Here is a 128,000-nt window from a genome sequence, read left to right on the forward strand (position 1 = left end):
GCTGGATGGAGTCACTGAAGCAGTAGGCATGAGCTTAAATGGACTTCAAAGGATGGTAGAAGACAAGAAGGCCTGAAGAAACGTTGTCCATGGGGTCATGATGGGTCAGACACGACTTCGCAACTAACAACGAAAACAAATACAATCCACAGCATCTGAAAACTTCCAAAAACAAATCATATTATACTTTAGTCCCCCAATGACTGTCCTAATGTAATACTTCCAAAATCAACATTTGCCTTCCATCAGGCAATACAGTATACAATGGCAGAAGCCAATGAAAAAGCTTAAATCCTAATAAATGATTTCTAGCAGTGTCAAATATTGGTTTAATCAGTAACAATTATATAGTGGCATAAGCAATTCATAATAAGAGCAAAGCCAATATTGATTCATATACTCCTTCAGTATAATAGCTAAGTTTATGTATGGTGCTAAACCATCATATAACTTGCCACAGTTTGTTGCAGAAAAATCAAATACAAAAAGCACACACAGATAACACAGGTCTGCACAGATCTTTGTTATTGCCTAAAAATTTCTGTATGACTTCTTTAAATGCAATCCACCCTTCTTTGTGAGGATCCGTCATGGTATTGACAAACTCTTGATCAACTATAAGCCTTCTAATGTCTGGTCCGACAAACACACCTTCCTTCAATTTTGCCTCCGACAGGCATGGAAACTTGGTGACCAAGTATTTGAAGCATTCTCCATCTCTTGGAAGTGATTTTACAAATTGCTTCATCAATTCCAATTTTATGTGGAGAGGTGGTAGAAGAACTTTATGGGAAGGTACCAAAGTTTCTCGGAGGACATTTTTTTCACCGACTGTTAGCACCCTCGGCTGCCAACTCTTCTTGGTCCAGTGATTTTGTCGGTCTCAACTGTCCCATAGACACAGAAAACAAGGGCATTTGGTACACCTAGCTTGTTGCCCGAGCAGCATGCACAAGACCTTCAAGTCCCCACATATTTGCCAATCTTGACCCATCAGACCTTCGACATCGATGCAATAAACCAACTTGTCTTCCTGGGCGAAGTAAGGAACAAACTCCTTTTCACGATGTCTGAACCATGAAGATGACACACCTGGCAACAATAATTTCCTGCTTTTCAGCCTTGATCCAAGTAACTCAGTGGCATCTTTGGGAAGATTCAAGCTCTTACCAAATCATTCATCTGCTCCTGATGAAACAATTTTGGTCTTGTATCATCTTCAAAGTCAGAACTTGATTCGCCATCTGGTTCAGGTATGACTCCACCTTCATCAGAGCTAGGTATCTCTTACAAGGTAGCTGGGGCTTGAGTACTGGTATATCTGTGCCATGGGGGATGGGACAAATTGCTGAATGAAGATTGGGGTATGAAATGGAATGCTTCCAATTGGAATTAAACCCTTTCACATCCCATAAACAAAAGTAACAGTCATTACTATGGTTCTTTTGCTCTCATCATACCATAGGAATTCCGTAATGGAAAGATTTTTTCTTACCCTTGAACCAGTTTCGGAGGTCCTCAACACACCATTTGCACACTTTATGAGGCGCCCAAACTTTATCTTGATCTCCAATTTTTAGTCCAAAGTATGCAAAGTATACTTTTTTCACAAAGTCTGTAATATTCTGCTGTTGCTTCAACACTGTATATTCACCACAGATGAAACAGAAACTGTCTGGCACTTAATACACTTTCATGGAACCATAACATAACAGTTGAAGAATGACAAGTTAACATGAACTGCGATGAAAAAGTGTGAACAGGCTAGAACCAAGAACCTGATGATGATTTGTGCACAAGTGTGGCATGCAGGAGAGAGCAGCTCCGTGTCTGTACATGAGACATCACAATGCTGGCCACGCCCCCTGCACTGACCGGAGATGCTGCTATCTTCCCTGTGTCTCCCTCCCACTGGATTCTTCGGAAAGATTAACCCCTTCTACCATTAGAAGCACAGACTTAAAACTTGCTTAGCTTATGTATATATTGCTGCCCATCAGATTTACAGTGCTATATTTTTTTTTACATAACTTGGACAAACCCTTTAAGGGTTTTTTTGGCATTTTATATCTTAAATGCACTTATGTGAATTAATTAATAGTAATTTGGACTTTAAATTTGGTTAAAAACCCATAATATAAAAAAATACCAAAAATAAAAAAAATGATAAATTTGAAGACAATTTTGCATGTTGTGGCAAATTATGACATCTAGGAGTTTTTTCAATATTTTATTTGTTTACAGCACACCAAAATACATGGAAATTAGATGAAAATAATCAAACAGCTTTTTAGTTGCAGACCTGTGAATTGATTCAGTTGGATTCATTAACTTCTTTATATACATAATAACAAATGAATAGATGGACCTACAATACCAATAGTAGATTCTTTCAACATGCTAGAGGTTACAAGCAGAACACTAGCAGGAGAAAATGGTTTTGGAATTCAGAGCAGATAGAGTGGTTTTAGTTTCGATTCTTAGCAGACTCAGATCTGTTTAAGCTCCCATTGACTGACTTAGTTGCTATACCTATTCATTGGCTGACCTTGTTACCATGTCTCTCCTAGTCATGAATATTCTAACACTCCTCCCTTCATGACTGGAAGAGACATAAATCCAATTAATTTAATATTCTTCCCATGGTGCACTCCTCCCAATGGCTTGGTCATTATTTCTGCCAAATTGTCCTCTGAAGGACAGTGAAGCAAGCTAATCAATTTACATTTTATGGCTTCCCTGACATTACAATATTTAATGTCCACATGCTTGCTTCTATTCTATTCACTCTATCATCTGTTGCCATTTTAATGCAGGAGGCATTATCCTCATACAGTGTTACAGCTTCATTTACCTTCACATTTAAATCCTGTAACAGCTGTACATACCAGGTTACCTCCAAACAGAGTTCAGCCAAAGCAATAAATTCTACCTCTGCAGTAGAAATGGCAACAGTTGTTTGCTTCCTGGACTTCTAACCAATAAAGCCCCTCCAAACAATACCACAATATCAGAATTGGACTTTCTGGCTTTTACATCATTTGCATAATCACTATCTACATAGCATTTCAATTTTAATTCTTCAGAGACCTGTATTTGAAGAGCCAAATTCACAGTTCCCTTCAAATACCTCAGAATCCTTTGTATACCCATCCAATGCAATTGCGTTAGTGCAGCAGTAAAGCGACTTAAGATGCTTACTGCACAATCTATGTCTGTGACAGACAGGCTCCCTATTGCTGACTGATATATCTGTTGATCACAGGCTTCACTTTCATCCTCACCCAAACTGTTATGAAAACCTGTACTCCTAGGTGTTAGAGCAGTATTACAATCATTCATGTTATATCTCTTCTTTGACTGAGAACCATATTTCTCAGTCTTTTGTATCTCTACACCAAGATACTTTTTATTTCTCCCAAATTCTTTAGTTCAAATTTTTTTCTCTAACTTATTAGCAAATTATTTTACCTGTGATACATCCTTTGCAATGAAGCAAAGAACATCCACAAATGACTGCTTTGGCCCATAAATGACCTTGTTCAATTTATACTGTGTTAGGCTTTTTACTTCCATACCCTGGTGCTTGAACCATGTAAATTTCTTCCTCTAACTCAGCATTGAGGAATTCAGTGGTTATGTCAAAATGCCCAATTTTGTTTATATCTTTATCCAGCTGTCGGGGGAGGGGGAATGACATCCTCCCCAGGCCCCCATCCATTTTTCTCTCACACACACACACAGCTGGATAAAACTATGTAAAAATCCAGCCCAGCTTCACTGACTACAGGTTTGAAAAGGCAACGTGGCTCCACCTGCAATCAAACTACACTTGGGGAGGGAGAGCACGAGCGAGCACTGGGGAGACCACAGGAGGCAGGAAGCTAGGCAAAGGGCCATCCTGTAGCACACACATTTTCCCCCAGCCCTGTTCTTTCGGAAGGCTCCAATTGGCTCCCCTCGAGCTTCTCTGGCTCTCCTCTCACCCCAGCCTGCCAGCAGGTGAGTGGGTGAGTTTTATTGCGTTCCAGGCATTTCCCACCCAGACAGCATGCTGCATTTGCAATGGGGGAGGTGTTTGGGGAAGGCAGTGGGGGAATTGGGGGGGGGATGGCAGAGGAACTGTTTTCAAGCCATCAGGAGAGATGTCCAATCCAACTTCTGAGTGTGTGCACGCCCAGCTTCACTGACTGCAGGCTGGATCAAACTACACAAGGGAGGGAGGGAGCAAGGGAGAGAGCGTGAGTGAGCCAGGGCCTTTCCCTCCAGCCTTTGCCCAAAGCCCTGCACCATACCAGGAGGATGAAGTTTGAATCCCCCCCCTCCGATCCACGCATACCTTTTCTAGCTGCTTGAGAGAGGGCTTCAACGCTGCTCTTGCCTCAGGTCCTCTGAAGAAGCCTTGCCCTCGCTTCCTTCTTTTTGAGAACACCTTGTAAATGGGGGCAGGGCAGGGGAGCATACTGGTACAGGGGTGTAGCCACGCCCCTGTAGAACGGATACGCAAAAGTACAGCAAATTTCTGGCACCGGTACGGCCATAGTGGTGCATATCGGGCGGAACCCATCTCTGATATGGAGTATCATTAATGGAGGAACTCCATAGCCTATTAATTAAATTAGCAGTCAACATGGCTTCACCCCAATGACATGTTCAGACCAGAATCCGCCAACAGTGAGTCCTTCATGGTTTGTAAGACTCCATTCTGTCTCTCAGCAACACCATTCTCAGCTGCTGTGTATGGAGTTGTGCGTCTGTTTTATACCTGTCCCATTGTTGAAAACTTGCTGACATGAATTCTGAACCTGTCAGTTTGCAGCTGACATATTTTTTGCTTATATCTCCTTTCCACAAAGCTTATCTATTGCTTAAATTTCTGTAGCACCTCTATTTTACTCTTCAGTAAGTGGAAGAACCCAAACTTACTGTAATCATTTACAATGACCAGCGCATACTTTGCTCCTCCCAAACTGGCTTGCATTGGTCCAACCAAATCTGCATGTGCCAGCTCTAGAGCTCTTGTTGCCTGCCTTCTACTACTTTTGCTTACTGGGAATGCCTTGGACTTTCATGATTTGCATACTGCACAGTCCAAATATGCATTACATCCCTTTAAATTTAACCCTTCTGCAAACTATTGCACTTTTTGCAAAACTCTGAAGCTGGCATGGCCAAGCTCCCTGTGCAAAAGATGAACACATGCATCATGAAGTGCCTCATTCCCAAATGTTTGGGTACATTGAATCTTTTGTCCCTGCAACACATAAAGATTATCCTCTTTTATGCCCTGCGCACATACATTCCCATTTCTCTTTATGAGACACCTCCCATTTGCAAATGTAGTCTCAAATTCTTGCTTGTCTAAACTAGAGACACTTAGCAAATTATGCTCCATTTCAGGCACACATCATTTATCATTAAACCTCATTTCCAGATATGGAATTTGCACACTTCCTCTTCCAATGACTTTAGCCTTCTGGCCAATTGCCAAGGCTACTGCATCTCCAGCAGCTGGATCCTTTCTGTAAAACAATTTAGAATTATTAACAATTGTTTGACTTGCACCACTATCAACCATTTGTCTCTGCTATTGCAATAGCTGACTTTTGCCACAGCAGCCTGTCCATCTGTAGCCTTTCTTCCTTGTAAATAGCCTTTCACCACTAATGAAGCACCTCCATTGTTGCTGTTCTTTCTGCTTAGAAAGTCTTTGCTGGGCTGTAATCTGATCTCCATTGGGGCTTTTTTCTTCTCTGGAGACAGCCAGTTTATGGAATTTTCTGCTGTTCTTATCTCTCTGCTCCTTGGGCCCCCACGTCAGAATTTCTCCTGGTGGCTTTTTCTATAATGGCGTTTCTGCTCCTCAGCAATCAAACAAGCCTTTAATGCTTCCAAATAAAACTCCTGCTCTGGCTTGCATTCAAACACCAAAGAAAAAATGTCCCATGTTTCATTAAGATTGTTAACATCAACAGCACTTTCTGAGCGTCAGGAAGCTACAATCCACGCTGCTCCAACTCCACAATTAAAATTTGCATTTAAAAAAATGCTGTTCCACAGATTCCCCTGGTTGCAAACAGGCTCTGTATAACTGTCTTGATAATTACACAATATTGCCTGCTGACACACTCACATGTACACTTCTCAACTTCAGCCAGACCTTTTACAGTCTTTAAACCAGCTACTTTGATAAACTCTTCATCTTTTAAACTCATGATATAAACCATTGCTTTATCATGCTGCTTCTGCTCAGCAGCAGCTGCAATAGCTTCTTGAGGTGGATCAATAACAATATCCCACAGCCTTCAGGAAACATTCCATCTTTGCAACCCAAATGAGGCAGAGAGCTTTCCTTAAATGCAACAGCAGCCATACTGCAATCTTTCTCTGTCTTGTTTCTCTTTTAACACAGGCAGTTTTCACAGCTTAATTACAGTTCAGTCTTTCTGTGTGCTCTGGGTCCATAACCTGTCAGTGTTTATTGCAAATAAATCAAGTCCAGAAAGCACACACGGATAACAGATTCAGCTGGATTCATTAACTTTTTGATATACATAACAAATGAATAGATGTACAATACCAATAGTAGATTCTTTCAACGTGCTAGAAGTTACAAGCAGAACACAAGCAGGAGAGAACAGTTAGTTTCAGAGTTCAGAGCAGACACAGCAGTTTCAGTTTCAATTCTCAACAGTCTCAGATCTGTTTAAGTTCCCATTGGCTGACTTAGTTGCTATGCTGGCTGACCTTGTTACCATGTCTCTCCTAGTCATGAATATTCTAATAATTTGAGTTTGGATTAATTAATCAACCATTGTGGTATGTAAACTATGTATGATTTACTGCAGTGTTCTATTTGTATAGCAATCAATTTTTACATTGGCATTTTTTTCACATTTGTCAAATTTATTTATACATATTTCAGAAAAAAACCGAGAAAAGGAATATAATTTCTGCACATTTAAATAATATGGGAATGCTTTTATTAATGGTATACATCACATGCATGTGTTCTGAGAAATACAATATACTCCTTTTCAGCATCTATGGAATTTTAGCACCCGCACTGGAATGAGAATATATATATAGCAGAGTTTGGTGATGAACCATGACTACTAGTAAAATAAAATAGTTTCATATATTGAAGCAGATCCCAATTCACAACAATAAAGAGATCCACAATGTTCATATGATCATAACATAGGAAGGCATCTACTGGAGAAGCAGAAGTTAGAGTACATAGATTGGATTCATAATTTATCTCCGAGGTGTCGCAGTGGTTAAATGCAGCAGTGCAGGCTACTTCAGCTGACTGCAGTTGTGCAGTTCGGCTGTTCAAATCTCCCCGGCTCAGGGTTGACTCAGCCTTCCATCCTTCCGAGGTGGGTAAAATGAGGACCTGGATTGTTGTTGGGGACAATATGCTAACTCTGTAAACCGCTTAGAGAGGGCTGAAAGCCCTATGAAGCGGTATATAAGTCTAACTGCTATTGCTATCTCAGGATATATTTGTAACACATAATAAATAAATAAAATAATTTAAGGACCACCACCCTTTAAATAAGTAAGTAAATAAATAAACACCTTAAGGGACAAATGTGGCTATATGGCAATATACCACAACATTTGTATCAGTAGTGGGTTTCAATTTATTTTACTACTTACAACTTGTGCGCGCTCACGCGACGCTTTTGCATCCAGGCGGGTGGGTGGAACTTCCCGCCACCGCTGGTTCACCCAATCCGGGGCAAACCGGCAGAAACTCACCTCTGATTTGTAAGTGCAATTAAATGCCAGGTTTGGGCTGAGAGTATTAGATTTTTTTTTAGATATCAATGTTAACATGAATGTAATTTCTTATAGTTAAGACATATTGCTGCTGCATGTCAGACATGTAACACTTATTATTGGACAACAGATAGGTAATATGTGTTTATATACATTTGCCTTAAAAGCAAAAAAATCAAATGGAAAAGGTACCATTTCCTTTTTTCAGTATCACTCAAAATACTGAGCAACAAAGTAATGAAATTTGGAGACTAATGGCCAGTACCAATATCGTCTTATAGTACAGAAGGAAAATATTTTAGGATTTCTTGTAAAATATTATCTATATAGCAAATTATTCAACCAATAATAGAAAAGATTGTTTGATAAACAACTATGTATTATGGGTGGCCTCCAGACTAGTTAAGACTTTCACGAAACATTATTTGAACTATGAATATATTATTTCTCCCAACATATCTAGTACATTCTATTCCAATATAAGAAGAATTAAAAATTAGGGCAAGGGAATACTTTAGAATGAAAACTCATGTTGATTTCAGTTTTGAAATAAAATTGTGAAACATTATGTGTGAGTAAAACTGCTGGAAACATTCCACAACCTATGTATGAATGAATCAAAATTGTTTCCTCTCTTTTTAGGAAAGTGGAAGAAATTAGTTCAATGTATTTTTAAAAGGTAACTCTAGGTTCATTATAAGCTTGAACGACTTCTGCCTAGGGTAGTCCCGGCAAGATAGGTGGCAAATACATTTAACAAATAAATGAATAAAGTTCAAATCAAGATATGAGGGTATTTCAAAAAATGCCATAATTAAACATATTTAAATATATGTATCTTACAATTCAATGCAAACCTAAAAAAATTTGTTTGCTTGCTACAGATATCCCAACTGTCAAGGCCATCTCCACAGTGACCCAGATGGCTGAACAGAGGGACTTCTACAACCCACGAAATTGCTTCATTGGGGAATGTGACTGATGACAGACCTTGGGGAAGGGGGAACAGATTCAGAGCCGGGGTGTGAATTAAGTGAGACCAGAGATGGCTTCACTTGAAGCTCCTAATATATAACTGGATTTCTTTTGAAGATTTGCTTGAGGCTCATTATTTAAGTCATGCATCGGTGGCAACCTTGACACCAAGCTACATTTTATCACTAATTTAAAAAAAGAAACAAAGAATGCCAACTGATCTTCAGAAAAATGATTTTGTGTAAACCCATGTTTTAAAGCCACTATTAAATGTTGATTCATGCTTTCCATTCATGTTTGCCTACAAACCTCTAGTAGATTTACATAAAAGTATAGCTTTTCATTCATCAAAATGATTAATTGAAAGTTTGCTCTTTATCTCGGTTTATTAAGTGGCTTCACTCAACAAATACTGGTAATTCAGGAATTGTAATACAACTTGCTTTATATGTCTAGTTTGTTAGTATATGAGAACTTCAAGGTGGTAAATTCCAGTGTTTACAAAATTCAGTACCTATCAGGATTATAATAGACTATCCTCTCTTAACTACATCAGGAAATTATCTCTGAATTTCTCCATGTAGTGTATTTGCCTTTCATTAGAAATGGAGGGAAGAGTGTCTTTACACTTATTTTGGGAGCCAGTCTACAAACAGTCTTCTTTAATTAACAAGAAAATAATTTTATTGAATAATTTTTAAGATTGAAAAAAAAAAAGAATGGTACATTTTAATTCTTTTTTGCTTTCTTATTGCATCAACATTACAAGAAGAAAAATATCTCGCTTATAGCAACACATGAGCAAACAAAAAATCAGTACATATAGAATCTTGGTTGGATTTAAGAGTTGCTTTCCTGAAAGACCAGCTGGGGCAGGTCCTTATAGAGAGTTTCTAGCGTATTGTCTATTTTTAATGTTTAATGCTTTTTTACTGCATCAACATTATAAGAAGAACTATATCTTAACTATTATCAGGATCTGCTTAAAGCAACAAATGAGCAAACAAAAAATCAGTACATACAGATTTTACAAAAATATAATTTCACACCATGTGCAGAAGCATACCAGGAGACATCGATCCAATAATCTAATAGGCTTCCACATGCATATTCAAATAGCATATGTGCTAATTGATGGCTTAAGATCAATAAAATTTATCCCACCCATACGGCTGGGCTCAACTGGCACAAAATATAAATACAAGATTCCTAAATATCTCAAATCAACATGGTACACCAGAAATGTTTTAGGTCCAGACCACATTGAATAAAATGGGATGTGCTTGTGTTCTGCCATTCTGTTGGAAGGGGGGAGGGGAAAGGAGGCTTGCTGGCATTTTCGCATACTTTTGCTTTACTGCTTGGGAATTGGGGAGGGTCATTGTCTTTGGAGAAGGAACAGACTCTCTCCCAACAGTTCCAGCCTGGTTTCAAGGCTGCAATGCCCTGAGGGTGAACTGTTATTATCTGCCTAGTATCTCAGCTGGTATCACTTTGGCTACAGGTGGACTAGTTAGAGGGTTGGGCTTGAGTAAACCAAAGAATTGTGTTGTGCTTTGCGTGGGACTTTTCAGATGCTACCTTGCTTTCTTGCAATCACTTTCTCTCAGTAAAAGTTCTTTCAATTCAATTTAAGAGTCTTGGTTGGATTTAAGAGTCTTGCTTTCCTGAAAGACCAGCTGGGGCAGGTCCTTATAGAGTTTCTAGCATATTGTCTATTTTTAATGTATATTTCTCCTTCTAGGAATATTAGTATCAAAGCTAAAAGAGCATGTAAGCACTAAAAACTCTTACATATATTTCAACTGTTCATATTTAATTTGGAAAAATAGTCCATCCCATAGTTTTAAGTTGTTCGATCTATTATTCTATTCTACTTACAATAAATACACAGATGGATTTTGATTGACATTTCACTACATACTAGTTAATTCAGTAACTATATTCATTTATTTATTCATTCATATTTATGTGGTCACCCATCTCACAACAAGTGACTCTGGGTGGTGTACAATAATGGTGTACCAATAATGGTACTATACCATTATTAAGTAGCTCGTAAATCTCTTTGCAGGTGGAAAGATAACAATTTATATCTATGTTGAAAAACAGATGAGAAAAGAAACTAAATACCATGTTTCCCAAAAAACAAGACAGTGTCTTATTTTATTTTGACCACCAAAATATGGCTTGGGCCTTATTATGGGGGGAGGGTTTGTTGTTTTGGGGTTGCCGGGTGGCTGATCTCTTTTGAGCGGGCTCCCGAAGAGCTGGGCAGTTTCAGGAGTGAACGGCTGTGTTGCACTGTCGCAGCAATGCAACACACAGCCATGAGGTGACCACGCTCACGAGCAGCCGCCCGGCAAACCCCCTTTCCAGCCAGGAACAGTGCCATTCACTGACCTTGGGGTATCCTGAAGGTGCCAAGCTGCGTGAGTGCCTGCTCCCACCCCCCGGCTCAGCGCCTTCAGAATACCCCTAAGTCAGTAAATGGTGCTTTGCACGGCTGGAGAGGGGGGTTCCACGAGCGGCTGTTCCACTCCCCACTCTTGCGCCTCCTAGCCTCACCATGCTCTGGCCCAGCTCTCCCTGCAGGGCCAGGGCACCGCCATCGCCATCCCAACATATCTTCTTCTGCAGCTTCCAAACCTTGGAGATTGGCTGCCGAGTCTTCCGGCAGTGACTGCTCTGGGAGTACACGCTATGGTTTCGGCAGCGGCCGCAGCGATAGGTGGCGGTGATCTCCGCCACCTAGAACAGCTGATCAGTAGTATTCTGGGAGGCTGATTCAACCGCCAATCAGCTATTCGGCAGCAAAGGCTTCAGTGTTCTCCAGCAGTGGCAGCTCAGCTCAATTGACCAGTGGTGGGCACAACTGAGCAGAACCCTGACAAGCCACATACTGGGGCAGCGATAACATGCTGAAGCTGACCAGGCTGTTTGCTACAATGATGCTAGAATTTTTTTTCTTGTTTTCCTCCTCTAAAGCAAAGTGTTGTTGTGGCCTGCCAGTGGCCAGCAGGGCTAGCAGCAGATTCAGACAGTGAGGAGGTTGGGGAGGAACATGGGCCAGTCCTGGAGTCTGTGGTAGGCTCTGACAAGAGCTCTGTGTTGGAGGCAGAGATGGGGCCAGGGTCGCCTATGAGTTATCAGCTGCCTTCGGAGTCAGACATCAGTGAGGCAGACAAACAGCTGGAGCCTGTTCCCAGTGTGCGCACACACAGTTACCAGGGAACAGCTAAGGAACAAGGATTGACTTGGGAGTAAAACCACATGTGGATGGTGAATGGCCCCTCCCATAGGAAATAAGAGGAACGAAAGGGGAGGGGTGTTTGCAGGAGACAATTAATTCATTCCGCATTCTTGCCAAGTATTACGGCATCTGAAAGATATGGGACTGGCCACTCTCCAAGCTTGATAAAGATCAGTAATTATGAACTATTTTGAAGGACTGTGGGAAGGGACTTTGCTGGAGAGAAATTCACTGTAAATTAAATAAAAAGGGTTTATCAGGATGAGAACTTGGCTTCATGCTGCTGGGGAAGCCTAGGTCAGAACATGTGCGTCTTATAGTCCGACGTGTCTTATAGCACAAAAATATGGTAGATTTTAACACAACCATGACATTAAATTATGAGAGTACTTTTGTGTCACTTTTGTATGGTGAAATTTTATTCACCATGAAAAAGTTGTAAAAATCCCAGTGAGTTAGAAGGTATTATTAAAAAAATAACATCTACTCTTACTTTCTTTCAGGGAAGCACAGTGATCATGACACCAAATGCACAAGTCACACCATGATTATTAAACAGATGAATGTTGAAGAAAAAAATCTACAGTAAATTCACATTAAATCACACTAAATTCTAATATTGACTTTTAAAACCGGTGTTCAAAGTTCTAAAATAAACATAATAAAAGATCACATTCTAAAGGTTCAGTGCATTCAGCAGCTACAATTTTGCTGCTAATTCAGCTAAGTTAACTTTAAGAAATAACATACTAGTTCATCAAAATATACATTGTGCATTTGCTTTTAAAGTAATAAAAAACATTTAAAGAATTATTAACTGATAGTGTGATTAAGTTTCAAAATAATCTACAGCATATAATTTAAAGTCAAGATGCCAAGACAAAGCATGTGGCAAGCCTACACATTTCATGCAGCATGTGTAGAGGAGTCTTTCAGCTTCAAATATCAGTCTTCTTCCAAATAGTATAAAATACCCATCTAAAAAATAGTCAAGGAATCCAATATTTTGTTTTCTCATAAGTTTAGTTTCCCAATACGTATAAAAAATATTTTTTCAAAATAAATCTTAATTTCTTCGAAAATAAAACAAGAAACTCATTTTAGCATGCTTCATCCTTTACATCTCATTTTTTTTTAAAAAAAATGATTATACTGATTCCATTAAAAAGTTGTATTAGTATGTGCAAATCAGAGGTGGATTCAGCAGATTCAAGCGAACCGGTTGTTAAATTTTTGCACAGTTTGGAGAACTGGCAAACCATGCCACTCGCTGGCCTTCCTCCCTCCCCCTCCCTTCTTATCATGCCTTGCCTTACTTGGGTGATGCTTAGAGTCACGCCGGGGCATAGCTGCAGCTGCTGCTCTCTGGTTCCCTCGTTGGCCTTGACCACGTGGCCCAACTGATCTCTACCTGGCAAGTCTCCCACCACTTCTTCCCCAGCTACCTCCCATGCAGGGCCCTGCCCACTTGTCTGCCTTCCCCGCTTGCCTGCGTTTCCCGTTGCCTTCCCCGTGGCCCCACCCGCTTGTCTGCCTTCCCTATGGCCCTGCCAATTGCCTGCCTTCCCCATTGCCTTCCCCTCTTGCCTGCCTTTCCCAAGGCCCCACCCACTTTCCTGCATTCCCTGCTTGCCTGCCTTCCCCATGGCCCCGCCTGCTTGTCTGCTTTCCCCGTTGCCTTCCCTGTGGTCCTGCCTGCTTGTCTTCCCTGTGGCCCCACCCACTTGCCTACCTTCCCTGTGGCATTGCCAGCTTGCCTGCCTTCTCCATTGCCTTCCCCTTGGCCCTGTCTGCTTGCCTGCCACTGCCGTGGCCACTTCCTCATTGCCTGCCTGATGGCAAACAATGGATACTGCAGACAGGGCAATTTCCTATGTACCATTCCAAGCTCCTTCTCCGCACTTAGGCTGACAAAATGAAAACCCATCTAAAGATTGTGACTGCCTACTCAGCACATGCTGGCAAAAGGAGGCTAGGGGGGGGAAAAGGGGGCCAATGGAAATGTCATTTTCCACCTCCATTGGGCTATCTGCGCCACGCTGAATTGGGATGGGGAGGTGAGAGAGGAAAGCAAAAAGCCCACTCAATCTGTACATTCCAGCATGATGGTGAATCTCTCTTTCAGCTCATCGGTTTGGGCATTGGGAGCTTGAGGGGTAGATTGTGCCCCCTTAAGTCCGTCTGCTGCTCCTCCAAGCCCTACTCTGACTGCAGAGGCAACCAGCAGGCTTGTTAAGGCATGCAATATGCTGCTGCTAAGCTCCTGGGTTCTGGGCAAGAGCACTAGAAGAAAGGGAGTATAATTGTGAGGGTGGGCTTTTGTGAGGGAGACAGAGATTAGTGTGCCTTGCCTCCCCTGCCCCCCCCCCCATCCCACGGCTCTAATTCTTAAAACTTTTGGGAGGTTGCACGCATGGGAGAATTGGTGCCTGGACAAGAGGGGAGTGCAGGCTGACTGGCAAGGAATCCAGGTTTGGAGGAGCAGCAACTGTTTGGAGCTTGCTAAGGAGGATCACTCTGCCTCAGCCATTCATTTACCTGCCCAGGCTGCTTGGAGTGAAAAGCATGCAATATGCTGCCAAGTTCATCGCATGAGCACTGGAAGAAAATTGGCCGATGGTCAGCTGCAACCAGAGCTGGGCTTGGAGAAACAGCAGATGACTTCAGGGCACTTAATCTACCCCTCAAGCTCCCAATGCCCGAATCAACAAGCTTGAAGAGAGATTTGCCAGTGTGTTGGTGTGTATGGACTGAGTGGACTTTTTGCTTCCCCACCTCCCGATTTCATCAAGCGCGGCACAGACAGCCCAATGAAAGCGGAAAACAGGGTGTTTCCATCAGCCCTTCTCTTTTTTCCCCCTAGCCTCCTTTTGCCAGCATCTACTTGGCAGGGAGTCGTGATCTTTAGATGGGCTTTTATTTTGTCAGCCGGGGGGAGGGGCTCAGAATGGTACATATAAAATCACCCTGTCTGCAGCATCGCCCTGCCTGCGCCACGCAACCTTGCCGTGAGTGACGTCGAGTTGGTCACGCTCACTCAGTTACAACCCACGCCCCCAGCTATGCCCACCCAACCTGTTACTAGGAGGAACCAGTTTTTAAATTACTTGAATCCCACCACTGGTGCAAATATTTGTATATCTGCAGGATTATGAGTTCTTGCCCAACATTTTTTTATATTAAGACAGTACACTGTGTTAAGTAATAATATATTTTAGGCTTAATGTGTCATTCCGTTTAAGCCAGCTATGATTTGGCACCAGTGGGTTTCCCGTTCCAACTGGTATGGTTGGAATGGGCCCGACAGCATCATCATGGATGTGCGCAGCGTGCGCATGCGTCTTAGCGCCTCTGCGACGCTCCAGCTGCTCTGTGGGGCATCATGCAACCACTGTATGGGCCATGCATGTGCGCAGAAAAACACAGGTAAGGGGCTCGGGCACGTGGGTGGGCCCTTCGGAGCACCGTACCAGAACGGTATCCGGTGCTTCAGGCTGGCTCCGGTACGCCTGTACCAGGGCGTACTGCCTGCAAATCACCACTGTTTAGCACTAACTGAAATAGGATTGTTAATAAACATGGTTTCTTATTGAAGGATACAGCTCCATGTATGAAGGGACACATACAACTTCTTTTGAGAATTCAACAGGACAATATAATCTGCCAAGTTGTTCTTCATAGAGAGACAAGGCTTCCGTGAGGTTGACACAATTTCCCTGCATAAGAGGACAGAAAAAACAGTTTGTCAAACAATCTGGTGGAAGGGCAGAGGAGGCAATTATATAAAAATAAACATTTCATGAATTGGTTCTTTATTATTAGAAGACTTTATAATGTGAGTGTGCATAACTATAAATATATATTATAATGATTATTGCAACAAAGGTGAAGCATAAAAAGGGAAAAATAAAAGATCATTTTTAGAAAAATAGAGACTAAATAATGTATCAAATGCAACAAAGGCAATTAAATATTGCCAAAGGTTAATCTTATACAGCATACAGCAATTAGAATAATGGAATATGAACGTTCCAAGGGCAGATAACTAAGGATATATTTTCTTATTTTACTATTAAAAAGTCTTTTAATTAAAAAATACTTTACATTTTTGTTAATATTTAAAAAGTGGAAACTATCAAAAATATTACAGAATAATATTGCAAAATATTATTTAAACAAGATCAAAAGTTACATTAAGCTTGGATAGGAATCTAAAATTAACCACCATCAGCAGTGGTTATTTGGTTCTGCTGTCTTTTACAAAATATATAATTTTTCTCACATCAAATTAAGTAGAATAGTACACAATGTACACAATAACATGTGTATATAATTTAAAAATCACAAACAGAAAAAAGGCACTAGATAATTTATCGGACAACATACTGAAGTTATTTAATGGCATGACCAAATCTATACAATGTGAGTAATCTAAAGTCTTGTTTAATAGACCATCATTCTTGTTAACAAATTCTAATCATCATCTTCAAAAATAAGTAAACCAGAAGAGACAGCGGACAAAACAAATTAGATGAATGAAAAATGTAATTATTTAAGATACTCAATATGCAACACCGCGTTTAGCAAAGTTCATAAATTTCTTTTCTCTAACAGTATTTATATCAAGAACAGGGAATATTCCACTACATTTGATCTGTATAAATTCATGCTTTAGGATGATTTGTTTGTAATCAATTTATGCTCTTATATATTCATCAAAACATCTCTAAAATTATGTATACTGTGCTGTAAGGTACAATGAATGTGAGATGGAAGAAAGATTCAACCCTGAAAAGCTTCTTATAGTTGGCAGCAGAAGTGGGGTGTATGCAAGATCTGTCCTGAAAGTCTACACAAAGCACGCTGTGTGCAATGTCTGAAAGAGATTTAAATGCTTCAGTTAACACTTATACATTTCTCTACCTTACATAGGTAAATGTTTTCTAAATAAAAGTATCATGTCATTTCAAATCTTTCCACTAATGAAACAAAATCTCTAATACTATCAAGTATATGGATATGATAGGGTGCTTTGTTAATTCAGGTTCATATTACAATTTAAAACTATTGGTGTTGCAAGTCAACAAGAATATAGGACTTTAAAATGGGCAATGTGGCTCACATATGGACAATTAACATCTGGAACTGATTGCAGCTGCAATTTAAAAGGAAAATGAGTGCATTTCACTAACATAATTTAGACGGGAGGAATTTTTTTATGGAAAACCTTCTGAAGCATTTATTTACCTCTAAATCTTTTGTAAGGCTCACCAAATATTGGCCACACCTTCTCCTGTAACAATACTATATTTCTAGCTGGTCTTATGTGGCTTTTTAAAGATGAGGAGGTTGAATAGTCCACGTCTCTTTAAACATTGATGCTCCTTCTTTAGTATTTAATGCACAAAGGTACTAGGATGGAAAATACCTCTGTAAAAATCATGTACCCCAGCTGAATTCCTTATCTTGCCATTCTAGATAGGGATAATAATGAGATTTTTATTCTCAATAACCCCAGAATTCCTATATATACAAAAGAGTAGATTTTCATGTCATACTTTAGCATAGGAATCTCAGCAGCCATTATGGAACTATAGGACTTGATGAACAAAACAGTTAAGTCAGGTTCTCTGCAATAATTTTGCTCTAGGGAAACAAATGTCCAAAAATCTTGTAATCTTTACTATAGCAATTGTTCTGAAAGGTGGCCTTCTTTCTTTCTTTCTCTTTTTTTTCGCGCTCTCTCTCTTTTTCTTTCCTTCCCTTGCTTTAATGTATAAAATAAAATGAAAACCTATAACAAGTTATAAAATTGAAGCGAAGCACCATATTTTTCAAAGTATAAGATGCACCAAGGTTTTGAAGAGGCAATTTTTTTAAAAAAAGTAGGTAGGTAGATAGAGGGATAGGCAGGGAGAGAAAGAGAAATACAATAGGTAGGTAGGAAGAGAGAGTAGTTAGGTAGGTGTTGTGGCCCAGCAGGAGCCGTTGGAGTTGCCAATGGACTCTGATAGCAAGGAACCATATGAGTCGGCTATGGAGGACCCTGGGCAGGGTTCAGACTCCGAGCAGGGACCAGGGAGGCTGGTTGGCCACCAGGAGGCACCTGAGGCATTGAGCAGTGGGAAAGATCAAAGTGAGTTTGTCCCTGACGTCAGGCATTGGAGCAGTGGTGAAGATCAAAGGGAGTTTGTCCCTGACGCCCAGCAAAGAAGGGTGGAGAAACGGAGGCAGCAGTTACGGAGACAGACTCATAAGAGATAATCAAGCCTAGGTTGTTGTGGCTTGGCTCTTCCCAAGAGAGTATATAAGAAGAGACTTTGGGAGGAGACCTTTTGCAGGACACAACCGTTCATAACAAACTGGAGAAGCTCTTGTTTGTATTGTATCTCTTGTCTGTGGGAGTCTGGGTTGCTGCCAACGTCTTGCCAGTGAGTCATGTTGGGCTTTCAGCTAACAGGATTGTAATTGCTGTAAATAAAGGGTGGCAAACTACTAAGCCTGTGTCAGCGTTAATCACCGGACCCGGGGGGGGGGGGGGCAGAACAGGTAGGTAGGTAAATGGATAGCGAGGCAGAGAGAGAAATAGAGAGATAGGGAGAGAGGGTGTGTAGGTAGGTAGATAGGTAGAGAGAGAGAAATAGAAAGAGATAGAGAGGGAGAAATACAGTAGATGGGTAGGGGGGTAGAGAGATTAGTTAGGTAGGTAGGTAGATAAAGGGAGAGAGAGGGAGGGAGAGAAATACAGTAGGTAGTTAGGGAGAGAGTGTGTGTAGATAGGTAGGTAGGTAGGTAGAAGGATAGAGAGAGAAAAATAGAGAGAGAAATACAGTAGATATGTATGGAGAGAGAGAGTAATTAGGTAGGTAGGTAGATAAAGGGATAGAGAAAGCAAAATAGAGAAATACAGTAAGTAGGTAGGTGTTTCTGCTGGCACAGGACTTGATCAATGTAATTCTCATCATTAAAGAGCTTTCCAAAAGGAAAAAAAAAGTTTTTTGCAAATGAGCAAAAAACGGGCCCGTTTCACCCCCCAAAAAGGCACGAATAGCCTTATGGAAGCTTATAGAGTGCTGCTGGGACTGGGTGGGGAAACGGCCCGTTTTTTGCTCATTTCTGCCCTCCCCAGCCCCCTCTGAAAGCCTCCATAAGGGTATGCACGGCCATTTTGGTGAAGGGGCAGGGCTTCAGGAGACAAAAAATGCTGTATTCGGTATATAAGATGCACTCAGATTTTCAGCCTCTTTTTTGAGGAAAAAAGGTGTCTTATACTCCGAAAAATACAGTAAGCAACTTTAATTTAAGTTCAGAAACCAGGAGACTGAATTCTAGGCCTCCCTTATGCATAAAAAATGGTTAAGTAACTTTGCACCAGGCACTTCTTCTCAGCCCAACCCACCTCATAGGGGTAATTGTTGTGGGAAAGCAGGAAGCAAGGCTTCTAGGTATGTTCATCCCCTTGATTTTATCAAATATAACAAGGTAGGATAATGGCATAAATATGTAATATAAAACATTAAACTATACTTTTATAATTATAGTCCTATGCATTTTCAGATTTTTTAAAAAAAATTACTTTGCTAACCACAGAACATTTAATTTGTAATAATGCTAATATAAATAATAGCCTGACAAGGCTGTGTATTTTTATTACATCAAGTATATTTGTGATCTAATAAATATTTAAGATTTTAAAAACTATCATTCTATGAAAAAGCTAATACTGCCACAGTCTTATCAGATTACATCACTCACAATTTAATTTAAATGTACCATATAGTTCCAGTCTCTGAATTTGTTAGTTGACATTTTTAGTAATAAAACTCCATCTAGTGGTCACATTCAATAATGGAGTGAAATGGTATTCAGGCACCAGTAAATAAGCTATCAAATTTTATACACTAAACCAGAGTTGTGGTATATCGTTATAGTTAAGCACAATAAAAACAATAAAATCACAACACAATATAAGCCACAGCCACATTAGGACAATGTAATACTTAATTTTAAAATTTTAGCTAAACTCAGCACAACCACAATTTAATCAGTATATAATTAATTTTAAAAATGAGTCAATTACATTTTAGCAACAATTATGAATTTTTATGTCTCCTAGTGCTGTGTTACTTATTCTAGTGCTTTTTAAACTAAGATATTATTTTCAATGATTAATAAAAATGGAGAACTTTTTGTATTATTTGAGACCAATGGAAATAGTAGTTCTGCACACCATAGTTTTTTTAAAAAAAAATCTAATAAATGCCATCAGTGTGATGCATAGTTAAGAAGTGCACTAGGCAACGAAAGACCAGTGTCTCAATAAGTGACATTAAGTCAGTTACTCCCTCTTAGCCCAGGGTTGTTTTGTGGGGAAAAAAGGAGGAACTCTTAAGCTGCTGAAATAAAGGCAGAATATAAATCAAATAGATTACATATATAATAAAACTTCTCTTCTTAACTGGGGTTCTTGACACTTATGAGTAACTTAAAATTATAGTAAAACTAATCATAAACAATTTGTCTCCACATTTCAAGAGGCATAAGAGAGTGTAACTTGAAACATAATTAATCAAAAGTTTTGGAAAGATTGGGCAAAGATTGATTGGGCCAATGGATATGTCAAGCTGGGACTTGGATGGCAGCAATGAGAGGAGGAGGGTAGATGATGCAAAGAGTTGGAAAAATCAATGATTTTGGAATTTGGTTGACAAAATGTAACTGGCTCAAAACAGTTTAGCAAAATTTTTGGAATGCAATGATTTTCTCCTAGGTTGGAGGTAGTTTGGTGTAGTGGTTAAGACATAAGGCTAAACATTGGAAGATGTGAGTTCTAGTTCCGCCTAGTCACGAAGCCAACTGGCTGACATTGAGCCAGTCACTCTTTCTCAGTCCCTCGGAAAAAAAGTAACGGCAAGCCTCTTCTGAAATTTTGCCAAGAAAACTGCAGGGACCTCTCTAGGTAGTAACTAGGAGTCAACATTGACTCAAACAAACAAACAAATCATGCAGAACATATATCTCATACATATTCCAACATTTAAAGGAGGATACCTCTGTCTAACTTTACTTTAACCAAAGAAAAAAATTATCCCTGTGGAAGAAATGCAATTAAGTAATTCTGGCAAATATTCCATTAAAAGTCAAGTGGGACTCCCAGGATTTTTCCATTTCAAGAGAATCTTAGCTTCTGATGGAACTCACCCTCAAAAAAAAAAAAAAACCCTATTCCTGATTCACTCCTTTCTGAAGCATACAACTTAATGCTAGGTTTTGGTATTACCCTTCACTCCAAACACACTCTAACATGCCTATCTACAAAGCAATCTAAACAAGGTTCTTTTCAAAATTCCCTAAAGTTGCATTATCTACAACAATTCCACCTGTCATACCTGGGTGAAATATTTTCCATCAGGTTTCAAGACTCTCATTGAAAGGTCCAGAATCATTCGTAGAAACTCCCATGTAGAATCTAAATTTAAACGTACTAATTATTTAATTAGAAATTAAATAATTCATAAATGTTAAGTGATGAGTACCACTATAATTTGCAACATCAGTGGATTCATGTTTGTTTTTTAGGATACTCTGTAAATATAAAGGCATGGAACTTCCATTAAACATTTTAATAAATATAGAACAATTATTTAAAAAACAATTTCCAGCATTACAGAAAAATCTATCAATAATTTGTAGGTGTGAGGGCCAATAATGCTTTTTTTCTCCATACCCCTAATATGCACACCTTATAAAACTATATTTCACATATACACTTACCTGTTCTCTCTCTCTAGTTTAAGTTACTCAACTACAAAAAAGATTTTCAGAAGATATGATTGACAATAAATCTGCAAGGGAATGCATAACAACATCTTGCAAAGGAATGCAATCGTATCCCACCAAAGATTTGGATGTTCCTAATCGTACCAGCTTTTTGTAAGGTATTAAGAACCTGGCTGTTCCCCAGATGTTTGGATCAGATAATTAGTCATGTTCTTCTGGTTAATGCTACCTGTTTTTGCTTGGCCTTTATTTTTTATTTCAGGCATTATATTTAGATTGCTACATTATTGTTTTTAATCCTTGCAGGGTTGACGTTTAGACACAGACCCCTGGCCACTCCCGTTCACCCCCAGCCACCCACATCAGCCTATTTACAGCCAGTTTTCCTCCTCCGCTGGCCTCCCATGGCTATTCTACACAGCCAATGGGCCCCTTGCCCATTTGCCCAGACTCTCTTTGATCCGGGCCTTTGGCTGCATGGGACAAATAGCCCCAAGCCAATCAGGTGGCTGGCAGAAGCAAAGGTGCTGCAGGGGCAGCGTGCAGATTGCAGGGGCTGGAGCACATGCAATTCAAGATTTTATTTTAAAAGTACCACGGCTACTCCTCAAGTTTTAGGGCCTTACACATCTGTCATCAGGACTGGAGGGAGGGGGAATGGTAGTGTGAGTAGCAGAACCAGCGCAGCTTCAGGCACTGTGGGGAGGGGACGGTGGCTGAGGATGCAGCAGGTGAACAGCAAGGCCGGTGCAGTTTCTGTGATTGCAGGAGGCATGGAGGATGCAGGAGAATGGCAAGGCTGGCATGGCTTGTGCAATTGCAGTGGGCATGGGGGAGGGCCGCAGGTGAATGGCAAGGTCAGTGCAGCTTATGCAATTGCAGGGAAGATGGGGGGGGGCGGTGGCAGGTGATTGGAGGTGGCATGCGGCTTGGGGGAGCCGTGCCATTGCCACTCCAGCCTGATGCCTATCAGACAGTTCGGCTGCAACCAAGCCATGGACCATGTCCGTTCATCTGCCGCAACCCCCCAGCCTCCTGCAATTGCATAAGCCGTGCCAGCCTTGTTGTTTGCCTGTGCCCCTCCCCCCATGCTCAATTGTAGAAGCTGCGGCAGCATTGCTATTCACCTGCCACAGCCCCCCCCCCCAAGCTTTCCCCAACATTGCCAAAAGCTACACAGGCCTTGTTCCTTTGCCCCACGTTTATTGGAGCTGAGCTGCAAGCCAAGCTACTTTTGGGAAGGCCCCTTGAGACACCCTTACTTCCCTCCCTCCCTCGTCCCCCCAACATACTCTTGCCTGTCTTCCCCCTCCCCAGTGACCCTGGGGCGGCTACTCCCACCACCCCTCCTCCTTCTAGTCCTGGTGACAGATCTGCAAGGCTCCAAAACCTGTGGAGCAGTCACAGTACTTTTAAAAATAATCTTGCATCACATGCTGCCCCTCCTAGCGCCAGTTATTGCCCATCACACGCAGATTGCTTCTGCCTGCCACTCGATTGGCTGGGGAGCCAAAGGCCCAGGTCAAATGGTGTCTGGGAGAATGGGCAGGAACGAACGGCAGGGGCCCATTGGCCATGGAAGGGCCAGCGGAGGAGGAAAACTGGATGTAAATGGGCTGAAGTGGGTGGTTGGGGGCAAAGATAGTGTGGCCAAGGGTCCATGGCTAAACATTCCATTCCTATCCTTGCATACTGCACACTAACCACTGTTGTGAGATGTCTGGTCCTCCCTTCAGATTTTCCACTAGAACCTATGGAGGCTGGATTAAGTCTGTTGAAAATTAAGTCTGTCTGTTGTAATCTCTAGGCTGGAATACTGCAATGTGCTCTACATGGGGCTGCCCTTGAAGAGCATCCGGCGACTTCAGCTAGTCCAAAATGCAGCCGCGTGAGTGATTGTGGGCGCACCACGGTTCGCCCACATAACACCGATCCTCCGTGAGCTGCGCTGGCTACCTGTTGGTCTCCGGGTGCACTTCAAGGTCCTTCTTACCACCTATAAAGCGCTCCATGGTAGTGGATCTGGCTATTTGAGAGACCGCCTTCTGCCGATTACCTCCCTCCGTCCCATCAGATCGCATAGAGTAGGCCTCCTCCGAATTCCATCCGCCAGTCACTGCCGACTGGCGACTACGCGGAGGAGAGCCTTCTCAGTTGCAGCTCCGACGCTATGGAACAATCTCCCCGTGGAGATCCGCACCCTCACCACCGTCCAGGCCTTCCGCACAGCCCTCAAGATCTGGCTATCCCGTCAGGCCTGGGGATAAGACTTTACTCTCGCCCCTCCCGAATGTTGAATGAATGTTGGGTTTTTTTATTGCTAATTATTTTTATTCACATTTTCTTTTTGTGTTTTGCCCTGCACTCCCCTCCCCTATTATTGTAAGCCGCCCTGAGTCCCCTCAGGGAAAAGGGCGGCCTATAAATGCTTAATAAAATGAAAATAAAAAATAAATAAAAAATGAAAACAGATCTGCATAAATAGACAATTCTCTTCCCCAATTTGAGCTTTCTACTTATTCAGAAAAATGCCCCCAAAGTATTATTTTTAATAGGAAAATACAGAAGAAATACAATATAAGTTTAAAAAACAACCTTCTTCTGGAGATGTGGAGATTGGAATAGCTGTCAAGTCGTTAATTACATAATCAAACATTCTTTCTTCTTTGGCATATCTCTTCAGGACTGGGATACAATCTTCTATTAGTACCTAAAAAAGTAGTAACATTTTGTCTGCTTAACATAATAATGATGTCCATAAGGTGACTAACTAGCACTTTCTGTAGTAGTCATGATGAATGAAGTAACCCAACTCTTCATCAATTTAACTGTTCTGTCACCCACAAAATCATGAACTAGTATCCATGTAAGGCCTCTTATAGATCTACATTGTTCAGAGATTTGTTCTTTATATTCAAGACAGCTTAAGTCTTGATTATAGTCTTGATTGAAGTTGGCAGCAACAGAGGAAGCATAGTTACATCACAGGCATAAAAGTTGCTACTAAAATTTAAAAAAAAACAGTAGGAGGAGAGGTGGTGAGGGAAAAATAAGTCTTAGAAAAAGAAAAAAGACTGGAGAAAGGAAAATGAGAGGAAGATTGGAGAAATTAAAAAGAGAAGCCCAGCTGCACCCAAGAGGTCTACCCAAGAAACCAAGGCCCATCAAAGTGAGGCAAGCGAAGAGACAAACCAACTGCAGGCAGCAAAGCCAACCAGTGAAGAATAAAGAGGCGAGCCAGTGTGTGAGTGGAGCCAGCTATGAAGCAGGGAGGAAAAACAGCTGTGGAACAGAGAGGGCAGGTGACCGAGGACAGTGCAACGATCGGCAGAGAAGAAAGAGGCAAGCTGGTGAGACAGCAGAGCAGAGCAGAGAGGAGGAGGAGAACTTGCTGTGGATCATCAAGCCAATGAGAGAACAGAGCAGGAAGGAAGGAAGAGAAGAGAGACAATTTTGCTGGGGAATATCAGGTAGCCCTGTTTGCTGGTGAAAGCAGCATCCCCGGTGAAATGGACAGCAAATGGAAGCCATGTGGCTTCAGGGCAAAAAAGCAACGGCAGAGCAACAGGGAGGAGAGAGAGCCAGCAGCAGTACGAGGCAGCAGAGTGAGCTAGAGCCTGAGAGCAGCGGGAGCAATGGAGAAAGCGATGGTGAGATGGAAAAAAGTGAGAATTAACATAAAAATGTTACAAGATGCAAGAATTAGAGGAGGGTTTGGACTGGGAATTATATTACCAGACAGCAGCACCATCATGGATGAAAGAATGGATTGTATTGAGAAAAACAAGGTTATTGACATTGGAGGGACATGATTTACAACTAGGTTGGCATGTGTTTTTATGGTATGGGAAAAATAAGATACATAGTTATTTTCAGAGTCATTATGTAAGAAATGCTTTATTATTAGTATGGAGAAAGTTAGAGAAAAACATTATTTGAAAATACCAATGTGGCTTTCAACAATGGAAGCATTAATATATCCAAACCTTATTAAGATGGAAAATATTATTAAGTATAAAGACATTCTATCAGAAAAGGAAGAATTGAAACAGAAACAAGAGATAGAAGAATAAGGGATTGATATGGTTTGGTATACACAATTGCAAATACAATTGAGATATGAAAAGGATGCTAAGTTGTATGGTTTTTACTTGGAATTGATAGAACTGGATGAAATACTCATAGGAACAGAAGACCGAATGATCAAAAAACTGTATAATTATCTATTAGAAGAACAGGTAAAAGAAACAATGATAGCGTGGGCAAAAACCTTTGGATATATGATAGAGCTGAATAAGTGGCAGCAATCAGAGGAAAGGAATTATACATTAACAATGGCAACAACATATAGAGAGAACATGTATAAAATGTTTTATAGATGGCATATGTCACCGGAAAGATTGGCAAAAATGTTTAAAGACAAATCAACCAAGTGTTGGAAATGCCATCAGACACTGGGATCGTATTATCATATCTGGTGGACATGTGCAGAAGTGAGAAAGTATTGGGCAAAAATTCGCATGTGGTTGGAGAAGATGACACATCAACATGTTGATTTAAAACCAGAGTTGTTTTCGTTGGGTATTTTACCAGAGAAATATAGTAAAGAGAATGTATACTTGATTATTCACGTAATAACTGCAGCTAGAATTGTATTTGCACAAAATTGGAAAATGGAAAAAATCCCTTCAGAGGGAGAGGTAATTAAGAAAATATTAGACTGCGCAGAAATAAATAGATTAACATTGGCAATTAAAGGGAAGGAAGAATCGGAATACTAAAATATATGTGGGAGATTTTATCACTAGGTAAAAATAAATAAAATAAAAAATAAATATCAACAAAAATAGATATAAAATTAAATAAGTTGGGAAGCAAAGCAGATTTATAGGGGAGAAGATGAATTGAAATGTAATTGAAATGGAAAGGCAAATGGAAAGATAAAATTATATTAAAAATGATAGTACATGTTAAATATGACACAAAACTGTACTCAGATGACACTGTTTGATAAAAGTTGTAAGATTTGTTTAAATAAAAAGATTAAATTTAAAAAAGAAACTGGTTATTGGATTGTGGACGAAGGATTGGAGGAAATCTAGTAGATTAATTTGGATTTGGATTATTAATGTTATTTGACAGAACATTCTGAGGCAAAAGAAGAAAAGTGATAGAAGAAAAGAGAAAAGAAAAGTTAAATAGAAGTTTAAAATTTGGACAATTGGGAAGACAAATAACTGGAAAACCAAAACCAAAAGGCTGTAAAATACTAAAGAACTTTAAAGATGATAAATTTAGGAGATTTGGCGGTATAACAATGGATTGAGCAAATCCTATTAATAATTGGCATTATTTGGCAATAATGTTGGAGTTTTTAAATATTGAGACGCTGAAACCATGGAGGTATATTGAGTAATTTCTATCAGATCGTTATAAAATGAATTATCAGGGGATAATAGAGGTATATGAAGAAATAATTTTGATGCTCAAAAGCATGCACGAAATTATAAAGAACAATAAGGAGACAAGGGGATTGTCTAAAGATAAAAAAATGACTGTAGAAGTCTTTCAACAACTGGGGGAAAAAGATGAACATGATATTCAAAATACAGATGAGAAATTGGAAGAAGCAGTAGAAGAGAAAAATTTAAATGAGATGCAAGAAGATAAAGATAATGAAGAGAAAGGATTGATAAGTAGAAATCAAATAGATAATTCCTTTATTATAGAACAGAGAGAAAAAAATCGCTTTTAAAAAAAAGAGAAAGATTTATTGATGGGTGCTCAAATGATACAGCAGAAAGGACAACCCAAAGGAAATATTCAGTGGGTATAAAAATATTAAAAAAAAGTTATAAAATTCTAAGAGAGAGAAATAAAGGTGTGATTAAAAAGTCAACAAATGATGGAACTCCAAAAAGATTAAGAGATGATGGATAGTGGTAAAATATGTTAATAAAATGGAAAAGTAGAAAATACAAATAGGGAAATAGTAGCATATATACTAACAGATAATAGAATTTATTAGAAGGTGAAAATTTAGGAATATGTAATCTAATTGTATTATTAATATTAACAGTGTGTTAAAATATATTATGAATTTAAACTTTTAAGGATTAGAAATTGTGGAGGCTTTGAGATATAATCCCGGGATTGTTTAAATTTTGTTAATATTTACCCTTATTAGTAGTCCTAGACATTTGGGATATTAAAATTATGGTGGGATAATGAATAATTCTTAAAATATTAAATATTAGTGATTTAGTAGGGGATAACAAATATATGGTGAAAGAAATGTTATTTAAATTTATTTTTTTATACAAATAAAAAAAGAAATGTTATTTATGTTTAAGTGAATTAATGGGAAAATGATAATTATAAAGAGAGAATGGTATTGTTGAAGTTGGAAGATTAGGATTATGCATACTTATTTGTATTATTATTGTTAGCAATGTTTAAAAAGGACATTGACCCAGTCGATACACTGTCCACAAATATGTATGGTGTGAAAGGAAAACTGCAAATAAAACATGAATTAAAATAATAATAATAAATAATAAGCCAAATCTTAAATAATAAGATAGGGGGAACTGGAGCTCAAAAACTTTTTACAAATATAGGGAAGAGATGGTTAAATAAAACTAACATAATAGTAAACAAGTAAAATAAATAACAAGGTATAAAAACAAGCACAAAAAGGCAGAAAAAAGGATAGAAAAAAGATACAAAACTTTTTACCCTTAAAAGAACCAGCAAAAAAAAAAAAACTCATGGAACAGGTGACTGATACTATTGTAGTATGCAATATATGTTCCATGTATGTACTTATGCTCAAAGAACACCCAAATTACACATGCATTAAATGTAAGCTATGTGAACTCCTAGAGGAAAAAGTAAGGGATCTAGAGACAACTCTAGCCAAATTCCAACCTATGCAAGAAAGCTATACCCAAATCAAACTAAGTAATGAACAAATAACTCCCAGAAGATTTGACCCTGCTGATAAACCTTTGGAGGAAGACAAATGGAGGTATGTCATACATAGAAAACACAATAATCAAAGAAAGAACAGCACACATCTAACAAACCCTTGTTGCCCAATCTAACCCAATCAGAAGCAGCCCCATTAAAACTGAGCAACCAATTGCTCCCCCTATTTGAAAATACTCAGACCCACAACCTCCCACTCAAAGAAAACATGCAAACACTTAGAAAAGAGACATCACCCAATACCCATAAAGAATTTGTGCATTAGGGGTTAAGTAGGATGGTCTGTACATTCAAGGAAGGCAGGAGAATGGTTGTGTATGAACACTTACACCTTGCCTGATGGTGTATTGTCCTCTAGCAAACAGTATTTCATACCCCTGACTGTCTAACCTGGGTTGTCTCAAAATAGTCACACTGTGCGCACTCTGACAGGAAACACACACTAGTAATGGGGGACTTCAGCTACCCTGACATCAATTGGAAGACTAATTCTACACCAAGTGAGAAATTGAATAGGTTCCTGACCCTAGTTTGAACAACCCTTGTTGTTCAAAAGGTAGAGGAGGAAACTAAAGGGTAAGCCATACTGGACTTAATTCTTACAAACAGAGAAGAAGTGATAAGAGGGAGCTGAAACCACAGGAACCTTGGATGAGAGGGACCATGTCATACTAGAATTTAACATAACACAAATATAAGCAATAGAACATAATGACTTCTGGTTGCAGCCATGGTGAGAATGACTGGAAAATAGTAGGCTCTGCTGAGCCCTGTGAAATCCAGCCAGTAACTGCTGCAGGGAGACTCCCTTCGGGGTCATAGACTCCTTGGAGGGGAGGTGAACGGAGGAGAGGCACTTCGCTGGCCACGAGGAACTCGTAAATTCCTCATTAGGTCCAAAGCTAGGTCTCCCAAACAGCAGCAGGCACGACCGCCATTGCTGGCAATCACGAAGCTGGGACAATAGGGACCCAAGATTTGTACAGGAGCGATGTATGGACAGAACACTGATAATTACCAACTTTTACTCTAATGACTTGCAATAACAGAAAGAATATGAAAAGAAAATTCCTAAGCTTAAAATAGCAGCAAATTAAAAAACAAAAACAAAAGTTAAAAACATACCAAGGAGACTTGCTTTGTTCAAGTTTGTTCCAATTAATATATTTTAAGCAACTCTAATCAATGAGAGGTGGAAGGTAACAAGTGGGGAAAAATCAAGAGCGGAAAAAATACGAAGTTATTTGCTGGAGGGAAGAACAAAGAAAGTAAAGAGATCAAGATGTATCCCTCTTCTCTTCCTCTTCACTTTAGCTGAATTAGAATTTAAGGTGGACCAGAACTCAGAAGAACCTTAAAACGTGGGATTTAAACTATAGTTAACTGTACAAGTAACTGTAATTTTGGAACTGGACACTATGGAAAGGTGGGAATTTGAAGAATTATGTGAAATCATAAAAAGTATGCATAAATCATTAAAACTAAATTTAAATAGAATTTTGAAGTCAGAATCTGAGGAGAAGTAGGAAGTGAAGGAAGAAGAGGGGGAGGATAATAAAGTGATAGAAATGGTGGAAAATAAAAAGCAGACAAAAGATCTCACTGAGTTTGTTAGTAGCATAGGGAAAACTGAAGGGGGGATATGTTCCAATAAAGAGAAATAAAAAGCAGATAAAAGATTACACTGGGTTTGACAGCGGCTTGGGGAAAATTGAAGAGGGTGGACATGTCACAACAAAGAAAAGGGAGGAGACATGAATAGAGAATTGGGACAAAAGACTTACTAGGAAATTAGATACCTAAAAATTGTTTATGTGGAGAATATAAAGTTGAGGTATGTGATTTACTTCTTTACCTGATAATTAAACTGAGTTGCTAACTGATTGAATATGAAAATTGAAAGATAATTAAATAAGGTTAAAATATATGAAATATGGATACATATGAAACTGTCAAGTGGAGAATATAAAGTAGAGGTATGTGATTCACTCTTATACATGATAATTAAACTGAGTTGCTAATTGAATGAATATGACAATGGAAAGACAACTAAATATAGGTTAAAATATACAAAATATGGATGCATATAGAATTTTTAAGAAGATGAACAAAATAAGGTGTGTACTGCTTGTTATTCTACATAGTAGATTAAGGGAATTGTAATGAACATTGAACAGTAAGATTGTTATTTAAAGACAATTAAAGGTAAGCTAAGTCAAGATATGGAAAATGGAGGGGGAACATGAAACATACAGTGGAAAAATTTTGAGATTATAAAGACAGAACTAAACATTTGGGGTGTGTAATGATATATAACTATATAATGTTATTATGAGAATAGCTGGGAATTGTAACCGGGTCCACACATTCCAGCCAAAAGTAGGTTGGGGGGGGGCTAAAATATAATTGCTATATATGTATACTTTTTTTCTTTTAAAAAAAGGATATATGTTAAAACTAAAGATGTTTATTGAAGTGAAATTATAAATACCATCAACATAAAATGGAGCTTGCTCAGAAGCTGAAATACACCAAGTAAATGAGATGAAGAGTGTGGAGTAGAGGAGAGAGGTAAGGGAAGAAGAGAGGGATAGGAGAGAGGGCAGGGGGGAGAGAAGGAGAGAAAGAAGGAATAGAAAGGGGAAAGAGGAGAAGGAGAGGGGAAGGGAAAGTAAAGAAGAGAAGGAAGACAGAGGGAAGAAAGGAGGTAGGGAGGAGAGAGAAGAAAGTGATGGATAGGGTACAAATATGGTGCATGGAGAGCAGAAGAGCCAATAATTATTTTGGGGGTTGATGGTAAGACAAGTTGATGTAAATATTTAATAATATTTTTAAATGTTGATTATGTAACAGTATACATGTGGTTATTTGTTATGAAAATGAAAAAATAAAAAAAACTTTTAAAAAAAGATGTACTCTATGACCCATAGGAAGCTGGTCGAGCTACGGAGTTATATTGACACCAACCTGGCGAGTGGTTTCATCCAGCCAGCCAAGTCCTGGGTTGCAGCCCCAGAGCTATTTAAGGAAAAAAAGATGGCTCAAGGAGGATCGGTGTGGATTTCCGTGGAATTAACAACTTGTGTGTGGAAAACATCTTGCCCTAAATTAAGGACATGCTAGCCCACCTAACAAAGGGTAAGGTGTTCACCAAACTTGATCTACGGGAAGTGTACTACAGAGTCTGCATTAAAGAAGGGGATGACTGGAAGACAGTCTTTAACTGCCTGTTAGGCAGCTCCCAAATTAAAGTAATGCTGTTCAGATTACAAGAGGCCCCCAGGCTTCATGCAGCTAATCAACAAGGTGCTGCATGATCACGTCTACAAAGGAGTCCTAGTCTACTTGGATGACAGTCTCATTTTCAGTGAGACCCTAGAGGAACATGTCAAACTAGTGTGCCAAGTATTTAAGAAACTCCTTGCAGCTAAGCTCTACACGAAGCTATCAAAATGCAAGTTCCACAAGACCTCCCTAGACTACCTGGGCTACCGAGTGTCAAACGATGGGATCGAGATGGACCTGGGGAAAGTAAAAAGCATGTTAGGCTGACAACCCCCATGCACTCTCAAGCAGCTTCAGAGCTTCCTTGGGTTTGCCAACTTTTACAGAAGTTCATTCCCGCTTTTGCTGAGGTGGTACTCCCATTCAGGAAATTTAAAAATGAGAGGGGGGATCCCAAACTGAAACCAAGTCAGCAATTGGCCTGGACCCTAGATTGCAAGCGAGCCTTTGAGGCTCTTAAAAAAACTATTCTCCGATCCTTAGGCACCCCGGAACTAGAGCAACCGTTCATGATCCAAGCGGATGCCAGTGATGTGGCCGTAGCGGAGGTGCTGTTGCAAGTGAACCCCCAGAGACAGCTGAACACTGTGCTTATATCTCCAAAAAGCTCAACAAGGAGCACTGGGCGATGTGTGAGAAGGAAGCCTATGCCATCCACTGGGCTCTGCTCACCTGGCGACATTTTCTAGAAGGGAGTAAAAGTGTTATTTGAGGTCTGGATTGATCGCAAAAACTTGGAGGCACTAAAAATGGCCCGAAAGCTCTTCTCCAAGCGTCAGTTGAGCCCAATATTTTAAGAGATTCAACTTCGACTTAAAGTACATCCCAGGGGGGGAGAATCTATTCACTGACCATTCACAGCACTACCCTGACCCCGTTCCAGATTACTAGTAGCATGGAATTTACCCCCATGCCAGAGCTGCCAACGGAACCACCATCATCCATGTCTCTGAGTGACTGGATGGAGTCCTTGAAGCAGGGGTGAGAAAACACCAAGCGAGCCCTGGTGCAGGGGGCAAGAACCTATAAAGCACAAGCTGACAAGTGCCACTCCCCCCCTCAGCCCCCTTTCCAAGTTGACAAGGTGTACCTATCAACAAAGTACTTGAGGTTGAGGTTGCCAAGTAGGAAGCTGGGACCCAAGTTTTGGGGTCCATTCCCAATAGCTAAAGTGATAAACCCTGTAACTGTGCAGCTTAGCCTCTCACACTTGCTAGGAAAAGAGCATCTGGTTTTTCATAGCAGCTTGTTAAAGCTGGTGGTAGGCTCCCAGCTAAGGCCAGTCCATCAGGCAGCCCAAAGCTGATGGTAGTTCAAGGGGAGACCCACTATGAAGTGAAGAAAAATTTGGATTCACGTCTGCATCTGAGTTAATTCACTGGAAAGGCTACTCCGTCTGAGGCTACCTGGGGTAAGTGTTGGGATGTAAAAGTGGACAGATTAGTCAAGCAGTTTCACAATAAGATCCCAGGGAAACCTTGGAGCCGCCTGGGGGGGACTGGGGAGGCTGAAAGGGATCAGTTTAATTCTCTATGATCTTTCTTTCCTTTTTTCAGGACATTCTCTTTACGTGAGGAGGGGCAGCCTGTCAACCTAGGAGCCATCTTTGAGCATCTTCAGAGTTGCCACAGCGAGGCTGGCTGGAGCTGTGGGAAGGAAGGGGGAAGTATAGATAGCTGAAGGGAATATGTAGCCAAAATAACATTCTTTATCTTGGGAACCAAGGACACACTCACCAGCACCTAGAGAGGCATGGAGAGAGGCATCCAGATGGAGAGAGAGATCTAATTTGGGCATGTGATGGATGTGTGTAATGTGAGGAAGAACTTTGGACTTTGAACTGGGTGGGTAAAGTGCGGGGGACTTCAGATTCAGGTTTTCACCAGTTGTGCTAATAGAACAGGCCTAATAAATCTATACTTTAAGGACTTTTGATTTCCTATGGGCTGTTACTTGGTACCCTGACACCCATACTTATTTCAATAAGTGCATTGCCCACCATTTAATTTACCAGGGCTCTAGGCAGCCTGCACCGCCATCCGGGGGTTCGATGTGTAGCCTGAGAGGGATGGCAAGGCTCCTCAGGTGAACAAGGATTTGGCGCTCACCCTGGTCTCACCATCCTCTGCTGTAGACAATGGATCCCCCCAGCTCCCCCAGGGCCACCACAGGTGCCCCTGGCCATGAGCAATGTCGAGCTGGTAATGCCCACCCGGCCATGCCCACTCCAGCCACATCCCCCCATAAGCCTCAATGAAACACCCCTACGTACAACACTACGAGGTCAAACGGATTCTGGTCTCCAGATTATTCAAGGGGAAACTCCAATACCTAGTCTAGTTGAAGGGGTACCCAATGTCAGAAGCTAGATGGGTAAAAGCTCAAAATATGAGAGAAGATAGATTAATAGAGAAATTCCATAAGAAATATCACCAAAGGCCAAGGAACCCTTTCTAGAGGGCAAGGAAATCCTGAAGTAACTAACGTGCGTACTTATTATTTTCCACTTTTTAGAGGGGGGGAGGTCTGACTGTTAAAACTTTGAAACTGGAAGCAGGAAACTTGCCCTCCTGTCACAGCCATCTTTTTGTTTCTCAGCTTGCCACAGACTATTGGGGGTTACTGGAAAGAGGTTTGGAATGCCAGCCTAGACAGTAAGAAATCATTCTGTGGGAATCAAGTCATCTCAACAGATGTTTGGCAAGAGCTTGAAAGAATTGCCATAGTGACAACAGAACATCTAATTGGACAATATGACCTGGTCAAAGGGGGGAAAGAAAGAATTCATTTTTTAATTAGGCGAAAACAGCAGGAACTCGTTTTGCTCCATGCATGCCAAAATGATGTATTCAATAAAGTTATGTTTAAAGAGATCTGATTGTGTTGAATTGCTGGCTTGATTGGGTTCGTCAGTAGGAACCTTGACACATACAGCCATAAATAATGACAGATAAGAATAAATATATTCTATTGCTATTAGTAACAAAAAATCAATGTTTCAATCAAGACATTATCCCCTATTCCAAAAATATTTCACATTTATCATTCACTCATTTACAAGATTTAAAAGCCACTGATGTAGAACAGTGTACAATTCCCTTTGCTCCCCCAAAACAAAATGGCAATTGAAACCAAACCAAAAAACCCAGTGGTTCAAAAATGTTAAACCTCCTGCATATTTAAAATAGTATTAGCTGTATTAAAATAGAGTTAGCTCTATTTTAATAACATCCTGCATATATATATATATACAATTCATACCATTAGCTCACATCACCAGTATTGATAATAGATCAACAGAAAAAATTGGCTTTATATATGCCAAGGTGGCGCAGTGGTTAAATGCAGCACTGCAGGCTACTGCTAGATCAGCAGGTCAGCGGTTCAAATCTCACCGGCTCAGGGTTGACTCAGCCTTCCATCCTTCCGAGGTGGGTAAAATGAGGACCCAGATTGTTGGGGGCAATATGCTGACTCTCTGTAAACCGCTTAGAGAGGCCTGGAAGGCCTATGAAGCGGTATATAAGTCTACTGCTATATTGCTATTAAAAGGAAAGTGTATAACAAATAATTGAACTTATTTCTATATACTTTCCAGAAACAAATACTTTTATGAGAAAACTATACAATGCTATAGATAAAATATATACCTGATAGCATTCTCCTTTTATATTGTCCAAGACATCTCCACATGTTTTACGCATGTATTTTCGACATCCATCAATCACCATTTGGTCAATGTTTTTGATACCAATAAGAATGAAATAACTCATTTTGTTGTTATTATAACATTGTTCATAATGTTCTTTGTTTCTGCCTTGAAAAGCCTAAATTTTATAATGAACAAAGCACTAAAACATTAAAAAGTTGACAGTTTTTCTGGAGCCAAATAGATTAATTGAAAATATTCTTAGAAATGCAAATATATTTATTATAATTCTTTGACATATGACCTAATATTAATCGGAGTATTTTATCCAATTGTATCATCCATCCTTAGAACTGAGCCACTGGCAGATATGATGGTCATTCCTGTAGATTCTCTCTCCTTGCCAGATAGAGTAAAACAGGGGTCCCCAACCCCGGGCTTGGTAGCAGGTTGCGGAAGGGGTGGGTGACTCGTTCACATGGAACCATCGCCTCTCCCCACCATCACGCTGCTAGTGCGCAAAGCCAGAAAGGTTGGGGATTACTGGAGTAAAGCAACCTTTAGTTGCCTGAACAAAACTCTATTATAGTATATTTGTTACATAATATTTAGTCCAAATTAAAGATGTTATCTTACACACAAAAAATGTATGATTATCAGAAATTTTTAAGTACAATTTTAAAAGTAGCAAGAAATCTTCAATTGAATTATAAAATGTTATACAATTTGAACCAGATAAAAAGTAATAGCCAAAGCTTTAAAGCATGCTCTAAACTAAGGAATCAAGATAAATAATAAACCAATAGCACAGGTCTGCGACTAAAAAGCTGCTTGAATATTTTCATCTAATTTTCATGTATTTTGGTGTGCTGAAAACAAATAAAATATTGAAAAAACTCCTAGATGTCATGATTTGCCACAACATGCAAAATTGTCTTCAAATTTATCAATTTTTTTTTAATTTTTGGTATTTTTTTTATAGTATGGGTTTTTAACCAAAATTAAAGTCCAAATTACTATTAATTAATTCACATAATTGTATTTAAGATATAAAATGCCAAAAAAACATTAACGGGTTTGTCCGAGTTATGTAAAAAAAAATATAGCACTGTAAATCTGATGGGCAGCAATATATACATAAGCTAAGCAAGTTTTAAGTCTGTGCTTCTAATGGTAGAAGAATCCAGTGAGAGGGAGACACAGGGCAGATAGCAGCATCTCCAGTCAGTGCAGGGGGCGTGGCCAGCATTGTGACGTCTCATGTACAGACACGGAGCTGCACTCTCTTGCATGCCACACTTGTGCACGAATCATCATCAGGTTCTTGGTTCTAGGCTGTTCACACTTTTTCATCGCAATTCATGTTAACTCGTCATTCTTCAACTATTATGTTATGGCTCCGCAAAAGTGTATTAAGTGCCAGACAGTTTCTGTTTCATCTGTGGTGAATATACAGTGATGAAGCAACAGCAGAATATTACACACTTTGTGAAAAAAGTGTACTTTGCATACTTTGGACTAAAAATTGGAGATCATAAAGTGTGCAAATGGTGTGTTGAGGACCTCCAAAACTGGTTCAAGGGTAAGAAAAAATCTTGCCATTATGGGATTCCTATGGTATGGCGAGAGCAAAAGAACCATAGTAATGACTGTTACTTTTGTTCATGCAAAGTGAAAGGGTTTAATTCCAAATAGAATCATTCCATTTCATACCCCAATTTCTACTCAGCAATTTGTCCCATCCCCCATGGCACAGATATACCAGTACCCAAGCCCCCTGCTACCTTGGAAGAGATACCTAGTTCTGATGAAGGTGAAGTCAGACTTGAACCAGATGACGAATCAAGTTCTGACTTTGAAGATGATACAAGACCATAATTGTTTTATCAGGAGATGAATGATTTGGTAAGAGACTTGAATCTTCCCAAAGATGCCACTGAGTTACTCGGATCAAGGCTGAAAAGCAGGAAATTATTGTTGCCAGCAATGTCATCTTCATGGTTCAGACATCGTGAAAAGGAGTTCGTTCCTTACTTCGCCCAGGAAGACAAGTTGGTTTATTGCATCGATGTCGAAGGTCTGATGGGTCAATTTTAAATCCAATATGATTCAGAGCAATGGTGTCTTTTTATAGATTCTTCAAAAAGAAGTCTCAAAGCAGTTTTACTCCACAACAGTTTTTACGCTTCCATACCTGTAGGTCATTCCGTACACTTGAAGGAAATCTATGAGAATTTGGAATTGGTTCTTTGTAAACTTAAATATGAAGACCATGGTTGGCAAGTGTGTGGGGACTTGAAGGTCTTGTGCATGCTGCTCGGGCAACAAGCTGGGTATACCAAATACCCTTGTTTTCTGTGTCTATGGGACAGTCGAGACCGACAAAATCACTGGACCAAGAAAAGTTGGCAGCCGAGGATGCTAACAGTCAGTGAAAAAAATGTCCTCCGAGAAACTTTGGTACCTTCCCATAAAGTTCTTCTACCACCTCTCCACATAAAATTGGGATTGATGAAGCAATTTGTAAAATCACTTCCAAGAGATGGAGAATGCTTCAAATACTTGGTCACCAAGTTTCCATGCCTGTCGGAGGCAAAATTGAAGGAAGGTGTGTTTGTCGGACCAGACATTAGAAGGCTTATAGTTAATCAAGAGTTTGTCAATACCATGATGGATCCTCAAAAAGGGTGGATTGCATTTAAAAAAGTCGTACAGAAATTTTTAGGCAATAACAAAGATCTGCACTACAAAAAGATCGTCGGAAGAATGCTGAAAGCATTTCAAACTTTAGGTTGCCTGATGAGTTTGAAAGTGCATTTCCTCCAGTCTCACCTTGACTACTTTCCTGAAAATTTGGGAGCTGTGAGTAAGGAATAAGGTGATTGACTCCACCAAGACATTAAAGAGATGGAAAGGAGATACCAGGGAAAATGGAGCGTTACAATGATGGCAGACTACTGTTGGATATTCAGAGACATTCCAGATGCTACTTACAAGCGTAAATGCACCAAGAGGAGCCTCACAAGGAAGAAGAATCGAGTTTAGTGTGTAGGTGAGCTCATTTCAGTTCAAAAAAGGATTTTCATGAAAATATTGTAATAAAACTTTAATTTTATAAGTCTATTTCCATTTATTTTGAGGTATTGCCTTATTTAGCACAGTTACCTAAATTGTCAGGAAACATGATGTCCTATGACAAAATGGAGGTCATTTTCGGATTCAGCGCACCAAAAAACATAAAGATTATGTGGAATAACCAAAACAGCTCTCAGAATTTTTTTTTTTGCAGAGCTGTGTAATATTTCTTCCAAACAGAATGATATGAAGACTTTTGTTTTCACATTAAAGACCATAGGCTCATATCAAAAGGATATCTCTACCATGGTGACCATCTTTGGTTTCAATTTGACAATTTCATACAATATTCCTCCATCACCACCTCCAAGAATGAGCACTTCTTTGTTGGTGTAATCTTCCTTTCCACTCCCCATTATAGCTTTTGTATATGCTAGGTCACTTTCTGCCAGATCTTAAAAAGCAGAAAAACAAACATATGAATATACACAAACATAAAACAATCTTTTCATAACAATAAGCATTTTAATATTTATAACTAATAAGTCAACTGACAATTTATATTATACAATGGGTATTATATATATTTATAGTTGGTTAGTCTTACATTCCTCCTTTAGAAATTAACAAATTTGTAAGGGTAACTTTATAACTATAGGTAGTCCTCAACTTACTATCTCAATTGAGCTCATAATTTCTATTGTTAAGACATTTGTTAAGTGAATTTTTGCTCCATTTTATGACCTTTCTTGCTACAGTTAAGTGAATCACTGTAATTATTTAGTAGCATGATTGTTAAGTGAATCTGACTTCCTTATCGACTTTGCTTGTCAGACATTTGCAAAACTACAACCATCATAAATATGAACCAGCTGCCAAGCACCTGAATTTTGATCACAGACCTTGGAAATGCCGCAATGGTCACAAGTGTGAAAAATAGTCGTAAGTTCAAATGGTCATTAAATGAACTGTTGTAAGTCAAGGACTACCTGTAATAAGTAGAAATTTGAAAGAGGGGTAGATATTTTGCAACTCTCAAGACCTAATGCTTTGCTCTGACTAGTAGGCAAAAAGATATTAATTTATGTCAACTGGTAGGTACCTGGACTACATGAATTCAAAGCTATATGTTTACTGCAACCTCATATTACACTGGTTAGAACTCTTTTCTGTCACCCAAGATAAATTTGTTCACATAATTCATTCAGCTATCATATCTCTGTTAAGAATGTTACATTATTTTTCAATTAATCTTAATATAGTAAGATCAATAAAGAATAATTGTATATCACTGCAATTATATTTTATTTCAAATCATCCAAGAAAAAATGTGACAAGCATCTAATAATCCTTTCTTTCATGACATATGAATAAAATATCAATTAATTCTTACACAGAATAAATGTTTAGCAATTTAAGAAAAATAATCCTAGAAATAGACAATTCCAAGCCCTTAATAAGCCACGGATTATGGCTTGTATTTAGTCTAGTTGTATTTAGTTTAGAAACTTTGTCCGGACTGATTCAATAGCAAATGCATGTATTATATTTTAAACTGATAATACTCACTAACATCCCCACTGAGGATAAGAATATTTCCAAATTGTTTTGAATGTAAAATTTTAATATTCTGATAAACTGATTCTTCGTCGTATACAACTTCATCTATGTCATATTCCACCAATCGCCCATCTGCTGTAGGCCAGTATCTATCAATTGCATCCCCTCTCATAATGACTGGCAAGCTGAAAGGGGGGAAGGAAAAAGGGAGGGAGGGAGGGAGGGAGGGAAGGGAGGGAGGGAGGGAGGGAGGGAAGGAAGGAAGGATGGAAGGAAGGAAGGAAGGAAGAATGGACACATTTTATTATTGTCAGACAACCTTAAATGGCAGCTTTCTAAAGGGACTATTAGGTATGAATAAATGATCCAATGCTAGAAGCAAAATACATATTTTAAACTAATAAATTAAATAAATTTAGTACATTTTCTTTACTATTTTCTAATTTCCAGTACTGGAAATTAGAAAATTACAATAAAGAAAACATATTAAAGTCTTTTACATTCTAAATTTACATTTAATTCTAAAATATCTAAACATATATTATATTCTCTTCAGAAATCTATTTTCTAATTTCCACCATATTTGTACCGTGTTTCCCTGGGTCTTATTTTCTTTTGCCCCACAAAATATGGCTTTGGGCTTATTATAGGGGGAGGGCTTATTGTTTTGGGGTTGCTGGGCAGCTGCTCCCTTGAGAGCGGGCTCCCAAAGAGCTGGGCACAGCCTCAGGGGCGAAGCAGCCATGAGGTGACCACGTTCACGAGCAACTGCCTGGCAAACCCCCTCTCCGCCGGGCACAGCACCATTCACTGACCTAAGGGGTATCCCTAAGGCGCCAAGGCATGTGGCACTCTGCCCGCTCCCCAGATCCTGCGCTTTTGGCACATTAGGGATACCTCCTGGGTCAGTGCATGTAGCTCTGCCCGGCTGGAGAAGGGGGTAGTGTGAGCGCCTGTTCCACCCCCAGCAAGCACGCCTCCCAGCCTCACCATGCCCTGGCCCAGCTTTCCCTGCAGAGTCAGGGCACCACCGCCGCAGCGCTCTGAGCATAACTTCTTCTCTGGCTACCAAACTCCAAAAGTCGGCTGCCAAGTTTTCCAGCAGCTGCTCTAGCAGTGCACTGTATGGTTGTGGGGCGGCTGCTGGACAGAGTCTTCCAGACAAAGAGTCTTCTGGACAGAGAGTCTTCCAGCAGCCAGCCCACAACCATACAGCACACTCCTAGAATGGCCACTGCTGGAAGACTCGGCAGCCGAGTTTTGGAGTTTGGAAGCCAGAAAAGAAGTTATGCTTGAAGTGTGGTGGAGGTGGCAGCAGCGCCCCCTAAGTCAGTGAATGGCGCTCTGCGCGGCTGGAGAGGAGGTTTGCCGGGTGGCTGCTTGTGAGGGTGGTCACCCCATGGCTGCTTTGCTCCTCAGGCTGTGCCCGGCTCTTCAGGAGGCAGCTTGCAAGGGAGCAGCCGCCTGGCAACTCCCCCCTCTGACCGAGAAGAACGCCACTCCCCAACCTAGCAGTATCCCGAAGGTGGCAAACAATGTAAGCACCTCCCCCCCAGCTCCCTTGGCATCTTCGTAATACCGCTAGGTCGCTGAGGGGTGCTCTGCCTGGCCGGAGGGGGTGTTATCCAGGGGGCTTATTTTCGGGGGTGCGCTTATATTTTTGCCCATGCGAAAAACGTGGCAAGGCATTAGTTTCAGGACAGGTTGTATTTTCAGGGAAACATGGTAGTTTTTTGCATGTATTTAAACATAATGAGAAGTTTGTGTACAATATGACTTCAACGACTATACATGTCCATATACACTACTATTTCTTAAGCCGGGATATAAAGTATTAAATAGATTGCCAGGGAATTCTATTTCTGTTTGTTCTGAGTGCTATTAATACTACAATGTAAAAAAGATAGGAAATTAAAAGTTATGAATCGTATTTTCTTGATCACGGATAATTAAAAGAAAACTTATTTCTACTCATTCTAATTAAAATTGTCATAATAATATATTCAGTAAAAAATTAAGGTACTGAAAAGTTTCTGGCAGAATTTCCTTATGTCCTTGATTAAAGAAGTTTCATGTAAATTTAAGGATTCAAAAAAAAATCATTTTTGAATAAGCAGCAAAAAGGGTCACAACATACTTATTTTGTAAATTTATAAACAAATTAAATGGCCAGACAGATTTGGAAGAATATTTCCTTTGGGTTGCTTAAAAATTTACAGAAATATGTACAAAGATTTTAAAACTGACTGCAAGAAATTTTCCTAAAGGAATTTCATATAGGGATGTGTTGTTGATTAGGGAAAAAAAGGACATGAGAAGAGGGGACTTTGAAGGTTAACTAGAACAGAGTACCCCAATTATTCTGGGTTGGCGGCATGGAGCTGGGGAGGGAAGGGGGGAGGGAAGGGGGAAAGCGATGAGTTTGTGGGAGGGGAAAGCACATATGTATGTGTGTGTGTGTGTGTGCATCAGCGCCTACAATGTTCATGGCAACCCTCGTGCAAGTGGGACCGTGAGCACCCATGATAATGCTTGCACCAGTGATGACAGTTGTACCAGTGGATCCACGTGCCCATGAGGAGCACGAGTGGGGCCGCAAGCACCCACAAAGCTGCTTGCGAGTGGGGCCATGAGTGTCTGCGATGACGTGAGTGGCTCTCCAAGCACCTGTGAGACTCATGCAAGGGGGACCATGAGCACCTAAAACCACGCTTGCATGAATGGGACTGCGAGTGCCCGTGATGACGCTTGCATGACTGGATCTGTGAACGCCCACAACATGAGCACAAGTGGGGCTGCAAATTTCCATGATGACACTTGTACAAGTGGATCTGCAAGCATGTGATGTGAACACGAGCGAGGCCACGAACACCTATGACACTCGAACAAGGGGTCACGAGCGTCCATGAAATCACTCACATGAATGGGGCCATGCGCATGGAGGTGCATGCACCACCCGGCCCCTCATGTGGCCCAGTGGTGATTAGCTCGCAGCCTGGTAGTGGGCATGAACCACAGGCTGGGGACCCCTTGACTGGAGGGAACCAGAGAAAACTAAGATTTAAAATTAAAAGCAATAGAAACTCATTAATTCAAGGAAGCAATATTATTTGACTATGGAAAAATCCAAGGATACTTGGGAACAATACTCTCAGAAATTACTCTAAAAATTGTCCGTTACTATAAAATTGGATTTAAAAGATGCTATAGAAGCGGAACAGATTTTACTAGATAAAATAGAGGCTGCGGCTGATTTGAATATGAATCTGAAAGTGGATTTAAAAATTCCAGACTACAAAATTAATATGGAAAATGATGTCACACTGCATTTACAAATGAAACTGCCTGTTGTCTTAAAAATTAAGGGGGGGCATACAAATAAAAACCTTGTGAAGGAGTTTCTGAGAGGAGACAAAGAAAAAATTATAAGAAATCAACTTGTGGGACATTATTTGATGGGATTAAAGATCAATTAAAGAATAAAATTAAGTATAAGAAACACAGAGTGGACTTATTTGATCTAGGTTAATATATAGTATATATAGTATATTCATACATAAGAGATATTTTATTGACATATCACAGAAGTTACTGAAGTTGTATTTGTTATGTGGAGATGAGTTATTTTTTATATACATTAATTTTCTTTGCACTTTTAATTCTTAAAGTTTTACTTTTTATATTCTTCTTAGTTTGTATTAGTTTTTTATTTGTACACTTTAATAAAAATATTATAACAATTTTGGTTGCTTTCTCTTAATTTATATACATGGAAATAACAATCATCATAGAAGTCTATCCTTCAATATTAGCTAACTAAATAATGTTAGCACTGTATAAAAGCTTTATACTGTATATAACATAGTAGATAGTTTAACTTATTGCTTTGATTTCAGAGTAATTTATTCAGTCATGTCCTTCACTGTTATTCATATTTAAGAGATGTATGAAAGCACAAATTTCCTTACCGCTTTATCCTTTTGATACTTTTATGAAATAATTCTTTCATTTTTTCTTCTACTTTATTTAGAAGCTGCAGGAAAACATATGTGTATAAACCATAGTAAAAACACATTGTACTTAAGAATTTGATACCACTCTTATCATAAATATATGCATCATTTTTATTATTCAATCAATTTTTATAGGTTATGTTCAAGTACCAAAACATCTTCTTGAACATTACTTCAAATACAGATTTTTATATGCATCCTGAAGCAAAGCTGAAATTTTGCCCACTTTTATGTGATTCACTGAAACAGTTTTCAGTAAACAAATAAAAAAATGTTAATAGTTTGCATTATTTATTTGATTTATATTCCAATTCCCCCCCACCGGACACAAAATTCTTAATGAAATGGTGATGCGTTGCCTTAGTCTTGAACTTTTACACTAGTATTTTATTTTCCCTTTTTCTGGTCATTCAGGTGACTTTTTATATTTATTTATTTACTGTTGACAAGGTCTTTTATATAATTTGTAATATAATAGTATAAAGGCTTGTTATCTAACTTCAATATTATGGAAGGAGACTAACAGTGAAAAATATAATACGCCTGATTATTGCATCTGCTTTTGTTTACCTGTTTTTATGTTTTACATATTCTAGGTATTGGCTGTAATGAACTGAAATTGAACTAAACTGATGCTAAATGCAAATCCTTAAAATTATCTGAGTAACTTTTGTGTTTTTCTGTTAGAATAATAGTAAGACTAACTCATCTTTTTTTATAACTCATCTAATTAGATTCCATTATTTACATCATTTTCAACGTCACTCTCAAAAAGCTATGAAATAGATTCAAAAATCCTCTCTGAAAGAATGACTAAACTGGAAGAGTATGTAAAAATAAATCTGACAAAAAGAATTTACCATATTTTTCAGAGTATAAATGCTCTGAAGTATAAGTCACACTTAGCTTTTGGGGAGGAAAACAAGGGGGGAGGCTCTATCTCCCAGCAATTTGCCTCCTTGCAGCAAACAGCCTGTTTCAGTTTCAGTTTAGCCTGATTAGCACAAGGGGAAAAAAATCTGATTCCCATTAATTTGCCTCCTTGTAAGCAAACAGCATGTTTCAGTTTCAATTTCAGCACAGCCTAATTAGCACAAGCGATTGTCATTTGGATCAACCTCCCGACGATCAACTTCAAGTTCATTGATTAACTATAAGTAACTACATATTACATCATTTTTAAAATACTAAAATCAGTATTGATCTCTAAACAGAATGTAAATATCAGAAACGCTAGTTTAAGATTTAAGTTATCCTATACAATTGAAATGTTAAGACTTATGTACAGAGACTCTGACACTGAATATGGTTGTTCTCTATATAAAATTATAGTCTGAATATAGTCTCCAAATGGAGTTACCGTATTTTTCAGAGTATAAGATGCACTTTCCCCTCCCCAAAAGGTGGTGAAAATTTGGGTGCATCTTATACACCGAATGTAGTCCTGCCCACACGCTGACCTCCACCCTTTGGCCTATTCCTCCCAGCAATGTCTCCTTGTAGCAAACAGCCTGTTTCAGTTTCAGCTTCAATCAGCCAGATTAGCACAAGAAGCTGATCGTCGGTTGGATTGGCCTCCCGACGATCAGCTGTTTCAGCCTGCAGAGATTGCCATATCTTATTGCCGCCTCCATGTGCCACGTTTTCAGCCTCCACATGCCCATTTTCGGCCTCTGCGCACCCCATTTTCTGCCTGTTCCGGAAATCTTAAATCATAAACTAGCGTTTTTGATATTTACATTCTGTTTAGAGATCAATACTGATTTTAGTATTTAAAAATGATATAATACTTAGTTATTTACAGTTAATCAATCAGCTTCTGAAAAACTTTGATTTCTATATCTGTAAATTCCATTTATTCATTTGTATGTATTTAAACTTTTTCCTTTTTGATATCCTTATTAATTTTTTTCAATAATGTTTTAAAATTAAAATAAAAAGTTAAAAAAACATGTTGCACCATAGCAAAATAGTACTTTGCTTAGCATTTTCTTCACATAGCCACCCAAATGACCAAGGAAATTCAAGCTTAATAGCTCTTTCTTGCTGATCTCTTTTAGCAACAAATATTCAGAAATATGCACCATCTAATACTAAAGAAAATGATAACCACTGTAGTGGTGGGTTGTAGGCGATACGCCCCGGTACGGACGTATCAGAACCTGCCCGGAGCATCGGGTACCGTTCTGGTACAGTGCTCCCGAGGGCCCACCCACCCACCTGAGCTCCTCACCTGTGCTTTAAGTCTTTGGTGCTTCCGCGCATGGCGTGTACAGCACCTGCGCAACGCTCCGAGAAGCTGGAATGTCGCAGAGGCTTGTGGAAGTGTTGCAGGCAAGTACGATGCATACATGCACCGTGCACATGTGTGCATGTGCCGAAGCATACATGTGGGTGATGCTGGGGCCATTCCAACAGTACCAGTTGGAATGGAATCCGGAACCCACCACTGAACCACTGTTACATGCTATATACCTATTATCTTCCTAAGTACCTACCTACTTACTCACCGATCATTCTATTATTCTCTTTAGGTATAAACAATGTTATAAAGAACACAGAAAACAATGAACAGTAAGCCAAAAATATTAAAGGCAGGAAAGAAGAAAAGGAAATGCTGTCAAAATTAACTTGACCAACAACCAATAAATAAATTTAAAATTTTTATATGATGACCCTTTGCATGAAAACCAAGTCAGATATGTTTTGTGGCTAGAAGGATTTAAGTTTAATAATTAATATCTAAACCAGGGGTGCCAAACTTGATTTCATTGAGGGCCGCATCAGGGTTGTGTTTGACCTCAGGGGGCCAGGGTGGGCATGGCGAGGATGGGCATGGCCAGCTTGAAGTCACTCATGTCGGGGGTGCTTGTGGGGGCCCAAGCGCTCTACCAGCGAAAACAGCGGGCGCCTATGGCCCTCATGAACTCCATTTTTGTTGGCAGAGGCACCATGGGCCAGTCCTTCAGTTTCCAGTGTGGCCATGCACGCCAGATCTGGGCCCCAGGCCTTGAGTTTGATACCCATAATCTAAACTCTCACTTTTGTTTCCTGGAGAGGGGGGATTTTTTGGCTGACTTTAAGTCAGCAATGACTGCTAACAACTGCTTAGAAAAGATCCTGTTTTTGCAAGATTTTTCAGAAGTGGTTTGCCATTGCTTGCTACAGCTGAGAAAGAATGTCCCAAAGGTACCCAGATACCTAAGGTGGAACTAGAACTCATGGTCTGATGCATTAGCCAAGCCCGATGCTTAAAAACTACTCCAAACTGCCTCTCCTAAAAGATTTCACCTGGTTCAAATTACAATTTATCACTATAAACATGATACATGTATGACAAATGAGGGGGGAAGCTCAGCTAAAAATGTATTAACATATTTTTATTTCCTCTTAATTAAAATTATTTATTACTAAAATTAATAGTTTACCCACCTGTTCTGTTTCTTCTCTCTCATTCAAATCATTGCAACTCTGTACATCAACCAAAACCAAACCGTGAAGATAAATTCTCAGATTCGCAAAGCTAGACAATAGAAAGAAAAGAAAGTATAAAGCCAGAATTTAATTTACTAAATAAAATCCTAATTTAAGAAGAATTAGTTTTAATTCATAAAACCGTATGTATATGCTAAAGAATAGGGATAAAGAATGGGTATTTTACTGCCTTGTTTTGTCTGCTAGCTTAATATTTTGTCATAATGTTGATAAACTTTCAAAACACAGTTTTAATAAATATGCTTAAAAAAATCTATACATCACATTGGGATTAAATAGTTAGTGCTCCAAGAAGAGCTAGCTTTCTCTGTATGTTAAGCAGGGTGCAATAGGGGTCTTTGAAAATAAACTATCACTTTTCCTCCGTTATTTGATTATACTTCAATGGATTGTTTTGATTAATTTCCTTTTATATAAATGGGTGATGTTTTTAAATGTGTTATTATATATTTGATTTATTATTTTTGTTGTATAGTGTGAGAACACAGGTTTTTTTTTAGTGGTCCTTTACATTCAAATAGCCAATCAATCAATCAATCCTTCAAGCTAAAACAGAACATACACTGATCTTTGAAAACATCTGGGCCACAAGACCCGTGATTCCAAAAACGTACAACTTCATTAATGAAATACTATTTGTTTCTGAGCCCATGATGTTCTTAAAGTCATTCGCAGCTTTAGATCAGAGGTCACCAACTGGTGGTCCGTGATAAAAATTTTGGTGGTCCACAGTGCACCCAGGTGGAGGAACTGCTCCCGGATGACCAAGGCTAGTCCTCTGACTAGAGCTCTGAAATATGGGACCGGCCAGGCAGCTTGTGGTGGGGATGGAAATCTCCACCGTAGAGGGAGGTACATGCAACTTGCAACTTTTTAAGAGGTGCAATGTGCAAGAGTAATGCAGCCCCCGCTGGCTGGAACGAGGTAATGAAGCTGTTGCATGGGGGGCACAGGCGGGCTGAAGCAACAGGAGAGAGGGGAGAGGGAGGGAGGGAGAGGGAAGAAGAAAGATGAGATGAGATCCCAGTGTTTTGTTCCAAATGGCTCTTTGAGTTTTTAAGGTTGAAGAAACAGGCAGCCAAGCTAAGTGCCTGAAGGACCCCATCCCATCACTGGGAGTCCAGGCGCTTCAGCAAGCAGCACGCTGGGTTCATATTAATGGTCTGCAGGATTTAAAATTATGAATTTAGTGGTCCCTGAGGTCCGAAAGGTGGTTGCCCCCTGCTTCAGATCATTCCTAAACAACTTTCTATTGCTGATAAGAACAAAGGATACTGTATATATAGTATGCATTCGGTGTCTCTAGAAACATACTTAACATAGAACAGAGATTGATCTGGAACTCCCAAGAGGAAGCTTATTATCTGTTTTTCTGTCAGATGGCTAAAATCAGTATAGTAGGGCTCTGGAGATATAAACAAAATGGTGTTTAATTTGAAATGCTCAGCACATTTCATTATTGGTGATGTAACTGCTGACTTATTTTTGTATTTTGCACTTTAAATTTTATTTTACCTTACTGTTGTTAGTCTCCTTTTTTTGCATTTTTTTATTTTTAAACATTAAAAAAAAAAACATAAAAAAATTCTCATCCATTACATACAGCATGTCGTTTGGTTACAAGTGTTTTTGCATCCATATTCTCAATTACATATACAATCACAGATTTTCCATCTAATATAACTAAATACCTCACTTTCACTGTACAACATATATTCAATTATGATTAATATTTCTTTCTTTTCAATAAACCTAATTACCTTACATTCTTGATTATCTGTTTAATAACAATATACCTTTATATAATCACTTATCCCATTCTGAATATTTTTACAATATAAAAAAAATTACCAACTATTTATATTTGTATATCTCATATTTTCAATTATGTATAATCCCACTAATCATCTAAGGAGTATGCTTATGTTCATTATTGTCCTTGTACATCATACATTCAAACAAAGATGTTATTCCTTCATTTTTCAACAAGGTATTCTAAATACTCACTTCATATATATACCAATTTTTGATTACTTCCTTATTAAAATTATTTATCAACAATAGGATATCTTTATAATATATACTTAGGGTTATACATTATATCACCAGTTCTCTATCAAATATACATAAATTCATTATTATCCTTATCCATTTTAAGACAAAAAGTTCTAAATTATTCAATATATATATATATATATTGTCTTTCATTGTATTGTTATTAATCTATTTAACAACATAATTGTATTATCACTTAACTCCTTCAATTAAAACATAAGTAAAACATTTTTCATTTCCAGGTTTTTTTCCCCAGCCACTGATAAAACAAATCCCATATCTTATAAAATTGCTCATCTTCTTGTTCTCTAATTTCAAATGTCAATGTACTCATTTCAGCACACTCCATTATTTTTCGAATAACTTCTTCCTGTTTTGGTATTGTTTCATTTTTCCAGGTTTTTGCAAATAGGATTCTAGCTGCTGTTAAAACGTTTACAATCAAATATTTTAAGTTTTTGTTACAGATTTCTGGTATAATTCCCAATAAAAAAATCTCTGGTTTAAGATCTATGTGTTTTTATATCATTTTCTCTAACCACATGTGAATTTTAGTCCAGTATCTTTTAGCTTTAATACAAGTCCACCACATGTGGCAATATGAGCCTGATGTCTGATGACATTTCCAACACTTTTCTGATTTATTCTTGGACAGTCTTGCAATTCTCGTTGGGGGTAGATTCCACTTGTAAAACATCTTATAAAAATTTTCTCTATATGCAGTAGACATTGTCATTTTATAATTTTGAGACCACAATTTCTGCCATTTCTCTAAATCAATCCCATGCCCAAAGTTTTCCCCCCAAGCTATCATATTTTCTTTAACTTGTTCATCTTGTAATTTAACCTCTAATAGATATCAATATAATTTTTAATTACTTTTTCATCAGTACCTGTTAAAATTTTATCTAACTCAGTCATTTTGTTATAAAGACCTTTGGATTTTCTATCTTCATTATATCTAGATTGTATCTATACATATGAGTACCAATTCATTTCTATTCCTTCTTGCTTCAACTCTTGAATAGATTTGAGTTCACCCTCTGCATTCAGTATTTCAACATATCTAACTGTTTGTTCCTTTTTATATATCATTGGGTATGAAAATGCTTCAATCGTTGATATCCAGACTGGAATTTTTAAGTAGTGTAATCTTTTAACCTTTTCCCAATTCAATAGCAAGGCCTCCCTTATATAATGTCTTCTAAAATAATCATGTACTTTGGTTCCCTTATACCATAAAAAAGCATGCCATCCCAACAATAAATCATGACCCTCTTACATTCTATAATCTAGAGGTTTTTAGTGTTATCCACTCCTTAATCCACATCAAGTTTGTTGCTTGGTAATATAACTCCCAATCAGGTAAGCCCAATCCTCCTCTAGTTGTAGCATCTTGTAACAATTTGAGTTTTATTCTTGCTTTTTTCCCTTGCGAAATAAACTTCAAAACTATTTTATTTAAATCTTGAAAAAAGTCCTTACCCAATCTGATTGGTATTGTCTAGAACAGGTATAAGATTTTAGGTAAAATGTTCATTTTAATTGTAGAGATTCTTCCTATCATTGATAGTTGTAGGTTTTCCCATTTCATAAAAAAATAAAAATAAAAATGGATATAATCAAACATAAAATGTATCTACTGGAAAAGGATGAACTGGCACAAAAAATTAGAGGCACTAAACAGAATTACTTTGAAAATGCAAATAAACCAGCAGATGGTTGGCATATAAACTGAAAAAAGAGAGAGAAGCAAAGAAAATATTCCAATTAAGAGATGATCAAGGACAAATTCAGTATGGAAATGCTGAGGAAAAAAAATACAAGACTACTATGCTAAGCTGTACGAAAAGAGAAAGTGGAAGAACGAGGAGTTAAAAAGTATTTACAGGATGCTAATCTTCCCCAGATATCAGACGAAACTAGAACAATGTTGGAAAGTAAAATAACAATGATGAAGCTAACAAAAGCACTTAAAAAAACAAAATAATGGAAAAGCCCCAGGTCCAGATGGACTACCAGTGGAATTCTACAAAACTTTTGAAGAAACCTTGTCTCTCCCACTCTTAGAAGTTATGAATGAAGTGATATCTGAGAGCAGAATACCCAAATCATGGTCAGAAGCATACATTGCATTGCTACCTAAAGAGGAGACTGATTTAACACAAACAAAAACTATAGACCAATTTCTTTATTAAACTCAGATTATAAGCTATTTGCATCTATATTAGCAGAGAGACTAAAAAATACTTAAATAGCTTTATCCACTCAGATCAAAATTGTTTTTTACCAAAGAGACAAATTAAAGAAATTGTCAGCAAAATGTTCCACAATTAAAGTTGATAATTATAATAAATTAGTAATACAAATAAAGAAAAAGTTAGAAAATTTGAAGAATATTCAGTTATCACTTATGGGACGTATAGCAACAATTAAAATGAATATCTTACCAAGAATCCTTTTCCTGTTGCAAACCGCTCCTATTAATCCAGGTAAAAAAATTCTTTCAAGAATTAAAGAAAATAACCATTAGATTCATTTGTCAGGGACGTAAACCGAGGATTAAACTAAAGTCAATGCAAGACAGCAAGGAGAGGGGAGGCTTAGCATTACCAAATTGGGATTTATACGCATCAGCAGTAACAATAACAATGGTGAAGGACTGGATAGCGCTAAAGAATAAAAGAATTCTGATCTTAGAAGGCCATGACCTGCAGGCAGGCTGGCATACTTTCCTATGGGATGACAAAAATAAAACGCGCAAATACTTTCAAAATCGTTTAATTAGAAGAGCCTTACTGCAACAATGGTTCAAAATCAAAAAAATCCACAATGTGAAAATCCCAAATTGGCTATCACCAACAGAAAGGACGACACACGCAAATTTTACAGATTGGAACAAAATCCTAAGACAAAATCCTAAGAGACTTAATTGACAGACAAGGAAATTTTAAAAAGAATTGAAAAATTGGCAGATCAGAATATGAAAGTTGATTGGCTAACTTACCTCCAAATTAAAACTAAATACAATAAAGATACTAAAATATATGGCACTGAAACAGAACCACACGAATTGGATAAAATTATTCAAAATCCAGACAGAAAGATAGGGAGAATATATAAATTCCTCCTGAAGTATCAAATGGAAGAGGAAATTGTAAAAGAACAAATGATAAAATGGGCTCAGAACTTTGGCTATAATATTGAATTAGACAAATGGGAAAAGTTTTGAGGAATAAATTTAAAAATGACACTATCAGTTCCATATAAGGAAAACCAGTACAAAATGCTTTACAGATGGCACCTGGCACCATCAAGGTTGGCTAACATCTCAACAAATACCCCCCCAAAATGCTGAAAATGTGATTCGGTACATGGAACATATTATCATTTATGGTGGACCTGTGAAGAGGCAAAAACATTCTGGAAAAGGATCAAAAATTGGCTGGAGGCAATAACAAGGTTGCTGCTGCTAAATGCCAGGTCTGTGATTCAGAAAGCTCCCCTCGTCCGGGACTTAATATTAGACGAGGGGGCAGACCTGGCATGTATTACTGAGACCTGTCTGGGCCATGAGGGAGGAGTCCCCCTCTCAGAAATGTGCCCAGAAGGGTTTCAGGTGCTGCACCAACCACGACATCAAAGAAGGGGTGGGGGAGTGGCAGTTGTCATCCGGAAATCATTAGCACCTCGTGGGATCCCTGCTCCGGAGACTGTCGGGTGTGAGTCCCTGCTGGTGAAGCTGGATCTTGGGGGTCAAGTGGCCTTGTTGTTAACGTACCTACCTCCCAGCTGCGTTGCAACAACCCTGCCTTCGCTCCTGGAGTCAGTAGCCAGTTTGGCGGTTGAGTTCCCCAGACTTATAGTACTGGGGGACTTTAACCTGCCATCTCTTGGCGAACGCTCTGATGGGGCGCAGGGGTTCATGGCTTTCATGACAGCCATGGACTTGACCCAGGTAATTCAAGGTCCGACTCATACAGCAGGACACACTCTTGGCCTTGTGTTTCTCTCGGGGCAGTGGAGATGTGATCTGGAATTGAAGGGCATAAAGACCTTGCCCTTGTCATGGTCAGATCACTTTCTATTAAGGCTTGATTTTCTGAAACTACTCCCCCACTGCAGGGAGGGGGAACCGATTAAATAGTTCCGCCCCAGGCGCCTGATGGATCTTTTGAGATTTCAGACAGAGCTTGGGGAATTACCTGACTACCTTGCCCACAGTCCGACGGAGTCCTTGGTCGCTGCTTGGAACAAGGCAAGAACTCCGGGAGATGAAGTGCCAAAAGAGACGCCTAGAGTGACGCTGGAGGGCCAGTAAATCCAAATCTGACTGAACACAATTAAGAACCTTTTTTAGGACTTATCTAGTGGCGATTCGGGCGGCTAAATGTACGCATTTCTCCGCTCTCATTGCGTCCTCAGAATCACGCCCGGCTGCCCTGTTTAGGATAACCCGCTCCCTCCTGAAAGGGAGGGATGCGGGCAAACCCTTGCAGGGAAGAGCCAAGGATTTGTTCAGTTTCTATCGGACAAAGTCGCTCAGATTCGGACGGACCTGGACTCCACTTGGACAGTACCTGCTGAGATGCCGAGAGTAGGCCTTGATCAGATTTCCTGGAGCGAGTTCCAGCTCGCTACTCCTGAGGAAGTGGACAAGGCCATGGGAGCTGTAAGTACCTCCACCTGTTTACTGGACCCGTGTCCCTCCTGGCTGGTTTTGACCAGGAGGGAGGTCACATGAGGCTGGCTCCAGAGAATTGTTAATACCTCTCTTCAGGAGGGATCTTTCCCACTCCCCTAAAGGACGCGGTGGTGAGACCCCTCCTTAAGAAGACTTCTATGGACCCAGCTATTCTTAACAACTATCGTCCAGTGTCCAACCTCCCCTTTGTTGGGAAGCTTGTTGAGAAGGTGGTGGCCTGTCAGCTCCGACGGACCTTGGATGAAGCTGATTATCTAGATCCCTTTCAGTCGGGTTTCAGGCCTGGTTACTCCACGGAAACTGCTTTGGTCCCGCTGACCGATGATCTCTGGCGGGCCAGGGATAGAGGACATTCCTCTATCCTGGTGCTTCTTGACGTCTCAGCGGCCTTCGATACCATCGACCATGGTATCCTTCTGCGACGACTGGGGGAGGTGGGAGTGGGAGGCACCATGTTACGGTGGTTCTCCTCTTACCTCTCAGATAGGTCGCAGTCGATGTTGGTTGGTGGACAGAGGTCGACCCCCTAGGCCCCTAAAATACGGGGTGCCACAGGGCTCGATCCTGTCCTCCATCCTATTTAACATCTACATGAAGTCGCTGGGTGAGATCATTCGTCGGCACGGGATCAAGTATCATCAATATGCGGACGATACCCAGTTGTAGCTGTCCGCCCCGTGCCAACTCAGCGAAGCGGTAGAAGTGATGTGCCAGTGCCTGGAGGCTGTTAGGGTCTGGATGGGAGTAAACAAGCTGGCACTCAATCCCGACAAGACCGAGTGGCTGTTGATGTTGCCCCCCAAGAACGGACCAGATATTCCATCTCTTAGCCTGGGGGGCGAAACCCTTCGCCCTGGATCCTCAGCTGACATTAGAATACCATCTGTCGGCTGTGACCAGGGGGGCTTTTGCCCAGGTTCGCCTGGTGCACCAGTTGCGGCCCTACCTGGACTGGGAGGCACTTCAAATGGTCACTCATGCTCTCGTCACTTCTAGGCGTGATTACTGTAATGCGCTTTACTTGGGGCTGCCCCTGAAGAGTGTTCGGAGACTACAATTGGTCCAGAATGCAGCCGCACAAGCGATATCGGTGTACCTAGGTACACCCATGTTACACCTATCCTCCACGATCTGCACTGGCTTCCCATCAGTCTCTGAATGCGCTTCAAGGTGTTGGTCGTTACCTTTAAAGCCCTACATGGCTTAGGACCTGGATACCTACGGGACCGCCTCCTGCCACATATCTCCCAACGACCTATAAGATCCCACAGATTGGGCCTCCTTCGAGTACCGTCGACTGGGCAATGCCGGTTGGCGACTACTTGGGGGAGGTCTTTCTCTGTAGCTGCTCCGGCCCTGTGGAATGATCTCCCCACAGAGATCCGGACCCTTCCCATTCTCTCGGCTTTCCACTAAAACCTGGCTGTTCCGGCAGGCCTGGGGCTGTTGACCCTAACCCAAAATATGGTCCAGCCCCACTTGGAATGGGGTGCATGGTGTATTTTTAAGTCTATTTTTTCTTTTTTTCTATGCCTTTTGATTTATTTGTATTGTGAGCCGCCCGGAGTCCTACGGGATTCGGTGGCATACAAGCGTTATTAAACTTTGAAACTAAACTTTGAACAAGGGTTAAAATAGATTGGAAACCTGAAGTTTCTCCATTAGGAATTATGTCGGTGAAATTCAAAAAAGAAATCCAATATTTAATACTACATATACTTCCAGCAGCAAGGATTGCTTTTGCCCAGGAATAGAAAAACAAACTAACCCCAAATGAAAATGAAATAATAAGAAAGATTATGGACTGTGCCGAAATGGATAAATTAATGAAAGAATTACAGGGAAAGGAAGAATCAGAATTCTACCAGATACGGGATAAATGGTATAGATGGATGGAGGAAAGAAACAAAAAGCAATGAAAGAATATAACAACACTCAAAAATAATAGTTATGAGTAAAAGTTATGAGCCGAGGTGGCGCAGTGGTTAGGGTGCAGTACTGCAGGCCACTTCAGTTGACTGTTATCTGCAGTTCAGCAGTTCAAATCTCACCGGCTAAGGTTGACTCAGCCTTCCATCCTTCCGAGGTGGGTGAAATGAGGACCCAGACTGTGGGGACAATATGCTGACTCTGTAAACCGCCTAGAGAGGGCTGAAAGCCCTATGAAGCGGTATATAAGTCTAACTGCTATTGCTACTGCTATTGCTAAAACAAGAGGGTCAAGATTGGTGAAATCAAATCAGGACGATAGCTGGCATATAGACTGTAGAACATAAGAGAAAAAAGGAAATGACATGAAACTATATGGGTTTGTGGAAATACCATACCCAAGAAAACATAAACTGGGATTTGAAAGAGACACCTATAACAATAGAAAAAGAAAGGGAAGAAGGAAGGAGAGGAGGAAGGAAGTAGAGAAGGGAGGGACAAAGGAAGGGAAAGGAGTGGAGGGTGGAAGGGAGAGAAAGAGAAGGAGAGATAGTAGGAAAGGAAGAGTGGAGGAGAGGTAAGGGAAGAAGAAAGAGGTAAGGAGAGATGGGTGGAAGGGAGAGAAAGAGAAGGAGAGGAGGGAGGAAGAGAAAGAAAGAGAAGGAGAGAGGGTAGGAAGGAGAAGAAAGAGGGTAGGAGTAGGGGAGAGGTAAGGGAAGGAAGAAGGGGAAGGAGAGGAGGAAGGAAGTAGAGAAGGAAGGGAGGGAGAAAAGAAAAGAAAGAGAAAATAAGGTGGTGTTACAACAGGTGCTAGGGATGGTAAACAAAGCAAACTATAACTTATAACCTTTTAAATGGAATAACAATAGTATAAGAATGGCGAAGAAAAAGAATAACTATGTGAATGTATACCTATAATTGTACATAAGAGAATAAATGACAGTAAGAATATAAAGCACAATAGAGGTAAACAATATTTGGTTATAAATAGCTAAGTATAAATAAATATAGAATTGTACATAAAAATGGATAACGAACACTAACTGCAAAGAAACCGATACGGAACTGCTGTATGATATACGATGGAACGTATTGTTTCTATATTGTTTTAAGTCATGTGTCTGTTTCTGTTGATGTGTTTATGTGCTTAAAATAAAAATTTATATTAAAAAAAAAATAAAGACAATATGAGAATGATTTTGAATACTTTGGAATACTATGAGGCTCATCCCGAAAAACAAATGGCCTTGATGTTTCTTGATGCACAGAAGGCTTTTGACAATGTGAATTGGCAATTTATGTTTCTACAATTGGAACAAATGAATTTTGGTAAGAAATTTATCCAAACCATATAAATGGTATATCATAAACAAATAGCAAAGATAATGGTAAATGGAGAATTGACAGATTCCATTGAAATAAAGAGAGGTACGAGACAAGGTTGCCCATTATCACCGTTACTTTTTGTCTTAACATTAGAAGTTTTAAATAGAAAGATTAGAGAAGAAGAAGAAATAAAAGGAATGAAAATTAAAAAAGAAGAATACAAGCTACAAGAGTTTGCAGATGATTTGGTTTTTATTCTTGAAGATCCACTAGAGACAGCACCCAAATTGTTAGAAAGAATAGAGGAATACGGAAAAGTAGCAGGTTTGAAAATAAATAAAGACAAAACAAAGATTTTGAGAAAGAACATACCATTAAGACAAAAAAGAGTTGTCAGAAGCTTTGCAGATTCAAATTACAAGCAAGGTTAAATATTTGGGGATATATTTATCATCTAGATGTAGTACTCTTAAGGAGGACAATTATACTAAACAAAAACAAATTGCGACTGACTGTTGTTAGTCTCCTTGTACTCTATAATTTATTTCTTTATAACCTTAATTAAAATCATTTTAATTATATAAATATATGTGCCTTTATTTATCAATTAAATTAATTTATCAAATTAAAAATGCAAGGATTTAAAACATTACAATTTTTTTCACAAAATTTGCATTTTGTTAAGCTTTAAATATCCAAATGCAGGTAGCCCTCGACGTATGACCATTGAGCCCAATCTTTCTGTTGTTAAGTGAGACATTTAAGTGAGTTTTGGGTTTTTTTACGAATTTTCTTTCCACAGTTGTTAAGTGAATCACTGCAGTGGATAAGTTAGTAACACAGTTGTTAAGGGAATCTGGCATCTCTTCTCAGAGGGTCATAAAAGGTGATCACATGACCTTGGGAGACAATGGTCATAAATATAAACCTGTTGATAAGCATCTGAATTTTGATCACATGACCATGGGAATACTACAAAGGTTATATGAAAAATGGTCATGTTGCTTTTTTCAGTGTCATTGTAACTTTGGTCACTAAATGAACTGTTGTAAGTTGAGGACTACATATATTGTTTTAAATTGTTAAAATCTGGGCAATCAACAACAAAAATCAATGCAATATAATTCATAAAAAAAGAATTGCAATTTCAGACTTTATTTATTTATGAAATTTATTGACCACCCATCTTACCTTAGGTAAATCTGGGTAGCTTACAATCATAAAAAATAAAAACTGTACAATTTAATTTCATGTTAAATGTAACATGTTGTGTAATATAAAATTTGGATATGATACAAACCAACACATCATATTTTTTGTTGTATAAGACGCTATCTCCCCCCCCAAAAAGGAGATGTAAATGTCTGTGCGTCTTATAGAGCGAATGTTGCCGAAGCCCTGCCTACTCGCCAGCCCTCACCCTTAGGCCTGTCTCCCAGCAATTTGCCTCCTTGCAGCAAACAGCCTGGTCAGCTTCAGCACACCCTGATTTAGCACGAGGAGCTGATTGGTGGTTGGATCTGCCTCCCGGAATACAGCCTATCAGCTTTTCCAGGCTGCATGGATCAGCACCTCCCATTGCCACCATCGCTCCCACCTATCACCTTCTCCATGTGCCCCATTTTCGGCCTCCGTGCATCCCATTTTTGGTCCATTCCAGTCAGGGATAGGCGGCAGTGGCAATCCCCACCCCTTGGAATGGGGCAAAAATGAGACATTCAAAGGCAAAAAATGGGGAACGCAGAGGCAAAAAATCGGATGCACACAGGCTGAAAATTGGGTGGTAGAGGCGACGGCGATGGGCGCTGTCAATCCCTGCAACCTGGAACAACTGATAGTGGTACTCCGGGAGGCAGAGACAACCGCCAATCAGCTGCTTGTGCTAAATCAAGCAATGCTGAAGCTAACCAGGCTGTTTGCTGCAAGGAGGCAAATTGCTGTGAGTAAAAAGCAGAGGCAGATTTTTTTTCTTGTTTTCTTCCCCAAAAGTTAGATACGTCTTATGGTCCGAAAAATATGATATATTGCTATAATCAAAAAATGGTTAACCCACTCCTTTCCCTTTCTTTCCCTCAGGCTTGCCCCACAGAAGCCTCCCCTATCCTATCCCCTTCTCTCCCTCATCCTTGCCCCAGAAATCTCTCCTATCCTATCCCTTTCCTCCCTCAGCATTGCCCCACAGAATCCTCCCCTATCCTATTCCCTTCTCTCCCTCAGTCTTGCCCCAGAGGCTTCTCCTATCCTATCCCCTTTCTCTCTCAGGCTTGCCCCACAGAAACCTTCCCTATATTATCTCCTTCCCTCCCTCAGCCTTCCCCACAGAATCTTCCCAGCTATCCTATCCCCTTATCTCCCTCCGGCTTGCCTCACAGAATCCTCCCCTATCCTATCTTATCCCCTTCTCCCACTCAGCCTTGCCCCACAGAAGCCTCCTCTATCCTATCCTATCTTCTTATCTCCCTCAGCCTTGCCCCTGAGGCTCCTCTCCCAACTCTCAGCCAGCACATTGGATGACTCATGTGCTGGTCATGCCCATATCCAAGTGGCAATTGGAACAGTTATTTTCAGGTTGGGAGGGAGGAGTAGAACGTCTAACTCCTTAGCATCATTAATTACTGTATAAGAAATACTAATGCTCTGAGGGTCATTTCAAAAAATCCTTTCTAAGTGAGCACCTAGAAGCCAAGAGGAACATACATGCCACATTTCAACTTTCTAGGCTTTACGGTTCTGGAGATTTCATGGTGTGAGTGGTTTTCGCTTTTACATAGAGAGATAAGAGATTTTTGAAGCCTGCCAGAATTCCTTTTAGATACAGATTTGTTTACATCTGGAGGGGAAAAAATCAGATCTCCAAAAATCAGAATACCTCCCTGTACAATATCAAAAAGTAATTGAAAAAGATCTTTTGTCAAGCTTTGTTGCCATTTCAGCATAAATAAAATGTTGTTTACCCAAATTTCAAATTTTGTTGCTTTTGTTGAATTAATTTGATAACATTCTCCATTATGCTACTCACCTGTGAGAAGGTTGATAATTTGTGATAAAATAGAGGATTAGTTGATTGTTATGAATAAGGGGCTTCCTTTGATTTTATTGTCTCTTCCTAGAGATATATGATGAAACCATAAAAAATCTATGAACTAAATTAGCTACTTACCAAAATAGTCTCTAGGCCGATAACCCTCAGTTTGGTAATAAAGTATCTGTAACATTCTACCCTTCTCCAAAAAATAATTATTTTCATCCATTAGTTTCATTAAGACTTAGAACATCAAGAAATTAGAGCTTGGCTAACAATAAGCTTCAGCAGTATGTGTTAATTTTACTAATATAGATGCAATTTTCTCTATTTTTCATAACACAGTTAATTAGAAATCGACTCTTAAAAAATTTTTTAAATATAAAAATTAAGCATACTCTTCACTTAGCTTCTTAAAGGAAACCTTGCCAAACTGTTAAATAACTGATAATTATAACATATTTCAAAAATCATGTATATTAAAATTCAGCTTACCAGCCATTTTTATTGACGTATGTTGCTAGGTAACCATGATTTTCCCAGTTATGAATAGTTTCTGTCATTCCCTCCTTTTGGAAGATGGATTGTAGACTTTTAAAAATGGCATTACAATCAGCTAGACAAAGAAAAAATGGGTTAATAAATACATAGAAATATTTAGTACGTTTTATCATGATATTCTTATCAGATTTATGAGCATAAAATGATCACTGTTCAATTTCTATACCATTTATCAAGTATTGGAAACCCAGTTGTTAAAATTCCTTATGTATCTTCTCTTAATAAATCTTGATGAAGACATTTTGTTTTCTGTGAAGGTTGCATACCTAACAACTTAACAGCATTTTTAGTAAAGATTTCTTTCCCAATTGTTTTAAAAACAGAACAGAATAGAATTCCTTATTGGCCAAGTGTGATTAGACACACAAGGAATTTGTCTCCAGTGCATTGTCTCTGAGGCCAGTGTGGGGCAATCATCACCACCTCTGCCCCCTCCCGCAGGATTTTCTGTATGACCTTGGGAATCAGGAGTAATGCTGAATAGACATAGAGGAATCACTGGGGCCATGGGCATCAGAGAGCATCCACCCCTTCCGCCCCCCCATGTCTGATACCTGAAATAAAACCTCGGGAGCTGGGTGTTGAGAGGGGTGGCGAATAGGTCGACCTCCGGGCATCGGAAGTGCCTTGCCACCTCCTCGAATATTGCCGGCTGCAGCCTCCACTCTGAATTGTCCACCTTGGTCTGGCTGAGCCAGTCGGCTCTGATGTTGTCCACCCCTGCTATATGTTCTGCAGTCAATGACAGAAGGTTCCTTTCGGCCTACTGCCCCAGTCATTTGGCCTCCTTCGTAAGGGCCTTCGATCTGGTCCCCCACTGTCTGTTTATATGAGCCTTAGTTGTGATGTTGTCTGTGAGGACTAAGATGTGGCTGCCCCTGACAAGGTGATGAAATTGACGGAGGGCCTGGCGGACCACCCTGAGCTCTAACCAGTTTATGTTGTGAGTCAGTTCCGCCTGGTTCCATTGTCCTTGCGCCATCTGAGCCCGCAGATGGGCGTGCCATCCGAACAGGCTTGTGTCCATTGTTACCGTCACCCATCTGGCGTTCTGAAGATCTCACCCTTGGAGATTGCCGGGGATGTCCACCAAATCAGTGAGCGGGATACTTCTGTGGGCAGAAGAACCTTGGTCTGGAAGCAGTTCATGTGCCTTTGCTGGAAAGGCAAAAGGAACCATTGGAGGTCTCTGGTGTGGAACTGAGCCCAAGGGACAATGCCAATGGCAGACACCATGGCGCCAAGCAGCTTGGACAGTGTGGCTAAGGATACCCTACACCCTCTGGCTACCTGAGCAGCTAGCTGCCTAAGAGAGAGTTGTCTTTCTGATGACAGAGAAAACGTGCCTGCCTCTGTATCTATCAGGGCTCCTAGGTGGACCAGATTAGTGGAGGGATGAAGGTGGCTTTTGGCCAGGTTTACCAAAAATCCGTGGTCTCTCAGGACTGCAATAGTAGTGTTTAGATCCTGTAGCGCACCCTTGAAGGAGGACAACTGCAACAGCAGGTCATCTAAATAACATTGAATTCGAACAGGAACCTGCCTCAGGTGAGCTGCCAATGCTGCCATTACCTTCGTGAAAACTTGAGGGGCGGACGACAACCCAAAAGGCAGGGCTCGATACTGGAAGTGGTGCCCTAAGTAGCAGAACCTGAGATGTTTACAGTGTTCCGGGACTATGAGTATATGCAGGTAGGCCTCTTTGAGGTCTATGGAGGTGAGAAAATCTCCCTGTCTAATCCCTTCCAGGATGAAATGCAGTGAATGCATCTTAAACCTCCGATAGCGGATGAAACGATTCAGGCGTTTCAAGTCAAGATTTGCTCTCCAGCAGCCAGAGGCCTTAGGAATTACAAAGAGAATAGAGTAATACCCCTGATCTTGCTGCTCTAGAGGCACTGGCTGGATGGCCCTGATGTCCAACAGGTGTTGGATGGCCTCCTGCATCAGCAATCTCCGGGTCGGGTTGCTTGAGACAGGGCAGCTCCGAAAGGAACTTGGGGGGTTGGAGTGGAACTCGAGTGAGAGACTATACCGAATGGTGTTCTGGACCTATTTGTTAGAGGAGGTTAAGTCCCAGCAGTCGGCGAAGTACGCAAAGCACCCCCCAATGGGAGGTGAGCTATGTCTAGATCTAGTTCTTGCAGAAGGAGCACCCACTGCCATCTACACCCCCTCGAAAGGGCCTCTTCTTCTGCCTGCCCCTCTGCTGTCTATCTGGGTACCTCTGCCTGGATGAAAAACCTCCCTGGTACTGCCTGGGGCCTGAGTACCCAAACTCCGACCCCTGGAAGGAATCCTGACCCTGGAAGGAGGACCCGAAATCCTGCCCCCGGGAGTTGGGGCATCTAGGGTATGGTGCCGCCCTGAAGGTGAACGGTGGGGAGCACCTTCCACTTCTCCTTGTTCTCTACCAGGAATGGATGGAGGGCTGCTCCAAAGAGGGATTCTCCCATTAAGGGGGCCGATGCCAGGCCCCATTTGTGGCGTACTTCCGCTTGCCACTGCTTCACTGCGAGATGCCACAGATGAGGCGATCGCCCTGGAGGCAAACCTGGCTGCAGCTAAAGTAGCATCTGAGGAGAATTGGATGGTGGCCACCAGCTTGTTGATGTCTTGGTGGGCACTGCCATCCAAAATGGGAATTTGCTGCTGGTCTTGCAGCCACAGCAGAGAAAACCAGTTGAAGAAGGACACGGTGGTGGCTGCTCTCACTGCCCAGGCCGCTGCTTGATGCGTTCTCTGTAAGGTGAGGTCATGCGGGGCCGTGACAAGCGCATCGATGGTGGATTGCGAAAGCACCTGGGCCATGCCCCTGTCCAAGTTGAAGAAGGTCTTGTCCATGGAAGTGGGCATGGGGCCTGCCGTGGGAGAGGCCCATTACCGCTTGATCATATCTAGGAAAGACTTGGGTGTGGACACTGTGTTTGCCTCGATGGCCTGCTCCTCGAAAATGTTTTCCGCTGAAAACCTCTGGGGTTGTACCGGTGTTTCTGTTGGCCTGTTGCCAAGCTTGGCAGATGTCTTGTCCTTGAACAGAAAGGATTTGTACAAAGAGGGCTGGAACAATCAGGAGAAGGTAGGTTTGGGAGGAGGCATGCCTTCGTCCTCAGAGAGTCTATCCTCTTTGATTTCGCCCTCTTCGGAATCCGAATCGCTGTCCTCCTGGGAGGAGGCAGGTGATTCTGGAAAATCTTTCTCCTGAGTCTCTAGCCCTTCCGAGACCGTAGGCATGGGGGCCGCCTGGGTCTGCATCTGTGGCTGTTGAAAGGTGGCTCCCATGCACTGCTGCAAGGCCCACATCGTAATATCCTGGAAGTTGGGTATTCCTGATGTGGATGGTATTCCCAGCCCTGTGCCAGCAGGTGTGGACGGGAAGGGCTGTGGCGAGGGTGTCGCTACTGTGGAGCGTGAGGGTGATTGCCATCTTTGTGCATCCCCCCCAGATGCCCGAAGTATCAAAGGGAATCCTCACCTGTGTGTGGGGGGGGTCCCCATCTGCAGTCCTGCCAGGAGAAAGAATCCCTGGAAATCCTTCTCCAGGTTCCTGGCCAGGGGTAGCCCTCTTGCTGCTGTCCTTGTGGCAAATGCGTCCAAGGCTCAGTGCCTCCACCTTTCATATTTGGAGCCAGGCTTTGGGGGCTTGTAGCTGTAGCCTGCCTCTTTGGCCCCCTTGGAGGAGACATGCTTTCTCTTTGCCTTTGCCATGCCTCCTCCTCTTCCCTTAGCAGCCTCTGTAGCAGTCTTTGACCTGTTTAGCTGCTCTGCTGCTCCTCTGCTCCTCCTGTGAGGCTGCTGGCTGCTGGGCTGAAGTCTTGAGTCTTGCCGATATCCTCTGTGCTGCTGGACGCCGACATCTTGGATCATGTGGTTTCAAAATGGCCTCTGGTTCCAAATTCAAAAAGTTCCTCTCCCTGGGAACACGTGGAAGCAGCTTGTGCCTTTAGGGCTGCCGCACGGCTTCCGCTGCTGCTGGAGAGCTCTCTCTCACTTCCTATGCTCTCTTCCAAGCTTTGCGAGCTACTGCAGGCCGCTATCTCTCTTCGGCACTCGCGGGCGTTCCGCTGTGTTTAAAAAGCCATGGTTCACCGCTCAACCCCTTAGGCGGAGCGCTCCGGTGCTAGCTAAGCCTCTCCGACGTAACTGCCTTCCTGGGGCTTCCAGGGGAGCATCCCCTTGCCTGCAGTCTCAATTAGTGCCCTAGGTCTCTCTTTATGACCTAGGCTGCATGTTGCCCTGAAGGGCTTGCTGCGTCTGCTCTCTCTCTCTCTTCCCGGCCAGGGAATCAGCCAAGAGCCAGTTACTCACTCAGGCAGGGAGGCAGCGAATGCAATCCAGTTAACAATGAGTTCAATCCTTTTTAAAAAAAAATTCCAGGAGCTTGGGATGATCACAACTGCCCGTTGAGGGGCTGAGTCGATACCTGGGTGGTATCTGGTGACCAGAATGTGGCCCAAAGAGCTTATCTGACTCAGCCCAATCAATGAGAGGACAAAGTCAACCCATCCTGGATACCCCCCCTCTCTATGGAGAAGCTTGAGGGTGAGGCCAATTATTTTAACAGGTGGCAATGAACTTCTGTTCATTGTGAAGAACATAATTTTTTAAAGTAAACAAAAAATTCCTCAAGTTAATTTATAATTTATGTTAAAGATATTTTTTGCATTTAATACTTTGATTTCTCTTTTGTATTTAATTTTTCAAGTCAAATCAATGGCCTGTTATCTAAAGAACTAATTGTCAGCTAGCCTGCTGCTTGTTACCACAAAAAGGGAGGAGGGATCAGTGGAGAATTGTTCATTGCAGTTTTGCAACTCCAGCCTGGATTTCGCCGATCTCTCCAAGGCCATTTCTGTTAGCTCTGGTATGCAGTGGCCTCTGGCTACTGAGCTACAAAAGGGTTGGGCTGTACAATTTGTTCAAATTGCTGTTTCTGCATGCTTTGCCTCAGAGCTTGCTTTCAGTTCATTCCTAGTAAAAGTACTTTTCTCTATTGAGCCAAGGATTTTTCTTTGCAAGGAAATGGGCAGAGGCAGCCATGATATTAGGCAAGCTCTTCTTTTATGGTAGACCCGGAGACAGCAGTCTACCGTGAGGATCAAGCATCCAATGTCCAATCATGGGAGTGAGCTGAAGGAAACTGGAGCTACGGCTAGCTCCCCCATTAGACCATACTGGGCTCAAGGTGAGGCAGAGTAGCAAGAGGAGCTGGACTTCAATGAGAAGCCCATCAGGCTCAGATGGGCGCAGCACAAAGAAAAGACACCACCCTCTGGAGGGAAGCCATGCTGAACCAGGCCCTGTTCTCCATACAACTAGTTGTGAGGATTCAAAGTGGCCAAGAACCTCTTGCACAGACAGCTACTCAAGGTTCCTGGGTCACCCCAGACCAAACTGCAAGCCACTCCGCCTGCAGGCACTGGCTCCCAAAGTTCCCAGCCTTAGGGTTAAATATGGGGGAGACCATCAGCAACTGGGGTTCTTCCTGCTGCAAATCTGGAACTACATGCAGGAATATGGCGCTGAACTAGAGATGGCAGAAGCCCAAATAAGACAAGTAACTATGGCTCTGGAGGGGGATAGCTGAGTGGATGGTCTCCCTGCACAATAACAATACCCCCAACTGCGTAACTATGACCACTTTATGGCAGCCTTTTGTCAACAGTTTGAGGATCCCCTGGCTGAGTGTAAGGCTCGGATATGGATAAAGACCATCACCCAGGGGCGGCGGTCAGTGATCATGTACACCCAGGAATTCCAAGAGTTGGCATGCTGGTTGGCCGCATGACCCGAAGGCATCTTCATTGACTGCTTCAAAGATGGCCTCAACGACATCTACCACACCTGTGTCTCACACGGGGCCTCACGAACCCTACAACGCTGGTATATGCTGGCGGCGGAAGTGGCGATAGACCTCATCCAGGACTGATGCTGCGAGACCAGCAGATGGGAGGAGTCCTTCCTTCCCACACATAAAACATACTCCTGGACCACAATGTGCTTCAGATATGGGGAGGAAGGTCACCAAGCTGCAGCATGCCAATCTAGCAATTGCAACCTCAGTGCCATGATAACCTGAGGGAGGAAGCAACGAAACCAGCTCCGAGGACCTGAGAGACAGTTCTAAAAGGTCTGAAAGTCATAGAGTTTGCTCCTCCTGGCTCTGAGGAGTTGGCAATGCCAACCAGCTCAGGTGAGACTGAAGCAATGACAACAATGATTCCCTGGTAAGTCAGTGGGTGACCCCTGTAATCCTCCCAGTGAAATTAGTGATGTGTTCCTCAGGAACCCAAAGGAGAATGCTGGCTTTATTGGACTCGGGCTGCACTAGATGTGTTGTTAGCCCTGAAGTCGATGAAAAGCTGGGACTGAGACTCAAATGGCTGAGGGTGCCCATAGCATTTTGCCACATAGATGGGACTGTAGCTGGAAGGAGGCAAGCTCACTTTATAACTGAACCAGTAGAGATGAGAATGGGAAAGCATAAAGAGACTCTGAGTTTCATAGTGGTACCAGGGATGGAGAGGCCCCTTCTACTTGGACTGTCTTAGCTGCAGAAATGGAATCATAATGTGAATTGGAGGAGAGAACTTTTAAAGATTTGGCAGAAAGTAGCCAAGGAAGAAAAAAAAAGATCCCAAAATGTGGGGGCGACAGAAACAAAGGACAAAGGGAGCTGGGGGTAGCAGCTCGGGATCACTCAATAAACAAATCCAGAATCCTGAAGAAGTACTGGAACTTGCACTATTTATTTAGTGAGAAAGGCTCTGATGCACTCCCGCTCCATCACCCCCCAGACTGCAGTATTGAAATCCTTCCCAGGGCTAAACTCTCCAAGCCTAAACTTTACTCGATGACTCCACGCAAGCTAGGAGAGCTTCTCACCTTCATAGACAAGAACATAAAATGTAGATTTATCCAACCAGTAAGGCCACGAATGGAAGCCCCAGTCTTGTACTGGGAGAAGAAAGATGGGACTCTTCGTCTATGCACTGATAATAGGAGGCTAAACACAATGTGTGTAGAAAATGTCTACCCACTGCCCCTGATGAAGGACATGTTGGGGCATTTAGCCAAAGGAAAAATCTTCACTAAGTTAGATTTGTGGGAAGTTGTACTACAAGGTTCAAATAAAGGAGGGTGATGAGTGGAAACTGTGTTTAATAGCCATTAGGGATGTTTCCAATTTCAGGTGCTCCCTTTCTGCCTACAGGAGGCCCCTGTGGTGTTCATGCAACTGATCGATGAGGTGCATGACTTTTTGTACAACAGAGTGTTGGTATACTTGGCAACATTTTAATGGAGGACTATGGAGGAACATGTGAGATAGGTGTGGGCAGTACTTAAAAGGCTCCGAGCCACTGAACTGTATGCAAAACTTTCCAAGTGTGAATTTCACCAAGATAACATTGATTACCTGGATTACCATATCTCAACTGAAGGAGTGGAAATGGACCTAGAAAAGGTAAAGGCAGTGTTGAATTGGCCCCTACCCGCACTAGGAGGCAAATGCAAAACTTCCTGATTTCACCAATTTCTATCAGCAGTTCGTTTCCTCATTTGCAAAGATCACATTGCCAATCACCAACCTTTTAAAAACTAAGAGTGAGGGGAAGCTGAAGCCAGGTCAGCCACTTAAGGAGACTATGGAATGCCATTTGAAGAACTCAAACAACTTTTTGCAGCAGAACCTGTGCTGTGAAGAACCCTGACCCAGATGCTCTGTTTGTAATTCAGGCTGACGCAAACGATATAGCCGTGGGGCAATGTTATTGCAAAAGAATGCCGGGGGTTGCTACATCCATGTGCATACACCTCTAAGAAACTCACCAAAATTGAACAAAGGTGGGCCATATGGGAGAAGGAGGCAGCTCAATAACAAGCCTTAGCCACAAGCTGCATGAAGGCAAAAATTCAACATGTTACCACCAACAGCAAATGTCGCCTCTGTAATGAGAAAGACGAGACAGTCGACCACTTGATCAGTGAGTGCAGCAAAATTTCACAAATTGACTACCTACAACATCATGGTAGCGTTGCTAAGATCATTCACTGGAGATTGTGTCAAAAGTTTGGATTTGAGTACAGCAAAAACCACTGGGACCATCAGGTTGAGAAGGTTTTAGAGAATGAGAAAGTCAAGATCTTGTGAGATTTCAGAATTCAGACTGACAAGCACTTGGCCCACAACACACCTGACATAACAATAGTTGAAAATAAAAAAGTATGGTTCATTGACATTGCAATACCTGGAGATGCACAAATTGAAGATAAACAGCAAGAAAAAATCACAAAGTACCGAGACTTGCAAATTGAAGTTGAGCGACTGTGAAAAAAGAAATTGTGTGTTGTCCCAATTGTAACTGGAGCCCTTGGAGCAATACCCAAAGGGCTACCTCACTGTTTGGAAATTTTAAATTTAAAGTTCCTTGCTCCTTGGTTAGGACTCGAGCTGTTGAGCTATCAACCAGCCCCAAAGGCTGTGAATCTCACCAAAGATTAACCACATAATAAAAAGAAGAACTAAGATACAATCAAAGTTCTGATTATTAGGGGGGAAATGTTATGATATAGGATATAGTCAAATAAAGGAGGGATAAGAGTAACAACGCATATATAGATATGGGTATAAACTTTAATGGATGTAAACTTTAAACAATGATTTGGAAAGGAGGATTAGAAAACTTTGTTATGAAATATTATGGATGTTTAGCTAGAACAGGACATAAGGATTTAGTGTTAGTAGAGGATTTTAGAAATAGTAATTGAAAGGCCAGTATGTGGTTATGTATTAAATTTTGATATATTTTATGATGGATGCTTAAACAATTATAGTCAAATTAAAATGGAGATATAATGATGGTGGTATGTATAAATATTTGAGTTAAAATACTTAAGTTAATATGAATTATGTTTGTTGATTGTGGAAGAGATGCACAAAAGTTTTTTTTTGTAACCAACTGATACACTTTCTATAGCATGTAAAGAAAAATGCTGTGTTTGTTTTAAATTAAAAATTAAAAAAATATTTAAAAAAAAGAAAAACCACATGTACCTTCTTAGCCGAGTGGATAGTCCAACTGCAGAACACTTGGCCAGTTGCCCATTAGGCTGTGGAGGTGGCACGTCAAGCACATAAGAAGCAAGCTGACACAAAATGTGTGACAGAGCCCCTAGCTCTGAGATCGTCCTAGCCGAAGTCACAGCTACAAAGAAGGCCACCTTAAAGGTAAGTAGGCGAAGCCTGGTAGATTTCAACAGCTCAAATGGTGCCAAGGACAATGGAAAAGTCCCATGTGGAGTAACAATGCACCACAAGAGACTTCTGGTTCACTGCATCCTTCAGGAAACTGTGCTGCCTCAGATGATGACAAATGGAATGTCTGTCATCACTGGTCAAAATCGTGGATAACACGGACGCCTGCCATCTCAGAGTGTTGGTTGCTAGATCCCTGTCTAGTCCGTGTCCCTTGGCGCACTACCTGCAGAAGGCAACCCAGGTCAAATCCAGTTGGTTGATTCATGTCTGTAGGCCTGGATAGTCCAGATGACTCTCCCGGAGAACTCTCCTCTTCTCAGGATGTCCCTCTCAAGTGCCAATCAACTGGAGCCACTGGGGATCTGGACGAATCAGTGACCCTTGGCTGAGAGAAACCCTGTCCAGGGGAATTCTCCAGGACCGTGACAGAGAGATTGACCAGGTCTGCATACCAAGGGCGTCTTGGCCAATGGGGGGCAACAAGGAGAACCTCTGGCCTCTCCGCAAGCACCTTCCTGATGACCCTGTGAATGAGGGGGAGAGGAGGAAAGGTGTACAGGAGCCCCTGAGGCCAAGGGCTGCAGAGGGCATTGATGCCTTCTGCCCCTGGTGACTGGAACCTGGAGAAAAATCTCAGTAGATAAGAGTTCTGTGGACTGGCAAACACCTCCACCATGGGTTGGCTGAACCTCTCCGACAGGCACTGGAACAGGTCGGGATGGAGACGTCATTTGGGGTGATCAATGGTCGATCTGCTCAGCCAGTCTGTCTGGACATTGGCTGTTCCAGAGATGTGCTCTGCCCTTATGGAGAGGAGATTGTTCTCCACCCAGAGGACCTAGCTTTTCTGCTTTGCGAATGAGAACTCTGGAACGGGTAGTTCCTGGCAATTCACATGCGCTTTTGCGGCCAAGTTGTCTGTCAACAAGAGCACGTGCTGGTCTGCTATCCTGTCCTGGAACCTCCAGATGAGCTGGTCTGAGTTCCAGCTAGCTGATGTTGTTCTCCAATTCCTCCTGTGACCACCGGCCCTGAGTTAAGCGAGATAGGGTGTGGGCACCCCAGCCAAAGTGGTTGGCGTCTGATGTTATGGTCACTTGGTTGGATTCCTTGAAGAGACATCCTTTCTCTAAGGCTGGAGAGGTCCACCAGAAGAGGGATCAGAGGACCTTCGGTGGTACCCAAACTGGGGAATCGGAGCTGCTCCTGTCAGATCTTTGTAATGTTCTGGCATGCAATCGTGCCCAAAGGACGATCAGGATGCACGAAATCATTTTCCCCATTGCTTCTTTTGGGAAAGAAGCAATAGCACTGAACTCAGTGTGGATTTGGATCTCATGTCTGCCTGCCAGTGACAGAGCCATGAAAGTCGGTGAGATGTTACGTTGGATGCAAAATTAGCCATGTTCAGGGTGGCGTCTGCTGAATATTCAATGGCTGCCACCAGTTTGTTGATATCTTGATGTAATCTGGTGCCCTCGGGGGGAACTCGAGAGCCGAGGTGGCACAGTGGTTAGGGTGCAGTACTGCAGGCCACTTTAGCTGACTGTGATCTGCAGTTCAGCAGTTCAAATCTCACCGGCTCAAGGTCGACTCAGCCTTCCATCCTTCTGAGGTGGGTGAAATGAAGACCCGGACTGTGGGGGCAAGTTGCTGACTCAATTTGCTAAAAAAATTGTAAACCGCTTAGAGAGGGCTGAAAGCCCTATGAAGCGGTATATAAGTCTAATAAACAAACAAACAAACAAACAAACAAACAAACTCTGGCCTGCAGCTGGTGAAGCTAGAGGAGAGAGGTCCTATTAAAGAAGGATGCAGCCGTTGCTGCCTTGATAGCCCAAGCGGCCGCTAAATGGGTCTTGTGGAAGGAAGCTTCCGCCTTCTTATCCTCCACCTTCAGGCCCTCCGATAATTTGGATGGAAGGACGGCTGAAGAGGCCAGAGAGGCTACTGGAGTGTCTACCTTGGGGCACTCTAGCAGCTCCTCCAGCTCTGGAGCCTTCTATAACTGCCACTGGGAGCTGAAACCGAACCTGGTTGGTTCCATTGACATTGTATAACGTCAATGAACAACTGCAGGGATGGGATAATGTCCTGCTCCACAGCTAGCTACATGAACAGCCGCTCACTAGGATCCTGAAGGCTAGGGAACTGTCTGCAGGCTTGTCTGGCACTCCCACATGGGCGATTGACTTGGCCTTGAAAAGGAGTGATTTGAATAATGCTGGTCTAAATAGGCCCATGAAGATGGGCTTCTCTGGAGCCAAGCGCTCATCTTCAAACAACTCCTGATGTCCCTGGTCCCCCTCCCCAATCAATGCGTGAAGTTTCCAAGAGTTGGACTAATTAATTTGCAAGCCTCAAGACAAGGTTTTAAAAAACCCATTCATTTATTAGAAATAACATCTTGGTCCGGACTTCTGTGGAGCTGAAACTAAATGCCACTTAATGGCATCTGAACTTTAGGTATTTAGGTATTTAGGTATTTATTGGGATTTATATGCCGCCCTTTTCCCTGAGGGGACTCAGGGCGGCTTACAACCACAGGGGAGGGGAAGTGCAAGGTCAAAACAAAACAATATGTGAACAACAGAAAAATAATAAAACCCAACTTTCATTCAGCAATCAAACAAAACACTCGGGCGGGTAATTAGGAGCCTATCCCCAGGCCTGCTGGGAGAGCCAGATCTTGAGGGCTGCGCGGAAGGTCTGGATAGTGGTGAGGGTGCGGATCTCCATGGGGAGCTCGTTCCATAGGGTCGGGCCAGCAACAGAAAAGGCTCTCCTCCGTGTGGTCGCCAGTCGGCATTGACTGGCAGATGGAATTCGCAGGAGGCCCAGTCTGTGCGATCTAATTGGTCGATTTAGGGAGGTAATCGGCAGAAGGCGGTCTCTCAAGTACCCAGATCCACTACCATGGAGTGCTTTAAAGATGGTCATCAGTATCCTGAAGCGCACCCGGAGACCAACAGGCAGCCAGTGCAGCTCGCGGAGGACAGGTGTAACGTGGGCGAACCGCGGTGCGCCCACTATCACTCGCGCGGCTGCATTTTGGACTAGCTGTAGTCGCCGGATGCACTTCAGGGGCAACCCCATGTAGAGCCCATTGCAGTATTCCAGTCTAGAGATCACAAGGGCTCGAGCGACTGTTGTACCCTCGTGTACCCTCCCCTCTGGTTGAGGTCATTAATCACATTCTCCAACAGGACGCTATGGCAGGGTTCTGGACATGCACATTACATCCCAGTACAGAAATATGAAACTTTTACTCTGGCCAAAAGTATACATGGCATCCCCCACCCAAGTTGATAGTAGTCATGGAAACACTTTAGATGTTGACATCCGGCTCCCCTCACTTCCTGAAAGCGACCTGTGTAAAACAAAGCAATTTGAATACAGGTGTGTAACTTAGGGATGTGTTCCTCCCCCAGGCTTGTGAGCCGAGGGTAGTCTGCTACAGGGTATGAAGTATGCCTGTTCAGAAAATAGGTCTATTACAGTCCAAATCACCGTGTTTCCCCCACTTTTTGGCAACTCTACTATAAAGTCCACTGCGATCTCCTCCCACGGCCTCGTTGGCTCTGCTACTGTTTGCAGTAGTCCAGGGGTTTTTCCTGGTCATCTCTTCATTGTGGCGCAGATGGTACAACTTTTCATGTAAATAGCTACATCTTTCTTCATGCCATGCCACCAGAATTGCCTCCGGGCTAAGAGTAAAGTCTTTAGAAAGAGTGGCCTGCTGGTTTGGCATCATGACTCCTCTGGAGAATTAGGGTATGTAGGGATTCTGGGATGTAGAGATTCGTCCCCTTCCATGCAAGGTCATCTCTCTTTGTCAAGATGTGTTGGTTGTTCTGGAACCAGGGGTCTGCTAGCAGTTCAGTTTTGAGCCTCGTGGTTAGGTTGCTTGCAAGTTGGTCTTGCAGTCACAGCGTTGCCGTCTGGTGGTCACTTGGGCAGCGGTTTGGGTAGAGGGAATGATGGCATCCACTACGTGCTCCCGTTCGCATTTGTACTGAGGCATGCGGGAGAGGGCATCAGCTAGAAAGTTCCTTCCCCCTGGAATCTGCTTTGAAACAAAATCAAAACGGTTGAAGTATTGAGCCCATCAGACTTGTTTCAGTGATAGCTTCTGTGGGGTCCTAAGCGCCTCTAGATTTTTGTGGTTGGTCCAGACTTCAAACGGTTTCTGGCCCCCTTCCAACAGGTGTCTCCAGGTTAGCAGTGCCCATCTCACTGCAAAAGCCTCCTTTTCCCACGTGGCCCATTGTCGCTCTGTGTCTGTGAGCTTGCGGGAGGTGTAGGTGCAGGGTTGTAAGTTTCCTTGGTTGTTTCTTTGGAGTAGTACTGCTCCCACTGCCATGTTGCTGACGTCTGCCTGGATCACGAAAGGTTGCTCGGGGTCAGGATGCTTCAGTACTGGCTCCTTTGCAAACATTTATTTTAGTGTTTCGAAAGCCTCTTGGCACTGTAGGGGTTGTCCCGGATGGGGTTTCGTTCCTTGGCTCCCTGTCTTCAGGAGAACTGTTAGGGGTTTGGCAATTTTTGCAAAGGAGGACATGAATTGCCTGTAGAAGTTCACGAAACCTAGGAAACTTTGTAGTTGTCTGCAGGTGTGAGGGTGTTGCCAGCCTAAGACGGCTTACACTTTGGCTGGGTCCATCTCTATTCCCTCATTTGACACTCAGTAACCCAAGTGGACAGTGGAATTCGCATTTTGATACCTTGACATACAGGTTGGCTGCCAGAGGTTTTTTCAGTACTTGGCGGACCAGGGGTACGTGGTCATCCATGGTTTCAGTGTAGATAAGGATGTCATCTAGGTAGTTAAGGACCCCCTTGTAGAGGTGCTTGTGCACACCTCATTTATTAACTGCATGAATACCGCTGGGGCCCCCTGCAGTCCAAAAGGCATCACTTTGAATTGAAAGCTCCCTAGGGGGCAGTTGAACGCTGTTTTCCACTCATCTCCCTCTCTGATACATACTTGGTAGTATGCTTCTCTGAGGTCTAGTTTGGTGAAGACTTTCCCCTGGGCCAGATGAGATAGCATGTCCTTCATGAGGGGGAGACGGATAGGTTGTGTACGCACACCCCATTTATCCCTCGAAAGTCCACACACAACCTCATAGTTCCATCTTTTTTTTCTTTGAAGAGGACTGGCGCTGCGACCCGTGGCTTGGCTGGCTCAATGAACCCCCTTGCTTGGTTTTTTTCTATGTATTTGCGCATCTCTTGCATTTCCCGGGGTGTCATGGTGTACAGTTTGGGCTTGGGTAGTTTTGCCCTGGGAATGATTTCGATGGCAGTCTGTTCTCCCGGTGGGGAGGCAGAACATCACACAGCCTTGCTGAATACTTCTGTGAGGTCCTGATATTCCATTGGAATCAGTTTGGCCTCTGGGGTTTTGTCAGATGTAGTTGCCAGTTGTTCTTGTGGGCTCTTTTGGGGGGTTTCCAGTGTGGGTGGTGTTTCTGTTTGCTGGTGTGGGAGGGGTTGGGGGCCCCTTGGTATCCTAAGTCTGCGGGTATCCCCTTGCCACCAGATGGTCGGTCCCCACTTGTCTAGCCAGGAAAGTCCCAGTATGACTGGATCTGTCATTTGGGGGGATATTATGAATCAAATTACTTCCCAGTGATCCACTAGCTCTAGCCTCACTGGTTCAGTCAGGTGGGTGGCATAGGCTCCTCCCATTAGGGACCCGTCAACCTGATCAAACCGGATCGGGTGGGCCAGTCTTTTTGCTCTGATCCCCAGTTTCAGGACTGTGGTTAGGTTAATCAAGCACCTTGTGCAGCCTGAGTCTATTAGGGCTTGAAAATCCCCCTGGTTTCCTGTTTTTGGGGTTGTGAGGCGTATTGGAAAAAGGAAAGGGTGAATTGGTTCTCTCACCATTGGGTCATTTTCTCCCTCATCCTCGCTGTTGGTTCAGGCAGCTGGTTGTCGTTGCCTGGGGTTCCATCACTTTCACCTGAGGGGGAAGGGGCCTTTGCAGCCTGGAGGGCTTTCCCGGACATGTTCGTGGTCTGTTTGGGCCCTCGTTCTGGTCGTGCCCTGGGCAGTGGGTTAATCAAGCACCTAACCCTAACCCTAACGCCAACGAACCCTGAAGGGATCGCTGTTCTTGGTGTGATGTATTGTGTGTTTTACTTCTGTAAACTTTCTCTGTATGGTTAAAGCCTCTGTTACGGGGGTGTGAATGTCAACTAGCCTGCAGCTTGCTGCCATAGAAAATGGTGGGGGGGAGGGATCAGTGGAGAATTTTTCATTGCAGCTTTGCAACTCCAGCCTCGATTTCACTTATTTCTCCAAGGGCATTTCTGTTAGCTCTGGTATGCAGTGTTTTCCAGTTGCCTAGCTACAAGGGGGTTGGGCTGTACAGCTTGTTTCAATTTGCTGTTTTCGCACGTTTTGCCTCAGAGCTTGCCTGGAATTGCTTGCTTTCAATTCATTCCTAGTAAAAGTACTTTTCTCTAAATCTATGGAGCCAAGGATTTTTCTTTCCTAGAAAATAGATGGAGACAGCCCTGACACTAATGATTAAAAAGACAAGATTACAGGACATTTTTTTCTTACTCAAGATTACTATTAACATTACTATTAAATTTTTAATTTGAATAAAATTTCAGGACTCCTGTCTGGTATAAAATGACAAAGCTGTATACCGATGAAGAGATATTGAGACTGAAAGAAGCGGTGCTGAATTTGGACATATATTGTATGGGACTTATATAAGACTTGTTTGAATCTTAATTTAAACTGCGCATGATCTATTCTTTGGGGCGAGGAGAGCGGAGATCATAGTTTTCTTGGATTGTGGTTTGGGATGAATGGAGTCGGGTGCGTGGGGTAGATGGAAGGGTAGTGAAAGTTCAATTAGATTATCTTGATCCAGAATGTAAGCTGATTTTTGTATATATTGTTATTTGAATACAAGGTTAAGAAAGATTATCTGGAGAGTCTACACGAGGGTGGAGTAAATATGAGAGGAGCAATGGATGAGGATAAAATATATATGCGGACACGGGTAAAGGCAGGATGGGAGGTATAGAATTTATATGCGGAAGCAGGTAAAGACATTGTTTAAGATTTTAAAAATAATGAGAAGCTGAGTTTAATGTTAGAGAGTATATTGACTTCTCTTTCTTGGGGGGGGGGTTCCCCCCCTTTTTTTTCTTTTTATTATTCTTTTCTTTTTTGTTCTTTATTTTTTATTATTTTTTATTATTTTGTAACTTCTAATCTATTTGGTTTCAATATACTCCAGACTTTGCTTGATAAAGAACGATGCCGGGAATGGGACCTGGGAAGTCGGAAGGGGGTCAGGGAGGGGGGTTCAGGGGGTGGGTGGGGGGGAGGGTGGAAGTATAGACTCAATTTTCAGAACAATGAATGCACTGGGATACTGTTGCTTTTTTTTCTTTTTTTCTTTTCTTCTTTCTTTTCCTTTTATTTTTCTTTTGTTTTAGTACAAAACAAATAGACCAATGAATACTAGAAATACACCGAAGCGAGGTGTAGAGGGAAAGACGAGGGGGGAATTAAGAGGGAGTGAGAAGGGAATGTAAGGAGGGTGAGATGGTGGGAAGGGGAGAAAGGAATGGCTGAGGGGGAGGGGAAGTAGAAGAGGGGATTGTTGGAAGGGAGAAATGAAAGTTGGAGGGGTAGAAGGAAGGGTGTATGTAGGATAGAAGTGTTATGAGTTGTTTACTGCTTCTTCTTTTTTTTTAACTGCACAGTATTTAAGTGATTGTATAAAGGAAAATGAAAATGTAATAAAAGAATCTTTGATTAAGATTACTATTAACACATTATTGATAACAAAGCCATATAGCTTCGACCTCTATAATGATCTCTTTGTATAATTTGCCTTTATATTTTTTTTCTTTCTCAGAGAGTTCAAGGCAACATATTTTTCTTCATTTTATCTTCAAAACAAATCTCTGAGGCAAACTGGGCTAAGATAGAATTATTTCCCCAAAGTGAGATCTCTGGTTAAGAGTTAAAAAAAAAAAAATTGACAGCAACAGTCAAATTTGAGACGATACAGGTAGTCCTCACTTAATGATCACAACTGGGACCAGTAGCACAATTGTTAAATGCCACAATCACTAAGCAAAACATCACATGACTGTGACAGGCTGATGATTTCACCACCCCTTTGATTGTTAAGTGAAGTATTGAGGTTGTTAAGCAAAACATCAAGGGATGCGGTGCTAAGACGCTGTCAATCAGAAAGGTCGGAAGTTTGGTGGTTTGAATCCCTAGTGCCGCGTAACGGAGTGAGCTCCTGTTACTTGTCCTAGCTTCTGCCAACCTAGCCGTTCAAAAGCACATAAAAATGCAAGTAGAAAAATAGGGACCATTTTTTTGTGGGAAGGTAACAGCGTTACCTTCAGCATTTAGTCATGCCGGCCACATGACCACGGAGATGTCTTCGGACAGAGCTGGCTCTTCGGCTTTGAAACAGAGATGAGCACCGCCCCCTAGAGTCAGGAACGACTAGCACATATGTGCGAGGGGAACCTTTACCTAAGCAAAACATCATGTGACTATGATTTATTATATTATTTCTACCTTCTCTATTCTGCCACAAGCTGGTTGCAGAGCATACAACTAGTGATCATGTGGCTGCAGAATGCTGCAATGGTTGTAAGGGTATGCTGGTTGTGAAGTGTCCAAATGATGACCACATGACCATGAGATGCTGCTATGGTTGTAACAGTTTTTTTATAGCAACATAACAGTTGCCAAACAAGACAGCTGATAAACAATGGCTATCATACTTACCTTTATAAAACTTACATCTTCTTTTTTATAGAACTAAAAATTAAACTGCAGTTAATCAATCAACAAATCTGTTTATTATAGTCTTAGACCAGAGACCAGAACAAATAAAAATGTTCAGTAAATATACGATTAAAAATTCTAGTATAAAATAATACATAACAACTAAAATATATAATAAAATCCAGTCTGTCAATTATACATGGTCTAACTATACTAAAATTACAATCCATAAACTGTGTGGCCTGTTGTAGGTTCAAGCTAAAAGGGAAAAGATTAAGCAGTGCAAAGGGTTTGCCACATTTCTTATAAAATATAATTATGGTGGAGAAGACACATTTGTGACGAATCTGAAGTTAAATAATAGAATTATGCTAAATTTGCAACCAGATATTTCACATCTTACCACATATTTGCAAATATTTAATGTAACTATCCTGTTTACAAACTTATTTATTAAATATAGCTTATCACTAAACCTAATTAAGTCACATACTGGTGGTGTCTCTTTCCTTGGATAAAACGTTTATGAAATTGGATTGGAAGAAAATGCAGATACAAAAGGCTGAGAAACACCATCTTCTTCATCAATATACACATAGTCCTTGCTTAATGACCTTCAGTGGGATGGAAACTACCAGCACAGAATGAAGCAGTTGTTTGGCAAAACATCATATGACCACCCTTAGTGATGCCAGTTCCTGTAGCGCTAGTTGTGGTCGGTAGGTGAGGCCTGCAACATCATTAGGCATGGACCTCACACTTTTGCCCTGTTGTGTTTGCCTCTGCTTCAACACCTCCTAGTTACCTACCTCCTCTCCATCTTTCCCCTTTTGGCCAGCCGCTACACTCAGCTACTGCCTATCCTTGTTGCTCCCAGCTAACCTTCCCTGTCTGTTTCTGCAGCTAATGAGGGGCATCTAACTGAAGCAGCTGCTGGCCCTTTGTGAAGCCTTGCAGCATCCCCAACTTCTCCTGGTCCCACTGGCCCATCCACACTCCCTAGCACCCACCCCCTGCACCTATGAACTGCTCATCCTTCTGATTCGAGATTGCCACCTTTTCCCACTTAACAACACACAAGATCCTAGGGTTACAACATCAATTGGGACTGTCATTGCTAAGTGATGTAGTCATGTGATATCATAGTTTATGACTGCATCTAGAAAGCACCAGATGGGGAATGATTAGTACATAGATCAGTGATGGCGAACCTTTTTTGGCTCATGTGCCTAAAGCAGGGGGGAGCGTAGGGGTGTGTGCATGGATGTGCCACACCCATAATGCGCGACACCCAGCACATATGCGTGCATGACCAGCAGTCCCCATTTTTTGCATGCCTTTTTGCTCTCCCCAGGCTCCAGAGGCTTTATAGGAGCCTGGGGAGGTTGAAAAAATCCCCCCCGCCTCCCCCGGAGGCCCTCCAAAGGCTTCAGGAGCTTCCCGGAATCTTCTGGAGCGCAAAAAACCAGCCCTACGGGTAAACCGGAAGTTGAGGAACAGACTTCTGGTTTGCTTGTAGGACCAGTTTTAGTCCTCCGGGGCCTTCAGGGGCCTTCCGGAGACTTCCCTGAAGGCTCTGGAGGACAAAAAACGGCCCTATGGACAAACCGGAAGTGACTTCTGGTTTGCCTGTAAGTCCAGTTTTTTGTGCTCCTAAGGCTTCAGGGAAGCTCCTGAAGCCTCCGGAGGACCTCTAGGGGACTGCGGGCTGTTTTCACCCTCCCCAGGCTCCTATAAAGCCTCTGGAGCCTGGGGAGGGTGAAAAATGGCCTCAAAAAAAGGCTGAAGTCAGCTGGCCAGCGTGTGCATGACAGGGCAACACCTCATGTGCCCTGACAAATGGCTCCATGTGCCACCTGTGGCACACATGCCATAGGTTTGCCATCCCGGAGATAGATGTTCCCCAAGACGTGAAAACAAAGAAAGCTATCAGGAACTCAGAACATTGGCATTCTAACATGAGCTCTGGATCTACAGATCACTCTAAACTTCCAAAATTTGGCTGAACCTAGAAATTCTTTGATGTAACAAAATCTGGGGCAAGATCTTGGCAAACCTTAATACTACATAGGAACTAAACATATATTTGGTTATAGAACAGGAATAAATGAAATCCAATTCAATCATTCCCAAAGCATACATACATGTAAAAGAATAAAGGGCTCCTTTTTGTCAGGATTTTGCAGGTGGTGATCTCTACCAGAATTTGCCAACTTTTGTAAAATCTACTCTCCCTACATTGTCAGTTTCTGTTCATAATTTATGCTATCATTGCTTGCAGCTCATGACTAGAAATCAGTTTACAGTTCTTTCTAGATTACTTACAATATTACTTTCTAGATAAACTTCAAAACAATTATTCAATGTTATAACAGGTTTTTTTATTTAGAAGTTAATGAACAGTGAAGGAATCAGTTGTACCAGCAGTTAGTAGAGCTCTCTCTACTCAGAACAATACTAGTACCCTTTAGAAATAATTTTATTTTTAAAATTAGTTTTTGTTGAACAATAAGTAGCAAACATTAACAAGTAATTGGGTAACATAAATCTACATTATAGCCTTTAAAAAGTAAGTAGATTTAAACAGGAACATATTCACATGTACCGCATTGTATAATGCTATGGATAGTTTGTTTCAATTAATACAAAATTTACCAGAGTTTGATAAAATTGTGATCCCTGCTTCTGATGTTTATTTATTATTTTATCAGCAGCCTTTTTATAACATGGCAACTGAAGAGACTTTAGTAATCCATATCTCAATTGTTAGATTATTGAATGTTTTCCAGTGTTGAGCAATTATTTAGCTATCAAAATTAAGAAAATAACAGGTGCCCTTATTTTAAAAATAAGGTTTAATCCCACAAATAAATAACACTATCTACATTTAGAGTTAACTAAAAATATAGAAATAAAAGATTAACTTTTTAATACACACTTGTACTGTAGTTTTAGCCAACAAGCAAGTCTGTAAAAATAAGACCTATCTACCATCCTAATTTGCAACAATTCTTACAACATTTTCTAATTTACAACCTATTCAGCCAAGACTACTGAGTTTTGTTTTTAAAAAAAACTATAAGACAACGTACTTTTCCAAGTTTCTGTAGCATATGTGCCTTATACAGTAGTTAAATGAAGCACATCAACAATGCGTACAGCTGTCACACAACACAGGTATAAAACAAAATGCAAATGTGGAAGTGGAAAGGAACTCATTGCTGTTTTGTGGTCAATAGTTGTATATGTGTTCCAGCAAAAATCATAACAAATGTTTTATCTGTTTCAATATGTTTTATGGCAATACAACAGACAATTTACTTTATCAGTTCTATAATATATCATACATGATAAATAGGTTATTAATAGTGCCATTCACAAAAGATTTAGCAGCATCCAGATACTGCTAATTAACGCAAATATCATAGCCCAGGCTCAGGACTCAGACTCTGAGTCTGAAGCTGAAAAAGCTGCTTCAGTCGAGCCTGCACAATGTCTATTCAAGAAGGACAAAGCCAGATATCACATAAGGCTGATCACCAGCCCTACCTAAGTAGCTGAACCTGTCAGGTAAGGACCCTGCACGAGACAAGCAGAAGGAACAGCAGAACAGAGGAAAACTGTTGGGTTACTTGTCAAGCAATGGAGTAAACATTTTGATTGTTGATAGCTGGCTGCAGCCTTTTAAAAAATATTTTCTTTGCCTATGTTGCTGGAAATAATATCTGGCTCATGCATGACTTCTCTTGCAGTATAAACCCTTGGACTAGCTGATAACCTTGACAAACCAATTATGGATGACTTATCTGAACCTTTTAAAAACAAAATTCACAGGCAAGTCTTTATCTTAAACAAGACATTCCTTGCTATCCTCCTCTGAAATTACCGTAAATTGATAATCTCCTAAGAAATCTCTGTCTGTGTGTGTATACACATATACACACAAAATCTGAAGCAGGACAGCATGTTGTGATCTTTAAGTTCTATTGCTTAAAAAGTACCATCAAATGCGTCTCCCTGTTTAGTTCTTAAATATTGCATTTTTTATTTGAGATTTGTTTACATAAAGATTGGCCTATTTCTTTTATGCAGAATAATTGCAACCCTACTGATTATTTAAAAATGTACAATATTTGAATACATTTCTTAAATGCCACTAAAGGTGAAGTGTTCTAAACAGAAATGGTTGGATTCCGGCCTTTTGGAAAACATTGGGAAATAGCCCAATTCCAAGAAGTTAGAATAATTATCCCAAATATTTCCTTCTCCACCCAAGGAGACATAAAATATCAAATATCCCTATTTATTTTTAACTACAATTATTTGAAATTAGACAATTTCAGTTCAATTTATCCTTGTAAGGCAGCTTCCTGTTCTTCTATGTTCTGTACAGTACATCTTGTTTCTATTATTACTCTATTAAACAAGCACATCATTTCCCCTGTACTTACAGCTAACATTTTCTTTCTAGCCCCATTTCCAGTAGAGCCTGGAAATCAGAAAGGGTAGGGGGAAGTAACTGGATCATTTCTTCCATTAGCATCTCTAGAGGAAAAACTTACCACCTGAGGGTCCCTCCTTTGACGGCAAGACTTGCAAAATGAACAGATGCCTATTTCTACTGGACTGAAACAGGCCGCAATTATAAAGTAACACACACACATACTAAGGCACGGGCTCACATTTGCAATAGTAGCGAATGTTTTTTGATATAATATACGCCCACTCCCACTCCCGGCTCACATTTTAAGTATATAAAGGGAATATGTCCGGAAGGGAAAGATTTTGCCAGTCTATTGACGAGAGTAAATCATATTCGGGTGAGAGGAGGTCTGTTCAGAGAAATGAATAAGACACACACATGGCAAGATTTAGCCGAGGGGAGGCCATAAAGCACATGCTGCACGGAAACGTGCATGGTTGGAAATGGAGCAAGAGGGGGCTGAGCTTTTAGGTAATCTGCATTTACGAAAGGGAGGAGCTGCAGGCACGAATGTTAGAAAATAATTGAATATCAGGAAATAATTATAAACAGAAAGGTGGGAAAGGGGAAGGCGGAAAAAACCCTACTACGCCAGGTAATCGAAGATTCGGAAGAACAGAAGGTTCAAGAGTGGGCGGTGAAGGAGACCCGGGGACGGAAGGGTATATGTCGTATATTGGGGGAAGGGAGGGGAGAGTAAACAGGAAAGAAACACGCTGGGGCAAAGCTGGCAGTCTGCCCCACTCTTCCCACGCCGACCTAGACAAGACAACTCGCTCGTTCGCTTGCCTCATTTGGTGCAGAGGCCTGCGGAGAGCCAAGGCTCTTGCTGCAAGCCGTTCGGATCTCTCCTCTCCCCCGTTGCTGAGGAAGGGAAGGAAGAAGAATTATGGGCCCGTCAGGCAGCAATGAGTGGGTTGGTAGGCCAGAAAGGGCGAGTCGCCGGAATGTGGTGGCTCACCTGTGGCGCTGAGCATGAAGTCGAGAGTGCTGTGTCGCGCTGCTGCCATAATGAAGTAGAGCCCTGTGCCATGCCTGGTGGAACGGCCGTGGCTGTGTTGCGAGTGCCACTGCCTGCCTGCGCGGTATGCGTGAGCGTGCCGTGTGTGTGTGTGTGCTAGCACGCGAGGTGGAGGCCGAGGTTGCCGCCGCCGTGTGAGAACCCGAAGGGGAGGGGCAAATGACTGGAAGCGATAAGTCGACGCCGAGGTGGAGGGACTGAAAGCGACTCCACTGGGGATTCGTGGAAGACGCGAGCGTCACTTCTCTATTTGCTGTTTTAGGAAGCCTGAAGGAGAGCGCTGATGGCTTTTGTTTATAATCGGAGACAGATTCACTACTCCAGTAGTAGTTACTACTTTGCCTTCGAGGCCTTCCTGCAAAATAAAGGCGCTTCAAATAACACATTTTTTGTGATGTCTCGAATGTTCCTATTCTAGGTTCTTCGAATTTCTTATGCACGTTACGCTTCGTTTTATTCTATGATGGGTAAAGCGGCTTCACCAAATTGAGGCTGGGATATTGCAGAGTAGGCCTAGTGTCCTCCTGCATCGCAGTTTTATTTTTCAGTTCCAGAAGAAATTCTGAATCGTAGCGTATAAGAACAATGTCCTTTTAGGCATTGTTGGAAGAATTATCCATCTGGTTCAGTTCCAAGTGGTGAGAAAAAACATTTGAAATATGGATGCTGATTGGAAAGATGGTTTAATGAAGGAGAACCATCCAGTACATGGTACTGGTGCAGCTCACCTCATGGAGTTGAGAGAGTGGGTTATTTATACCATTTTGGGATTTGAAATTTGAGCTTCCTGTTCCTGTGCAAGCTATTAGCTGCTGTAGGGGTCATAACTAACCTTGTAGGTTTTCTGAGTCAAGCTTGGTTGAAGCTTGCTGGGTGATGCAATGTCCCCAGGTGATTTTGTAAGGCAGTGAGGCCTGCTGCTAGATAATCCTATAATGTCCTGGAGGGTCGTGTCTTAATCCCATCATCTTGAAGCTGAAGGTCCTTTGTAGGCTGGCCCAGTCCTTCTCAGTGGGCACCAAATATCTGCTAGGAGCAGGGAGCTGAAGCTCTGAGTTTCTGTCTCCCTTAAGATTTCTATTTCTCTTTTAGGGGAAATATATTCTGTCTTTTTAAATATTTCCTAAAATAATTCATTCTTCTAGGAGAGGGATGGGTGCCAACTTTTTACAGTATGTAATATAAAATGCTGCAAACAGCAAGATTGCAGTCTGTTTGCTTTATGCAGAGAACAAAAGAAACTGCTTACTTGATAAAGACCACAGAAAGGATGAATCAACCAACTTTTGCATCAGTCGAGGAATTTCTTCCATGCTTTTAGATGCCCTGAAGTCTCTAATGAATTACTTTAACCAGTTCTCATTTACATGGAATTGCAGCAGATGCCAATTTTTCCCTGAGAAATCACATTGCGTATAATTAAAATTACTGAAGAATTATCTCTTTAATTGCTTTAAATATATTCTAACAATTAGGTGGTGGCTTAAAAACACAAACTGCAATTATAACACCGGAAGACTAAGCATACAAATGAAAGAGCAAATAATCGAGGAATTATTTGCATCTTTCCAAAGTCAAACTAGCTGATAAACATCTTCCAGAAATGAGGCAATGCTACAACTAAACTAACAAGTTCAACATGTTACATTATTTTCTCTTACACTTTAAGGGATTTTCTTCCCAATAACTATGTTAGCTTTTTGGGAGGAAAGATATTTTAACTGGCCCTGCAAATGTGTGATTCTTATAAGCATATTTAAGATGTGCTGAAGACATTTTGTTTCCCAAGATTTATTTTAAAATTGTGTCTCGTTTCCAGCCAACCAGACATTTAATTTCCTTCACTGAATTTCCATTGTAACTGCAGGAATAGCTAACTTAGGAACAAAGGCACAATTGTTGAGTTGCTATTGTTGGAAGAAATGTCCTTCTGGGTTCAGTTCCAAGTGGGGGGAAAGACACTGGAAACATGGAGGCTGCTTGGAAAGATGGTTTAATGGTGAACAGGATCACATTGCTTGAGTTCCTGAACAGAAAAAAGCGATCCTATGCTTCCAGATGTTGGGTGAAGAAGAAGAAAAAGACCGAGATGCTGAAAGTCCCTGGTTTTATGCCCTCTCTGGCCTTTGAACCTGAGCTTGTATTCTGATTGGTTGTCAGACTCTCATGGAGCCATGCAGGGGCAACTCTGTAGGCTGTCTTGAGTCCAAGTTTGGCTGAGCATTGCTTCTTCCCAGGTGCCCTCGGTTGAAGCGCCTTCAGCTCTGATTGGATGGTAGGAATGAGAGGATTGATATTCCTTGCAGACAGCTGGTCATTTGCATTCTTTTAGAGAGTTGTTGAGACCACTTGGATGTTTGCCTGATCCTCAGGATCACCTGAGTAGTGCAAACGGCTGTGCAGTCTTTTGGGAACTGCTGAAAGGATTCCTGTAGTCTGCAATTTTTGTGGAAATCCATTCATGCTGCCACACCATCAGGTCCAAGGATCTCCGCGCAGGTGCTGTTTTGGATGCAGTAGAACCAGGCTGCCTGGAACTTGCTAAAGACGTTTGAAGACATCCACCCATCCTTGAGTTTCTTTCAGAGCAAGCAAGTTCTACCCAAATCTCTCTATCCTTCATCTTCCCCATTCTTGTTTTTGATTCCTTAGTTTATTTGAGATTCTGGATGCCCTTAATAGATGCTTCGAGCCATTCCTGAGCACCTACATGGGATGCTTCACGGTCCTTCCTCTTTGAACCTGTTTTCAGATTCTCCAAGCCATTTTTGGCATCTTGTTTGTATGTTGCGGGACCTTTTCCATGTTCCTGAAGCCATTTTTCAAGAAGTGGTATAGGTTCTTCAGAAAATGCAGAGCATTCTAAGGATCCTTGAAGCCATTGAAATATATTTTCCACGGTTCCTTCAGAACATTGCTACTTGAAGTTCTCTATTGATTTTTCAAACCATCTCTTCCTTAGGCTTTCTCAAGACTCTGACTGGACTTTGGCCGCCAAAAAACAAGTAGATAAAAAAGGGGAAACAAAAAGACGGCCTTCCAGAAGTTGTTTTCCTTTCACTTTCTTTCTCTTCTTATCACTCTTGACTTTTCTTTTCTTTTTTTCATATCAACTGATTTTTTTTCAAGGTTCCTTTCAACCATATAATAATATAGTATCTTCTTTGGCCATTAGATGGTGTCTCAACTGTAATTTTCGATACCAAGATGAGGGAGAGCTCTAACAGCTGATCAAAGTTCAACCAAAAGAAAAAAAATCATTCTTTTTACAATTTCTTCCAACAGCCAAACAATATTGCAGGCAAATCAAACTCACTTTTAACAGCAACTAAATTCCAGTTCAGTCTTTCTATATCGTAAAACTCCATATTCTTCCATCAAAATGTGATTTCTCTTTTGGGTCTATAATGTATCTCCGTGTGTTAAGTTGCCACTTTCTGCACTTTGGAGACTTTTAAAACTTCTTTTATTTAGGTGGGTCTCTAATAAAGAAGTTGAAAATCATCTCATCCAGTTCCAATCCTCTGTTCACACACCACTCCAGCTTGGTTGCTCCAGCTTTATTCCAGTCATAATGGCTGTCCCTCTTCTCCACCGGTCGGGAGGGCTCCTGGGTTCAAGCGGGAGAGCTGCCTTTCTCCCAGAATCAACAAGTAATCCCTCGCTTCTTCGTCACCTCTCCAGGTAACCATAAAGACCTCCTATCAGAGTAGAATCAGCCGAGATATGTGGAACACCCAAATGGAAGTCCACAATAGCTAAAATTGTTGATGAAAAGGGTTCATTGGTTATGAAGCTCATGTTGGAATACCGTAGTCCATTAGTAAAACGGTATGTCACTCACTCCAAAAAGGCCCCAGAAGTTCTGGAAAACCAAAAGAATAAATACTTGCTGATACATTTCCAGTTTGTTCATTTAGTCATCTTGATCGCAGTAACGCTAGGAGCAGCAGAAATGACAGACAAGTATATACCAAGATGGAATGGATGGGGAGTTTCAGGCCCTCCCTCATGGAAGTCATTTAAGGCTATCTCAAGCTACTCATTCACCTATTGCTTGGATTCTTCAGAGCATTTTCTCTGGATTCCTAGAGCCATTCCTCCAAATTGTTTTTAGCTTCTTCTGGGGATTCTTGACTGAGTTTTTGCAGAGATGATTGTAGCTATACTTGCATATCTGTTTTGGATGCAGTAGAACCAGGCTGTCTGGAACTTGCTAAAGATGTTTGAAGCCATCCATCCATCCTTCAGTTTATTTCAGAGCAAGCAAGTTCTGCCCAAATCACTCTCTCCTTCTTTCCCATTCTTGTTTTGATTCCTTAGATTATTTGAGATCCTGGATGCCCTTAATAGATCCTTCAAGCCATTCCTGAGGACCTAGATGGGATGCTTCACGATCCTTCCTCTTTGAAGCTGTTCACAGATATTTCAAGCTATTTTTGGCATCTTGTTTGTATGTTGCGGGACCTTTTCCATGTTCCTGAAGCCATTTTTCAAGAAGTGGTATAGGTTCTTCAGAAAATACAAAGCTTTCTAAGGATCTTTGAAGCCATTAAAATATATTTTCCATGGTTCCTTCAGAACATTGCTTCTTGAGGTTCCCTATTGATTTTTCAAACCTTTTCATCTGGACTTCTGTAGATCTTAGATGCCCTTAATAGATGCTTCAAGCCATTCCTGAGGACCACATGGGATTCTTCACGGTCCTTCCTCTTTGAAGCTGTTTACAGATACTTCAAGCTATTTTTGGCATCTTGTTTGTATGTTGCGGGACCTTTTCCAAGTTTTTCAGGGATTGCTGAAGCCATTTTTCAAGAAGTGGTATAGGTTCTTCAGAAAATGCAAATCTTTCTAAGGATCCTTGAAGCCATTGAAATATATTTTCCACAGTTCCTTCAGAACATTGCTTCTTGAGGTTCTCTATTGATTTTTCAAACCTTCTCATCTGGACTTCTGTAGATCCCGAATGCTTTTAATAGAGGCTTCAAGGCATTCCTGAGTATCTAGGAGTGGTGTTTTAGGTCCTTCTTCCTCAAGATTCTTTATAGCTATTTCAAGCCATTTGTTGGCATCTTGTTGAGATACTTCAGGACCTTCCTCTTTCGGGTTTTTCAAGGATTGTGGAAGACATTTTTCAAGAACTAGTCTAGGTTCTCTAGAAAGGGACAGGCTTTCTAAGGATCCTCGAAGTCATTTTAACATATTCTTCAGATACTTCAGGACATTACTTCTTCAGGTTTTCTATTGATTCTTCAAGACATCCCTTTTTTTCTGGCTTCCAAGAGACTCTGACTTTCTAAGGATCCTTGAAGCCATTGAAATATATTTTCCACGGTTCCTTCAGAACATTGCTTCTTGAGGTTCCATATTGATTTTTCAAACCTTTTCATCTGGACTTCTGCAGATCTTGGATGCCCTTAATAGACGCTTCAAGCCATTCCTGAGGACCACATGGGATGCTTCACGGTCCTTCCTCTTTGAAGCTGTTTACAGATACTTCAAGCTATTTTTGGCATCTTGTTTGTATGTTGCGGGACCTTTTCCAAGTTTTTCAGGGATTGCAGAAGCCATTTTTCAAGAAGTGGTATAGGTTCTTCAGAAAATGCAAATCTTTCTAAGGATCCTTGAAGCCATTGAAATATATTTTCCACGGTTCCTTCAGAACATTGCTTCTTGAGGTTCCCTATTGATTTTTCAAACCTTTTCATCTGGACTTCTGCAGATCTTGGATGCCCTTAATAGACGCTTCAAGCCAATCCTGAGGACCACATGGGATGCTTCATGGTCCTTCCTCTTTGAAGCTGTTTACAGATACTTCAAGCTATTTTTGGCATCTTGTTTGTATGTTGCGGGACCTTTTCCAAGTTTTTCAGGGATTGCTGAAGCCATTTTTCAAGAACTGGTCTAGGTTCTCTAGAAAGGGACAGGCTTTCTAAGGATCCTCGAAGACATTTTAACATATTCTTCAGATCCTTCAGGACATTACTTCTTCAGGTTTTCTATTAATTCTTCAAGACATCCCTTTTTTTTCTGGCTTCCAAGAGACTCTGACTTGAACTTTTGTAGGATATCTCCTTGTCCGTTTAAGGGGTTTCTCCTATCCGTGGGGGGATTTGCCTTATCACCCCAGCATCTACAGAGTATCCCCTTTAATCTGTTGACCCCTTCAGGCTCAACAGTGCTCAAAAAAGAGTCCAAACAAAGGAGTTAGAGTTAGAAGTTAGGAGAGCTTCCTTCCCTTCACTCTAAGAACGGTGACGTCACCAGAGGAAGTCCCCTTCTTCGGGTTTTCTATTGATTCAGGAAGCCATCCCTTTTTCTTCCGGCTTCCACGAGACTCTGACCTGAACTTTAGTAGATGTTGAATGCCTATAATAGATGCTTGAAGCCATCTTTCCACATCTAACTCGTACGTTCCTGGCCCTTTTTCCTGGAGATGATTTATTGATGTCTGTAGCCAATCATTCACATCCTCCCTGGCTGCCTTAGCACATTCCTCCGGGAGGTTGGCGGCAGATGCTTTAAGCCATTCTGGCAGGGTGTGTTTTGACCGTTCAGAGGAATCCTCTTTTAGGAGTTTGAGAGATTTCTGCAGCCACCTCAGAATATTTGATGCGGGTTCCTTAGATGTTTTAATTTTGTCTACCGAAGCTTTCAACCATTTTGGATTCAATTGATATTCCACCATTTGAGCCTTCATTTTCTCTTCAGCTTCTGTCTCGTCTTCCATGTGGTGTCCGTGTCTCAATAAGGTGCAGCGGCATATCTTCTGTAGTTCCTCTCTGAAAAAAAATCAGAATGTTCGCTGTGAATCTGGGCCAACAACAAAGTATTCTTAGTTAAAATAACGGGAACTTCTTTGATGTCAGGAAACTCTCACTCTGAAAGTTTATAAATATTGTTGGGCACCGGGGGATGGAGATTGAAAAGTCTCTTCTATACCTATCTTCCCATTCCATGAGACTAACTCCGAGATTTTTATATGTAAAAGTATAAGAGCCATAGTTTGTTAATTTCTTTCTAAAGTAAGGAGAATGTCAGGTTTTTCCAAGCTTTCTAAGATAAGGAGACCCTAATATGAAATTCTGGAAGAAATAGTTTGTGGTGTCTATCTAAAAATTTCTCACCTGCACAGTATTTGTTCGTACGCCCTGAAGATCTCATCTTTCTCATCTGTAAGTTCGATATTTTTGAAAGTCAATATCTCTGTTTTGTTTCTGAGCTCTTCACTTTCTTCCGTCAGTTTTGAGATCACTGCTATCTTTCTGTAAATTATGAGGACCAGAGAGATATTAGCCCTCTTAATTTGTTACTTGAATTACTAATTATTATTGCATTCCATTATAACTATTGCTCTTCTCTTACTCAGTTATACATACATACATACATACATACATACATACATACATACATACATACATACATACATGGGACACTTCTTTTATCCAGTATATCTGGCCTAAGGAATCTAATAAATAAATCTGAATTTGAAAGAAAAAGTCAAATCGCTATCTAAATATTTCTCACCTATTAAGTTCTTCTTTGAGAGAATTATTCTCACATAGAAGCTCTGCTTTCTCCGCAGCTTCTTTCTCAGCCTTGCAGAGGAGTCTTTCGTTCTCTTGCCTCAGTTTCTCCAGCTGCCCAAGTTCCTCCGAACCAATTTTTCTGTAAAATATCAAGAGCAAAGTGTAATTAGCTCCCTTAGGTTTTTTTATTTGAATTATAAAACTTGTTTAAAATTAAAACTAATTGAAATAGCTGAGAAAGGAAGAGAAAGTCAGGGTGGCTATCTAAATCTTTTAACCTGCTCAAGTTTTCTTTATAATCCTCATACTCTTCGGCCAGCTGCTGGTTTTTCAGTATAAGGCCCTGAATTTGGACTTTGAGCTGATCTTTTTCTCCCAGAAGTTTGAAGATTTCCATTGTCTTTCTGCAAATTATGAAGACCAGAGAGAAATTAGGCCCTTGGGGTTTTTTTTAACTTGAATTATCAACCTTTTGATACAATTACAACACATTCCACCCTTTTTTCCCAAGCTTTACTAGAATATAATTTTCCATCACTTGTTTCATAAAATGGCCAGTCCCATTGCCAATGGAGAAATGATGAATGTTGTATTGAAAGTGTGAACTGAATATGGTTATACAAAAATTTGATGAACTATGCAAAGACTTACGTATAACTCAGGTCCCTTGCTGCCTTCAGATCTCCTTCCAGTTTTTCTGTCTTTGTCTGAAAAATCATGAGAAGAATTACATGAATTTGTTTTCCATAAATTCTCTCATGTCAGTGTAAAGAAGATATTCGTTGAAACATCCTCTTTAGGTAAAAAAGTCTGGTGTGTAGACAAGCATATTTGTGCATATTAAAATCATGCATGTCAAGATGAGCACAAATGTGCAACTCCCGATTTATTGCTGTAGATGTTCAATACAAGCAATAAAGGTTATTCACACCGGGATAGAAAAAGAACAATTTAGTGTGAGTTCATTTGTTTAGGAAACGCAAAACACGGTGGTTCAAACAAAATCTGAATCATCTACATTTTATTTCACTGCCATTGGTGTTGTATGTGGCCAAAGAAACTAGTTAATGTGGCAAAGAAGGAACCAACCAAGAATGAGCATGAACTCTGACAATTGCCATTCTTGAATAGAAGTTACAAATAAACTAGTTTGTATTGAATAGATGTATGTGTGTATGGATTTCATCCATACAGTAGAAATATAAAGCGAACATATATACTCTATAAAATATGCTGCACATGCATTATTCACAATTACCAATTGTGAAGAAATCATTTGTTTTTATTTTTCTCATAAATATATTCTAAGGTGAGCTACAAGTATACATTATATACCTCAGCACGTCTCCGTTCTTCGGTGGTAGATGACAGAAAAGGAAGTCTCGATCATTCCTCCTGCAATGACAAAAGACCCTGTTTTTAATGATTCTCAAGGACTGGCTGGATGAGTCCCTGCAGTTTTCTTAGCAAGGTTTTTCACAAGTGATTCGGTGTTGTTTTCTTCCTAGGGCTAAGAGAAGCTGACTGGCTCAGGGTGACCTACTTGGCTTTGCTTCTAAAGTGGGGCAAGAAATGTCAGTCTCTGAGTTTGCAGGTTGATGCCTTAACCGTGGTGTAACAGAAACCACAATTAATATTCTGTCTGTCTGACTCGAACTACCTAATCTGCCTGTCTGTCTTTCTTAAATTTCTGTACATTCCATCCAGTGGTGGGATTCAAATAATTGAACAACCGGTTCTCTGCCCTAATGACCAGCTGGGTAGGCGTGGCTTGGTGGTCATGTGTCTAGGTGGGCGTGGCCAACTCAATGTCACTCACACCGATGGAGGCTTCGCCTTAGCTGTTACAATGTAATAAGGGTTAACTGGAGAGGCAGTTTCTGTAAGCAGGGCAATAAAGATTAGGATAGAAACAACACTAGAAAGTTTCCTTCCTGCCTTCCTTACAGGATTAGCCCTGTAAAGCGGAAAAAACCAAAGTAAGATTTCTTCCAACAACCGGTTCTCCGAACTGCTTAGAAAGTTAACCACCGGTTCTCCCGAATAGGTGCGGACAGGCTGAATCCCACCACTGATTCCATCACACGTTTACTGTGACAGCCTATGAACAAATATTTTCTCTTACCTCTTTTTGGAGATGCCTCATCTTTTTTCTTAATTTCCTCAACTGATCGTTTTCCATCGCAAAATCAGTGATGGAAACTAGAAGGTAAAGAAATAGGTGACAAGGCAGAATAGCTTTGGCATTTTTATTTCAAAAATTGGAATGTAAACTTGAGAGACAATGTCTAGAATAGGACATAATTGGTTAATTACATTTGCCCTCAAATTCCTCTACTCTGATCCTTTAGGACAAGCGTTGCCCTTCCCTCCCCAGCAGTTTCCCCTTTCCTTTTTTTCTTTCAACTAAATATTTGGCATTTCTATTCCAATTGATAAGGTCCCATAACCTTAAGCTACTTTTCAATCTCCTATGACTTACAGGGGAAGTTTATGATCTTTTTCATGAAAGCAGATGGGTAGACAATTCAACATGTCAGAGACATTCCTGTTCCCCAGGCGATTTCAACCCCTTCAAGTGTTTCTAGAAGCTACAACCTACCTATCTAAACCCCACATAATTCAATTTTCCTATTTATATGTGGCCCACCTTACCTAAAGGCAACACTAGGCAGCTAAATGAAATAAAACATTAACAGATTATATAACAGGTAACATCAAAACTAACATTGCTTTAAAAATGTAAATCCTACAATGTAGGGAATGCAGCAGTGATGGGATTCAAATAATTTAACAACCGGTTCTCTGCCCTAATGACCAGCTGGGTAGGTGGGGCTCGGTGGTCATGTGACTGTTTGGGTGTGACCAACTCAATATCACTCAGGTCGATGGGCGCTTCACCTTAGCTGTTATAATGGTAATAAGGATTAACCAGAGAGGCAGTTTCTGTAAGCAGGGCAATAAAGATTAGGCTAGAAACAACACCAGAATGTTTCCTTCCTGCCTTCCTTACAGGATTAGCCCTATAAAGTAGAAAAAAACAAAAGGAGATTTCTTCCAACAACTGGTTCTCCGAACTGCTCATAAAGTTAACAACTGGTTCTCCTGGATAGGGGCGGACTGGCTGAATCCCACCACTGGGATGCAGCCATGGATCTGTGAACTATCTCAAATGATCTATATAACTGGCCGTCAATATTCCTCATGAAGAGCCTTTCAATTCAAAGAATGTTTTTTCTCTTTCATACCACAACAGACCCAAACAATTCAAAACAATTTCTAGAGGTACATTTTTTTTATTTAGTATGTGGGAAAAGTTCTCACTTTGTTCCCAAACGCCAATCTGCAAAGGTATCCCAACAAGTTACCTCCTCACAGTACCTTTTTTGGGAGGTCGCATGACATCACAATTGCATCAAGAAAATTTGCAATAGTGATGAGAGCTTCATATGCAAAACAAGCTCAGCTATTGAGGTTTGCAGCTTTTTTTCTTCAAGGTTTGATCAGAACAGAGGTCGACAAATAGCAGCGGTCTTCGTGATACTCTATATTTATTCTATGATTTATCTGTCTTTAAAATGGGGATTGGCAACAGGATTTTACAGACATCCACCAAGGTGTCTGCCCCCTTCCCCCAAATTTCACTAAATACTGAAAGCAAACATGTCATCAAGGCTTGGTGCAAGGTGGGCAATGACATCTCAGCTCAAGAAGTGTGACCAGTGACCCGCTGGACCATAATTCCAGAAGTGTGTCCTTACCCAGATCCGCTGGTCCTCCACACGTTAGCACCTCAGCACCTTAGCACTTCACCTCCTCAGCACTTCAGCTCCTCAGCACTTCAGCACCTCCGCACCCCAGCTCCTCAGCACTTCCGTACCTCAGAACCTCAGCACTTCAACACTTCCGCACTTCAGAACGTCAGCACCTCAGAAGTCAGCACTTCAGCATCTCCGCACTTCAGATCTATAGCACTTCAGCACCTCAGCACTTCCGAACCTCCGCACCTCAGCTCCTCAGCACTTCAGTGCCTGAGCACTTCAGCACCTCAGAACCTCAGCACTTCAGTACTTCAGCACCTTAGAACCTCCGCACTTCAGAACCTCCGCACTTCAGCACCTTAACTCCTCAACACCTCCGCACTTCAGCACCTCAGCACTTCAGTACCTCAGCACTTCAGTACCTCAGCACTTCAATACCTCCGCACCTCAGCTCCTCAGCACTTCAGTGCCTGAGCACTTCAGCACTTCAGAACCTCAGTACTTCAGCACTTCAGCACCTCAGAACCTCCGCACTTCAGAACCTCCGCACTTCAGCACCTTAACTCCTCAACACCTCCGCACTTCAGCACCTCAGCACTTCAGCACCTCAGCACTTCAGACCTCCGCACCTCAGCTCCTAAGCACTTCAGTGCCTGAGCACTTCAGTACCTCAGAACCTCAGCACTTCAGCACTTCCGCACTTCAGCACTTCAGCACCTCAGAACCTCCGCACTTCAGAACCTCCGCACTTCAGCACCTTAACTCCTCAACACCTCCGCACTTCAGCACCTCTGCACTTCAGCACCTCAGCACTTCAGCTCCTCAGCACTTCAGCACCTCAGCACTTCAGACCTCCGCACCTCAGCTCCTCAGCACTTCAGTGCCTGAGCACTTCAGTACCTCAGAACCTCAGCACTTCAGCACTTCCGCACTTCAGCACTTCAGCACCTCAGAACCTCCGCACTTCAGAACCTCTGCACTTCAGCACCTTAGCTTCTCAACACTTCCACAATTCAGCACCTCAGCTCCTCCGCTACTCAGCACCTCAACTACTCAACGCCTCAGCACAAGGATTGGGATCCTGGATATATATATGTGTAGCAGTCAAAGTCATCACAATCAGTGTTTCATGACATGACCTTAATATTTTGTCTAGCTGTGGATAGGTGCTAGGGGTGAGCCTTATATGGTACATAAGAAATGGGCACCTTTGAATATGAAGGGGACAAGGGGTGCCCTCATGTCACCAAAATAAGGATATCATAGTTCTAATACCAAAGGCAAATGACAAGCCTTTACTCTAAAATCCCCATGGTTCCTCATATACGTGGTGGTCTCATCTGCTTTTTTGCATTTTTATAAACTTGAAACAGCAGATACAAGAAAAAAATCCTACATGAAGGTTTTCCTGGGAAAATTGTATCCACCGTGGTATCCCCTTTAGCCGAAGAATTCAATTTAATTCAATATTTTATCATCCTAGTTGTTGAAAAAAATGAAAGAAGATCACCAACTTGCCACATAGGAAACACTGTAGAAAATAAATTTTCCCCCATGTTTAAATTTGCAAGATGAGATCTAATGGAAGAGAATCTTTGTAGCTCAGGGTTGAAATGTAGAGTCCTTGGTGCTCTCTGAGCTTTCAGACATTTCATTACCCAACATCATCATCACAGGGACATGTAGTCAGGGGAGGCGGGGCCTCACCAGCATCATGAGGAAAAGAAAAGAATAAAAGGAAAAAGGCTGAGGTAGTTGCTGCCAGAGTCACAGTGGATGACTCTGCTTAGTGCTTAACTGCAGTGGGAGGCTAGAGAACTACGGGCCTCCTTTACTCTAGCTTTATGATCACTTGAGCAGAGTTAAGCAAGGGTTAAAAGACGAAAAATTTCTTATTCAAAGGAGGCACGTGTTCTCTCACCTCCTGTAGAGGGCATTTTTAGAGGCTTTTTTTTCTTTTCATTGGGGCAGGCAAATGCAGAGTTGAAATCCTCTCTGAAACAGCTGGAAAAGGTGTGTGTGTGGGGAGGGGGGAGGAATTCAAAAAGTTTGATTGCATGCAGAACCACATTGCCTTTTCAAACACACACACACAGAGAGAGACACACACACAACTGGATAAAAGTATATAAGCCCAGCTTCACTGATTACAAGTTTGAAAAGGCAACGTGGCTCCACTTGCAATCAAAGGCTCGGATCGGAAGGCAGCAGGGGAATGGGGGGGTATGGCAGAGGAGTTGCTTTCAAGCCTTTGGAAAATATATCCAATCCAACTTCTGTGTTTGTGTTTGTTTGAGAGTGAGTGAGTGAGCGAGGGATCCAACTTCTCTGTGTGCGTGTGTCTGTTTGAGAGAGGGGGGAGGGAGGGAGAGAGGGAGGAAGGAGGGGGAGGGAGAAGAAAAAGAATGGGAAAACTTATTTTGCAAGATGGAAAAATGCTGTCGCTTTAAATCGGAACAGAGCATACCTGGCTGTGGAATTCTGGGAGTTGAAGTCTACAAGTCTAAAAAAATTGCTGCCTCACCAGCAATAAAGCTCACCGCACGTCACTACATCTCACCATCAGTATGAGGGTTTGATCCCTATTCATATACAGTACAGCTAGTTCTTAACTTATAACCATTTGTTTAATGACCATTCAAAGTTACAACAGCACTGGGAAAAGTGATTTATAATCAATACGTTCTCAACCATCGCATGATTCCCATGGTCGTGTGATCAAAATTTGGGTGCTTGGCAATTGGCATGTATTTATAGCGGTTGCAGTTCCCCAGGTCATATGATCTCCATTTGCAACTTATTCTTCCAGCTTCTAACAAGCAAAGTCAATGGGGGAAGGCATATTCGCTTGTTAACAACATTGTTATCACTTAAGAACCATGGCAAAAAAAGTCATAAAATTGGGTTTGAATCACCTAACAACTGCCTTCCTTAACAATAGAAATTCTAGTCTGAATTATGGCCATAAATTGAGGGCTACTTGTAATTTCCCATGTCAGTGTTGGGGGTATGATTTTCTCCTTGCTTAGAGTATTCTTTTCGGTTTGGTTGTTTGGTGTTAATACTTGCTTAAAAGGGTGTAGACTACTAGAGAGGATTGATTCTAGTCTTTTTGTTTCCTTCTTAGCCTTTTTTATTGTCTCTCTTAGCAGTCAAAGTCATCACAATCAGTCTTTCATGACACGGACTTAATGATTTATCTAGCTATGGATAGGTGCTAGGGGTGAACCTCACATGGCTCACAAGAACTGGGCACCTTTGAATATGAAGAGGGACAAGGGCTGCCCTTATGCCACCAAAATAAGGATATCATATTTCTAATACTAAAAGTGAATGGCAAACCTTTACCCTAAATTCCCCATGGTTCCTCATATACGTGGTGGTCTCATCTGCTTTTTGGCTGAGAGTCCTACCCCAGAAATTGTTTTAGTGGTTTTGAATTTGATGGGGGATCTTAATTCAGCCTATTTCAGAAATTCCAAATCAATTAATCAGTGGAACGCCTTGTCTCCAGACGTCGTGGCTGCACCATCACTGGTGGTTTTTAAGAAGAGATTGGACAGCCAGCTATGGTGTTGGGTCTTCTTCTTGAGCAGGGTGGGTTGAAGTAGAAGTCATCCAATGTCTCTTCCAGCTCTATTGTTCTGTTAATCAAAGAAAACTTTATTGGATGCCATAGGATATTTACAACATAAAAACAAGGCATGTTTTCCTTTTGCTTTTGAATGGAATTGGTCTTTTTTGTTTAAAGTTCTGGAAATTATGCACTTTGACAACAATTTTATTCAAGGAATTAAGTCAATATGTACATCTCAGAAGGTTCAAATTATGATCAAGGGTGATCCAACTAAACCATGTTATATCCAGAAGGGGGCAAGTTTAGGTTGTGCTTTGTCCCTTTGGCTGTTTTATTTTGGCTCCTGAAGCATTGACCAGTCATGGCCCATGAAAGGAGAGAGGAGAGCATATGGAAAGTTCCATTCGGTCAGTTGCCTAACAACGGAGTAAAAAGTCAGACAGTGGCAGTTTGCTGCAACAACATTCTGAGGAGTGATGGCCTACAGAACAGACTTGGCTCCCTCTCCGCTCTTAGCAGGAAAGGAATGTTAGCTCAAATGTGATCCCTGTGTATTAATTTCACATTTGAACCTTCGATCCTTGGACTGGCTGACAACCCTGACTCTGCTCTTAAGCTTTGGACTGACTGTTGCATGCTCATCTTTGGAAAACACGCTTTGTAGGATGAAATTCACCCCGAACATCCAGTTTCAGGAAGGATTGGCAGAAATTCTGAAAGAGTTAGCAGAAACCGAGGATCCGGGCCCAATTCAACAATTCAGCTGTGCTTCCGGGTACTTATAGCAATAGCAGTTAGACTTATATACTGCTTCATAGGGCTTTCAGCCCTCTCTAAGTGGTTTACAGAGTCAGCATATTGCCCCCAACAACAATCCGGGTCCTCATTTTACCCACCTCGGAAGGATGGAAGGCTGAATCAACCTTGAGCCGGTGAGATTTGAACAGCCGAACTGCAGAAATGCAGTCAGCTGAAGTAGCCTGCAGTGCTGCATTTAACCACTGCGCCACCTCAGCTCTATAACAGCAAAATGTCAGTCTGAAATCACAAACCTGTTGTCATGGAGATACGTTCTGGCAAACCAAGCCCAAACATCATGTCCTCCTTTTTCAAAACACCTAGAGGTTTCAATGTCATGGCAGATACAGTAGAACCTCTGGTCATGAACGCTTCTGACCATGACCAAATTGGGTTCTGACCAAGAAATTCACAAAAGTTTTGAATCTTGTCACGAACACATACTTGGGTGGTGATCAACCATGGCCACTGCCAATTTGCCCTTCCAGTCCATCTTTTGTAAGCACTGAGCAACAACGTCCTCATGTGCCCATAGCATTAATTTTGCTTTAATTTTGGTTAGGTTTGGGTCATGACCAAATCAGGTTGCAACCAAAATTATGGAACGAATTATGGTCATGACCAGAGGTTCTTCTGTACCATACACACCCTCCAATCCCCTCTAGTGCACAAATCAACCAATGGCTGTCCACTATGATATGATACTGGAGCTTGGGCTAGAACACCATTGAAACATTATTTCCTTTTTTACTAATTTCAGAACAACTAGAACACCTGAAAACGTCTTGGTTGTTTATCAAGTTGGACTTTAGGAATGCTTCTACTATGTTCATTATACCAAAAGTTCTTTGACTCTAGAGTGTGATGGAGTAGAACCATTGCAGGTCATGAGAGCATCTCAGTGGGTGGAGTTCTTTCTGCAACAATGGCTACCTTGAAGTCACACCATTTTAACAAATGATTCCAAAAACGATTGAGGATTTCTCAATGTCCGCCATGTGTCTGCTTTGTTTCATCCCTCTGGAGAATTATCATCCAACTTTACCATCCTATTTTGCCTGGGGGGAAATCCTTTGGACACATCTGTGCCAGGAACATAACACTGGTTAATGTTCTCAAGTGGCAACTGACCCATGTCAAGGGTGGAACAGACCTATGTGACTCTCTCAATTATTGGAACAATTCAGCTATGAGCAAGGAGGCTGAGGGAGGGTTGTTCTGTCTTCCTATCTTCTCTGTGGGTAGGGCTTTTAACTCTTTCATGGGGACATGTTGAGAGACTACTGATTACTTTCATAAATTTTAAGGGAAAGGGGAATTACTGTCTCCAGAAGAACTTGAGAGAGAGTCAATTTTATCTCTGGTGCTTCAGAAGACAGAATCAAAAAATGGAAGGTTTTCAGCTGGACATTAGGAGAACATTCTAAAGTGAAGGGAGAGAATATTAAATAATTGATGGCCATGATCAACCGTGTGATCAACCATGACCACTGCCAATTTCCCCTTCCAGGCCATCTTTGTGTAAGCTCCAAGCAACAACATCCTCATGTGGCCGTTGCATTAATTTTGTTTTAATTTTGGTTATGTTTGGGTCATGACCTAATCAGGTTGCAACCAAAATTATGGAACGAATTATGGTCATGACCAGAGGTTCTTCTGTACCATACACACCCTCCAATCCCCTCCAGTGCACAAATCAACCAATGGCTGTCCACTGTGATGTGATACTGGAGTTTGGGATAGAACACCATTGAAACATTATTTTATTTTATTATTTATTTTAACTGCAGCTATTCTTCCTGTAAGCGAAAGGTACAGATTTTTCCAATTTTCCAAATCTTTTTTATTTGTTGCATAGTCTTATTATAGTTGTCTTCTTTGATTGTTGGACATTTTCCTGTTAACCAAATTCCTAAATATTTCACTTTTTTTGTTATCTGCATGCCCATTATTTCTTCCGATTCTCTTCCTTGTTTTTTAGTAAGATTTTTTGGGTATGATCTTTATTTTGCTCTTGCTGATTTTAAGTCCTGCCACTTTGCCGAATTCCTCTATTTTTTCTATTAATTTGGACCCCATTTCTAATGGTTCTTCTAAAATGAATACTAAGTCATCCGCAAATGCCTGGACTTTATATTCTTCTTTTTCCATTTTTAATCCTTTTATTTCTTGTCCCTGTTTAATTTCCGTTAGTTGCCCTTCTAATGTTAAAATAAATAATAAGGGTGATAGGGGGCATCCTTGTCTTAAGCCTTTCAAAATATTATATTTCTCTGTAACTTCTGCATTTATTAGTACTTTTGCCATTTGAATTGAATATATTGATTCTACCATCTTCCTAAATTTCCCTCCGAATTGCCTGTTTTTTAATTGTGTAGTAATGAATGGCAAATTCAAGTTGCCAAAGGTCTTTTGGACGTCCAAAAAAATCAGTGCAACTTGTTTCCTGGGCTGTGCTTCATAATATTCTAGTGTGTTTATAATTATTCTCATATTATTTTTTCAATTGTCGTTTCGGTAGAAATCCATTTTGATCTGCGTGAATAGTTTCATTTAGTATTTTTAAAAATCATTCCGCAATTACAGATGTAAATATTTTTTAGTCTGTATTCAATAATGAAATGGGTCTGTAATTTTTTATTTCTTGATGGTCCGAATCTTCTTTGGGTATAAGTGCTATGTATGCTTAATCCTCTTTCACATGGCAGGGCACCTATGGGGGAGATGCGCTAACTAGGTTTCACTGGGTGACAACATCTAAGCGAGGGGGCCAAGAGGGACCCACCCTATCTGACATGGACGGATGGGCATGTACCCTCAGAGAGAGGCACGTATCCTGGATCTCTGTATTTGTGGCTTGAAAAGTGATGCCCAGGACTTTGTATTGTGCCTAAGAAAAAACCAGAAAGTTTCCACAGCAAGACTAGCTGTACAGCCCGTTTCATGACTCCAACTGTGAAAGGACCAATTTGTGACAGACTGTGAGCATTCCTCTCAGTCCAAGAATGGCTGCAGGAGATAGCTCTGTGCAAAGGCAGCTACCAGCCACTCCTGGAGCAATAGTTGAGAGTCCAGAGAAAACCCAAACTGCCTAGCGGCTGTCTCTTAGGGAGCGCGTACCCCACTGAGAGCCAGGGTTGAGGTGGGTGGACCCCGTTCCTCCCTATGGTGAAATTCAAAGCCTCCAAGCACTGCGCAAGCATATGAATAGCATGGTCTGAATGTCCAGAGTTTGTTGCTGCTCCCTTTTTATCCCAACAGTAGATGAAACCATTAGGTGAGGTCATTCGGCAGGAGTGGGTGTAGTACAGAATTAGGTGGCCCTTTGCGAGCTCTTTTCTTTCAGCTTAACCTAGAATGAAAGGAACGGAAGGCTTTCTTTCCTGGGGCCAAAATACTAGCTGTCTTTGCTGTGGAATCAGCAAGCCAGCCCAGAACTCTGGTTTCTAGAAAAACGTCTTGGAAGGAAGGCTGCTCCAGGCATGGAGATGATGCACTCCGTGGAGAGAGCAGAGCCTGGGTTCTTCCCCCACAGACCAAGTGGCAAGGGGCTTCTGCTCCTCTCCAGCATCTTTCCTCAGACAGGGAGGTCACTGGGCAGAAAGCCAAGCAACGCTTCCTATCCTTGGCATATACCAGAGTGTGACTTGATGGTTTGGTAGTGCTGCAGCCTGCTTTGGGATGCCCACGCAAGGCCAGATCCATTCTGGTGGACCGACCCAGATACCTTATGAATACAGTTGATTTGTGGTAAGGGACTGTTTTACCAGAGATCCTGGTCTCTTGCCACAATTGCTTCTGAAAGTTTGTCAGGTCTCCTTTGTTTGATTGTAAATTTACTTTGTTATTGAAAGAAAATACATTTGATATGATAAATCAGATATGTTTATGTGTCTATCTGTGTGTGTTTTTGCCAAGTATCAGGCAATGGCCCAGGGCCCGGATAAATGAGATAAGATATCCAAACACAATGAACACACCAGTAAATGAGGAGATTTCAGGCTTTATTAAGTACCTGCAGAAGGCAAATTAAATAGAAGAACCAATCAAGTCTTAGAAGATGTTTCCCTTCTCATCCAAGAAGCGCCTTCAGCTCTGATTGGATGGTAGGAATGAGAGGATTGATATTCCTTGCAGACAGCTGGTCATTTGCATTCTTTTAGAGAGTTGTTGAGACCACTTGGATGTTTGCCTGATCCTCAGGATCACCTGAGTAGTGCAAACGGCTGTGCAGTCTTTTGGGAACTGCTGAAAGGATTCCTGTAGTCTGCAATTTTTGTGGAAATCCATTCATGCTGCCACACCATCAGGTCCAAGGATCTCCGCGCAGGTGCTACTTGAGGTTCTCTATTGATTTTTCAAACCATCTCTTCCTTAGGCTTTCTCAAGACTCTGACTGGACTTTGGCCGCCAAAAAACAAGTAGATAAAAAAGGGGAAACAAAAAGACGGCCTTCCAGAAGTTGTTTTCCTTTCACTTTCTTTCTCTTCTTATCACTCTTGACTTTTCTTTTCTTTTTTTCATATCAACTGATTTTTTTTCAAGGTTCCTTTCAACCATATAATAATATAGTATCTTCTTTGGCCATTAGATGGTGTCTCAACTGTAATTTTCGATACCAAGATGAGGGAGAGCTCTAACAGCTGATTATCAAAGTTCAACCAAAAGAAAAAAAATCATTCTTTTTACAATTTCTTCCAACAGCCAAACAATATTGCAGGCAAATCAAACTCACTTTTAACAGCAACTAAATTCCAGTTCAGTCTTTCTATATCGTAAAACTTCATATTCTTCCATCAAAATGTGATTTATCTTTTGGGTCTATAATGTATCTCCGTGTGTTAAGCTGCCACTTTCTGCACTTTGGAGACTTTTAAAACTTCTTTTATTTAGGTGGGTCTCTAATAAAGAAGTTGAAAATCATCTCATCCAGTTCCAATCCTCTGTTCACACACCACTCCAGCTTGGTTGCTCCAGCTTTATTCCAGTCATAATGGCTGTCCCTCTTCTCCACCGGTCGGGAGGGCTCCTGGGTTCAAGCGGGAGAGCTGCCTTTCTCCCAGAATCAACAAGTAATCCCTCGCTTCTTCGTCACCTCTCCAGGTGACCATAAAGACCTCCTATCAGAGTAGAATCAGCCGAGATATGTGGAACACCCAAATGGAAGTCCACAGTAGCTAAAATTGTTGATGAAAAGGGTTCATTGGTTATGAAGCTCATGTTGGAATACCGTAGTCCATTAGTAAAACGGTATGTCACTCACTCCAAAAAGGCCCCAGAAGTTCTGGAAAACCAAAAGAATAAATACTTGCTGATACATTTCCAGTTTGTTCATTTAGTCATCTTGATCGCAGTAACGCTAGGAGCAGCAGAAATGACAGACAAGTATATACCAAGATGGAATGGATGGGGAGTTTCAGGCCCTCCCTCATGGAAGTCATTTAAGGCTATCTCAAGGTACTCATTCACCTATTGCTTGGATTCTTCAGGGCATTTTCTCTGGATTCCTAGAGCCATTCTTCCACAATTGTTTTTGGCTTCTTCTGGGGATTCTTGACTGAGTTTTTGCAGAGATGATTGTAGCTATACTTGCATATCTGTTTTGGATGCAGTAGAACCAGGCTGTCTGGAACTTGCTAAAGATGTTTGAAGCCCTCCATCCATTCTTCAGTTTATTTCAGAGCAAGCAAGTTCTGCCCAAATCACTCTCTCCTTCTTCTTTCCCATTCTTGTTTTGATTCCTTAGATTATTTGAGATCCTGGATGCCCTTAATAGATCCTTCAAGCCATTCCTGAGGACCTAGATGGGATGCTTCACGATCCTTCCTCTTTGAAGCTGTTCACAGATATTTCAAGCTATTTTTGGCATCTTGTTTGTATGTTGCGGGACCTTTTCCATGTTCCTGAAGCCATTTTTCAAGAAGTGGTATAGGTTCTTCAGAAAATGCAAAGCTTTCTAAGGATCCTTGAAACCATTAAAATATATTTTCCACGGTTCCTTCAGAACATTGCTTCTTGAGGTTCCCTATTGATTTTTCAAACCTTTTCATCTGGACTTCTGTAGATCTTGGATGCCCTTAATAGATGCTTCAAGCCATTCCTGAGGACCACATGGGATTCTTCACGGTCCATCCTCTTTGAAGCTTTTAATAGAGGCTTCAAGGCATTCCTGAGTATCTAGGAGTGGTGTTTTAGGTCCTTCTTCCTCAAGATTCTTTATAGCTATTTCAAGCCATTTGTTGGCATCTTGTTGAGATACTTCAGGACCTTCCTCTTTCGGGTTTTTCAAGGATTGTGGAGGACATTTTTCAAGAACTGGTCTAGGTTCTCTAGAAAGGGACAGGCTTTCTAAGGATCCTCGAAGTCATTTTAACATATTCTTCAGATCCTTCAGGACATTACTTCTTCAGGTTTTCTATTGATTCTTCAAGACATCCCTTTTTTTCTGGCTTCCAAGAGACTCTGACTTTCTAAGGATCCTTGAAGCCATTGAAATATATTTTCCACGGTTCCTTCAGAACATTGCTTCTTGAGGTTCCCTATTGATTTTTCAAACCTTTTCATCTGGACTTCTGCAGATCTTGGATGCCCTTAATAGACGCTTCAAGCCATTCCTGAGGACCACATGGGATGCTTCACGGTCCTTCCTCTTTGAAGCTGTTTACAGATACTTCAAGCTATTTTTGGCATCTTGTTGGTATGTTGCGGGACCTTTTCCAAGTTTTTCAGGGATTGCTGAAGCCATTTTTCAAGAACTGGTCTAGGTTCTCTAGAAAGGGACAGGCTTTCTAAGGATCCTCGAAGACATTTTAACATATTCTTCAGATCCTTCAGGACATTACTTCTTCAGGTTTTCTATTGATTCTTCAAGACATCCCTTTTTTTTCTGGCTTCCAAGAGACTCTGACTTGAACTTTTGTAGGATATCTCCTTGTCCGTTTAGGGGGTTTCTCCTATCCATGGGGGGATTTGCCTTATCACCCCAGCATCTACAGAGTATCCCCTTTAATCTGTTGACCCCTTCAGGATCAACAGTGCTCAAAAAAGAGTCCAAACAAAGGAGTTAGAGTTAGAAGTTAGGAGAGCTTCCTTCCCTCCACTCTAAGAACGGTGACGTCACCACAGGAAGTCCCCTTCTTCGGGTTTTCTATTGATTCAGGAAGCCATCCCTTTTTCTTCCGGCTTCCACGAGACTCTGACCTGAACTTTAGTAGATGTTGAATGCCTATAATAGATGCTTGAAGCCATCTCTCCACATCTAACTCGTACGTTCCTGGCCCTTTTTCCTGGAGATGATTTATTGATGTCTGTAGCCAATCATTCACATCCTCCCTGGCTGCCTTAGCACATTCCTCCGGGAGGTTGGCGGCAGATGCTTTAAGCCATTCTGGCAGGGTGTGTTTTGACCGTTCAGAGGAATCCTCTTTTAGGAGTTTGAGAGATTTCTGCAGCCACCTCAGAATATTTGATGCGGGTTCCTTAGATGTTTTAATTTTGTCTACCGAAGCTTTCAACCATTTTGGATTCAATTGAAGCACTTCAGTACCTCAGCACTTCAATACCTCCGCACCTCAGCTCCTCAGCACTTCAGTGCCTGAGCACTTCAGCACTTCAGAACCTCAGTACTTCAGCACTTCAGCACCTCAGAACCTCCGCACTTCAGAACCTCCGCACTTCAGCACCTTAACTCCTCAACACCTCCGCACTTCAGCACCTCAGCACTTCAGCACCTCAGCACTTCAGACCTCCGCACCTCAGCTCCTAAGCACTTCAGTGCCTGAGCACTTCAGTACCTCAGAACCTCAGCACTTCAGCACTTCCGCACTTCAGCACTTCAGCACCTCAGAACCTCCGCACTTCAGAACCTCCGCACTTCAGCACCTTAACTCCTCAACACCTCCGCACTTCAGCACCTCTGCACTTCAGCACCTCAGCACTTCAGCTCCTCAGCACTTCAGCACCTCAGCACTTCAGACCTCCGCACCTCAGCTCCTCAGCACTTCAGTGCCTGAGCACTTCAGTACCTCAGAACCTCAGCACTTCAGCACTTCCGCACTTCAGCACTTCAGCACCTCAGAACCTCCGCACTTCAGAACCTCTGCACTTCAGCACCTTAGCTTCTCAACACTTCCACAATTCAGCACCTCAGCTCCTCCGCTACTCAGCACCTCAACTACTCAACGCCTCAGCACAAGGATTGGGATCCTGGATATATATATGTGTAGCAGTCAAAGTCATCACAATCAGTGTTTCATGACATGACCTTAATATTTTGTCTAGCTGTGGATAGGTGCTAGGGGTGAGCCTTATATGGTACATAAGAAATGGGCACCTTTGAATATGAAGGGGACAAGGGGTGCCCTCATGTCACCAAAATAAGGATATCATAGTTCTAATACCAAAGGCAAATGACAAGCCTTTACTCTAAAATCCCCATGGTTCCTCATATACGTGGTGGTCTCATCTGCTTTTTTGCATTTTTATAAACTTGAAACAGCAGATACAAGAAAAAAATCCTACATGAAGGTTTTCCTGGGAAAATTGTATCCACCGTGGTATCCCCTTTAGCCGAAGAATTCAATGTAATTCAATATTTTATCATCCTAGTTGTTGAAAAAAATGAAAGAAGATCACCAACTTGCCACATAGGAAACACTGTAGAAAATAAATTTTCCCCCATGTTTAAATTTGCAAGATGAGATCTAATGGAAGAGAATCTTTGTAGCTCAGGGTTGAAATGTAGAGTCCTTGGTGCTCTCTGAGCTTTCAGACATTTCATTACCCAACATCATCATCACAGGGACATGTAGTCAGGGGAGGCGGGGCCTCACCAGCATCATGAGGAAAAGAAAAGAATAAAAGGAAAAAGGCTGAGGTAGTTGCTGCCAGAGTCACAGTGGATGACTCTGCTTAGTGCTTAACTGCAGTGGGAGGCTAGAGAACTACGGGCCTCCTTTACTCTAGCTTTATGATCACTTGAGCAGAGTTAAGCAAGGGTTAAAAGACGAAAAATTTCTTATTCAAAGGAGGCACGTGTTCTCTCACCTCCTGTAGAGGGCATTTTTAGAGGCTTTTTTTTCTTTTCATTGGGGCAGGCAAATGCAGAGTTGAAATCCTCTCTGAAACAGCTGGAAAAGGTGTGTGTGTGGGGAGGGGGGAGGAATTCAAAAAGTTTGATTGCATGCAGAACCACATTGCCTTTTCAAACACACACACACAGAGAGAGACACACACACAACTGGATAAAAGTATATAAGCCCAGCTTCACTGATTACAAGTTTGAAAAGGCAACGTGGCTCCACTTGCAATCAAAGGCTCGGATCGGAAGGCAGCAGGGGAATGGGGGGGTATGGCAGAGGAGTTGCTTTCAAGCCTTTGGAAAATATATCCAATCCAACTTCTGTGTTTGTGTTTGTTTGAGAGTGAGTGAGTGAGCGAGGGATCCAACTTCTCTGTGTGCGTGTGTCTGTTTGAGAGAGGGGGGAGGGAGGGAGAGAGGGAGGAAGGAGGGGGAGGGAGAAGAAAAAGAATGGGAAAACTTATTTTGCAAGATGGAAAAATGCTGTCGCTTTAAATCGGAACAGAGCATACCTGGCTGTGGAATTCTGGGAGTTGAAGTCTACAAGTCTAAAAAAATTGCTGCCTCACCAGCAATAAAGCTCACCGCACGTCACTACATCTCACCATCAGTATGAGGGTTTGATCCCTATTCATATACAGTACAGCTAGTTCTTAACTTATAACCATTTGTTTAATGACCATTCAAAGTTACAACAGCACTGGGAAAAGTGATTTATAATCAATACGTTCTCAACCATCGCATGATTCCCATGGTCGTGTGATCAAAATTTGGGTGCTTGGCAATTGGCATGTATTTATAGCGGTTGCAGTTCCCCAGGTCATATGATCTCCATTTGCAACTTATTCTTCCAGCTTCTAACAAGCAAAGTCAATGGGGGAAGGCATATTCGCTTGTTAACAACATTGTTATCACTTAAGAACCATGGCAAAAAAAGTCATAAAATTGGGTTTGAATCACCTAACAACTGCCTTCCTTAACAATAGAAATTCTAGTCTGAATTATGGCCATAAATTGAGGGCTACTTGTAATTTCCCATGTCAGTGTTGGGGGTATGATTTTCTCCTTGCTTAGAGTATTCTTTTCGGTTTGGTTGTTTGGTGTTAATACTTGCTTAAAAGGGTGTAGACTACTAGAGAGGATTGATTCTAGTCTTTTTGTTTCCTTCTTAGCCTTTTTTATTGTCTCTCTTAGCAGTCAAAGTCATCACAATCAGTCTTTCATGACACGGACTTAATGATTTATCTAGCTATGGATAGGTGCTAGGGGTGAACCTCACATGGCTCACAAGAACTGGGCACCTTTGAATATGAAGAGGGACAAGGGCTGCCCTTATGCCACCAAAATAAGGATATCATATTTCTAATACTAAAAGTGAATGGCAAACCTTTACCCTAAATTCCCCATGGTTCCTCATATACGTGGTGGTCTCATCTGCTTTTTGGCTGAGAGTCCTACCCCAGAAATTGTTTTAGTGGTTTTGAATTTGATGGGGGATCTTAATTCAGCCTATTTCAGAAATTCCAAATCAATTAATCAGTGGAACGCCTTGTCTCCAGACGTCGTGGCTGCACCATCACTGGTGGTTTTTAAGAAGAGATTGGACAGCCAGCTATGGTGTTGGGTCTTCTTCTTGAGCAGGGTGGGTTGAAGTAGAAGTCATCCAATGTCTCTTCCAGCTCTATTGTTCTGTTAATCAAAGAAAACTTTATTGGATGCCATAGGATATTTACAACATAAAAACAAGGCATGTTTTCCTTTTGCTTTTGAATGGAATTGGTCTTTTTTGTTTAAAGTTCTGGAAATTATGCACTTTGACAACAATTTTATTCAAGGAATTAAGTCAATATGTACATCTCAGAAGGTTCAAATTATGATCAAGGGTGATCCAACTAAACCATGTTATATCCAGAAGGGGGCAAGTTTAGGTTGTGCTTTGTCCCTTTGGCTGTTTTATTTTGGCTCCTGAAGCATTGACCAGTCATGGCCCATGAAAGGAGAGAGGAGAGCATATGGAAAGTTCCATTCGGTCAGTTGCCTAACAACGGAGTAAAAAGTCAGACAGTGGCAGTTTGCTGCAACAACATTCTGAGGAGTGATGGCCTACAGAACAGACTTGGCTCCCTCTCCGCTCTTAGCAGGAAAGGAATGTTAGCTCAAATGTGATCCCTGTGTATTAATTTCACATTTGAACCTTCGATCCTTGGACTGGCTGACAACCCTGACTCTGCTCTTAAGCTTTGGACTGACTGTTGCATGCTCATCTTTGGAAAACACGCTTTGTAGGATGAAATTCACCCCGAACATCCAGTTTCAGGAAGGATTGGCAGAAATTCTGAAAGAGTTAGCAGAAACCGAGGATCCGGGCCCAATTCAACAATTCAGCTGTGCTTCCGGGTACTTATAGCAATAGCAGTTAGACTTATATACTGCTTCATAGGGCTTTCAGCCCTCTCTAAGTGGTTTACAGAGTCAGCATATTGCCCCCAACAACAATCCGGGTCCTCATTTTACCCACCTCGGAAGGATGGAAGGCTGAATCAACCTTGAGCCGGTGAGATTTGAACAGCCGAACTGCAGAAATGCAGTCAGCTGAAGTAGCCTGCAGTGCTGCATTTAACCACTGCGCCACCTCAGCTCTATAACAGCAAAATGTCAGTCTGAAATCACAAACCTGTTGTCATGGAGATACGTTCTGGCAAACCAAGCCCAAACATCATGTCCTCCTTTTTCAAAACACCTAGAGGTTTCAATGTCATGGCAGATACAGTAGAACCTCTGGTCATGAACGCTTCTGACCATGACCAAATTGGGTTCTGACCAAGAAATTCACAAAAGTTTTGAATCTTGTCACGAACACATACTTGGGTGGTGATCAACCATGGCCACTGCCAATTTGCCCTTCCAGTCCATCTTTTTGTAAGCACTGAGCAACAACGTCCTCATGTGCCCATAGCATTAATTTTGCTTTAATTTTGGTTAGGTTTGGGTCATGACCAAATCAGGTTGCAACCAAAATTATGGAACGAATTATGGTCATGACCAGAGGTTCTTCTGTACCATACACACCCTCCAATCCCCTCTAGTGCACAAATCAACCAATGGCTGTCCACTATGATATGATACTGGAGCTTGGGCTAGAACACCATTGAAACATTATTTCCTTTTTTACTAATTTCAGAACAACTAGAACACCTGAAAACGTCTTGGTTGTTTATCAAGTTGGACTTTAGGAATGCTTCTACTATGTTCATTATACCAAAAGTTCTTTGACTCTAGAGTGTGATGGAGTAGAACCATTGCAGGTCATGAGAGCATCTCAGTGGGTGGAGTTCTTTCTGCAACAATGGCTACCTTGAAGTCACACCATTTTAACAAATGATTCCAAAAACGATTGAGGATTTCTCAATGTCCGCCATGTGTCTGCTTTGTTTCATCCCTCTGGAGAATTATCATCCAACTTTACCATCCTATTTTGCCTGGGGGGAAATCCTTTGGACACATCTGTGCCAGGAACATAACACTGGTTAATGTTCTCAAGTGGCAACTGACCCATGTCAAGGGTGGAACAGACCTATGTGACTCTCTCAATTATTGGAACAATTCAGCTATGAGCAAGGAGGCTGAGGGAGGGTTGTTCTGTCTTCCTATCTTCTCTGTGGGTAGGGCTTTTAACTCTTTCATGGGGACATGTTGAGAGACTACTGATTACTTTCATAAATTTTAAGGGAAAGGGGAATTACTGTCTCCAGAAGAACTTGAGAGAGAGTCAATTTTATCTCTGGTGCTTCAGAAGACAGAATCAAAAAATGGAAGGTTTTCAGCTGGACATTAGGAGAACATTCTAAAGTGAAGGGAGAGAATATTAAATAATTGATGGCCATGATCAACCGTGTGATCAACCATGACCACTGCCAATTTCCCCTTCCAGGCCATCTTTGTGTAAGCTCCAAGCAACAACATCCTCATGTGGCCGTTGCATTAATTTTGTTTTAATTTTGGTTATGTTTGGGTCATGACCTAATCAGGTTGCAACCAAAATTATGGAACGAATTATGGTCATGACCAGAGGTTCTTCTGTACCATACACACCCTCCAATCCCCTCCAGTGCACAAATCAACCAATGGCTGTCCACTGTGATGTGATACTGGAGTTTGGGATAGAACACCATTGAAACATTATTTTATTTTATTATTTATTTTAACTGCAGCTATTCTTCCTGTAAGCGAAAGGTACAGATTTTTCCAATTTTCCAAATCTTTTTTATTTGTTGCATAGTCTTATTATAGTTGTCTTCTTTGATTGTTGGACATTTTCCTGTTAACCAAATTCCTAAATATTTCACTTTTTTTGTTATCTGCATGCCCATTATTTCTTCCGATTCTCTTCCTTGTTTTTTAGTAAGATTTTTTGGGTATGATCTTTATTTTGCTCTTGCTGATTTTAAGTCCTGCCACTTTGCCGAATTCCTCTATTTTTTCTATTAATTTGGACCCCATTTCTAATGGTTCTTCTAAAATGAATACTAAGTCATCCGCAAATGCCTGGACTTTATATTCTTCTTTTTCCATTTTTAATCCTTTTATTTCTTGTCCCTGTTTAATTTCCGTTAGTTGCCCTTCTAATGTTAAAATAAATAATAAGGGTGATAGGGGGCATCCTTGTCTTAAGCCTTTCAAAATATTATATTTCTCTGTAACTTCTGCATTTATTAGTACTTTTGCCATTTGAATTGAATATATTGATTCTACCATCTTCCTAAATTTCCCTCCGAATTGCCTGTTTTTTAATTGTGTAGTAATGAATGGCAAATTCAAGTTGCCAAAGGTCTTTTGGACGTCCAAAAAAATCAGTGCAACTTGTTTCCTGGGCTGTGCTTCATAATATTCTAGTGTGTTTATAATTATTCTCATATTATTTTTTCAATTGTCGTTTCGGTAGAAATCCATTTTGATCTGCGTGAATAGTTTCATTTAGTATTTTTAAAAATCATTCCGCAATTACAGATGTAAATATTTTTTAGTCTGTATTCAATAATGAAATGGGTCTGTAATTTTTTATTTCTTGATGGTCCGAATCTTCTTTGGGTATAAGTGCTATGTATGCTTAATCCTCTTTCACATGGCAGGGCACCTATGGGGGAGATGCGCTAACTAGGTTTCACTGGGTGACAACATCTAAGCGAGGGGGCCAAGAGGGACCCACCCTATCTGACATGGACGGATGGGCATGTACCCTCAGAGAGAGGCACGTATCCTGGATCTCTGTATTTGTGGCTTGAAAAGTGATGCCCAGGACTTTGTATTGTGCCTAAGAAAAAACCAGAAAGTTTCCACAGCAAGACTAGCTGTACAGCCCGTTTCATGACTCCAACTGTGAAAGGACCAATTTGTGACAGACTGTGAGCATTCCTCTCAGTCCAAGAATGGCTGCAGGAGATAGCTCTGTGCAAAGGCAGCTACCAGCCACTCCTGGAGCAATAGTTGAGAGTCCAGAGAAAACCCAAACTGCCTAGCGGCTGTCTCTTAGGGAGCGCGTACCCCACTGAGAGCCAGGGTTGAGGTGGGTGGACCCCGTTCCTCCCTATGGTGAAATTCAAAGCCTCCAAGCACTGCGCAAGCATATGAATAGCATGGTCTGAATGTCCAGAGTTTGTTGCTGCTCCCTTTTTATCCCAACAGTAGATGAAACCATTAGGTGAGGTCATTCGGCAGGAGTGGGTGTAGTACAGAATTAGGTGGCCCTTTGCGAGCTCTTTTCTTTCAGCTTAACCTAGAATGAAAGGAACGGAAGGCTTTCTTTCCTGGGGCCAAAATACTAGCTGTCTTTGCTGTGGAATCAGCAAGCCAGCCCAGAACTCTGGTTTCTAGAAAAACGTCTTGGAAGGAAGGCTGCTCCAGGCATGGAGATGATGCACTCCGTGGAGAGAGCAGAGCCTGGGTTCTTCCCCCACAGACCAAGTGGCAAGGGGCTTCTGCTCCTCTCCAGCATCTTTCCTCAGACAGGGAGGTCACTGGGCAGAAAGCCAAGCAACGCTTCCTATCCTTGGCATATACCAGAGTGTGACTTGATGGTTTGGTAGTGCTGCAGCCTGCTTTGGGATGCCCACGCAAGGCCAGATCCATTCTGGTGGACCGACCCAGATACCTTATGAATACAGTTGATTTGTGGTAAGGGACTGTTTTACCAGAGATCCTGGTCTCTTGCCACAATTGCTTCTGAAAGTTTGTCAGGTCTCCTTTGTTTGATTGTAAATTTACTTTGTTATTGAAAGAAAATACATTTGATATGATAAATCAGATATGTTTATGTGTCTATCTGTGTGTGTTTTTGCCAAGTATCAGGCAATGGCCCAGGGCCCGGATAAATGAGATAAGATATCCAAACACAATGAACACACCAGTAAATGAGGAGATTTCAGGCTTTATTAAGTACCTGCAGAAGGCAAATTAAATAGAAGAACCAATCAAGTCTTAGAAGATGTTTCCCTTCTCATCCAAGAAGCGCCTTCAGCTCTGATTGGATGGTAGGAATGAGAGGATTGATATTCCTTGCAGACAGCTGGTCATTTGCATTCTTTTAGAGAGTTGTTGAGACCACTTGGATGTTTGCCTGATCCTCAGGATCACCTGAGTAGTGCAAACGGCTGTGCAGTCTTTTGGGAACTGCTGAAAGGATTCCTGTAGTCTGCAATTTTTGTGGAAATCCATTCATGCTGCCACACCATCAGGTCCAAGGATCTCCGCGCAGGTGCTACTTGAGGTTCTCTATTGATTTTTCAAACCATCTCTTCCTTAGGCTTTCTCAAGACTCTGACTGGACTTTGGCCGCCAAAAAACAAGTAGATAAAAAGGGGAAACAAAAAGACGGCCTTCCAGAAGTTGTTTTCCTTTCACTTTCTTTCTCTTCTTATCACTCTTGACTTTTCTTTTCTTTTTTTCATATCAACTGATTTTTTTTCAAGGTTCCTTTCAACCATATAATAATATAGTATCTTCTTTGGCCATTAGATGGTGTCTCAACTGTAATTTTCGATACCAAGATGAGGGAGAGCTCTAACAGCTGATTATCAAAGTTCAACCAAAAGAAAAAAAATCATTCTTTTTACAATTTCTTCCAACAGCCAAACAATATTGCAGGCAAATCAAACTCACTTTTAACAGCAACTAAATTCCAGTTCAGTCTTTCTATATCGTAAAACTTCATATTCTTCCATCAAAATGTGATTTATCTTTTGGGTCTATAATGTATCTCCGTGTGTTAAGCTGCCACTTTCTGCACTTTGGAGACTTTTAAAACTTCTTTTATTTAGGTGGGTCTCTAATAAAGAAGTTGAAAATCATCTCATCCAGTTCCAATCCTCTGTTCACACACCACTCCAGCTTGGTTGCTCCAGCTTTATTCCAGTCATAATGGCTGTCCCTCTTCTCCACCGGTCGGGAGGGCTCCTGGGTTCAAGCGGGAGAGCTGCCTTTCTCCCAGAATCAACAAGTAATCCCTCGCTTCTTCGTCACCTCTCCAGGTGACCATAAAGACCTCCTATCAGAGTAGAATCAGCCGAGATATGTGGAACACCCAAATGGAAGTCCACAGTAGCTAAAATTGTTGATGAAAAGGGTTCATTGGTTATGAAGCTCATGTTGGAATACCGTAGTCCATTAGTAAAACGGTATGTCACTCACTCCAAAAAGGCCCCAGAAGTTCTGGAAAACCAAAAGAATAAATACTTGCTGATACATTTCCAGTTTGTTCATTTAGTCATCTTGATCGCAGTAACGCTAGGAGCAGCAGAAATGACAGACAAGTATATACCAAGATGGAATGGATGGGGAGTTTCAGGCCCTCCCTCATGGAAGTCATTTAAGGCTATCTCAAGGTACTCATTCACCTATTGCTTGGATTCTTCAGGGCATTTTCTCTGGATTCCTAGAGCCATTCTTCCACAATTGTTTTTGGCTTCTTCTGGGGATTCTTGACTGAGTTTTTGCAGAGATGATTGTAGCTATACTTGCATATCTGTTTTGGATGCAGTAGAACCAGGCTGTCTGGAACTTGCTAAAGATGTTTGAAGCCCTCCATCCATTCTTCAGTTTATTTCAGAGCAAGCAAGTTCTGCCCAAATCACTCTCTCCTTCTTCTTTCCCATTCTTGTTTTGATTCCTTAGATTATTTGAGATCCTGGATGCCCTTAATAGATCCTTCAAGCCATTCCTGAGGACCTAGATGGGATGCTTCACGATCCTTCCTCTTTGAAGCTGTTCACAGATATTTCAAGCTATTTTTGGCATCTTGTTTGTATGTTGCGGGACCTTTTCCATGTTCCTGAAGCCATTTTTCAAGAAGTGGTATAGGTTCTTCAGAAAATGCAAAGCTTTCTAAGGATCCTTGAAACCATTAAAATATATTTTCCACGGTTCCTTCAGAACATTGCTTCTTGAGGTTCCCTATTGATTTTTCAAACCTTTTCATCTGGACTTCTGTAGATCTTGGATGCCCTTAATAGATGCTTCAAGCCATTCCTGAGGACCACATGGGATTCTTCACGGTCCATCCTCTTTGAAGCTTTTAATAGAGGCTTCAAGGCATTCCTGAGTATCTAGGAGTGGTGTTTTAGGTCCTTCTTCCTCAAGATTCTTTATAGCTATTTCAAGCCATTTGTTGGCATCTTGTTGAGATACTTCAGGACCTTCCTCTTTCGGGTTTTTCAAGGATTGTGGAGGACATTTTTCAAGAACTGGTCTAGGTTCTCTAGAAAGGGACAGGCTTTCTAAGGATCCTCGAAGTCATTTTAACATATTCTTCAGATCCTTCAGGACATTACTTCTTCAGGTTTTCTATTGATTCTTCAAGACATCCCTTTTTTTCTGGCTTCCAAGAGACTCTGACTTTCTAAGGATCCTTGAAGCCATTGAAATATATTTTCCACGGTTCCTTCAGAACATTGCTTCTTGAGGTTCCCTATTGATTTTTCAAACCTTTTCATCTGGACTTCTGCAGATCTTGGATGCCCTTAATAGACGCTTCAAGCCATTCCTGAGGACCACATGGGATGCTTCACGGTCCTTCCTCTTTGAAGCTGTTTACAGATACTTCAAGCTATTTTTGGCATCTTGTTGGTATGTTGCGGGACCTTTTCCAAGTTTTTCAGGGATTGCTGAAGCCATTTTTCAAGAACTGGTCTAGGTTCTCTAGAAAGGGACAGGCTTTCTAAGGATCCTCGAAGACATTTTAACATATTCTTCAGATCCTTCAGGACATTACTTCTTCAGGTTTTCTATTGATTCTTCAAGACATCCCTTTTTTTTCTGGCTTCCAAGAGACTCTGACTTGAACTTTTGTAGGATATCTCCTTGTCCGTTTAGGGGGTTTCTCCTATCCATGGGGGGATTTGCCTTATCACCCCAGCATCTACAGAGTATCCCCTTTAATCTGTTGACCCCTTCAGGATCAACAGTGCTCAAAAAAGAGTCCAAACAAAGGAGTTAGAGTTAGAAGTTAGGAGAGCTTCCTTCCCTCCACTCTAAGAACGGTGACGTCACCACAGGAAGTCCCCTTCTTCGGGTTTTCTATTGATTCAGGAAGCCATCCCTTTTTCTTCCGGCTTCCACGAGACTCTGACCTGAACTTTAGTAGATGTTGAATGCCTATAATAGATGCTTGAAGCCATCTCTCCACATCTAACTCGTACGTTCCTGGCCCTTTTTCCTGGAGATGATTTATTGATGTCTGTAGCCAATCATTCACATCCTCCCTGGCTGCCTTAGCACATTCCTCCGGGAGGTTGGCGGCAGATGCTTTAAGCCATTCTGGCAGGGTGTGTTTTGACCGTTCAGAGGAATCCTCTTTTAGGAGTTTGAGAGATTTCTGCAGCCACCTCAGAATATTTGATGCGGGTTCCTTAGATGTTTTAATTTTGTCTACCGAAGCTTTCAACCATTTTGGATTCAATTGATATTCCACCATTTGAGCCTTCATTTTCTCTTCAGCTTCTGTCTCGTCTTCCATGTGGTGTCCGTGTCTCAATAAGGTGCAGCGGCATATCTTCTGTAGTTCCTCTCTGAAAAAAAATCAGAATGTTCGCTGTGAATCTGGGCCAACAACAAAGTATTCTTAGTTAAAATAACGGGAACTTCTTTGATGTCAGGAAACTCTCACTCTGAAAGTTTATAAATATTGTTGGGCACCGGGGGATGGAGATTGAAAAGTCTCTTCTATACCTATCTTCCCATTCCATGAGACTAACTCCGAGATTTTTATATGTAAAAGTATAAGAGCCATAGTTTGTTAATTTCTTTCTAAAGTAAGGAGAATGTCAGGTTTTTCCAAGCTTTCTAAGATAAGGAGACCCTAATATGAAATTCTGGAAGAAATAGTTTGTGGTGTCTATCTAAAAATTTCTCACCTGCACAGTATTTGTTCGTACGCCCTGAAGATCTCATCTTTCTCATCTGTAAGTTCGATATTTTTGAAAGTCAATATCTCTGTTTTGTTTCTGAGCTCTTCACTTTCTTCCGTCAGTTTTGAGATCACTGCTATCTTTCTGTAAATTATGAGGACCAGAGAGATATTAGCCCTCTTAATTTGTTACTTGAATTACTAATTATTATTGCATTCCATTATAACTATTGCTCTTCTCTTACTCAGTTATACATACATACATACATACATACATACATACATACATACATACATACATACATGAATGGAACACTTCTTTTATCCAGTATATCTGGCCTAAGGGATCTAATAAATAAATCTGAATTTGAAAGAAAAAGTCAAATCGCTATCTAAATATTTCTCACCTATTAAGTTCTTCTTTGAGATCATTATTCTCACGTAGGAGCTCTGCTTTCTCCGCAGCTTCTTTCTCAGCCTTGCAGCGGAGTCTTTCGTTCTCTTGCCTCAGTTTCTCCAGCTGCCCAAGTTCCTCCGAACCAATTTTTCTGTAAAATATCAAGAGCAAAGTGTAATTAGCTCCCTTAGGTTTTTTTATTTGAATTATAAAACTTGTTTAAAATTAAAACTAATTGAAATAGCTGAGAAAGGAAGAGAAAGTCAGGGTGGCTATCTAAATCTTTTAACCTGCTCAAGTTTTCTTTATAATCTTCATACTCTTCGGCCAGCTGCTGGTTTTTCAGTATAAGGCCCTGAATTTGGACTTTGAGCTGATCTTTTTCTCCCAGAAGTTTGAAGATTTCCATTGTCTTTCTGCAAATTATGAAGACCAGAGAGAAATTAGGCCCTTGGGGTTTTTTTTAACTTGAATTATCAACCTTTTGATACAATTACAACACATTCCACCCTTTTTTCCCAAGCTTTACTAGAATATAATTTTCCATCACTTGTTTCATAAAATGGCCAGTCCCATTGCCAATGGAGAAATGATGAATGTTGTATTGAAAGTGTGAACTGAATATGGTTATACAAAAATTTGATGAACTATGCAAAGACTTACATATAACTCAGGTCCCTTGCTGCCTTCAGATCTCCTTCCAGTTTTTCTGTCTTTGTCTGAAAAATCATGAGAAGAATTACATGAATTTGTTTTCCATAAATTCTCTCATGTCAGTGTAAAGAAGATATTCGTTGAAACATCCTCTTTAGGTAAAAAAGTCTGGTGTGTAGACAAGCATATTTGTGCATATTAAAATCATGCATGTCAAGATGAGCACAAATGTGCAACTCCCGATTTATTGCTGTAGATGTTCAATACAAGCAATAAAGGTTATTCACACCGGGATAGAAAAAGAACAATTTAGTGTGAGTTCATTTGTTTAGGAAACGCAAAACACGGTGGTTCAAACAAAACCTGAATCATCTACATTTTATTTCACTGCCATTGGTGTTGTATGTGGCCAAAGAAACTAGTTAATGTGGCAAAGAAGGAACCAACCAAGAATGAGCATGAACTCTGACAATTGCCATTCTTGAATAGAAGTTACAAATAAACTAGTTTGTATTGAATAGATGTATGTGTGTATGGATTTCATCCATACAGTAGAAATATAAAGCGAACATATATACTCTATAAAATATGCTGCACATGCATTATTCACAATTACCAATTATGAAGAAATCATTTGTTTTTATTTTTCTCATAAATATATTCTAAGGTGAGCTACAAGTATACATTATATACCTCAGCACGTCTCCGTTCTTCGGTGGTAGATGACAGAAAAGGAAGTCTCGATCGTTCCTCCTGCAATGACAAAAGACCCTGTTTTTAATGATTCTCAAGGACTGGCTGGATGAGTCCCTGCAGTTTTCTTAGCAAGGTTTTTCACAAGTGATTCGGTGTTGTTTTCTTCCTAGGGCTAAGAGAAGCTGACTGGCTCAGGGTGACCCACTTGGCTTTGCTTCTAAGGTGGGGCAAGAAATGTCAGTCTCTGAGTTTGCAGGTTGATGCCTTAACCGTGGTGTAACAGAAACCACAATTAATATTCTGTCTGTCTGTCTCGAACTACCTAATCTTCCTGTCTGTCTTTCTTAAATTTCTATATATTCCATCCAGTGGTGGGATTCAAATAATTGAACAACCGGTTCTCTGCCCTAATGACCAGCTGGGTAGGCGTGGCTTGGTGGTCATGTATCTAGGTGGGCGTGGCCAGCTCAATGTCACTCACATCGATGGAGGCTTCGCCTTAGCTGTTACAATGTAATAAGGGTTAACTGGAGAGGCAGTTTCTGTAAGCAGGGCAATAAAGATTAGGATAGAAACAACACTAGAAAGTTTCCTTCCTGCCTTCCTTACAGGATTAGCCCTGTAAAGCGGAAAAAACCAAAGTAAGATTTCTTCCAACAACTGGTTCTCCGAACTGCTCATAAAGTTAACAACTGGTTCTCCTGGATGGGGCAGACTGGCTGAATCCCACCACTGGGATGCAGCCATGGATCTGTGAACTATCTCAAATGATCTATATAACTGGCCGTCAATATTCCTCATGAAGAGCCTTTCAATTCAAAGAACGTTTTTTCTCTTTCATACCACAACAGACCCAAACAATTCAAAACAATTTCTAGAGGTACATTTTTTTTATTTAGTATGTGGGAAAAGTTCTCACTTTGTTCCCAAACGCCAATCTGCAAAGGTATCCCAACAAGTTACTTCCTCACAGTACCTTTTTTGGGAGGTCGCATGACATCACAATTGCATCAAGAAAATTTGCAATAGTGATGAGAGCTTCATATGCAAAACAAGCTCAGCTATTGAGGTTTGCAGCTTTTTTTCTTCAAGGTTTGATCAGAACAGAGGTCGACAAATAGCAGCGGTCTTCGTGATACTCTATATTTATTCTATGATTTATCTGTCTTTAAAATGGGGATTGGCAACAGGATTTTACAGACATCCACCAAGGTGTCTGCCCCCTTCCCCCAAATTTCACTAAATACTGAAAGCAAACATGTCATCAAGGCTTGGTGCAAGGTGGGCAATGACATCTCAGCTCAAGAAGTGTGACCAGTGACCCGCTGGACCATAATTCCAGAAGTGTGTCCTTACCCGGATCCGCTGGTCCTCCACACGTTAGCACCTCAGCACCTTAGCACTTCACCTCCTCAGCACTTCAGCTCCTCAGCACTTCAGCACCTCCGCACCTCAGCTCCTCAGCACTTCTGTACCTCAGAACCTCAGCACTTCAACACTTCCGCACTTTAGAACGTCAGCACCTCAGAAGTCAGCACTTCAGCACTTCCGCACTTCAGCACCTCCGCACTTCAGATCTGTAGCACTTCAGCACCTCAGCACTTCCGAACCTCCGCACCTCAGCTCCTCAGCACTTCAGTGCCTGAGCACTTCAGCACCTCAGAACCTCAGCACTTCAGTACTTCAGCACCTCAGAACCTCCGCACTTCAGAACCTCCGCACTTCAGCACCTTAACTCCTCAACACCTCCGCACTTCAGCACCTCAGCACTTCAGTACCTCAGCACTTCAGTACCTCAGCACTTCAATACCTCCGCACCTCAGCACTTCAGTGCCTGAGCACTTCAGCACCTCAGAACCTCAGTGCTTCAGCACCTCAGAACCTCCGCACTTCAGAACCTCCGCACTTCAGCACCTTAACTCCTCAACACCTCCGCACTTCAGCACCTCCACACTTCAGCACCTCAGCACTTCAGCTCCTCAGCACTTCAGCACCTCAGCACTTCAGACCTCCGCACCTCAGCTCCTCAGCACTTCAGTGCCTGAGCACTTCCATACCTCAGAACCTCAGCACTTCAGCACTTCCGCACTTCAGCATTTCAGCACCTCAGAACCTCCGCACTTCAGAACCTCTGCACTTCAGCACCTTAGCTTCTCAACACTTCCACAATTCAGCACCTCAGCTCCTCCGCTACTCAGCACCTCAACTAGTCAACGCCTCAGCACAAGGATTGGGATCCTGGATATATATATGTGTAGCAGTCAAAGTCATCACAATCAGTGTTTCATGACATGACCTTAATATTTTGTCTAGCTGTGGATAGGTGCTAGGGGTGAGCCTTATATGGTACATAAGAAATGGGCACCTTTGAATATGAAGGGGACAAGGGGTGCCCTCATGTCACCAAAATAAGGATATCATAGTTCTAATACCAAAGGCAAATGACAATCCTTTACTCTAAAATCCCCATGGTTCCTCATATACGTGGTGGTCTCATCTGCTTTTTTTGCATTTTTATAAACTTGAAACAGCAGATACAAGAAAAAAATCCTACATGAAGGTTTTCCTGGGAAAATTGTATCCACCGTGGTATCCCCTTTAGCCGAAGAATTCAATTTAATTCAATATTTTATCATCCTAGTTGTTGAAAAAAATGAAAGAAGATCACCAACTTGCCACATAGGAAACACTGTAGAAAATAAATTTTCCCCCATGTTTAAATTTGCAAGATGAGATCTAATGGAAGAGAATCTTTGTAGCTCAGGGTTGAAATGTAGAGTCCTTGGTGCTCTCTGAGCTTGGATCATTGCTTACAGACATTTCATTACCCAACATCATCATCACAGGGACGTGCAGTCAGGGGAGGTGGGGCCTCACCAGCGTCATGAGGAAAAGAAAAGAATAATTAAAAGGAAAAAGGCTGAGGTAGTTGCTGCCAGAGTCACAGTGGATAACTGCAGTGGGAGGCGAGAGAACTACGGGCCTCCTTTACTCTAGCTTTATGATCACTTGAGCAGAGTTAAGCAAGGGTTAAAAGATGAAAAATTTCTTATGCAAAGGAGGCACGTGTTCTCTCGCCTCCTGTAGAGGGCATTTTTAGAGGCTTTTTTTTCTTTTCAGGGGTAAAGGGCTAATACTATCACGCCTTAATCCCATCACCCTGGAGTTGAAGGGGGAGATCTTTGTTATGTAGAATAGACTACCTCAGGCTTTAATGGCTCATTGACAAAAGTGGGGGCTATTAAGAGTGAGTCTGTTTTCTGCCTAAAAACATGTTTCTCCATTTCTTATCTAGGCAAATATAATATTCTGCTTTTTCAATATTTCCCAGGATATTTCATTTTCCTAGGAGAGGGGTGGGTTTTAACTTCCTTCACTATCACAACGATTTCTCCTCTTCCAGTGCATCCCCTGCAGACAGCTATTCTTTGTATTTTCCTCAAAGCAGTTCAACATTTTTGTTTTTCTTAGCTTATAGAGGCTTTTCTTTTTGAACACTCTTGCTAAAATAATTAGCATTTGGTCTGAAAAACGTAGCACTCCTCATCTCAACAGAATCACCTCTGCATCCAGATACACATTGCATATTTGGAGTTTTCGCATATGGAAACGTTTTGCATTCACTTTGTGATTGTGCAATGCTGCTGCTTTTACATAAGTAAAGGGATAAGCCAGCATATATAAAGTCAAATAATTTATCACATTCATTTACTAATATTTATATTCCATTCTGAAGACTGAGCCAGTAAAACAAATACAGTATTATCATTATAAAACTGATTATTATATTTGTTAGATCGGGTGAACGGAAGAGACAGGACTCAGGCTTCAGTAACAAACAACTCTTTATTCAACAATTATGTACAATCCAGCAACTTGCCTGTCTGACAGCTTCCTCTTATATAGGGAGCTGTCAGACGGTTCAACCAATCAGCTTGAAGTATTTTCCTGCTGGAACAGTGGACCTGAGTGAAGCCTATTGCTTCACTCTTGATAATTAACACCCCTCCCCTCTTAGAATAGTTTTACCCAATTTGTTTAGCTTTAGCTTATGTAGTTCCGTAAGTAGGCGGGGCATCTATGGGCTCTTTTGGACCTGCGCAGCTCAGTTGGTGTGGCAGCAGCAGACTGTTCAGTTGGGCCTGCTGCTGCTCCTGCTCCTGGATCTACCAATGGAATCACCTGGAAATTTTCCCAGCGCGTGGCTGCTGCGTCTGGAACCAGTTCACCTGGAGACTGCCACTGGATGCCTGGCTCTAAAGATAAGTTCCCTGGTTCCTTCGGGCTTGAGTCTACTGTGGAGGGAGTGTGTGGTTGCTTGTTTTGGGTAGTGGTTTGGCTAGCTATTTTTGGAGTTATTTCTGATTGCCTAAGAGTGGAGTGGCCGAGTCAGCCTTGGAGTTGGTCAATGTGCCTTCTCAGATTTCTGCCATCCTCCAGCTCAACCCTGTAAGTGCAAGGGCCAGTGATTTTGATCACCATGGCAGGAACCCAGAGAGCACCCCAGCATAATTGTGGGCATATACTCGATCTCCTATGCTAAATGATCGGAGTTGGGTGGTAAAATCGGTTGGGGTCTCAGCAGAGTAGTTAGGGTATAGCCGGTCTAAGGGAGACCTTAGTCAGTGGCCCATTAGGAATTCAGAGGGGCTTCTTCCCATGGTGGCACTGGGGGTGATGGCACTGTACAAGGAGAAATTTATCGATGTGGGTTTGCCAATCACTTGGGCCCATTCTAGAAAGGGCTTCTTTAGAGGATCACACCATTCTTTCCACCTGGTCATTGCTGGCCGGATGGAAAGGAGCGACCGGGGCATGCCAGATGTCCTGTTCTGCTAGAAAGGTTTCAAACTGGATGGCCATAAATTGGGACCCGTTGTCAGAAACCAAGGCACCGGGCGGGCCATGCATGGAGAAAAATCTCCGTAGCACCTTGATGACCACCTCTGCCATGGTGGTGGTCATGAGGACTACCTCGAACCATTTTGAGTATGCGTCCACTACAATGAGAAATGTTTGGCCATGCACAGGGCCAGCAAAACCTATATGCACCCTGGACCAGGGTGCCTTTGGCCATTCCCATTTGTGCATGGGTGCCCCAGAAGGTGCTGGTCGGGATTCCTGGCATAATGTGCAGGTTGTGACCACTCTGCGATTTCCCCATACATGTTAGGCCACTAGACATAACTTCTAGCCAACACCTTCATCCGGAAAATCCCTGGATGCCCCAAATGCAATGCCTCTAATACTGACATTCTCAAATTTGGTGGAGCAACCACCCATTCTCCACACAGTAGACATCCCCTTATCACAGACAGTTCATGTTGTTTTACAATAAATGGTTTAAATTCATCCCCTCCATACCCAGTTCAGAACCTGTGCAAAGATTCTGTCCTTGGCAGAATGCCTTGCAATTTCAGCCAAGGTAAACGGGCCAGAGTTCAGGCAGTCAATTAGCAAGACTGTGGTGCTGGGAGTGGGGTCTTCCAAGAGTTCCAGCAGCGGGCATCTGCTGAGGAAATCATTGTGGCCCTGGATTTTTCCAGTGAGTTTGTAGCTGTATGCTGTTAAAAATATTGTCTATCAGGTCATCCACAGTGAGATGGATATGGGAGTGGGGCAGTCCCCAGCCAATAGCTCCAACAGCAGTTTGTGTCAATGATAGTTCAAAATTCCAACCATACAAGTACTCATGGAACTGCTTGACCCTGGCCACCGCAGCCAATGCTTCCCTGTCCAGCTGGTTATAGTTCCATTCAGTGGTTCACAGGGTCCTGGAGTAGAAGGTGATCAGGGCTTCAGTGCTGTTGGGGATTTGATGGATTAGGACTGCCCTGATGCCAAATGGGGAGGTGTCTATGTCAAAATGAGGGGAAGAGTCTTGTTGTATTGGATCAGTAGGCTGTCCGCTGAGAGCAGTGGCGAATGTTGTGGCCTCAGTCCAGCCCCAGGTTTATTTCACCTTTTCCCTAAGCAAGCAGTGCAGCGGCTCAGCTATTGTTGCCTGAAAAATACTGTAAAAAATTAGTAAGCCAAGGAAGGCTTGCAGCTTGGTCAGGTTGCTAGGTGTGTGTGTGTGTGTCCTGTATTGCCTTTATT

General features: G+C 41.4%; 3 protein-coding genes across 4 annotated transcripts; all 3 read right to left on the reverse strand.

Moving 5' to 3' along the window:
- Nucleotides 1-12,519: 12,519 nt before the first annotated feature.
- Nucleotides 12,520-85,331, reverse strand: SMS (spermine synthase). Of its 2 annotated transcripts, XM_032226505.1 has the most exons (12): nucleotides 84,955-85,330; nucleotides 69,292-69,408; nucleotides 61,396-61,516; nucleotides 47,801-47,891; nucleotides 44,324-44,388; nucleotides 40,365-40,540; nucleotides 39,095-39,249; nucleotides 35,722-35,811; nucleotides 24,392-24,506; nucleotides 21,406-21,485; nucleotides 15,617-15,732; nucleotides 12,520-12,994 (listed from the first exon to the last, which is right to left on the reverse strand). In XM_032226505.1, the coding sequence occupies exons 3-12, from the start codon at nucleotides 61,461-61,463 to the stop codon at nucleotides 12,955-12,957; spliced, it is 996 nt and encodes a 331-aa protein (XP_032082396.1). In that variant the 5' UTR covers nucleotides 61,464-61,516; nucleotides 69,292-69,408; nucleotides 84,955-85,330; the 3' UTR covers nucleotides 12,520-12,954. The 2 variants fall into 2 exon arrangements, with proteins under 2 accessions (XP_032082396.1, XP_032082395.1); XM_032226504.1 differs by lacking the exon at nucleotides 69,292-69,408 and having other exon boundaries at nucleotides 84,955-85,331.
- A 5,699-nt stretch (nucleotides 85,332-91,030) lies between these two features.
- Nucleotides 91,031-92,940, reverse strand: LOC116514976. Its single transcript, XM_032226836.1, has 4 exons — nucleotides 92,822-92,940; nucleotides 92,542-92,682; nucleotides 92,142-92,279; nucleotides 91,031-91,796 (listed from the first exon to the last, which is right to left on the reverse strand). The coding sequence occupies exons 1-4, from the start codon at nucleotides 92,938-92,940 to the stop codon at nucleotides 91,235-91,237; spliced, it is 960 nt and encodes a 319-aa protein (XP_032082727.1). The 3' UTR covers nucleotides 91,031-91,234.
- A 25,359-nt stretch (nucleotides 92,941-118,299) lies between these two features.
- Nucleotides 118,300-120,960, reverse strand: LOC116514977. Its single transcript, XM_032226837.1, has 5 exons — nucleotides 120,842-120,960; nucleotides 120,562-120,702; nucleotides 120,162-120,299; nucleotides 119,288-119,816; nucleotides 118,300-118,449 (listed from the first exon to the last, which is right to left on the reverse strand). The coding sequence occupies exons 1-5, from the start codon at nucleotides 120,958-120,960 to the stop codon at nucleotides 118,300-118,302; spliced, it is 1,077 nt and encodes a 358-aa protein (XP_032082728.1).
- Nucleotides 120,961-128,000: the final 7,040 nt, after the last annotated feature.

Source organism: Thamnophis elegans, chromosome 11 (assembly GCF_009769535.1).
Source record: "Thamnophis elegans isolate rThaEle1 chromosome 11, rThaEle1.pri, whole genome shotgun sequence".
Taxonomy (NCBI): Eukaryota; Metazoa; Chordata; class Lepidosauria; order Squamata; family Colubridae; genus Thamnophis; species Thamnophis elegans.

Excerpts from the sequence above, each read along its gene's own strand:
- SMS (XM_032226504.1), bottom strand. The coding sequence starts at position 85,003 with ATGGCAGCAGCGCGACACAGCACTCTCGACTTCATGCTCAGCGCCACA. Across the intron at positions 24,507-35,721 it reads TAAAAGGAGAATGCTATCAG|GTACTAATAGAAGATTGTAT; the intron begins GTATATATTTTA and ends CTACTTTTTTAG. Across the intron at positions 15,733-21,405 it reads ATGGAAAATATTTCACCCAG|GGAAATTGTGTCAACCTCAC; the intron begins GTATGACAGGTG and ends CCTCTTATGCAG.
- LOC116514976 (XM_032226836.1), bottom strand. The coding sequence starts at position 92,940 with ATGGAAATCTTCAAACTTCTGGGAGAAAAAGATCAGCTCAAAGTCCAA. Across the intron at positions 92,683-92,821 it reads TATAAAGAAAACTTGAGCAG|AAAAATTGGTTCGGAGGAAC; the intron begins GTTAAAAGATTT and ends GATATTTTACAG. Across the intron at positions 92,280-92,541 it reads CTCAAAGAAGAACTTAATAG|AAAGATAGCAGTGATCTCAA; the intron begins GTGAGAAATATT and ends CATAATTTACAG.
- LOC116514977 (XM_032226837.1), bottom strand. The coding sequence starts at position 120,960 with ATGGAAATCTTCAAACTTCTGGGAGAAAAAGATCAGCTCAAAGTCCAA. Across the intron at positions 120,300-120,561 it reads CTCAAAGAAGAACTTAATAG|AAAGATAGCAGTGATCTCAA; the intron begins GTGAGAAATATT and ends CATAATTTACAG. Across the intron at positions 119,817-120,161 it reads TACGAACAAATACTGTGCAG|AGAGGAACTACAGAAGATAT; the intron begins GTGAGAAATTTT and ends ATTTTTTTTCAG.